At 40.1% G+C, this 142,092-nt stretch overlaps 8 protein-coding genes across 16 annotated transcripts; 4 read left to right on the top strand and 4 right to left on the bottom strand.

The window, feature by feature from the left end:
• Positions 1–6,600: 6,600 nt before the first annotated feature.
• Positions 6,601–10,504, bottom strand: LOC113024676 (rho-related GTP-binding protein RhoU-like). Of its 3 annotated transcripts, XM_026171936.1 has the most exons (5): positions 10,237–10,504; positions 9,450–9,728; positions 9,134–9,192; positions 8,959–8,988; positions 6,601–8,026 (listed from the first exon to the last, which is right to left on the bottom strand). In XM_026171936.1, the coding sequence occupies exons 2-5, from the start codon at positions 9,718–9,720 to the stop codon at positions 7,535–7,537; spliced, it is 852 nt and encodes a 283-aa protein (XP_026027721.1). In that variant the 5' UTR covers positions 9,721–9,728; positions 10,237–10,504; the 3' UTR covers positions 6,601–7,534. The 3 variants fall into 3 exon arrangements, with proteins under 3 accessions (XP_026027721.1, XP_026027720.1, XP_026027722.1); XM_026171935.1 differs by lacking the exon at positions 10,237–10,504 and having other exon boundaries at positions 9,450–10,226; XM_026171937.1 differs by lacking the exons at positions 8,959–8,988; positions 10,237–10,504 and having other exon boundaries at positions 9,450–10,226.
• Positions 10,505–23,967: 13,463 nt separating this feature from the next.
• On the top strand, positions 23,968–29,999 carry dla (deltaA). The gene is made up of 11 exons (XM_026171934.1): positions 23,968–24,595; positions 24,741–25,043; positions 25,318–25,378; positions 25,472–25,729; positions 26,651–26,711; positions 26,816–26,946; positions 27,532–27,701; positions 27,956–28,172; positions 28,266–29,034; positions 29,124–29,232; positions 29,341–29,999. Exons 1-11 carry the CDS (start codon positions 24,527–24,529, stop codon positions 29,344–29,346), a joined length of 2,154 nt encoding a protein of 717 aa, XP_026027719.1. The 5' UTR covers positions 23,968–24,526; the 3' UTR covers positions 29,347–29,999.
• Positions 30,000–38,424: 8,425 nt separating this feature from the next.
• zbtb45 (zinc finger and BTB domain containing 45) lies at positions 38,425–46,862 on the bottom strand. 2 transcript variants are annotated; one of them, XM_026171932.1, is made up of 6 exons: positions 46,799–46,862; positions 44,314–45,663; positions 43,807–43,941; positions 41,343–41,483; positions 39,388–39,661; positions 38,425–39,047 (listed from the first exon to the last, which is right to left on the bottom strand). In XM_026171932.1, the coding sequence occupies exons 2-6, from the start codon at positions 45,370–45,372 to the stop codon at positions 38,629–38,631; spliced, it is 2,028 nt and encodes a 675-aa protein (XP_026027717.1). In that variant the 5' UTR covers positions 45,373–45,663; positions 46,799–46,862; the 3' UTR covers positions 38,425–38,628. The 2 variants fall into 2 exon arrangements, with proteins under 2 accessions (XP_026027717.1, XP_026027718.1); XM_026171933.1 differs by having other exon boundaries at positions 44,314–45,660; positions 46,799–46,855.
• A 3,125-nt stretch (positions 46,863–49,987) lies between these two features.
• LOC113024672 (hexokinase-1-like) lies at positions 49,988–67,404 on the bottom strand. Of its 2 annotated transcripts, XM_026171930.1 has the most exons (19): positions 66,957–67,404; positions 64,877–65,039; positions 61,902–62,050; positions 60,845–60,964; positions 60,421–60,516; positions 60,215–60,314; positions 59,586–59,769; positions 59,052–59,207; positions 58,727–58,960; positions 58,070–58,374; positions 56,897–57,045; positions 56,473–56,592; positions 56,147–56,242; positions 55,023–55,034; positions 54,301–54,400; positions 53,887–54,070; positions 53,505–53,660; positions 52,012–52,245; positions 49,988–51,220 (listed from the first exon to the last, which is right to left on the bottom strand). In XM_026171930.1, exons 1-19 carry the CDS (start codon positions 67,017–67,019, stop codon positions 51,070–51,072), a joined length of 2,772 nt encoding a protein of 923 aa, XP_026027715.1. In that variant the 5' UTR covers positions 67,020–67,404; the 3' UTR covers positions 49,988–51,069. The 2 variants fall into 2 exon arrangements, with proteins under 2 accessions (XP_026027715.1, XP_026027716.1); XM_026171931.1 differs by lacking the exon at positions 55,023–55,034 and having other exon boundaries at positions 66,957–67,400.
• A 6,800-nt stretch (positions 67,405–74,204) lies between these two features.
• Positions 74,205–102,264, top strand: myom2a (myomesin 2a). Of its 3 annotated transcripts, XM_026171926.1 has the most exons (38): positions 74,317–74,379; positions 75,251–75,379; positions 76,588–76,680; positions 77,059–77,194; positions 77,740–77,894; positions 78,051–78,143; positions 80,585–80,673; positions 80,752–80,790; positions 81,639–81,803; positions 81,908–82,069; positions 83,374–83,515; positions 84,275–84,474; positions 84,557–84,610; positions 86,299–86,426; positions 87,438–87,621; positions 87,907–87,924; positions 90,349–90,523; positions 91,256–91,377; positions 91,991–92,178; positions 92,329–92,455; positions 92,772–92,950; positions 93,053–93,167; positions 93,784–93,943; positions 94,554–94,660; positions 94,801–94,845; positions 94,932–95,068; positions 96,736–96,880; positions 97,033–97,092; positions 97,216–97,283; positions 97,431–97,544; positions 97,610–97,697; positions 97,802–97,840; positions 98,688–98,793; positions 99,310–99,473; positions 99,630–99,666; positions 99,755–99,777; positions 100,175–100,230; positions 100,925–102,264. In XM_026171926.1, exons 2-38 carry the CDS (start codon positions 75,273–75,275, stop codon positions 101,429–101,431), a joined length of 4,527 nt encoding a protein of 1,508 aa, XP_026027711.1. In that variant the 5' UTR covers positions 74,317–74,379; positions 75,251–75,272; the 3' UTR covers positions 101,432–102,264. The 3 variants fall into 3 exon arrangements, with proteins under 3 accessions (XP_026027709.1, XP_026027711.1, XP_026027710.1); XM_026171925.1 differs by lacking the exons at positions 84,557–84,610; positions 86,299–86,426; positions 87,438–87,621; positions 87,907–87,924 and having other exon boundaries at positions 84,275–84,486; XM_026171924.1 differs by lacking the exons at positions 75,251–75,379; positions 84,557–84,610; positions 86,299–86,426; positions 87,438–87,621; positions 87,907–87,924 and having other exon boundaries at positions 74,205–74,379; positions 84,275–84,486.
• A 68-nt stretch (positions 102,265–102,332) lies between these two features.
• On the top strand, positions 102,333–114,282 carry LOC113024671 (protein FAM83B-like). 2 transcript variants are annotated; one of them, XM_026171927.1, is made up of 5 exons: positions 102,333–102,670; positions 103,151–103,635; positions 106,563–106,727; positions 110,364–110,488; positions 111,282–114,282. In XM_026171927.1, the coding sequence occupies exons 2-5, from the start codon at positions 103,201–103,203 to the stop codon at positions 113,341–113,343; spliced, it is 2,787 nt and encodes a 928-aa protein (XP_026027712.1). In that variant the 5' UTR covers positions 102,333–102,670; positions 103,151–103,200; the 3' UTR covers positions 113,344–114,282. The 2 variants fall into 2 exon arrangements, with proteins under 2 accessions (XP_026027712.1, XP_026027713.1); XM_026171928.1 differs by lacking the exon at positions 102,333–102,670 and having other exon boundaries at positions 103,072–103,635.
• A 3,574-nt stretch (positions 114,283–117,856) lies between these two features.
• lgsn (lengsin, lens protein with glutamine synthetase domain) lies at positions 117,857–124,236 on the bottom strand. 2 transcript variants are annotated; one of them, XM_026171923.1, is made up of 4 exons: positions 124,046–124,236; positions 123,125–123,829; positions 122,312–122,478; positions 117,857–119,232 (listed from the first exon to the last, which is right to left on the bottom strand). In XM_026171923.1, the coding sequence occupies exons 2-4, from the start codon at positions 123,765–123,767 to the stop codon at positions 118,039–118,041; spliced, it is 2,004 nt and encodes a 667-aa protein (XP_026027708.1). In that variant the 5' UTR covers positions 123,768–123,829; positions 124,046–124,236; the 3' UTR covers positions 117,857–118,038. The 2 variants fall into 2 exon arrangements, with proteins under 2 accessions (XP_026027708.1, XP_026027707.1); XM_026171922.1 differs by having other exon boundaries at positions 123,125–123,809; positions 124,046–124,235.
• A 5,329-nt stretch (positions 124,237–129,565) lies between these two features.
• Positions 129,566–136,417, top strand: ptp4a1 (protein tyrosine phosphatase 4A1). The gene is made up of 6 exons (XM_026171921.1): positions 129,566–129,732; positions 131,518–132,216; positions 132,882–132,974; positions 133,330–133,460; positions 134,082–134,156; positions 135,213–136,417. Exons 2-6 carry the CDS (start codon positions 132,112–132,114, stop codon positions 135,328–135,330), a joined length of 522 nt encoding a protein of 173 aa, XP_026027706.1. The 5' UTR covers positions 129,566–129,732; positions 131,518–132,111; the 3' UTR covers positions 135,331–136,417.
• Positions 136,418–142,092: the final 5,675 nt, after the last annotated feature.

Genomic DNA, 142,092 nt, shown 5'->3' with positions numbered 1-142,092 from the left:
AAATGTTTTAACACACTATGAGTCGGTTTTCTCTGTTCTATCACGGGGACAAAAGAATCAGGGTTAATACTGCTGAGGCTGCAGCTGATGATGAAGCAGACAGCTCTAGTAAAATTGAGCTCAGTGGCAGCAATTTAGAGCACCAGCAGACATCTGAATATGTTCTGAAGCTCTGAAGATATTCAGGGGAAATTTCAGTCAAAGTTGATCCACTTAGTTTCCACAAGAGAGCACGTAAGCACTGTGACAGGACGATGAATGCAGGAGTGGTTCCTGGTAAAGGCAAAGCTGGAATTAAAAAAAGAAAAAGATGAATTCATAGATAAAACAAATGCCACCAGATTACCTCAGCCACAATTTTATCCCTAAAGAGAGCTGTCATCCCAAAGTCAAGGTGTCCAAAACATCACAAAATATATTTTGCAGAAGAACATTTTAATGTAGTTACTTTGCAATTTGTTGACAGTCCAGAGAATTATTATTCATGGATTTTCAAAATGCAACAAATGCTTATACTTTCAGATCAAGAAGGAGAGATGGATTTGACGATAAAGTGATTCGGAGTGGAGTTTGCAGAGCATGCAGGGCAGATTTGTACTGCAACTCTGTTCAGCATTACAGCTGCAGTCAAGGTCGTCTGGCAAGAACTAAGAATGTTATGGCTCACCAGAAAAATTCATAGTATAAGCTATCTGTCTAGCTTTGAAGATGGAAACTCATTTTTTAACACACACATTTTAGTTCCACATCCCTGCTGCAGAGGGCGACAGCGTCCAACACGTTTTTAATTTTCAGCTTGAAATAAACTGTTGGAATTAATAAACCTATCATATGTCCTTCATTAGTTAAAGGACTATACTTAACAATGTAATACTTCATTACACTAACTCTGCCAAGCTTCAGCAGCTGAATAGATCTCCAAACACAAGACCTGACATGGCAAGCTGCCTGTGAGCTGCACTACAGCTGGACATGCAGAAGTAAAATGATAAAACAAATCATTAGCTTGATCTTATAATGGTATTTACCAGCATTAAACAGTATAAACTTGATTATAGTGTTCCCTTACGTAGCACACATTTGCAGCATTTTCAGCTGTCCTGGAATGAAACTGTTAAAATGCCAACAGTGAGTTGAAAATGAAGAAATACCTTAAGATCACTTCCTCTTTACAACATTTATTACAGTTATAGTCTCACTTTCAAAACTAAGTAGCTATCTGAGTTGAGGATCATGTTTTGTATATTGTACAGTTTCACCCATCCAAACTTTGAAATCACAACATTTAGGAGGTTAGACGAGTGTATTTATTAAGTCCAGCTATCAGCTAAGTTCTAAAAAAAATGCAGTTTACCAAAATTTTACATATGATGACTTTAAGATAACATGAACTCTTGCTTTTTATTCTGTGAACATCCATAAGTTCATCATTCATCACATATGAAACTCTTAAGAATGTGTGTCAGTGATCAAGCTGTGAAATGTTAGCTGATTATACAAAAGTTTGAATTTTGCCTTCCCATCACTTTGAATAACTTAGGTGTAGATTTAAAATGTAACTTTGGTTCTATGTGTTTTGTATGACTCATGTTGTGTTAATGGTCCAGGTTCAAACTGAATACAGACAAGTAACAATTTGAAAAAATTAAAATCATAGACACACGTTTTTAAAATATACTTATAAGATAAGCTATACTATGGGCAAATGGTTATGCATGAAAATATAGATTTTATTTTATTTTATTTTATTTTATTTTTAATGTACATAAAGTGCAGTGAGAGTGATAATGTATACACATGTATATTTTCAAATGTATATTTTAATCGGAAACTTCCCCATCACTCTCTCAGTCGCTGCTACTGCTCTGGTCGTCACACTACTCTTTCTCTTGCTCTGAAGTAGGTGGGATGTTTCTTATTTGATTTCTCATCCAGAGAAATTTAAAGTCCACTGACGCTTAGTTGGCAGTATCATTCACAAGTTTAAAAATCCTAGTACATATCGTGAAACTGATAAATTAGGACAGATTATGAGAACATGATCAGTGTACTTGCTACAAAAACATATTAGCCAAAAGTTTGTTAAAGACTCTAGCCTAAAAGATATGAGTGACCATATCAGTGCATTGATTTAACTCCTTTTGAAAATCTTTAGCACAATGTAAGAAAAACACCATCAGCAAGGAAACTACAGAATATTTGTGAGCAAAAAGCTTTTACGTGAGAAGCTGGCTAGAATTTTAAGATTCTGCGAGAGCTGCATACAGATGAAACATGGCCTCATATCTAATGTTGACTTCTTTTGAATGTTTATCCTGACCTTATCTGGTATATTTACGTTACAGTTTATCCTCACAACTTCACTTTTTTGTACATAAGGTAGGTTTAATAATTTAAACTGCAACAATAATGTTGTATAAAGTTTCTGTTAGCTTTAATCATTCCTCTTCTTCGTACTGTCCAGTCTTATGTCATTGGACATTCGCATGCTTAAAACATGAATCTATCCTGTTTTTTGTTTAACATGTATTTTATTATCTACTCAGAAGGTCACTGAAACAACAATCAGAGGCTGCAGAGAGGCAAGACAACAGAGCACAGGTGAGTCATGCTGTGTCACCCATCGGCTCAAACTCATCACACAGGCTGATTACAACAACTGTATCTATGGACACTTTGTTCACCCATATTATTCACCTCCACTTAATTAACAATGCTACTCACTGGAGCTTTCAAGTGTCAACAAGACCCATGTGTCCATCAGATGGATGAGATTCATTACGCTGCTGTACAATTCGCTTCAACCCAGCCAGACTCTACTAACTCCAACTTTAACCGAAGTCAGCGTGAGAGATACCAGGATGAAAGTGTTGTATTTTCCACCACTAATGTCAGCAGTACTAGAAGGTGAGCAGCTCTTTACACAGGAGAACTGTTCTTAAACTCTATACTGTACCTCAAGTTTAACCTTTTAATATTTGTTCTGCAGTAGTTGTGTCGCTTTATTACTTCACAGATCAAAACATCAAGCCTCTGTGGAGGAGGCCTCTGCACTGCACAGTAAACAAACATCTCAGAGTGTGAACACAGCCTGGATCTGCTGTGTGTTTCTTTGGGAGTTCCCGACCTGCGATGAATGTAACTCATCACCATGACCATAAAGCTCATTTTAGAAAATTTTCAGTAGGATTCTATTTTATTTCCCAGAAACATATGGCAGTTTAGTGTTAACTGTCATGGAAGTATCTTCTTTAAAGTTGTGTTTTTATTGCTGTGATACAGAATTCAAAGAACGAACAAATTGTAGAGTGGCCAGTTGAAAGAGGAGATTCAGGTTAGTGAGCTCTGGTGCCATCTTCAGCCCAAAACGCGTTGTCTCAGTGTAATGAAGGTCTTCTCCATTAGTTTATTAGTTTACAAGCTTACAACTCAGACCGTTACAGGAAGTGATGAACACACACTGACAGTATTTTCAGAAACATGTTAGGAATTTTATGACGCAGGTGGATCTAGAGTTCAAACTTCTACTTATACAGACTGCTTTTATCCTGGAGACATCATCTCCTTTGCTTTCACAGGATATGAGGATTACCGCTCTCCATCTGTGTGTGAGTTCACTTCACTGTGTCTCCAGCAACACGTCAACAATGTGTGTTTGCAATGTGAGAGGTTCATGCTTTAAAGGCAGCCATTAATGCAGCAGCTAATTACACTTTGTACAAATGAAAGAGGAATCTTAACCTGCAGAGACACTACTTCTCTGTGTCTGTGTTCATAGAAGTTCGGTGTAAGTAAACAGTACATCAGTAAACAGCAGATCAGTTACCAGTTGGTTTTAAAAGTATATCGTGAATTTTTACACTATTGATGGAGTTTAAACTGGAAGACAAAATATGAAGTTGTTAAAGTTGAGCCAAATTATTATTAGAGCACATTTAAAATGATCAGACTAGAGGCTACAATATAACTGATCGTGCTTCAATTATATCATCAATCTAAACATGTTTGCTCTAAATTCTCTGAAACCTCCTTTTTTGCTGGTGAGTCCCTGCGAGGAGGCAGCAGAAGTAGCAGTGATGCAAACCCAGCTCTAAGCAGTGTAACTAAGAGAGAATTCAGGGTCACCTGATCGAGCCCTAACTGGCTGCAGGAGAACGGTCTGTCTCCTGAATCCAAACTGGGAGCTGGTTCCACAGAAGAGGGGCCTGAACTGAAGGCTCTGCAGTTTGTTGCTTCATTCTCTGGTCAGTGTGTAACTCTTGGCCTTTGGCACAAGATGTCGTCCCCCTTTTACTCACTCAACTAAACTTTAGTGAAGAACATCCAATTACTCTGACACCTGTTCAGTAGAGTCTCTTCATCTGCTGGCCTCCAACCATCCTGACATCCTCTATAATCTATAGATGACGTCAGAATAACGTCTAATCAAAATAAAAGGATTTTGAAATGCATTTTCATAATTTTTATAAGTATTTGCAACAACAATCTTCTGTTTTACAGGTAAAGGAAGACAAAACAGAGATTATTTCAGCAAATTCCAAGGTTTCAAAGCACCAGATTCACTTCTTGTTAATGCTACTGACACTAAAACTGCTTGAGCACCTGAAACTTGGGTGTGATTTTAGATACTGGGCTTGACTTCGAAAAGCATATCTTCTTCAGGGCTGCCTTTTATCATTATTTCTAAAGTGTGCTGGTTCCAGTCTCAGACTTTTCAAACAAAACGCATTCATTGTCAATGTCCAGGGTCATTTGACCCAGTGCTTTGAGTTCTTGTGTTTTGATGTTGTTTTGTATTATAGTTTACGTTCATTTTGTTAGTCACGAGTTTATTCAATATTTTTAATTGTCTCCCCATTTAGTTCTTGTCTATTAGGTTCCCCTTGTGTCTTTGTCCTCTGTGTCCCTCTCGGTGTGTTCAGTGTTTATGGGTCTGTCCTTGTGTCTTCTTCCCTGCTCTGCTGCCATGTTCCTCTCTTTGCGTTTCATTCCCTGTTTGCCTCTTCTATCACGTTTTTCCATGTTTCCCCAGCACCTTATGTGTGTCTCGTTCCGTCTCTGTCTGCCTGCTTGCTCATTTAGTTTGTGTGTATTCCCAGTTTAGTTAGTTTGTATTTTTGGTGTTCAGCAATAAAGGTGTTTTTTGAGTTCAGTCTGTCTCCGTGAGTCTGCGTTTGGGGTCCAGTTCATGACATGCGTACATATTTTAGCATCTTGTTATTAACATGTTTGCTCTGGTGCCAAACATTGTCCAACGTTGTGTTTCCCCTAATAAATATCACAGCCTGAAAAAGTTAGCAAAGTTTTCAATCAGGATTATTTTTTAAACCTAAACTTGATATTTCTGAAAGGCTTCTTCTTCTTCTTCTTCTTCTTCTAACTGAAACAGGAAGTTGTTTAAATTTTCAAATAGATTATGGGTAGGTCTCATACAGTCTGCTGAATCAGGACAATATGTTCTTCAGAGAAATCCTGAGGGGATGAGCATTAGCACCCAGATTTCCAGAGAGCGAATCACAACACCTGCCTGTAAAATCTCCCAAGCTGTTTGTGCCTCTGTGCTGTGGAATTTAGGCCAGGTCAGGTCAGGCTACCTGTTAAACTTCTGGTCAGCATGCTGCCGAGTGGTGTAAATGAAATAAAAAGAAGGCAATAAACTAGTCGAATAAACATCTAGGTAGCATATGCTAAAAATTTACTTTTATTTTATCTAATGATTAAAAACATTGACAATAAACTTTTAATAGAATTGTATTAATTTGAGCTTTTTAGTCTTCTGGTTACATGCTACAATTTTCTAATAAAGTATATTTTTTCTTTCATTTTCTTTCCCGTAGTTCCAACATTTCTGATCACTGGATTAATTATTTTTATGAACTATAGCTGTATATTTACACATATGTGTGCACGCATATATTTAACATTTACAATAGTAAACTTTGACTGACCGTCAGTTTTAGAGTTTTGTTAAAAGTGGGTTAAAACTCCTGAAAATGAAAGTACAAAATGCATATTGTGTGTGTGCTGAGCAGTCTGTGTGTGTAAAGTGCTGTAAATGTTTTTCTTACTTACAGTTTGCACATGAGATTTTGCTAAACCAATGAAAGTGTACCAATCTGCTTTTTCTGCTTCTTGAGGTGTGAGAGAGGCGCGCCTTCATGTGAAGAGACACAGGCTAAATAAACTGGTCTAATCCAGTCCAGGTGGTCCTGTCTGCTTCTATTAGAGGAGGCTGCCAGTGGGGGAGACTCCACCAGGTTCACAATGAATCCACAGGCTGGCTTACCAGCTTACTAGGAGTTGCTCCCTGACTGCCTGCTTTCAAAACCAACTTCTAAAGATAGAGATACTTTTTATCCATGTAGGTTCACCTTGTCAAGTCGGGTTTTGTAGAGTTTGTAGAGTTGCTTAGGTGGACCAAAGTGCTAAGTACGCAATCAGCAACACTTAATTCAATCAACAATTAATGCTCTAATTTGATATTGAGCTTTCTGTTGAAAGATAAAAGTGCACAAACAAATCATTCAAGTTTTGTCCTACGATTTCTAGTCCTTTATAAGTGACCTTTCTTTTGTTCTGTTGTTAAAAGAAACGATCTTGCACAGGTGTAATAAACTTTTATTCAAGGCTTCTGAGCATATTTCATGATCAGGAATGGCATTCAAATCAATAAATATAAACACACAATAAATAATCTACAACTAACAAAGAGTATATAATGTTTGGGTGTAAAAGTGACAAACAAACCAAATACTTCTTTTTTTTTACCCTTTAGATGAGTGAGGCTAACGAAATCAGGGCTAAAATATGAACCCACAATCACAAATCTACATGTAGCCTCAGATTCTGCTCATTTCTCAGTTCACAAGTCAGGAAAAATGATTTAGAGTACAAATGATTCTTACATGCATCATTTGTTCATTGTTTACAAAGTGCATTTCATATTAACATTACTTTCATTATTTTATTAAATATCTTCGAGTCCTAGTTGTGTTTTAGGAACTTTTTGCACACTGAATGATCTGCTGAATATTTCTCCTTGCAACCACCTTCTTTTGTTGATGGCAATTATGTAGTTGATGGTTTAGTAACAGGATTCCAGTGCAGTGCTCCTGCAATGCAGTGCTGCACTTCAATAAATTGTCAAAAATCAACGCAGCACAAAAACATCTTTCCGTAGCTGGATGATTGAACATGCATCAAGACTACAGGTACTACATTTCTACTACATAATGCAGTTTACTAAAATCTGTCTTTATACTCTAGATACCTCATAAATGACAAAGACTCTTTACACTGGCTGTGCAGCTCATTTTCTATGTACTCTAACATGCACTTATTCAATTGTTGGGGATCTATTAACATTTTTCTAGCAGAATTTTCCTGTCAGTTTGAGAGTTTTTAACTGCTATTTGAATTATTTCAGGAACTTGTGTTGCTCTTTGTGTTGATAATGCCTCCTCTACTGGCATTATCTGTCACCTGGTCAGCTCTGTAAAAGACAACATCACTCAGGTTTGTAATCAAACTGTGTTCATTTGAATTCACAGCTCTGCTCTCCCATCAGGCAGTTGATTTTCCTCCACCAGGTCTCTGAAAGGCTCTTGATCTTATCAGGGGTCTTCTTCCTGAGCGTTAGCCTCTTCTGCTGCTGGACGTTGTTGCTCTCTGTGTACTGGATGCTAGCTAAGATAGCTGAATCAAAAGTGTCCTTCAGGTTTTTCTGAGTCAGTGCTGAGCACTCTGCAAAACTCACTGCCCCAAGCTCCTGGGCAAGCCGCTGGCCCTCCTCTGTGGACACTGGCTGCTGCTGGTTCTGTGCCAGGTGGATCAGTACTTGAACATCTTCTCTCAGGTCCAGCTGGGTGCCTACCAGGACCACGGGCATGCTGGGACAGTGCTGACGGATTTCAGGAAGCCATTTGGTAGTGAGGTTACGGAAAGAGCAGGGACGGACGACGCTGTAGCAGAGGAGGAAGACATCAGCATTTTTGTAGCACAAGGGCCGGAGGCTCTCCAACTTCCCCTGCGTGAATATGAAGACAAACCAGATTATAATCAAGCGGATTTGTTTTACAGACAGACAGGTGGCTTCATTCAGCGTTTGTGTCAGTTATTCCCACAAAAATCAACATCAGCGGCGTATCTGTCTCGCCTCATTTGTGGCTCTCAGATCCAAGCCTGCTGACTCCACTGAGGAGATATTCCTTATGGAATAATTATTCTTTTATAATATTGTAAGTGCCCTAACCCTGTTACAGAAATATTGTGATTGCTGGTTTTCACTCATAAAAGAAACACAGATAAAGTATAATATATAGAAATAAATAATATAGTTTATTTACTTACACTGATCAGAACTGAGCACAAGTACTGCTGCGAGCATGGCTAATTCCCAATTTGATTCTTTAATGAGTGTTTTCAGCAGCTTTTGTTATGGTGATGTTACTGCTATTGGTCTTCCTCATACAAGATTACATTCATGGGGCCATTCATCTGTAGATCATTTACGGTGATAAGGCGGGGAAAAGGGTTTTGTTATAAGTTGGATAGCCCAACCCTATTATTTATTTTATAAAGAACAAAACAACCTGGGTGTAAATCTTTGTCCAATCTATCACTGATTAGTCTATTAGAGAAAGGGTGAAGATAAGAGAATCCTCAAAAAGTCGATAGAGCACAAGGAGCACAAAAAAACAAAAAAAACAAACAAAAACTACTGAAATACAAACTCACTTATTCCTGCAGGGGGCGACATAAACTGGGGGCTTACAGGGACATACTTGGGATTGGTGGGCAACTCAAACTGAAGGGGTGATAAAGGATTTAAGTCCAGGACTTGCTTTTACCTCTGGACTTAAATCCTTGTGTACTCTGCAGGGGGCAGCCAGCACAAACAATCACTGCTAATTTTGGATCCAATGACTGACAACTACTCATCGATCACTGATGACTTACATTAATCGATCCATCAACCAGCCCCCATTTCTATCATGGCAACGCATTATAAGGAAGAGAGGAGTAAACTTAATTTACACTGCATACATCAATATTTTAACTCCAGCTCTCCAATTCATCATATCAATTGCTAGCTTTTTAAAATAAGAAACTAAAAAGAAAAGCTGATGCTCACCTGTCCAGCCATGTCACAGAGCTGCAGCCTCACCGGCTTTCCGTCAACCACAACCATCGCTAAGAAGATCAAAAGACAGCTTACAGTATGTTTTGAGCTATGATCCTTTACAGCTTCAGTAAGCTTTGCAGCAATAAACGCTTCTTGTGACCGAAAATGTGGATAAACGACTAACTGAGGCATGTAAGAAGTGTGTGTGTGTGTGTGTGTGTGTGTGTGTGTGTGTGTGTGTGTGTGTGTGTGTGTGTGTGTGTGTGTGTGTGTGTGTGTGTGTGTGTGTCTCGCTGGATCAGCTACACTAACGATCAAGATTTACCGGTAAAGTTGTCAAACGCTGTGGGGACATATTCTGTTGGGTATCCATTGGTGGTGTAGCTCACGATGAGGCTGGTTTTGCCCACCCCTCCGTCTCCAACCAGGACGCAGTGCACCTTGCGCTCGGGCGCGGAGCCGGAACGAAGGCGCTTCATGCTCAGCGGAAAGTCCCGGTTCTTCAGGTGCAGAGGCGGGACCGGGGGACAGTCCCCTGCGCACACCGGGTCCGACACAAGGCGAGGCTTCTGCTTCCCAATATCCTGAGGGAGCATGGCTCTGCCTTTGCACAGAAGAAGATCCGAAGTTTTATGGCGGTTCAGATTTGTTGGAGGCTTCCCGTTTGCTCCATTTTCCTGAACACTGTTTCTTCTGACTGGGCTTCTCTACTGCAAATCTAAAACGCTAAATGGTACTTCGGAGATTTGTGTTAACCATGTCAGATATTTGGAGCAGGCAGTGGCACAGCCGTCGGGTTTCTCTGCTCAGCAGGAGCTCCTGATTGGCATTCTCCCTGCATCTGCTGTGGTCGTGTCTCCTATAAGAGGCTTACAGAGCTGAGCGCCATCTGAAGCTGCAGAGCTCTCCAAGTGAAATCAGCTAAGCTTACCAGAAACGTTTACCGTTAAATACGGATTTGATTTCATTCCTATATACAAAAAGAAAAAAAGAAATCATCTTCGCAGATGGAGCACCATGAAACTCCTCTGCTGAATAAATGTTAATGTTGACGAAATAGCCGACATAATAACATACATAGCAACAAAAGATCAATACAAATGCTGACTCACTGTTACTGTGACATCAGTTCATTTCTGCCAACCTGCTGCTTAGTGAAAATGAGAAAGAAGCGTTGCTATGCCCTCTGGTGGTTAAATCATTTCAGCTGTGGAGACTGAAGGAGCAGTAGCAAATCATTACTCAGACAAGCTGTAGACTGCAGGTCTAATGCTTCAGCAGAGAAAGAGAGGGAAGGCTGAAAACATCAGAAGTGGCGAGAGGCGGCTGCATATCGTGACGGGGGAAAGCTGTTATAACACCCTCAGTAAAAATCACAGTGACCATAAATATCATAAATAGTTCATAGTTATCTAATTCAGCATTTATTTAAAAAGGGAAATTGTCTCTGATGTGTGTGATCAAAGTAACATGAAAGTTTTGTGTTTTAAGGTCAAACCCTTGAGATTAGTTTCCAAATTAATTTGGATAAAAGTATGAAGCACTGGACCAGTAATAATAATCTAAAAACAAATACTTTTTTCTCCTTTATGGAGTCAAACAGGGAACTTTAATTCTTGCAGATTGTGATTGATCTTAAATATTAGGATTACAGCTACCCAATGAAATAAACTAACCTTAATTTATTCTGTCATCACAGACGAGGTGAGAAACTGCTTCACTAAGCCCAGCCGGCACCTTTGTGTGAAGTGTGTGATTTCTGCACAGCAGTCTCCTGGAGAAATGTGTGGGAGGCAGAATGTGGGAGGCAGAATGTGTTGCCATGCATTTAACAGCAACAGCACCCCACAGAGTGAGAACAAGAATATATTTCTTAGGGACACATTGCATGAAGTGTTCCCGTTTCTTTAATGGCAATTGGCATTGTTGAAGTATTTGTCCAGAGGACGTCTTTTTACAATCTCTCTCCCAGCACAGAAATATCAGGTGTTTCTGTCTTTCTCTATATGCAAAGAAAACCCTTTGTTTCCTATTTGTTTCTCAAAGAAGCTGTGTTTTTATCTACAAATACAAAAAGAAGAGCAAACTCCAAGAACTTAATACCTCAGGATAAGAAGAGATTTCCAACCACTCTGTGCATGAGCTGAGGAAGTGGAACCAGAAGGATGGTATTTATTAGAGACTATCAAGATGACGTCCTCCAGTTGTTCTTATTTCTGTTTGATATAAAGTTGTGAAGTTGTGACACAAAATGTAAAATGCTTCAGAGCCGTATTGACAGACGGACTCCAAAAGGTAAACACTCATAAAAACAATCAAGCCACATGTTTATTTACAATTCAATCCAAAAAGGCCCATTTTCATCAATTTACTTTTATTTAATCTATTTTTTTTAACTTATTTTAATTTGTGTGTTTGTTTGATAATCTGCATAAAAATATGAATAATTGTAGGCAACAAAAGTGTGGAAGCAAAAGTTTTCATTTTCTACCCTTACAGAGGATTTCTGAACATAATGCAGCCTATAAACTGTGATCAAGTCATTACACCAAACCGTTTTTTTTTTAATTGTCATCTGCAAATGATATTAATGCTTTTAAAAACGTTTGTCTTCAAAGTCAGACAATTCGTCGTCCTGAAGGCAGACGAAACATTGCTAAGAAATCATCTTAAACCAGCGAAGGACACTGTTGCCTAAAAGGATTAACAAAGAGGAACGCACCAGAGATCTACCAGCTCAGTGAATGGAGACATGGGGCAGCGTCTGAAGCTGGCAACGCACACACAAACACATAAATCTCATCAACACAGAGACACAATCACACACACACCTAACATACAAAGCTGCTATTCTACTCATGTACAAACAGTCTCCCCTAAACCCTCCCCACCCTCCAACATCTGATAAACTAGACACCTAATCAGAATCTTTGGGGACCCCAGGCCTCCTTTTGGAGTATGCAGACCAAGCAAATACATTAACTCAATTTAGAGTTTGGGATTAAGGGCCCACCCCTCCCCCTTTATGAACACACACACACACACACACATGCAACATCCCTCCTCTTTCCCCTTACTCTGCCTTTCCTCGATCCCTTGTCTCTCTTTTTGATGGGATCAGCTGAGCGCTACATTCTCTTCTTCTTCTTCTTCTTCTTCTCTAGCAACCTCTCTCTCTCTCGCTCTCTCTTTCTATCTCTATCTGTCACACTCTCTCGCTCTCTCCCTCAGGGGACCGGGGTGCATGGACTCTATAGTTATGGGCCGGGGCCATCTGTCAGCGTGCACATTCACGCAGCCACCAGAAGGCCACAACATGTGCAGATTTAAATGGAGAACCCAACTTTCCCAGGACACACAGTCCTGACCCCGGCAGCCGCTGCAGCTCCCCCTCCTCTTCATCCTCCCTCCCATCACCCCGTGCCTCCCTCCTCCTGTTCTTTCCTCCATCCCACGTCCGTGACCACTATCCAGCATCCCTAAAATACAGACCCCACCCACCTGCCACACCCTCCTCCACCAACACCACCAAGAAATACTGTCTGCATTTGAATCAGTGAATTAAAGTCCCCCACCCAAAACCTCCTGGACCAATCAGGCCCCAACCCAACACACCCCAAATAAGTGTTTGCATGCATGTGTGTTTGTGTGTATGCATTGTAATGGCTGAGCAGCATGCACAAGCACCTTCTTTACACATAATGATGGATTTCCACCTTACATAGCAGCTGATGGAGAAAGAGGGGAGGTTAAGGAGGAGGTGGGCGGAGGGTGGGGAGGGGAGGGGAGAGAAGGGAAGGAAGGCAACACTGGTGGGTGTGTGAGAAAGGGAGCGATCAGCTGATTGGTAAAACTGATCATGAAGGAGAGGGAGAAAGGATGGAGGGGAGTGTTAGGCAGCAGTGTGTGTTGTTGGATGTGGGCGTGGGGGCATGGGGTGGGAGGGTAACAGGATTGGTCTTGTCTGTGGGACCCATGGGGAGGACAATAGGAGCGGCGGGGGTAGGGCGAGTGTCACACGCTTTTGCTTTGTGGCACGGTCAACAGGCGTGTGCCACGGGTGTCGTCTCGCCTCCCCTTCGCCTGCTGTCCAACTCCTGGGGAAGCACCGGCAGCCATGAGAACCAGGGCCCCAGGGCCTTTAATGAGGGGCGTGCTGTTTCTTATCAAAGATGGACAAGCCATCATTACAATCATCATTAGAAGCTGCACAATGGAGCATACCTCCCTTAGCTATGGATGGGAAAATCCTCCAGCAGAGCAGAGGAACTGATGGCAGCAGTGGGGGGGATGACATTTCTTTCTTTTAAGGGTACAAAAAGTGAGTGCGAATGTGTCATTTTAATGAATTTTCAACAGTTTCTCCTGGTGAGGCAGCGCAGCTCATTTTGCGCATCTCCATCATTTTTTTTCCAAGATAAATTGTTTCAAATAGATCATACATGAGCGAGAAAGCCATCATCTGATAACATTTTAGAAAGTTTCTGCCTTGTGCATAAAAATAATTTTGACTGAGAAACCCCTTAATGTATTCATTTTTCAAAATGTTTGCTAATCATAAAACTAACTAATAAAATTAAGCAGAGTAAGAAGAAAGAATACATTGAACAATATCTCTGCTGGGGCTCTTATGATGTCGAATTTACATTTCACATTTACGATGATCAAAAAAAATCCAATGACCATGTTTATATTTAACTCAAAATGCAAGTGCATGCAGATGTTGAGACACTCTTTTATACTCTTTTTCATAGCAGTAAAAAAAAGAAACTTACAAAAAGAACAATTACACAGTTGCTTGCAATGATATTATATGTGCATTACTGAAAATTACAGAAATCTCTCTGTTGATCCAACATTTTGTGGAAGCTGCAGCAGTTATTGTGTCAGGGTTTTTTTGGATACATCTTTACCACAGGTCAGTCAAACAAGGCCAATAGGGTGAAATTGCTAAAAAATTCAGTTATATACATGAATTTCAGCCATTTAGACAACTCTTCCTGTTTTTCAAGCTTTATCTCACTGGGTATGAAAAATCTGTCAATGACCATCTTCAGCTGTGTCCTGGGCATTGGCTGGGCCACTCAAAAACAGTTAGGTACTCACTGTGATTGGAAAATCTGTGGCATTTCCTGTGCTGCATGCTTTAGCTGATGGACAGGTGAAGTGTTGACATGGTCAACTTCCATTCAAGAGCTCATGTTACTCAAGGTTGGACTTAACAGGTTGGGAAGATGTCTTGCTGACCATCTGCTATCAATCAGCACAGTTGCAGCATGAAAACCAAGAGGGTAGTACAAAGGTAATGCTCTGAGTTTTCAAGCAACATGTTGATATTTATGTCAAGGTTGGCTGTGTAACAGGCAGTATGACACAAACCCAACTGGTAAACAACCTCTTGTTAGCTACATACACAGATAACCTGAAAGTAACCATAGCACCATAACAGAAAGCCCAAATGTCAACAATAATGTTGACACTGGAACCAAGAATAATCAAAAATATAAAACCAGAGAAACCTGGACCAACGACCTGGGGACAACGACATCAACAATTTGTTTCAGGTATATAATATCTGTTGTTGCATTGTTATCTGAAATATTACTAATAAATATGTTTTCTAATTTTTGTAGTTCATTTTCTTTTCTGGCCAAAAAGGTTTTGCAACGTTGAGGGTTTTACAGAAAAGCAGGTTATTGTCTAGTGTTTGCCAGACACTATGCTTAAAGCCAAAATAGTTCTATTTTTGACTTTCTTTTCATACTTGTGACAGCATTGGATATCTGTGTTCTTGCGCGTCAAGATTAGTTTACAGCTGCAGTGCAAGTATAAAAAAACAACTTTGAATTGAACATTTGGGCTCTCATCACATCCCTGATTAAGGACCTGCTTAATAATTAATTGGCTGTGATAACCAACTCTCTGAAGAATTATAATATTTTTAAATTTCCCTCATTTTCCATATTTTAAAACTTCTGCACAACTTACCACATTTTTATCATGGGTGCATAGAGTTCATCAGAATTATGCCCTGACACAGAGTGTGTATTGTGGAATCTTCAAATCATTTCAGTTCAATTCAATTTAATCAATATAGTGCTAAATCATAGCAACAGTTCCCTTAAACTGCTTTATATTATAAGGTAAAAACCCTACAATAATGCAGAGAAAGCCTCACCAATCAGATAAACCCCTATGAATAAGCACTTTGTGACAGTGGAAAGGAAAAACTCCCTTTTGACAGGAAGAAACCGCCAGCAGAACCAGGCTCAGGGAGGGACAGGCAGCTGTCACAGGGAGACACCAATCCCCGTGCTACAGATGAATCCTAGTCACAGATTACTGAAGTAACCTGTGAGCAAAAGCAAAATAAGAAATTCCAGTTTACCCTATAAAATGACACTTACATTTGGGTCATGTGATTACATATATGGTCACAGGATTCTTGGAGTTTGTGTTTTGATACTTTAAAGACTGTGAATGGTCAATAACCAAATACCCACTCAATTCTGGTTTACTTTGCATTTTCAAGTGCTAAGGTGCACCTGCCTGAGCTTTCAGACAAACTGAAAGTGAAAATTGTAATAACAACTAGATTACATAACACTAAGATACAAGGTGCAGTTCGTTATTTTGATAATACCGTATCATACAGTTAACTAGCAGCCATATAGCTGAACTTCATCTAAATGGTAGTTTAACCCTTTAAAGCCTCAATCATGAGAGGATTTTTTAAAATAAAGTGTTTATTGATAATTTGATCTGATAATTATTAAAACATTTTAAAAAATAGATATTAATTTGCATACATGAGCTTTAATTTGTACCATATTTGATATATCTATCATTGTTTAGTTTTTTGTATTATGTATTGTGCAAGTTATTTAAGTTTTTTTTTTTCAATGGAAAAAAATCACACTGATGATGTAGAAGTCTCAAAAACCATATCTATCCAATATGATAAACACTAGGTGTTAAGGGGTTAACAGCGTAATCGCGGTGTAGTCTAGAGACTGTAGCTCTGAACTGACGGGGGTGGGCGTCAAATACGTAAAGAGACTAAGTCTTAGTTGATAAGATAAGTGTAATTACCTGACGAATGACTGATAAACTGTGCTGATTTTATGATTCCCGTCCAAAGGTTTAAATAAGGATCTGATTTTATACAACATGATACTCAAAGTGTCTCTTTCAGAGAGAAAAAAGTCCAGGCTGGGACTGTACCTTTAAAGTAAACAAAAAAGGAGCATGCTGAAGACTCAGAAGGAGCTTCGATCCCTGCATCATCTGCAGTAAGTTAAAAACGATCACACTAAATCTTTCGGTGTTTCTTTTCTTGGTTTCAGTCTCTCTGGGCGGCTGGCAGTCAGATTTGTCCAGGTTACCGTGTCATGCACTGTAGCCCACTTTTGAATTTGTCATCATTAATGTTTGTCCAAAAAATGTGTCGCTCCACTGTGGCCTTTCTCAAGTGTCTCCTTCAAATTCTTTTTAATGCTCTTCACTGGCCTCTGGCCACGACTGCAGGGAGCATTGTCATTTTGCTAAAGGTGGAGGCGATATAGGGAGGCGGTGTGTGTGTGTGTGTGTGTGTGTGTGTGTGTGTGTGTGTGTGTGTGTGTGTGTGTGTGTGTGTGTGTGTGTGTGCGCGCGCGGAGGGTGAGGGGGGCATGACGCTGCAGCAGTGGCAGCTGGCGGCCCAGCTTGCAGGGGCCATCTCTTCACAATGGAGAGCCTTCCCTCGGGGGCCAGTGATTTAGGACAGGGCTCTCTGGACAGGCCCCTGAAGAGGGGAAGAGAGGACACTGGCTTTGGAGAAACACACTCGCCCTCTCTCTCTTTCTTTCCACCTCTACCTCCCCTCCTTTTTTGTGCCTTGTCCTCTAAAGCTTCCCTGCTGGTTCCTGTACAACCCCCCCCCCCCCCCCCCCCCCCCCACACACACACACACACATACACTCTTGACACAATCCCATCATCCCACCATGGCTAAGCTCTCTCCTGGGACGAACAGGCAGGCCTCTGGACAGGGAGCATTCCTGAGGTGTAGCACACTAATGTTCACTGGACACAATAGGGGACGACAACAGGTGCGTGTGGATCCTCTGTCATCCAGCGGCAGCTGAGAGATAGGAACACGGGGCTATTATGGCACCATTATCCACTGCTGCTCTACCGGTGGGCTGTCGGAGCTCTTTTCTCCAACAAAAACAAGGCTTTTTATGTGTAACCTGGTCTTGTACCCACCCAGCTCCAACAAGCCTCTCTTTCATCCTACTACCCCAGCTAGCACCTGCCACCCTGACACTCTCCAAAAAAGCCTAACAGCCACTTAACCATATTCAGTTCACTCGAACCCCAGCTGCAAAAAAACCTAAGCTCACTTGTTTAAAACATCTACCACTTCACTCTGGAGCTGCAAAAATTGTCCAGACAGCCATCTCTGTACACCACCCAACTCCCCCTCTCTCTGCTCCCTCCCTCCTACATCCCTCTGAATTATGTTATGTCTCAAATGAGCAGTCATATAGCAGATTGTTTGGTGCACCCACTTGATATAACTGGTGACAATGCCTCTAACAAAACGAGTGTCCTGAGGGGATAGGCAGTATTTGGTTACTGCATCCCTGATCTCTGCCCCATTGTGGTGGGCTCTGGGTCCCATAGAAGGTTGAAAGGGGGTTTGAGGAGGGGGACATGTGCACATATGTGAGCCCACAATGCAGGTGCCTACATCTGTTCATTTCTGGGCAGATGCTCGTGGTTGTAGAGATAGAGAGGGAGAGAGTGAGAGAGGGAGGGGAGATGGACTTCCTCCATTTACTCTCTCATCATTCACACTGGTGATTAAGCTTAAATGGAACAAAATAAGAGTAGACCTAAGAATGAAAAATGATGTGTTGCACCCCTTCTTGGGGAAAAAGAGAACTTTCAATGTTTGAATTTCATATACAATGCTGCTCAGATTGTTCTGGGTCTGTCTTTATGTTTTGACCCAGGCACCAGTTCAGGGAATACTCAATGCTGTAGCATAAAACAGTATTTGATCATGCTTTGAGCTTTCTGGCAGCCATTTTTTGCTTTAAAATAGCAATTCCACCAGCAACAGTTGCCTCCTAATCCCATCAGAAAGGTGAAAAATGAAAGGAAGACAAGACCACGGCCATGCAATAAATTCTGTGAGGCTGGTCTTTCTTAGTATAAAATGCTACCAACAAAGCTAGCATGTATTTGAACAGGTAATATATACAAAGTTCACAAATAGCATGATGTGATTGCTAACTAGCACTGAACACCAAGTGCAGCTCTTGATTGATTTTGCAGATATTTGGTAAAAAAAAAAAAAAAAAAAAAGAATTCTGACAAATGAAACTGATCATGTGATCTTAAATCTAGGTGAAATTTAAGGGCATGTAGTATTTTACACTTTAATATTAATAACCATTGTTAATAAAGGGAAAAATAATTAGTTACTGTCAGCAAAGAATACATGTGTTCATCTTTACTAATATGTTAATAATTGGCTTGTAAACTTTCTAAACCCTTCACTTGGCATCACTGTAAAGCGGCAACTGATGTAAAAAAATAATAATAATTTAAATGGTCTATAAGTGTCATTTGATTTGATATTATAAAGTTGCAAATGATGTTTGCAATAGCAGATTATCAGTCATTTCAAATGATAGGTTCACCCCTGCTGTTAAGTGTTTAATGACTCTATCAAACAGTAAATAGTTCTCTTTCCAAACATGAACAAAACAGTCCATGTCGACTTGTTCCACTGCATCACAAATAAAAGCGGGTGGAATGAGGCAAAGGTTCAATTCAGGGCAACACAACAGGTCAAAAGCCAAAAATGGCATTAACATTTGGCAATCATTAACAAACACGTGATGTAGTATATAAAATGCTAGGCGTGCAACAATAGTTGTAGGACAACAGACGACTGGAGAAATCTTTCCTGGTCTAATGAGACTTGACTTCTGCTGTGACATTCAAATGGTACGGTCAGAATTTGGCATAAACAACATGAAAGCATAGCTCCATCCTGCGTTGTATCAATGATTCAGGCTGCTGGGAGCAGTGGTGTCTATCATGTGGTGGATATTTTCTTACCAAACTGCCAGACCATGTCCATCCCTTTATGACTACAGTGTACATGTCTTCTGACGGCTGCAAACGTTGCCAGTTAACCATGTCACCATGTCACAAAGCTCAAATCATCTTAAAGTGGTTTCTTGAACGTGAAAATGAGTTGACAGTATTCAAACAGGCTCTGCAGTCACCAGGTCTCAATCCAACAGATCAACACTGGGATTTGGGTGGAACGGGAGATTTACATGACAGATGTGCAGCTGACGAATCTGCAGCAACTGTGTGATGTTATCATGTCAGCATGGACCAAATTCTCTGAGGAATATTTCAAGCAGCTTGTTGACTTTAGGCCTCAAAGAGTTTAGGCAGTTGTGGAGGCCAAAGGGGTGCAGCCCAGCAGCAACAGGGTCTAGCTGATGAAGTGGCCACTAAGTACACTGTCTATCTCCCTTCTTTTATGATACTCTGAAAGTGCGTATTGTTTCATAACACTTAGAGTATAATTTGCATTTTCCAGTTGTTACTCACTCTAAATTCAGAAGAATTGGGTGGGAAATTGCACTATATAAGTCACAAAGTCACATGAAGCCACTTAAATATAATTCACCCTATTTTCTTATTCACTACACTCCCATGTCAAACCACATTAAACCAAAAGCAGAGTTATAATCTATTTAAAAAGGTCTTACTTGCTTTTACCCATTAAGTGCCTTTAATTTTATTTTTTAACCCTACATCCATGTATGTATCCTCTTGACTGTGTATGTTTTGTCTGTTTGTTATTTATTCCTGCTGTCCAGGTGGTATTTATATTTTATTCCTGCACGGTTGGTGTGGAGCACCCATAATTTTGTTGTACATGTACAATAACAACAAAGCCCAATTTTACTCTATTCTACTATTCTGGTTGCTGTTGCACAGAAAATATTATAAAAACAGGCTAAACTTTAATTGACTTTTCTATGTAAATTTTATCATTTTATCAATAACCTTTGACAACTATAAGTTTATATTTATTAAAGGTTTGTGATTGTTCAATCCTTCCCCTACTCGTCATTACGGTAGGACCGTGGGTGTGGGCATTAACATGAGTATATGTTTTGGGTAAACGTGTGGCGCACGGCATCAGTTGTGGATTTATCGATTTTATTCTGTGTTGTTGTGCGTCACCCCAGGGTGCGCAGCAGATGTGTTTTTATAAACACTGGCACGCGACTGGCCACGTACAGCTCGCTCTTTACCTCCCCCTTAGGTCCCCTATGCCTACACAAACACACTTGCAGGCGCGTCTCCGGGCCTCCCACGTAATTACTGCCGCACTCTTCCCATAAACGTAAACTCAGCACGTCTCCACCAACAGCAAAGTATGCAAATGAGACAGCAGGCCGGACAGGGAGCCTCGAAGCGCCGTGGGAAGCCGTGAGGAGCCTCGCGGAACCCCGACAGGCCCTGGGGAAACGCGGGTCTGGCCTGTGGCCCCCTTTTCGAGCAGCTGGCCACAGTAATCTGATCTGGACACAAAGGAGCCTGTTGATCTCTGCGTCTGAGCAGGTAGAACAAGCGGACCTGAGAGAAGGCAGTCCAAGTCTCCTCTGAAATCCCAAGTCTCCAAAGAGCCTTAAAATGGTCCGAACTGTTTAGCAAAACTAAATTCTGATGGGATGGTCTTCCAAATAGAATATAAAACACTGGTAAAGTCACACAAAGGAATTGTATTTCTCCATATTGTTGCTAAGGTGTTTTTTCCCCGTAAGCTATTACGCCTGGAGGAGGAATGCGTAATAGCATCTCTCACGAACGTGCCCATTCAAAACCTGCCATTTCCTTTAGGCTTTCAGCGCTTACACGGGTGGCCTCTATCCCCTCATCCTCCTCCTTCTCCTCCTTAGCGCCCCCCTCCCCTCTCCTCTCAGCTGCCTCCAGCAAGAGAACATTGATTCTGCACCTTTTCCTTTTCATTCGGGGGATTGAACCACCAACCATAGCAGCATCATGTGTGCATCTTTGACTCCAGGTGAAGTCTGCAGTCATATTTTCTGCACTGATGAGATATTACTGTAAATAATCAGTTGATCATCACACAGCATTACCCTCCCTTCTCCCCTTCCCCGATCACCGCCTCTTATGATCGATATCGTGTGATGCTCGCTGTGTTTACGTTCCCACGAGTGACCATGTGGTGTCTCCTCTTCTGGGACCAAGAAAGGGAAAAAAATCTCCTGCTTCCCCCTCGCCATATGGCCCCGGAGGGCCCATACCGTTACAGGTCCTTATACATGCTTCCAGTTGAGTGTAGATGGAGCCCAGTGGACAGAGGCACATAGAGATGTGCGCTTCAGGCCGGAGAAGGGAGGGAGGGAAGCAGGGAAATAAACGTCGTTTTCTGGATATGCAGGGGAGGGGGAAGTTAGTGGCAGATGGCTTGTAAGGGTCTGTCCGCGTCTGAAGGCGTGTCGTGGTCCTTCACTGAAGACCCCCTTCCTCCTTCCCCCCTGCATTCACAATCAATGGAAATTAAAGCGCAGAGAATGGATGAATAGTCAGACCCCGAGTCACCCTTTTTTGTTTGACGCAGCTACTGGTGGGCAGGAGTTAAACTACAGCAGCCCCCTACAGTAGCACTTTGGTTAAACAGCCAGCACCATCTTTTCGATGGACAGTGTCCTAATTGTGTTCTCTGTTTTTTCTGTTTTATTTTTGGTTGTTGGGGCGGGGGGGGGGGGGGCTACTTTTCTGGTTTTGAGTGTAGAGTGTAGAAACTCAACACTTCACTCCAGGTGAAGTGCAGCACAGCGGCCAAGGTATTAACAGTAAATAGCCCTTCAGTTAAAGTTTCTGATAACGGACATTATGGGGGTTCAATATAGCCTGAAAACGTGTCTGTGTAATTTTACCATGTCGGTACCAAAAGTTAAAGGTATTGCACCCAGATGCACCCTCCAATCCCCTCCCCCAAGGACGGATGAAGTCTCCCCTATCCCTGAGTGTAATTGATTTTCTTGTCTCAACCGGCTTAATTGTGATGGTCATGGTTCAGCCGGAGTTTACTTTGAGAAAGAGTCGAGAGTTGAGGTTTATCAATAGAGGAGGACTTTTTGTTTGATTGTTGCCCATGAAATAATACGTAACACTGTTATGTGACGTATGAAGTGAAGGTAATTGTGGGGGAACGTAACACTTTTTCATGGGGGAGGGCTCCTCTGACAGCCGGTGTGTAGGACGGACCGTGGCAGCAGGTAACGAAGTCGGAGAGAGGCGCCAGAAAACAATAGTCGTGACGTACATATCTCAACACAGTGACGCAATGTACGTGCGCTAGCCCGCGCGTGCAGTTCCAGTAGACCCCATTATACAGCAGAAAAATCACACATCTAATGAACAACCTAATTAAGCAACACCCCTCACCACACCCCCCGTCCTCCCACTCCTTATTCATATGCGCACCACATAAGATTTTGGACGAAGCACAGTTTTCCCTTTTCATACTAGGAGATATATATATATATATATATATATATATATATATATATATATATATATATATATATATATATATATATATATATATATATATATATATATATATATATATACTTAATGACAAATGAAGTCTGTGTGTGAGCGTGTGTACGCGCCCAGGGAGAGTATTGTGTGTTAGATGTGTGCGCGCACGCTCAGCCAAGTGAGGCGTACACGCGCTGTTATTGAGGAGAAGAGAGCAGGTGCTGGTCGAATTACCATACAGCTGAGGGGGGAGAGAGAGAGAGCAAACTTATTCCTCCACCACACACAACAACAAAAGTTCCCCCTTATGTTGGCCACGCGAGCGACTACGGTGCGCGCGCGCCTCTGTGCACGCACACACACTGCCACCTATAAGCACCCAAACACGGTCTCTTTTTTTCATCCTAGTGTGAAGAAAGAGAAGAAGGCGAGAGCAAAGTAGAAAAGCAGGAGTCCAGCCCCTCATGTCGTTTACCTCATTGCGCAGCTCTGCCAAGGAATGTTTTCTTCAGTCTTTTCAGTCAATTCAAAGCATCAAATTCTTCCCACAGATACAAATACCAAAATTTAGAGCGTGTGTGTATGCTGAGAAAGAAGGGGAGAAGGAAGAGAAAAGGGGGGAGGTGGGCTGAAAAACAATTAACTGAGTCAGAGTTTGACCAGGAAACGCTTTTTCTTTCTTTTTGGGGGAGATTTTTGAATCAGCTTCACACTGTTAATTGGCACTGCATCCAAAACATCTTAGGACGCCCACAACAAAGGAGCTGGTGCAGTGATGCAACAGCTGGATGGATCAATTCAGCCGCATGTCGTCCACAGCGCAGGGGGAAATCTGGCAGCTGTACGATGCTGAAAACTTTTAAAAGGTGTATAGAACATATCCATATTACCGCTTTAACACCTTTAGTTTGTTTTTCATATATAGGAGAGGGTCTGTGATGTCAAAAGACCAACAACCAAAAGTCAGCCCAATTCTTTTTCTTCTTCTTATGTCTTCTTAACCGCTTGAATGTTAAGTTTTCCTGTTTAGTGTTAGCAGAAAACATGTATTAATTAATCTTGTCTCCTGTCTTGTCCTGTGTAGGAGTCTTACAGAAGTTTTCACTTCTTAAATACTTCCACACAACCTTATTTGAGCTCGGGTATTAACACTGTATGAGAGGTTACAGGAGGAATAAGGAGGATGGTGGTGGGGTACTTGTATGGGATCCCATTGTAGAGAGCCAAGCCAGATTGGGAGGTGTAGTCGGGCAGCAGGAGGAGGGGGTCCATTTGCATGCTATTACCATAGCATGTGTCAGGCCGTATATAACAGGCTGCAGGCGGCCTTGGCTGTAGACAGACGCACAGTTCACAGTGAGGAAAGACATCAGGCAGTAGAAAGAAGCATGTTGGACCAGTGACAAATCTGTCCTTGCGTTAGACCAAGACCTTCACACACAAAACAAAAAAAGCTTCGCCCTAACATTCTTGCTGTAACAAACAAGGAACACTTCGCTTTTTCCTCTTTACGCACTGGATTATAACTGAACTTCGAGGACTGCTTTTCTTTTTCAACACAGCGCAGAAGTTTACTCCATTTGTTTTGTGATTTTATTTTTTAAGGTTTGGGATTTATCCTTTGTCTTTTTGTGCCTCGGGACATGAGTGAAAACGGCGTGGCTGATATCCACAGCAGTTGATGAGAAAACCCTGTGAGGCGACAGAAACGTGCTCAATGTATCTTCCTCAGACGGACTGAACAGGAGGAGGCACCCTGACGACAAGCCCAAGACTTTTTACTCTATTTATTTACTATTTATTATGTATTTATTTAATATGGGGCGCGTCATCCTGCTGACTCTTGCCGTCATGTCCATGTTGCTGTGCCAGGTAAGCTTCTAAATCAAACATTTTCCCTCCAAACAATGAACCATCACCCTCCCCCTGCCTCCCCTGCCCTCCCATCACAACACGCACTCTCACACAAGCGGTACTGTGTGTGCACTTGATGATAATAAGCCGCTTTCCTCCGCAGGGGTTTTGCTCGGGAGTTTTTGAGCTGAAGTTGCAGGAGTTTCTGAACAAGAAGGGAGTACAAGGCAACAAAAACTGCTGTAAAGGAGGTCTGGCTTCGTCTTTCCAGCAGCAGTGCGAGTGTAAGACCTTCTTCAGGATCTGTCTCAAGCACTATCAACCCAACGCTTCCCCAGAGCCCCCGTGCACCTACGGCGGCGCTGTGACACCCGTCCTCGGCTCCAATTCATTCCAGGTCCCAGATGCCATCCCGGAGAGTTCGTTCACCAACCCCATCAGGATTAACTTCGGCTTCACGTGGCCGGTAAATACAACCATTCATGTAGAGTAGGAGTTAAGGCTGAGAAATCGCGCCAATTCTTGTAAATGCGTGCGTGAAAAGAGCACCTTTTCCCCTGCGCACAACTTGAAGGCTCAGAGAGCACACAAAGTTTACAGGTATTTAGTTTCATCGGATCAGGTTAGGCAGTTTGCATTCAGCACATTGAGTGTATGGCACAATCGCCTCGGGCCTTTACTTGATGTTATCGCCACATCTCCGCTGGCCACCTGTCTCATGAAGCCATTTGTGTTCCCAGGGGACCTTCTCGCTGATCATTGAAGCATTACACGCCGATTCCAAAGACGACCTCTCCACGGGTAGGAACTAAATCTCACATTTCAGTGTTGTTGTTGTTTTCACATTTACACACTTTCTCCTCCTCATCTTGTACTTCTACATGCACATTTCAGAGAACCCAGACCGGGTTATCAGCACCATGACCACCCAGAGGCATCTGACTGTGGGAGAGGAATGGTCCCAGGACCTGCACACCGGGGGAAGGACCGAACTCAAGTACTCCTATCGATTCGTGTGCGATGAGCACTACTACGGGGACGGCTGTTCAGTGTTCTGCCGGCCGAGAGATGACGCCTTCGGCCACTTCACCTGTGGAGAGCGCGGGGAGATTGTGTGCGACGCCGGGTGGAAGGGGCAGTACTGCACTGAACGTGAGCTGCAGAGATTTTTCCCGTTATAGAATAAAATATTTAGATTAGACGAGAGACAAAAAAACACAGAAAGGAAAAGAAGTTAGAGGTAAAGAAATCCGTTTAAAAGGAAATCGTTTAAAAAGGATAGATTTAAAACCAATTTGAATGTTTTTTTAGTGAAGGTAAAGTTCAAAAAGTTTTTATTTCCATGTATCTATAGTCAAGTTCTCTGAGTGCCGTTAGAAGGCAATTTAGGGCGTAAACACCACGCGCACCCCCTCCTCTCTCCTACCCCCCCCCCCCCCACCCCACTCCACCCCACACACACACACACATACATACACATACACACACACACGACCACTTGATTTATTCTAAGGAAAGTTTTTGAGAATAATCTCACGCGTGCCATAAATTTACATGCTACCTTCCGATTCGTTACTCTCGAAGTGGGCCGGTCGGTGATTGGCTGAGTTGGGGGAGGTATTGTTTGAAGTGGGCAGCTGCCGGCAGAGAGGAGACAATGGAGCAGCTGTCGCGCACTGGCAACACACTCGCCAGCTGTCCACTCTTATCTACCCCAATCCGAGACATTAAGGGGAGTATGTGTGTGTATGTGTGTGTGTACACACACAGAATGAATAAAAGAGTTCTGACCCGCAGTGAAGAAGAAAAAAAAGAGGGTGGTGGGCTGAGGGCCTCTGTGTGTGTGAGTGCGTGTGTGCACTCTGGGGCACACACGCATGCACACACTCCCTCCTTTGTCTCTGCACTATGTTAAGCAGAAAAATCTTCCATGATGACAAGCTAATGGGTTCAGAATCCACTGCTTTACTTCATTTTAATTACTTTCTTTGGATTTTTTAATCTTTAAAAGCAAATCTTAAAAACAAGTTGCCTCAATGTTTCTAAAAAGCATACTCTTGTTTTCCTGTACAGCGATTTGTCTGCCAGGATGTGATGAAGAGCATGGGTTCTGCGAGAAACCCGGGGAGTGCAAGTAAGTTTTCTCCACAAGTTCACTGGGGCATTAATTAATTAGTGGATTGCGTGAAGTAATGTGAGTGGAGTGACCGGTGTTCCCTCCTAATTGGACAACAACAGGTGCAGAGTGGGATTCAAAGGGCGCTACTGCGATGAGTGCATTCGTTATCCGGGCTGCCTCCATGGGACCTGCCAGCAGCCCTGGCAGTGCAACTGCCAGGAGGGCTGGGGTGGACTCTTCTGCAACCAAGGTAAGGAAAGAGTCTGGGAAGTAGGGACAGAGAGAGAAGTGGTTTTGTTGGATGAAGGAAGCCACAACACGTAGGGTACAGCAACGATTGCTTAGACGTTTTCCAGATATCTAGGCTGCATCACAATTTTAAAAAACAAACAAATAAAAAAAACTATTTGAAATGTATTTGAAACAAAAATCTGGTTATGTGCAGCTTAGACTTAGATTTCATGAACAGGAAGATAACAAATTAATGCTTAAACAACTTACAAATGCCCTGCTTATTTGGTGGAAAGGTGACAAAATGTGGACAACTTGTTCTTGAAGGCAAGTTTTCCATCACTGGTTTGTCATTTATTCAAACCACAAACTTGGTTTCAAACAAGCCAGTAAAAAGGTAGACTGAAGCGAAAGAGCATCAACACTCCAGTAACAGAGCAGCAGTTGTTTCAGCAAAGACAGGAGGCAAGGAAACAAAAAACCACTGGCAGAAGAGAAACAGTCAAGTGTGCCTGAGGACAAAAGCGCATACTGTCGCCGCTGCTGCTGTCCCGCCATGTGTTATGCTCTGGCTAATCCACATGTGCTGCTGTGTTTTTTCCAGATCTCAACTACTGCACTCACCACAAGCCCTGCATGAATGGAGCCACTTGTAGCAACACTGGCCAGGGCAGCTACACCTGTTCCTGCAGGCCTGGCTTCACTGGGGCCAGCTGTGAGATTCGGGTCAACGAATGTGCTGGAAACCCCTGCCGCAATGGAGGAAGTTGCACTGTGAGTGCTCGTGGGTCTTCTTAAATGAACTTGGAATAAGAATAGAGACATCTTGTTAACTGCGGCTCAGCACCAGTGATGCCTGAATGCATCAGCCTTCATTCCTTCTCATCTATCTTTTCTGTTTTCGATCATTCTTCAATTATATTAAACCTAAAAAAAATCAAGACATACAGCATGCAGCAAGCTGGAAATGCTGCAGATGCAGCACCACACAGATCTTGATGTCAAGTCTGTTCTATTTTTTCCCACAGGATTTGGAAAACACATATACCTGCACTTGCCCTCACGGTTTCTATGGCAACAACTGCGAGCTAAGCGCCATGACGTGTGCTGATGGGCCTTGCTCCAATGGAGGCCGCTGTACTGACAACCCTGACGGAGGCTACTTCTGCCAGTGCCCCACGGGGTATGCAGGGTTCAACTGTGAGAAGAAGATTGACCACTGCACCTCCAGCCCCTGCTCCAATGGTAAGTACAAACAGAATAAGGGTTTGGTCTTTGAGATGCTCAGTCTGCACGAACTGAACACTCATTCATTCATGACTTCATCTCTATTCTCAGGTGCACGCTGTGTGGATCTCGTGAACTCCTACTTGTGTCAGTGTCCAGACGGCTTCACCGGCCAGAACTGTGACCACACTGGTGATGAGTGTTCTTCGTATCCTTGCCAGAATGGTGGCACGTGCCAGGAAGGTCCTGATGGCTACACCTGCACTTGTCCCCCGGGATACACGGGTCGCAACTGCAGCTCCCCGATCAGCCGCTGCGAGCACAACCCCTGCCACAACGGTGCCACCTGCCACGAGAGAAACAACCGTTATGTCTGTGCCTGTGCTCATGGATACGGTGGCAGAAACTGTCAGTTCTTGCTTCCAGAGCACGCTGCCATCCGGGGGTCAGAAGTTCCCTGGATGGCCATTGGTTCCGGGGTGGTGCTGGTGCTGCTGCTGTTGGCAGGCTCTGCTGTTCTGGTTGGCTTTTTGCAATCAAAAGTCCAGCATGTCGGCCAAGTAGAAACTGTAGGCGAAGCAGAGACAATAAATAACCTTACTAACAACTGTCACCGTAGTGACAGGGACCTGGCCATCAGTGTGATGCCGATGCCAGGTGTCAAAAACATCAACAAGAAGATGGACTTCTGCAGCGGGGACCCTGATGAAGGATCTCCACCAGGGAGGAGCAGCTACAAGAGCCGCCATCTGCCTGCAGATTACAAGCTCGTACACGAGGTCAACTACGAGCAGGCGGCCAAGGAGGCCATGCTGGAGGCGGCCTGCGAGGACAAGGACTCATTTGAGTTTGAGGAGAAGCGCAGCAAACGTTTAAAAAGGTAAATAACTGACGCTATAAACGTCTGTCAAACACAAAATCAGACTGTGGATGTCCACAAATCTAACGTGTTTTCTCACCTTCCTACAGCGATGCATCAGAAAAGAAAGCCCCAGAAATGTCTGCATGTGCGGACACCAAGTACAAATCTGTGTTTGTGATGTCAGAGGAGAAGGACGAATGTATAATTGCAACTGAGGTGAGTTCTACTTTGTTGACCCTTAGCCAGAGATACGATTTCTGCGGTCATTTGGAATTTAAAAGAACAAAAACTAAAATTTTCTGTCTTTTTGGTGTGTTTCCCCAGGTGTAAGAAGCCACCAATGGGCTGCCCGTTGTTCATTTACTCTATAGGAGAGTTTTTATGCTCCTTCAGATGCTGCTCTAAACCTAGGGGGAGGTGTCCCGCCTTGAGACTGCTGCTGATACGTTTAACTGATATTCAGAGTGAGCTGGTTCTCTACTGGAAACTAAGCGCAGGCAGTGGCGGCCTGTGGGATTAGAACTGGCAGGGTAAAAAAAAAAGTTTACAGTTCAAAGTAAACTGCTTCTTAGCTTTCTGTTCTGCCTGTTAACAGGGAGTGGGGTTTTTGTAAAAAATAAGAAAAAAAGAAGAAGAAAAAAAAGAAAATATAAATGAACGCTGTCCCGTAGCGATGATATACGAGTTTTGTTTTGCAACATTTGCACCCAGGCCTTTTCTCTAACCCACACGCCGTTGCTGAGCGCAGGAACTGCATCAAACGGTGGATGTTTGGCCATACTGGCCTGTTCTTCACAAGGCTGTTCTCGTGGGCTGTGCGCCCATCACTGCACCTGTGAAGACTGTATGTATACTTGATCACTGTGTTAACTGAAGTGCATTTTCTTCCCTAAGCCCTCCAAACCATTTTATGACATAGTATTGTTCAGTTCTTTTCTTCTTTGGGATATGAAAACTTTGTGTCGATTAAAAGAAAAAGAAAGTTGCTTTTTGATACTGATTTTGTAAAATAAATAAAGAAAAAAAACAAGTTATGATTTAAAATTATGATTTAATTTAAGTTAATTTAATGATTTTGTGTTATTTTTATTTTGTATTATATACTTGTGATGTTTGTTATGATTATTTAAGTTGCTTTTTTTAATGATATTTGCAAAGGCACTTCAGGTCAATGGGATGGTTTTTCTTTGTTTTGTTTTTTTAAGAAAATGTTATTTAAGAGGGATTGTACTGTACAAATTGTTATGTTACCCTTTCCTTTACCGTATTTGAATGAAGGAATTAGCCAAGACTATTTTTCCAAATAAATATTGCTAAATGTGAACATTTGATTGCGTCCAACTTTTGTTTTGTCCATCTGCAAGCACTCTGAAAAACACTTCTTTAGGGGTCTGTGAGCAAAGTTAATCAGTAACATCTGTTGTCTTCCCCTTGCGACCCCATAGTGGGCTTTTCTATGCCGACACTGTTGGCTACTGCCAGAAGTTGAAAGTGTCTCCCTGGAGATGAGAGAGGGGGCCCTATTCATAAAAAACAATACCCCTACGCTAGATTTACCACTCCTGTTTCTCCTCCTAAAGACCAAGTCAGGTAATTCACGGCTCTGAAATTCACCTACTGGACCACTTTAGGTTTGGTTTTCAAACCTTGACTTCCTGTTGCCAGAGAAAAAGCTATTAAAAAACAAACAAACAGCAAAGTTCGGTCACATCTGAACATAAAAGTCATACAGTATAAAATCAGTTCCTCGGAGTTCTCTTTCTTAATTGCCCCACAAAGATACAGATTGTGTTTGGACACAAATAACTGTAAATCATCAGGGCGGTAGAGTTTGTCCTTTGGAGGGGTTTATAAACCCACGGCCTTATGGGAACAGACTTCAGCAGACAATGATGGAATTGACAATGGGGCACACAAAAGGCCACCCTTGGGAGAACCTGCGTGTCCCTCGGCATGCTGGGAGAAAGAGAGTAACAGGAACAGATGTTGTTGAGTAACAGATGCCTTCTGGCCAGAGTTCAGCCACAACCAGCCAGACCTTCAAAGGAGCAGCAGTAAAAGGAAAAAAAAAAACGATTATCTATGGGCCTTCAAGAAACAACAGCTTTTGCATTGTCTTCCTTTCTGATAAATTTGTTGGGATTTTTGAGAAATGGGCAACACAAGAGAGAACCTAAGAGGACTTTTGTGCACAGTGAGGAATACAAAGACACTACAGCACTCAATCAGCAGCCTGAGAAATTCAATGTTTTCATATTTAGCTTCAGCTATGTAAAACTCACAGAGCAAGAGTGATAAAGCCTTATAAAAAAGAAACAATTTAAACTAAAAACACGTTTTTAAACTGAGCAACCACAGTGATACACCAGTGTCTTTCTGAAGACATACTTATTATTATTTTATCCCCTGCTGAATATGTAAATTTGCCCACTTCCAAAGACATGAAAAGTCTCTAACTTTTATGACAGTTTCATTTTAATGGAGAGAGACAGAATATCGACCACAACCCCCCAAAACGCATTACATAAAAGCTTTAAATTGATTTTCTATAAACTGACGTCTTGAGATTGGCAGCTCCATAGTCTTAATGTGATTCTTCTTTAGCCACTCCTTTGTTGCTTTGGGTCATTGTTATGGTTGAAGACTCATCCACAACCCACCTTCAGTGTTCTGACTGAGAGAAGGAGCTTCTCATCCAAGACCTTATGGCACATGGCCCCATCCATTGGCTCTTTGATACTGTGAAGTCATCCTGTGTCCTTAGCAGAAAAATAGCCCCACTTCTTCCAGTTTCATGCTTAATGGTGGGGATGGTGTTTTTTTGGATCATACTCAGCATTCCTCTCCACCACAAACACAGCTGGTCCAGTTAACACTAAAGAGCATGATCTTGGTTTTAGTGGACCAGAACACTTTCTCCCAAGTCTTCTCTGAATCATTTACGTTTTCACAGTCTTAAGACAGCCATGGTCACTTCTTGAGCAGCAGACCTTGTGAGTGCTGCAAGATTTAAATCTTTTATGGTGCAGTGTGTTACCAGTGGTGTTGTTAGACTGTGGTCCTGTTGTCAGATCACTAACAAGCCAAACCACGCCATGTGGTTTTGGGCTGATCCACCACCTTTGCCATGATCATTCTCACGTAGCATGGAACTGAAAGCAACTAACAGTCATTTTTTTCCTTCCCAAATCATTGCTTCAACAATTTTCACCTTCGCACAAAGCATGCTGACGCTCATTTAGCCCTGTACAGGTCTACAGTCTTGTCCCTGACATCATCTGACAGCTTTTTGGTCTTGCCCATGGTGGTGGACTGGAAGAAACTGACTCTGTAGACAGGTGTGTTTTATACACATAAAGAGCTGAAAACAGGGGTGCCTATAATTAATGGTTTAATTGCAATCCCTGCACACAGGCAATCTGTGGGACCCATTATTCCGGCTTGGTTGTAAGGAATCAAATACTTTTTTCACTCGATAACATGCAAATCAGTGAATATCTTTTCTGTAATGTGTTTTCTCCCCTAAATTTTTGGTTGATATTCAGTCTCTCTCCATTAAAATAAAATGACCTTAAGAATTAAAGACTTACAAAATTACAAACTCTGAAAACGAATCTCAGATTTGAGGACAAAAACCGATATGGCCATCAGTGAATGCACTGTTATTAGCTGATATACTTACATTTGATAAAAGGTTCACGGTTGCTTTATTTATACGCAAAGGTAAATTTGCTTTACAGAAAAATTATAGCAATTTGGCATCCCTTCACAACCTTTTTGTATCCCTAAAAACAGGCTTTTCACCTCATTTCCAGCGCTTCTGGAGTTGAGCTGTGCGACATAATGACAATAAATATATAGTTGTGATCAGAGGTTTATATACACACACCATGGGAATGAAAGTCATGGTAGTTTAAGATTTTTAATGATTTCTTAGAACTGTTGTTTTTCCTGAAATTACTGTACAGCACACATCTTTAATGACTTTAATAAAGAATAATTCAGTGCAGAAGTTTGAATTTATTTGGGATTTTCTCTAAAGGTAGGGTCAAAAGTATCCATACAAGCTCAAATATGTACAGACACCCCAACTAATATTTAGTAAAATGTCATTTCACTGAAAAGGATTCAACTGTATGAAGTTCTTTGAGTGCTCAGATAGAATAGAAAAGCACTAATAGAACAAGACCAGTTACCATTTGCCTGCTTCATTCATGTGTTTTTGTTCCTGTTGGAACACTCGGCTGTGGTGTTTCAAAGTTCATAAACACCAAATAAATACCAACTGATAAAACATAATCTGTCAAGTGTAACAGTTGTAGGATTTTTTTCATGCTATGAGGGTGGGTTTATTTAAGCAAAATTCTATATTTTGCTTCCAACGAGTCAGACTTTCTTGCAGTTTTAAATTTGCGTTGAGCAGAAGTTCACTAGACCTTGTGGAGATCTTTCAAAATGTTCTTCTTTGGACATTGGCTGATTATGCACCTGATCATTTTTAGAGAACTTTGCGTTATCTTATGGAACAAATTTGAAATATATTTATATTGAAATATATATGAAGGATGTCCCGACAGGGAAAATTGACTCTTCAGCCACTTCTGTTCAGCTCCGATAAAATCCATGCAGGGAGGGGTGGGACGTTGTTTTTTGATGGGTACACCATGTGGCCAATCACGAATCAAAGAAAGCAAGCGGTACAGGCCAAGTACACCGAGCGATAGAGAAACAAGGAGCCGGATTTAAGTCCAAGCATGTCGGGTGAAAGGGAAGAAATGAACGAAAACAGAAAAGGAGCACCAACTGGCTCCATTTTAGTGATATTAGAAACTAAAGATGAGTGTAAATTTGTAAAATGAAAATATGCTTCAGAGCGGGGTCAACAAGAAGAAACTTGCACAGATGTTTAAGAACCATTCACCAGTCTGTGCAGCCTGAGGAGAGTTTACCCTCTCTCCTCCAGCTGCCATCCACTGGCCCTGGAAAAGTGTCCTGTTCAACTCTGCAGCATCCACCTTCTTTCAAAAAACTTCTGAAAAATCAAACCAAGACATGTACATTTATTCCAAAACAAATGACCCCAGACAAACGTGTTGACGAGGAGCTGGCTGACATGACGTTTAGTTATTTACTTGTTAAGGACAAAAGATTTCAAAGTTTTGTCCAGGGCTTAAGCTCCATGTATTCTTCGAAGCAGCAGTAAGTGCATAAAAATACATCACAATGAATAAAGCAAGCAAGCAATTCACAGTTGCTAAATTAGGCTAAAACTGAAGATACAGAGTGATACTCAATGAAGAGCCAGGACACCATCGTCCCATTCCACCATCGAGGGGGGTCACACAAAATACCAAGAGATAACTGCTTTCACAATAATGGCCTCTAATGATCTCAGCACCTGAATGTACAATGTCTGATCAGGGACAGTTTATAAATATATTAAATATATGTCTTTATATATTCTTTAACGTTAATAGTTTATCACAAACTGATTTTTAATTTCACATGATTGTTGGGTTTTTCTCTGTATCTATGAAGCGCCTTGAGGTGACTTTTGTTGTGATTTGGCGCTATATAAATAAAATTGAATTGAATTAATTGGAGATTTGAATGGAAGAAGAGTTTTGCATCTACGGGTTGTATGATTTACACTGTGTGATGAGCAGTGCTGGATGGGTAAAAATACCAACATCAAACGGCAGCTTTGATGCCTAGTGTTTAAAAGAGAACTGAGGGCGTGTGCAAAATAAGAATTGTATATCTATATTTGCCCACAAGACATGCGCAGATACAAACACGCATTTAGGGTTAAAAAAAAGAAGGAGTTAAAAAAAAGTTATTTTTAAGAAATTGAGATCCACAAAGAGCAGCTGGCCCAGAGCCATAGAAGACTTTATTTGGAGAAAGAAATCTTTGAAATCACTCATTTTTAAAATTCAATTAATTCATCGAGTACGACATCTAAGTTCTCAGAAAAAGTTAAAATCATGCCTTTAGTCTTTTTATACATAAAAGTTGTAGTTTTACAATGACAAGTAACTTTTTTTTTTATAAAATGACTTTTTCTTCTTCTGACATATTTAGCTTCTGTTAAAGAAATAATGTAGAAAAAACAATTATCATCCCTCTCAATAAAACGAAAGTACAGAAAACAAAAAAGGCATAACACAGTACGATACAATGCGCTGACATGGCTTCAAAGCACACATAATACAGTACTGTACAAGGGTCCGCCTCAGACAAAATGCACCAAAACCACTTTCACTGCTGAGGATTGATCAAACCTCAGAAACAGCTCAATACTGAATACTGCTTATTTACCAAACCCAGACCACAGCGTGGTGTTGGCATCTATCAAATGAGGTAAAGATTTCCAAAAAAGCACCAATGTTTTGGCGTTAACATTTATACACACTAATTAATATATATATATATATATATATATATATATATATATATATATATATATATATATATATATATATATATATAAATAAATGTATATAGCTTATAACCAACAGGCAGTTGGAGGAGTTTCAGTCCAGCATCTCTTCTTCTATCCACAACACTGGAGAAACTATGTACTGAGTCTGCAAATTCACTTGCAATGTTCAGAAGCCAATGAACACATGCTGCCAGGACTGTTCTGTGTAAATAAGCAGTCGTTTTACACATTTATGTGGGACATTTCATGTCAATATTTATAGTGAAGCCTAGGCAGAAAGGATCCAAATCTGTATCTTTCCTGGATTCACTTTTTTAAAAGACGTCTACATTAAAGAGATTTTTTTAAATGTCAAATTATCTAATCACTTGCAAAGTTCTCAAGCTCAAAATGTCTCACTTTTGAGAGGTTCACTTATAAAATCATGTCAATTAGAAGGCTCTTACAAAGCTTAAGTAAACTACTGAATATCATATAATGCTTCAGCTAACAAACATTGAGGAAAATGAGCAAAAAGCAGGAACACATAAGGTCTTTTTATGTACCTTTAAGGTACTGAAAAAGAAAACAAAAACAATCTCGGGCCAAATATTTTAGGGGACAGCAACATTAGGTCTAAGTAACATGATGTGCAAACTTAACTGTGCATAGAGATCAAATCCTAATAAATATTAATGTGATAATTAATATTATCACTAGTTCGACTTGGTCAAAACTTGAAGGGGTGATTGTACAGTTTTATGATTAATTTAGTCTTACTAAAACATCAAAAGTTGTTTGTTTTTTTTTGTTTTTTTTATAGTGCTGTAAGAAAAGCTTTTATTTTTTTAAGCAACAAACACTTCCCATTTATTATCAACCAGAGCCCCAAAAGACAAACAAAACCAAACACTTAATAAAAATCCTGATAATGGTCACTGATTTGTCATTGATATTCATCCAAGTTTAACTTCCTCTGAATGGCTCTTTCGCTTTTAGGTTGTTTTTTTTCTGCCTTATTTTTGCATCAAAGAATCACATGAGCGACAAATAACAAACTGAGCGTTATAGTGATGTACAGGAATTTTACACATAAGTACTTTAGCAAGCTTTTAAAAAGTATATGGATCTATCTTAGCTTTAGTTTTCACTGTTTCTTCGTTTGATGTAGCTTAAAAGATGTGAAGCATAATGCCTGTCTTTGGACCACCGAGGTAATTGTAGGTGTGTGTGTGTGTGTGCGTGTCTGTGTGTAAAACATGCTGAAATGTTTAGCAAACATTTCAAATGAGTAACTAGTGTCCCTCTGAGCCATCGGGGGCTCGTTCTGGTTCGAGGTATATGATCCTGGTGCCGACCGGTGGCGCCTGTGGAAAATGTTACAAAGCGGTCTGATGGATGATGGTGAATTTCATTCACACTGCTGTGCATCATACAACCCGCCTCTTCCTCCCTCCCCCATTCCCTGCTGTATTCTCACTCTTCTCGGACTATTTTCCTTCTTCCTCGATTCATTCATCAGCACGCTTCTTTGTCATCAAAGGTTGCTCCTGAATAGTGCCGGGCTCCATTCACATTCAATTCAATTAACTCAGTAAGTGTATTCTTTTTTTTCAAGTTTAAATACGCAAAACTCAAAACCGGGTGAAAAAAAGAGGCGCTGAGGGTGTTTTGAAAGTAAAAGGCAAGCAAAATGTTTTGCTAAAGAGAATGCGCCCATGTGTTACTCCTGAGAACTGATGTGAGAACCATAAACTTCAGCTGCTGAACAACACGTAATCAACACTTAATTCTTTATATTTAAATCAACATCAGTGCTCTTAAATTGTTTAAATTATTATTTTTTCTATTATTGTCCAACTTGATCTAAAGTAATGCACTAAACCAAACCATAAATGTAGAAGTTACAGGTAAAAAATTATTCTATATAAAACTATATAGAAAGTCAGTGTTGGCTTTGATGAAAAAAAACAAAACAAAAACTTTACCACCACAAAAGGTAGTTAAACAGTAGAGAAAGAAGTGATAATTCTCTGAATATTGCTTGCAAATAACTTTAACTGTTCCTTGCAAGAACTGTTATACATGCTAGCATAGCTAAATGTGGCTAATGCTATCATTAGCTTTTAATATTAAACAATAGCTAATAGCTAAAAATAGCTAATGGAATTGTGAAAACTTTTAAATGATCATTTAAAACAAATAAGAAAAAAAGACGAAACTGAGACTGTATTTATCTGTTAGCTTCTATGCTAAAGTGCTAGCTAAACCTCTACTAGCCGTCTGCATTGGGTTAGCTTCTCCTACTCTGTGCTCACATGTAGCACATTCACTGTTTTCTAACAATTTACTACTCAAATTTTCCCTTTTCTGTAATATTGACTTTATAGTGACACATTTAAATACTAAATTAAAAAAAAACCCTCAAGCACTTTTCCAATCTGCTGCTTCAAAGATTCTACGTATAGAATCATCCTCATTGGACAACCACATTGGGTTATGGTTACATGCTTATGTTTTGGTAATTTGCATGAACTGACACAAACTTCATTTAAATGAATTGAAAGTGAATGAAACCTGGTAAACTCACCGACCGACCTATCCTTCCCTGTTTCCCTAACTTGCATCTCCTTAAAACTCCAAATGTTAGTCCACTCCCACCCTCACCTCCACTTAGAAAAAAAAAAAGAAACGCTACAACTTTCCTTAGCCTCACCCACTCCCAAACCCTGTTCAGTTTTCCTAACCTCTTTGGTGACTCTCTGGTCTTTTCAAAACAGGGCTCCTACACAAGTCTCAGTTATTACACAAAAGAAGAAACATGGCTATTCAACAAGGCATGATTATCGTGACATTGCTCTATAAGCTTATGGTTAGTCCTCACAGGAACTGATGTGACAACACGAATTACAGCTACGACTAGGTCAAACAGGTTTCTAGAAAATGACTTTTTTTCCAGCCAGATTTTCCCATAATATCTGTGCTATTCAAAAATACCCGTAAGAGTACTTTTTTTTTTTTTTTTCTTAAAAGGCGTTCCAGTCCTGTGTAGGAGCCCTGACTGAAAATGGTATTAAGCTAAAATGGCGCTCTTTCCATCAGAACAAAAGATCAACAAGGCTGTTAGGAGCAAATTGTTGATTCAAGGAATGGGATCATAACCCCCCCCCCTTCCTTCCCCCCTCTCTCTAGGTGGAGGAAGCTCCGTGGCTCTGCATGTTGGCCATACTGCCAACCATGCCAGCCGCGCCAGCCATACCTGAGTGCCCTCCCATAGCTGGAGGGCTGTGCTTGGTAGGTGAGGTCATGTCGGCTCCACGCCCCTGGCCTTGACCTGGGGTCTGCGGGGCGTGGTGGGCGTGCTGCAGGGCATGGCGCTCCAGCAAGGTACGGTGAGTAAAGGCCCGGTGGCACACGTTGCACTGGAAGGTGCGCTCGGCACGGTGGGTGCGCATGTGCACATTTAGCGAGCTTTTCTGGGTGAAACGCTTGCCGCACATGGTGCACTGGAAGGCCCTGACACCAGTGTGCACCACCATGTGTTTGAGGAGGTAGTCCCGCAGGGAGAAGGAGCGCCAGCAGATGGAGCACTGATGAGGTTTCTGACCTGTGGAGCCAGGCATGTGCAGAAGCACGCTTATAAAACCATCCCCAAGAACAGTCTTGCCAATACAAGTGAATCATTTTCTGTTTGCCTTTTGTTCATATAAAAATACTTATTTTACAGTTCTTTTAATACGATACAAAGAATTCTGGGATAGAAACATGTCTATTCATTCGAGAGATTATCCTGAAATACAAGTCTCTACCTTTATGCTGACCTCAATGGCAGGTGATAATGAGGTGAATGCTGGAATACTGCATACGTAACTATGCAATTAATCTTTGTCCTCTTCACACTTGTGTAACATACATGCAGCTGATCAATTACTGTGACATGAACGTACCGGAGTGGATGAACATGTGCTTGCTGTAGTTCTTCCTGGAACGTAAAGATTTGCCACAGTGCGTGCAGTCGAACGAGGTCTCAGATCCCTGGGAGGAAGGTGAGGGCCCTGCGGAGCAGGAAGAGGTGGAGGGTGGCGGAGCTGGGGTCATCGGTGCTGGGGGTGGAGCCTGCTGACTGGGCTCTGTCCCCGCCATGGTGTCAATCCCACCCATGGGCCCGCCCACATAGAACGGAGCTGGCTGCGACTGGCTCACTGGGTACTGGAACAGAAGCTGTGAAGGAACATGATACAGACAATTTGCTCTGGATGAACATTTCCGAACACAATCGATAATATTTAGAACTAATTAACTACATATACCCCTAATAAAAACAATAGCTGGTGCATTTCAGTAATGACCACCATCCTACCAAGTGTGGCAGGACAAAAGCAGATCTAAACAAAATAACAGCAGGTTTTACACACGTGCTTCTCTCTGGACACCGTGCACGAGAGAGGAATAGTCAGCTGAAACAGAATCAGTGTTGATTTGCCCAGCAGAACTCAGGTAAAGCACAGGATCTGACTACTATCTAACCCACAAAAAGGTTAGATAGTGTGAATGCGCATTTTTTTCTTATTTGTTTATTTCTCCTTTTTAAAACCTCTGTAAGTCACGTTTGCACGACTCATTTGAAACTACTCCTCCCCAGATATTGCACCTTGGAAGCTCCACTCCTATACACATATGCAATAAATCCATCTTCAAAAATATCCGTGTCCACGCCTTCCAGCCACAAAACACACCATGCCTCTTTGGAAAACACACAGTCATTTTTTAAATGCCTAAAGAGAGCGTTGTGCTAACACAGACCATCAGTAAATATGGTACAAATCGTTTGACAGGTGTGCGTTTCCATTTGCCAATTTAAGGAGCTGACATGTGACTGAACCCATCATCATCAGAATTTTGAGAAGGCCTGATTTGAGCATATATATGTAGAAATGGTATGTTACAGTCTGGTATGTTATGCTGTTTCATTTTCTTTTTTACTTTTTTTGTTGCATTCTTGAAAAAAAATAATAAAAAAATCATTGTCTATGCAGGCCATTTCTGCATTTTCATTTTCAAAGTCAGCACACCCGTCAATCAAAGTGTGTAGGCTGAAGCTTGAAAAAGATATACAGCCCATCACACTAAATTGAAGCTTTTATTTGTGTTTCTGTTGTTCTGTGTTGGTTGAGTATGTGTGTGTGTTTTTTCTTAGTGCTGCATTGCGTTAAAATGTACTCTCCGTCAATCATCTCACTTCCTGCCTCAATGCAAACATCATTTAATAAGATTAGTGCTTCACATTTAAGGCGCTTCAATTTTCACAATTCAATTATTTTGTAACTTTTGCAATTGCAATCATGTATTTATATACGAAATGTGGAGGAGCAATTATTATTTTCATTAACAATTAAGTTGCTCATTATTTCCTCATTTAACTGCATAATTGTTTACTCAGAAAACGGTGAACAGATTCATTCTAGGTTTGCATTCATTTTGTTTTTAGTTCTAACATACATACAAAAGGTGTTTCATTAGAATCAAGAATAAAAACATTTATACATTTTTTCTGAATACATGCACATTCCAGTGAAAATGAAAGGTGCACTCAGGGCTTAATTCGTGATGTTAGTAAGGTAAGGCTTAACAACTTGCACATATAAAACATGTTCCCCACTAGAGAGTATAACACAGTTTTTAAAAATGCTGTAAATAAAACAATTAGTGCATGTCCAGCCAATTTTAAGCTGAAACTCTGACCACAACCTGCTCTTGACCAGGTTATGAGTTCAGCATAAGTTGCCATAAAAAAAGCCACTTTGGTGATACAGAAAGCTCTGACTTTGAGCTCGACAGAGCTCACTAATCCATTAATCTTACTTCCCAGTACACCCCTCGTGAATTTGACTGAAGCACTGACCTGGTTGTTGATGGCCTGGGTGGTTGGAGGTGGAGTCAGTGGTTTATTGACCCTTCCTCTGGGGTTAAAAGCCATGGCTTGAGGGGGCTCACTCTGGGGCCAAAAACTCTCTGAAAACACGCCCTGCTCATCATAGAAATCCTGAAACACAAAAACAAACATAGATTTAAAAAAACAAAACAAAACTAAAACAAACAAAAGAACAAGCTAAAAAAAAGACTATTTAACATGAGAAATTTTGCTTGTTTTGCCATCAGTTCAAGGGTCGGATGGTTCACATCTCTGCAGCTCTGCAGACAGCACATATCATCAAAGGAATGTAAAAGCAAACCTAAAATTAGACTTTTGGTCATCTATACGGGCATATAGCTCAACTAAAAGACATTCCTTTATGCCATTGGTTTGAAGGAAACAAGATTATCTTTTTCATGTAACACACATTATGCAACTAAAAAAGACTTTCTGTGTAGGCAAACTACATCCCTCATTACCTAAATATACAGCCAGTTTTCTTTATATTGTTTATAAGTCTACCATGTTACAGCTGCAGGCGAGCAGATGCTGACACGATATCGTACATTACAGTCCAACCAGTCATAGAATGACTGTCAGCAGCAGTTTCACTGAAAGTAGTTAGACCTGGCTGGGAAGATGATCCACCTCAATGTAAAGAAGCACGAAATGCCAACATGAGTCATACCAGTAGTAACTTTCTGTTTGTCTGAGAGGCTGATCGAGGTTCACATGCTACTTAGGTGGTCTGGTATCTTCTTATCTGTGTTGATACATGTTGTGTGATGATGCAATAGTGTCATGCATTACAGTTTCCAGTAACTAGTGCCAAATGTTTAAACCAGTAATGTCAATGCTGGGATTTCAATAATTTGCACTTGCAGCCCATAATTTCATTGTACATGTGAGTACTATTCTAGTCTGTTTGTCCCGGCCATGATTTTCTTAAAGTGGAAAATACCCAAACTGTTGTTACTAAATCTGAGTAATAATAATAGAAATAACATAGTGGAATATATGTTTTGATTTTACGAGAGTCAGACATGTGTATGGATTTGGGGTAGACTGAACAGAAGAGCATCCAGAGCTGTTAACAACCTGGGTGCATCCTGTAACGGTACCATAGCACACACAGTGAGGGTAACACGGTAGACAGAGAAGTCAAACATTAACACTACTTCTAGTAAAAGGAAGTGAAGAACTGCACTAGCACTAGTACTGCTAACCTACTTAAAACAGACAGTCTTACACATACTGGAAGTTCTTCAAGAAACTCCACTGCACAGGCTTTATTTACGTCCTTGCAGAGAACAGGCCCATCTGCAGATTTTTATCACTGAATTTGAGATATCGGACCAAGATGACCTTTGAATATATTGGATATATAGTTGATTTTTCTTAAAAATGTGGGATCAGACATCATTTACAACTGATGACTAGCAATAACACCTCCAGGTGGCGTGTGGCCGACTGAAGCATTTTTGCACGCATTCTAGGGCTGTGGCCAAATATTCTACTATTCAGATATTTGTTCATTGGGTATGCATGTATATCTCAGCTTGCTAACCACATCTATCACACTCACTGCAGTTATCGTCATGCTTTGGTTCCCGCTATTGTTGCAGAAATTTAAGCACTTTCCATACTCATATTTTTATCCTCCTGCTTTGCAACAACATCTTGCTCGAATGGAACAGGAACAGCTCTCTCGCTCTGCTCTGTTCACTGGGTGAGCAAGCAGGGAGCGTTCAGAGTGGCAGGGAGCAGCGGTGCACTGTGCAAGAGGAAAAAAGTAGGAGAGCTTCTCCAGATTCAAACTTTCTCTCTGAACGCTCATCTTACATGTAAACATGGCTACAATCACAGCAGAGCAATTGCCTTTTAACAGTCATAGACATGAGGAGGACAAATAAGAAAAATAATGTCTGCAGGGATGAAAGCAAGAGCCCGTTTCACACATTGCTCAAAGACAAGATTATATTATTCAAGCAATGTTGGGTTAAGTGACGATCACATGCTGTGACTTTGACTAAACTGAGTAGATGATTTTATCTCCAAACGTGACAATCTGCAGCAAAACTGACAAGCAGGGCTGAATCTTTCTGACTGTGTGGCAGATGTTCCTTGTGTAGACTGCAGGGTACAGCAGGCTGCGGCATAAATCTGCTCCACCACGTTTTCCCGTCTACTTATTTCAGGACTTCTGGCACAAATGCTGAGTTTGAATGTACTACAATAAGGCCTTTCTAAGCCAAAACGGAAGATAATGTACCTAAATATTTCTCTAAAAAAATCAAAGACCATCACTTCACAACTGCAATATGTGTAATACTCTGAATGCCATGCTTCTCCTTGCATAGTAGATAAATTATTGAAACATTCAGCGCAGGTGAGCTGGGTTGTTTTTTTTTCTTCATTTTAGTTTTTTTTATTCACTTCTGAGTTAACATACCTGTCCAAAGCTTGCCATGGATTCCTGGGAGCCCTCCTGCTCTTGATCTCGTCTCCCATCCTCCAAGGCATAGACAGTCCCATCTGCATCCTGTACACTTTCATCCTTCACCACTACTCCCTCTCCTCCCAGCACCTAGGGAGAAAAAAAGACAGGTCCATTTCAATTTCAAGTAGTAAAGAAATACCTTTAGATCAGTATTGGAGCTAAAAAGCAACAAAAAGTCTATAAGAGCAACCAATGCCCCAGCTACAGCCCCTTCAAGCAGGTTCTGATAAGTTGAATAACCTACAGTCAATATGCAGAAGTCCATAGATTATCAACAAGGCAATTACTGCTGAAGTTTAGGCGAGAGATCCAACTGTGAAAAGTGCAGAAACATCTCAGCGATATACGCCAATGCAGTGTGAGAAGAGGGAAAAGCATAAAAAGAAAGAAAACGAAAACGTTGCAGCTCTGCATGCCTGAAAACTGTAACCATAGCAACCATTCCCCTTATCCCCCTACCTGGAGTCTTAGCGGCTGCCTCTGCTTGCGGCTGTGGCTCGCCCCCCTGTCTCTATCTCCATCTCTTCCCCTGTCTCTCCCATCCAAGTCCTCCTCTTCGCTGTATCGGTCTATCCCCACAAGGTCATCAGAGAGGTCAGTTGTGTTGCCGCGGAGGCTGTCCCTGCCAATGCTGTCCACACTGGCCACACCGGAGCTGCAGCCCGCTGAGAGGTTCCCTGTGCTACTTGTGCTGGCTCCATTGGCTGTCTGTGCCAACAGGTCTCGGAGCTTGTACCTTACGTCCTGAGTACAGCTTGAGCTCTGCTTCATGAGGACTGCACCTCCCCCGGTGCCCATCGCGTCACCACCACACATGGCACCGGGGCCCATGTCTCCAAGTGCCATCAGGCTTACAGTGTTAGCTTGATCCATTGGGCCTGGGCCGCTATCACTGACGCTAACGTTGGCACCCCCTAACCCACCGGCCATGTTACCACCTCCACATTCAGCCATGAAATTAGAGAAGTTGGCGTAACCCCCACCCCCACTAACAGAACAGCTTCCACTGCTGCCACTCTCTCTCCCTTTCCCCCCGCCACGCTCCTCTTGTTTAGGGAGGACCCCTCCAAGCATTCCTCCTCCAGCAGCAGCAGCTGCGGCGGCCGCTGCTGCTGCACTTGCTGCCCCTGCCGCTGCCTTCCTCTGAGAGATGATCTGAGTGCACTCATCAATGACCGTCTTAATTTGCAGGATGCTGGCAGCAGTGAGGATGCACAGGGCCTGTGACTGCAGCACTACCAGCGAGCCACTGTACATGAAGTCTACAAGCTGCTTCACGGTTTCAGCGGGCACCAGCGGCGGAACAGAGATTTCAGAATGACCGAGCAGCAACTTGTCCTGGAAGAAGGGGCTACCGGCTGCCAGAACGCAGGCGTGAGCACGCAGGGAGGCATCATGTATTCGCACGGTCACATCGCAGAAGAGGCCCTCACGCCGTTGTGTGCGAAGGGCTTCCAGCACTGATTGGCTGGAGTTGTGGAGGTGGATGTAGTGCACGGTCTCTGTGCCGGACACCATGGCAGGAGGAGGCGAGTCACTGGGAACCGGATGGGAGTGGGGGGGGGGGGGGGGGGGTAGGTGTCTGGGGTTTTGCGTCAGCTTGAGGGATAAGGAGGACAGGGAGGGAAATGGATACAGTGCATGGGCCACGGTGGGGCCGTGTCCTCTCAAACAGTCATGAGTCTGATGAATGTTTACAAACTGCTTCTCTGATATGCCTAAAGGTATGAGGAGCTGCCTTCGATGTCCTGAGTGTGGGCAATGTCAAGTGGCTGTTTCCACCAGAACGTTAACCTCTGTTAAAACCTGCTGAAATAAACCATAACAAAAACAATTATACACTAAGCACTTATAAAGTTTTCAGTAGTGCAAAAACACTACTGTGTTTATATATACATATATACATAATATATGTATGTCAAAAATGTTAATTTATTCAATTGCAACTCAAATATAAAAAATACAGAACTTGTCTTTACATTAGATTAATCAAAATTAACATTCTTTGTTTGGGGGTTGAACAAAGAGGAACCTGAATTGTTTTCCTAAAAGTCGTTGAATGGAATGCCCCTTTTTCTTATTTTCTAAAACCTTTGCAGATAGTAATAAGAATTTCATGATTTAAAATAAATCATTCACAAATTATACTATTAATCCTCAACTCTACCCCTTAATTATATTGTTCTCAGTGACTCGTTTCGTGTTGGAACTAGTTAATCCAGCCGTAACGAAAGGTGGCTGAGTAACAATTGAGCAGCTAATAATCCATCATCAAATTAGTCGCGTGCATCATCTGGCACACCTGTTTTGGTCAACCGACAGCACGTGCCGTGCGCGAGTCCAATGGTTCCCCGGGTCAGTATATGTGGTTATCTTGCACAGTAGGTGGCCGGTAATGCAACATCAGAGTTAATTACACCGTTGATTGAGCTAAACAGGCGCAGGAATAGCGAGGCAAAATGGGTGGATAATTAATAGCACTTGTTACCTAAATGTGTAACTAATAGCTCGATTAAATTGATGACTGACCAGCTAACGTTCCCTCCAGCTACAAGCGAGCAGGTTAAGAGCGGCGAGCTAACGTTAACTACCGTTAGCTGTTGATATTAGCCGCTCGAGTCTCACACGGAAATCTGCACTATTTTATACATGCAAAAAAAGCTTCGACGCCCAATAAAACACAAAAGTGGAGCACTGAATATAACAGCAACTGGCAACGTTTCTAGCATAACATATAAGCAGCAATCAAATCTCGCCCCCACGCGCAAATAGAATGCTAACCTGGCTAGTTTACTAGCTTGCGTTAGCTAGCGAAAAATTAGTAAAGTTAGCATGTCAGCAGCTAACGGGCTACCACCCTTTTCTGCACAAAGCTTCTTAAGGCTATACCTACGTGTTTTACTGTGACACTGTCATTGCATGCTATTTAATCACGACTACTTACAATGAAAAATACAGTGACAGTTCGGTTCTTGGTAGTTTCAGGCAGATGGATGCAGCAGGAAGCCCTCAAATAACGTACCCAACCTGATGAGAGCTGGTAACAAACACACATGCACGCAGTTGCACACACACGCATATACACACATACAGAAAGGGATATGGAGTTTCTCTTGTATAACGCAAGCTACACGAGCGGCAACTGCTAATGTACATGCACCACTTCTATGGTATTAATTATAGGCTTGTGCATCTAAAAACGTAGGACAAATACCTGCAGACAAAGTCTAGATACAAGAGGATCTTCAACATACCTGTACACGCCTAAATAGCTTCGAGGAAATGCAAACACTCAATTGTTTAAACTCTTTAATTCTTCCCAAGCTTGTCATATGGCAAAAGAGGAAACTAATGCAAAATTTTAAATGAATTATATTCGGCAAGCACAACAATAGCAACAATATAATACAGACAAATATACAAATCACAGGAGCATAGATTTTCAAGTTAACTTTTATAGTAAGTTGTTTAAATATTGCGATTTCTTACGGTTTCTATGAGCATGTATCTGAGGGCATTTGTACAACAAGAATTCCACTTACCTGACTTAATCCCAGTAAGAAAGGCAACATGCTTGTTGAAGTTGGTGGGGCAAGATTCTTAGATCAGCCTTAATGCAGTGCTGCATGCTCAAGAATGTTCGTCATGCAGTAAATGCTTGCATGAAATGGGAGAAAAAAAGGTCAGTATCTGAACTTTTCTCTGGGTTTAAAAGCCATGTGGGTACCAGGTTCCAGTTGAAAAGTCCTAACCCTTCCCAATCACATTACATTGGCCTTGATGACAATGAGGTCAAGGAAAGGTGTAAAGGAGAGTTTATATAAAACAGAACAGCCAGTGGGACAATAGTTCAGCCCCCACCACCACCTAATCATGAGTGGCAAACTTGAATACAAAATGATGATATAATGTAATAAATATGTGCTATATATTAGACATATAATCCAAAAATTGTGGTGTGAAAAAAAACCATTCACAAATACTCATAGGTTGTGAGACACCTTAAAAATGCTATAGATGACAGATAAAAGGTCAGCGATAGATTGTCTCCATGTAGCGCATTGTTTTGAACTTGTCTGTACCCTTCCTGATTTTTGCCCATGATATCTATAAACCATCACAAGTTATCTGATGTAAAGGAACTCTTTGTGCCTTTTTAAAATAAACAAACCATGATTCTGAAAAGCAAACTATAGAATTTCATGAGAAAGTGGTGGTATTATTAAATATCTAGAATAGAATAGAATAGAATTCAACTTCATTGTCATTGCACATGTCACAGGTACAAGGCAACGAAATGCAGTTTGCATCCATCCAGAAGTGCTTTAGCCATGATATAGATATATTACAAATATATATTAGCAATAATATAGATATGTGAGTATATTACAGAAATGGGTCTATTATGGTATGTTATAATGTACACGGTATGAAGTATGTTATAAATATGCTATTACTATAAGTATGTACAGGCTGTAGTGAGTACAAGCTATGTACAGGCTATGAACAGGATATAAATATGAAAAACTATACAGAATATGAAATAAATAACTTTACAGAAATCTGAGATATACAGTTATACAGAAATGTGAACTATGCAGATAATAAACAGTTGTAGTTTTAAAATTTATCGTATTGTACAGAATGATTATTTACACAGAATTATACAGTAGTGCAGTTAAGATGTGGATAATTTCTACAGAGGCTATATAAAGTGCTAGTGGTTTTGAGTGGTGGTTCAGTCCATGTTATTATTGTGTGTTTGAGGGTACAGTTGTCCATTGTGTGTGTAGGTGGTTGTGGGTGTGTGTATGTCCAGTCCATGTGTTAACGTGGGTCAGATGTCAGGAGGCAGAGTTCAGGAGTCTGACAGCTGTGGGGAAGAAGCTGTTCCGGTACCTGGTGGTCTTAGTCCGGAGGCTCCTGTAGCGCCTCCCAGAGGGCATGAGGGTGAAGAGTCCATGTGATGGGTGACTGGGGTCTTTGATGATTTTCCCAGCCCTTTTCAGACACCGCTTCCTGTAGATGTCCTTTATGGCAGGAAGTGGTGCTCCGGCGATGCGCTGGGCAGTTTTCACAACCCTCTGCAACGCCTTCCGGTCCGAGGCAGAGCAGTTCCTGTACCAGACTGTTATACAGTTGGTCAGGATGCTCTCGATGGTGCAACAATAGAAGTTCACCAGGATGTCTGAGGACAGGTGGTTCTTCCTCAGAGTCCTCAAGAAGAAGAGGCGCTGGTGAGCCTTCTTGACCAGCTTGGAGCAGTTGGTTGTCCAGGTGAGATCCTCGGAGATGTGGACTCCCAGGAACTTGAAGCTGCTCACACGCTCCACAGCCGTCCCGTTAATGTAGATGGGTGGATGTGGGTCAGCATTTCTCCTGTAGTCCACGATGAGCTCCTTGGTCTTCTCGGTGTTAAGCAGCAGGTTGTTTGTGTCGCACCACTCAGCCAGACGATCCACCTACTCCCCGTAGGCGGCCTCATCGTTGTCACTGATGAGGCCAATCACCGTGGTGTCATCTGCAAACTTAATGATGGTGTTAGAACCACCGGCAGGTCTGCAGGCATGGGTGAAGAGGGAGTAGAGGAAAGGGCTCATCACACAGCCTTGTGGTACACCAGTGTTCATTGTGATTGTACATGAGCAGTGGTTATCCAGCCGGACATGTTGGGGGCGGTTGGTCAGGAAGTCCAATAACCATTTGCACATGAGGGAACTGATGCCCAGGTCTGTCAGTTTCCTGATGAGTTGTGAGGGGTGGATTGTATTGAATGCTGAACTGAAGTCTATAAACAGCATTCTGGCGTAGGTGTTGTTGTTGTCCAATTGTGAGAGGACAGAGTGCAGTGCGATGGAGACTGCATCCTCTGTGCTCCTGTTCTGGCGGTATGCGAATTGGTGGGGGTCCAGGGTGGGGGGGGGGGGGGGGGGGGGAGACAGGATTTGAAGTGTCTAGTCAACTATCTAGTCAAGATAGTTGATAATTACCAAGCTATGGCACAGGCACAGCCCTTCCTTTGTATCAGATGAATGGTGAACTTAATGCACTTTTTATGTGTCAGCTTGTTACCAACTTCACCATCTGCATTTCCAGTTCTGCCCCGCTTGACAGCTAAAGAATGAGACACAGGTTTTACTCCACAACAAAATATAATTTAATGAATTAGCTTTTTACTGTGTCAATCACAAATCTATAATGATGTTAAAAAAAAATAGAGCAAAAGAAAGAAAATGATCCGGTACCCTCCTTTGTGTTGATGTAAGGCATGCAGTCTCCATAGAGCTTTGGACATTGAAGCTACAGGTCATACAGTGAGACACACTGACACTCAGCTACAAATACACACAAAAGCGCTCATTATGTCCACTCTTCTTGGGGCCCAATAAACATTTATTGTTTGCACATACAATGAGTAGAAGTGGTATAAATCACAACACCAAAAGTTTAATAGTTTACGAATAGCAATAGGATGGGCTAATACTTCTCTGGGGATTTTTCTACCTTGTCCACTCTTGAGGAATAATGGTATGGTGATGCAGGAATATTTGAATATGTGAATTACACTGACAGTTACACAGAAAGGGGTTAGTAGACAAACACGTTGTGTGAGCATGTAGCACACAAAATGAGGGAGATTTTAACAGCCGTGACTCTTGCATTCAAACCTTTGCAACGAGCCCTTTTGGAACTGGTTTTTCTCAACCAAAGGAGCCTGTAAAAACAATCGGCTTCATTCAGCTTCAAGAAGGTCCTTCATATGGGAAGTTACATTGACGTGTTGCTGCTGTAACTTTCATATAAAAAGTGCAGACATTTACTTGTGTCTATGGTGCAAAAATCTTGATGACCTCTGGGATTCAAATTGGCCCGAGCTATATAAATACAATTATATATCTGGCTTCATATAAAAATAAAACTAGTAGTACACAAATATTGCACACCTAAGGGAGTTTAGATTTGTCAGGTTATTGACAAGCTATTGAGGAAAATGTACAAACACGGAAATAATAAACCATCTGGTGCAGTATAAATAAATATTTAGATACTGAGTTTTAATTCTCTGCATGCAGTATATCTCTCTGGCTGTAGGTGGACCAAGTTGGGCACAGGTGGAGTCACGGCTGCCAAGGGGAAATGGATGTAGGCTGTGCGGTGCGTGAAGGTCATGGTGGAGCAGCAGGTAGTTCTTGTGGACAATTGGGACAGAGCTGCTCAGTGTTGCTGGGCATCCAGCTCCCTCTGGCGGCAGCCCACAGCAGTGATGAGGGCAGCTCCCTTACCGCTGCCGTCCTCAGACAGCAGGAAGTTGACATCACATTTGGGGGCGAGTTCCTTCACAGTTTGTTGGAAGATCCGAGAAAAACTGAAGAAAAGAGAGCAAGAGGAAACTGTGGTTATGAGGCAGCTTGCTACTGAACTTGAAATGACAGTTGCTTTCCAGCATAGGTGACAGACATACATATTATTCAAACTTTACAACTAGAAGCAGCACAGAGTTGTGTGAGGAGGTTCATTCGGGCCTATCGAGAGGGTGTGGACTTGGAGGTAAAAGAGGTCCTCTGGATTTTTATTGGTGCAGTTATCTCCTAATTTGTAACCCCAGTTACAAGAGTCCATCAGTAGTCCCCTCGACAAACAACCAAATGAAGATGTTAGCCTTGAGGTACTTTTTCAGAAAATTATCTTTTATATAAAAAACTGGTATAGTTGTAATTTGTCCTCACAAAGGATCACAAGTGGTAGCAGATCAAAGTGTTTTAAGGCTAAGAGATGTAGACAGATTGTACATTTAGTTGATTTATAACATACTAATACTTGGCTATTTATGGGTTGTAATATGTTTATTACAGTTTCTGCTGTTTTTATTCTGGACATCTGCAAACGTACAATTTGCTTTATCTTTTCAATGTCTAACATGCATTATTTAATGTCAAAAAAGACCAGTATATTTGTTGACTATAGGTCCTTCAGCACTTTTTGAATGTTTTTCCATCCTAGTGACTGAATAAATAATTCAGTGCTACTGTAAGGCCAGTGAGTTTGGTAATCTTGGGTAATTCTTTGCAGACTGATGAAATACAGTAACATTTTAAAATGAACGGGTCTCCTTTCACACAAACATGCCCTCTATTGTGTTCCTATCCCAGCTCTTACTGTGGGTGCAGCTTGTAGAGTGTGCCATCCACACCCACTGTAACATCCAGGTGGTCCAGTCTTCTGTTCTCACGGATCTTGTCCACCACTGCAGCCATTCCAGCTCCGCACAGTTGAGCTGCTCGGCGGGACACTGTGCCGCACACCTCCTTGACGATAATACTGTCATCACAGGTGCTGTCGAGCCCCAGCTGCTGCAGGATCGCTCTGACCTGCAGCAAGGCCAGACGATCGCTGTGGAGAGAGGTGGGAGGGGGGAGAGTCAGAGGTCAGCCAACAGCAGGAGAGTCATTGGATACCTCACAGCTGTTCCCAGAGACTAAGGTAGGCTTAAACAGCACATAAGCTCAAGTGCTCACATCCCCCTTCCTTCATCATTCCTAGGTGTGGTGACTCATTAAAAACTGCTTTTTGCTGAATACTTCAGCTTAATCCCATGTTTTCATGCTGGTATACTATTAATTTCCCAGCATTTTGCATGTTTAAGCCGCAGGCTTTATATAAACACAGATACTTCACAGTACTATTAACTCTTTCTAGCTTTCTGGTATTCACCATTTTCTTCTTAACTTCCGTTTTCATTTATTTCGCTACAGTATGAAAATTAGTCTGCATCAGACAAATTACTTTTTTAACCTCTGTATGGTTATGCAGGTATTCTGTAGGGGCAGAACATTAAAAACTGTCCCACACAATAATATTGTAGCTAAAAAACTAAGTACAAACTAAGTGCATTTTTTGTCTGAGGTGTATTATAGACTACTTCTTATGTGCTATTAGCTTTATCTGATATTCTGATCTTCTAAATTCACAAGATAGATAATATATAATATTCTGTAAAAGTCAGTGGAGCCTATGCCTGCTAGGAGGTGTATAAAGCAAACAGTGTTCTGTGTAAAGTTATATAAGTTATATAATTACATTTTATACTTTTGTAGTTATTAAATGCAAAATACTTCTGGTGCTAAACTTTTATTTGAATTAACTTGTGATGTTTGATAAGAGTGGTAAATGTAAATGTACCGAACTCACTTTTCTGTCTCCTGGCTTGACATCTGTGCGCAACTTTGTAAACTTTACACATTTGTCAGAATATCCATGTCATAGCATAGATCACCTAGAGCATAACAGGTGGCTGCATTCAGTAACAGTTCTATGAGAGAAGAAACTGATCTTTTTTTATTTAAGCAACTGATCCCTCTAATGTTGAAAATCAGTCCAAACCGGCAGTGGTTGAAGACTGTAACCACAACTTATGTGCTCTTTATCTTCTAATTGAAGAAATTGAATGTTGTGTTTGAATTGAATGCTCAAAAACATAGTTGGGGTGAATTTTACCTTTAAATAGGACAGACTATTTTTTAGACACCACAATTCTGTAATGTCTGCTCCTGGATAAACAGTTTGTATATAATGATTGTTTGATAGCATTAAAACAGCCCTAACCAATAATTGCAAAAAAAAATAATGTTAGTGTGAAATGATTCACCCACCTTTCTATCTGTGACAGAAACTTTGTCTCAAAGATGCCCCTGGTCTTAAGTGTCTCTGAGATTTGTCCCCGGAACAGGAAGCCACGCTTGGTCAGATCAATCAAAATCTGCCGTACAATCTCACCAAGATACATTCCACTGCACATCTTCTCATATCTGTGATGCAAAAGAATTAACACAGCTGTGTCAGTAAGCTGTAAAGATGCTCTCTTAACTAGAGATACCATTTGTTTTCTTTTTTTCCCTTTAAATATATTTTTCTGTTTGCTCTTTGATCCAGTATTGCTGAACAGGCCAAGATGTTGAGGGGAGAGTATAGCACTGTGGCAGGTGTTGCTATTTTGTTATTTGTGAAATAGTTGGGTACTAGCTGCATCCTAACCTTTGTTTGCCTTCGTTGAGTGAGTTCTCATCCACTGCCTGGTCGTATGTTGTCCTGATGTCATCCAGACAGCCATTGTCTCCAAATGCCCCCCACTCCATATTGACACACATCCGACCCTCGGTACCCGGCACTATCTCAATGTTCTTCATTTCTTCCATATAACAAGCATTGCTGCCCGTTCCTGAGTGTATACACAGCCAGGGCTGTTACATCTAAAAAGAACTACCAAATTTCTTTTCTAACTGTAGATTAGTATTGGGCTAAGGTGCAAAATAACACAAAAGTAGTTTTGCTTAATAAAATAAATACATAAACATATCATTTTGTTGTATGAATATTTACTTACATCTTTCATACCTTGCAAGATAATTGTAGAAAAAATATTTTTGTTATAGGTTGTGTGTCACTCACCTGCGATCAGTCCCACCTCACATGTGGGCTCCTCATATGCACAGGTCATCATCGTCCCCACTGTGTCATTCACTATGGCTACCACATCCAGCTCAAACTCCTACAAACATCACAAGAATTATTGTTTACACATCAAAGTACAACAATATTACATGCACGCATAATGCAGTAAGAACTTGTGTATGCTTTCCATGTTATAGACAAATTTCAATTAAAAAAATCTGTCGTGCAAAAAATCAGTTGTGTCCAGAATGCCCAGAATATATTCATTACATTTTTAATTCACATACTCATGATACTGAAGTGTTTACATCCGGTTACTTATATTAATAGCCATATAGATTTTTTTCCCTGCAGTCTAAAGAAAAGCAGGTAGCTGCTGTTGCTTAAGACTTTTCCAAGATGATGTTAAAGCAGCGTTAAGTCCATGTTTTTCACTAAACATTGCTGGATGGTTGTTTTGACAGATGAATCAATATCACACCTGGCAACATCTTAAATGCCACACTGAGCACAATGCGGTTAACCCACACTCCTAGACAGGCGAAACAACAAACTACACAAGCAGTTTCAAAGAGCTGTAAGGTTCAGGAGCTCTGCCAGACCTCTGCTCTTAGCTGCATGTCTTCTGGGTGTTATTGCATGCTATAAGGACAGTAAACAGGTCCAGGCTCGTACCGCTTTACCTGTTAGTTAATGATTTACCTTTGGTTAATACTTACTGGATTCTCCATCTAAAAAAATAAAATTAATATGTGAAACCGAAAAGTGGCAACATGTGGATATTAGGAATTTTCTAGATATAACAGTGACACTCAACTGTATTCATAAAAATGTAATTTATTAGAGAGAGTAATTAGTCATATTTGTTGTTCTGTTGTAGGTTTATACAGTACGAGGTGGGGTTAAGTGCGTTTATGCTGAAACTGCAAAATTGCAGTTCACAGCAAAGATGCCTGTATGCTGGGATTAGCAGCTATGTGGTCATGTGACGTGGATGGTGAGTGAATATATGATGTGCAATCTTCTTTACTACTAAGGATTTACTATAAGGTTTTTAATGAGGTGGTCTGTTAGGTTACATATCCAGATTCTTTCCCTTCCTTATTCTGTAATGTTTTTATGAAACAAAGTTTAAATTATGAGATTTTAAACGACCAAAATAACAAAAGTTCTCTAAATAGTGGGTAGATAAGTGAATATAAAAAAAAAACAGTTAAGCTCTAAAATAGCTGAATTTCATTATTTAAAAGACACTGCTTTGAGGGGCTCATTGAAGGCAAGCATTTATTTGCTCAGAGTGCTGTCAGTCAGAACCTGGACAGCACTTTTAACCCTCGGATGGTCATAGTCAAAAAAGGGTCCCTTTTTTGACTATGACCATCCGAGGGTTAAAGAAGCAACAATATGAGGGACAAACTGTGCCTACATTATACAGGATGCAAAGGTGCAGCTTACACAAAGCCTTTTTTATCTCACCAAATATCCCATGCAAAGACTGCTGTGACAAAACAAATTTCCCACGTGTGGGACTAATAAAGGTTATCTTATCTTATCTTATCTTATTGTTTTGCTGTTCTTTGTAACAATAACCAAGCAGCAGTCAGAGGTATAAAATATACACTTATGTCTATTAAATTTGGGATCATTTTAACAATACTGAATGAAACCATTTTACTGGTTTTAGGGTATTTTAGGTTTTATGTCTTTTAGGGTATATTTTGACTAAATGATGCATATTTTTTAGTAGCAAACTTTTCACAATAATGGCATCTTTGGGCTTTCTGTCAAATCCAGTGGATTAACTAGTGTTCGTGTTGTTGTGACCAAACTGGTCTGTGATTACCTCTTTCCTTTTGATTGCTTCCCGAAGAAGCTCCACTACATCTTCACCCTCACAGTCTGTGGCCTTGAAGCCTTTGGTCCATGTTACAAGGATGCCCTGAAGATAACAAAACAATAAGTAATGATTTAAATTATAATAATGTTTAATTTGACTGAATAACATTTCACAATTCTCTAAACATGACAGAAAAACGACTTATTAACCAAGTATGTGTCCATTACATGTGTACGTTACATTGTACATTATGCTTTGCCTTCTTGGTAATTTGGTTGTAGCTGGATTGAAAGCAACGTAAAGTTTTTGCTTTGAGGAAAAAGGGAACATACTGCATCCAGGCTGGTCTGATGGCAGGGGAACGAAAAAGTGAAACCCAGTGGGAGTCGAGCACTTTTCATTCCCATGTAGTCCAGGAAATCAGAGATGCAGTGCACAATGTGATCAAAAAGCTGGAAAGAGACATCATATAGAAAGAAAAGGTCAGGACTGCTAATGGCTTTTGGTGTTTTTTTTTTCATGTGAGTTACAAAGATTCTTTATGGCACCAATGCAGGTTTGGATTTGGATAGTTGCATGTTTCAAATGGATTTTGTTGTAGCTAGAAATTAAGATGGAAAAGAGAAGAAATTGCTATAAATGTCTATAAATGTTTAATCTGTTTTCATGGAATAAGCAGTTTTTAAAGACTGAGAATTATTTAAACATGATTATTGTTCCTGTTTCCTGCAACAAATACGCAAAACTGATCGGTACCTCTTCCCCTGTGCCCTGCATGACTTCTATGGGAATGGCATAGATTTTGTTATGCATCTCCACTGATCGTCTTTTCCCACTGCGAATCTTGACCAGAAGCACGCGGAAGTTCGTTCCGCCAAGGTCCAGAGCAAGGAAATCACCATTTTCTGTTAAAAAAAGCCAAAGAAATGAGCATGAGAAGGCACAAAACATATTTCTACAACCACTGAATAAGTTTTATCTGTTGTACTGGTTATAATTTAGAATAAATATTGTTCTCTCTATGGTTAAAAAACTTGAAAATAGCAATTATATTTGACTGCCAGGTACAGAGAATTAGGGACAAAATATAAGGCACAGAATTATTGGCTTTTAAATCTTAAAGTATTTGTCTAAATGTTAACCTTCATGTATTAATTGCCATTAGGCATCACAGATAAGTAGTGCTAGTTTATCAAGGTGAGGCCAACGTTTACTCGTGTGTGCTTCTGTGTCTGGTAATTCACCTATTTTCAGAAAACCTTTTGAAAGAAACACATAGATCTAGGAAACGTCAGCTGTGTCTTCAGTCAGCATAAACTGACCATTTGTACTGTTACTGGTTATTGGATTGTGAAAATCCTTTCATGCAGATCCATAAAGTCCACCTCATACACTAAAAGCAGTGCTTGTGCTGGGTAAACATGTCCAGCTGTTGGGTTTTTAAATATCTGAAGCCTGTTGTTTGACTCCTTGTGCCATGAACTTTACTCAAGCTTTTTGTGTTAGCACAAGCGCTGCTTTCATTATTACCAAAAACCAAACATATAGTGACTGATTGTTTCATGATACATTATGTAGTTTAGTAGTTACTTTGAGATGACATAAAGACTCGCTTTAATTATTGATAATGCTGTTTTTATTGTGGTAAATAATGCAACTGTTTGTTTCACCAAACACTGATATTGTATTTTATAAGCACGTAATAATTTTACCTGATGCAATGGTGGCCTTATTACAGGTAATACACTCCTGAGTATAACACATGGTTTCACTATAGACCACACGAAACACTTTAGTATCAAAGGATATTGATATTTCCATCTGCATTACTTTCCTTTGGCCTTCATATATGACATAGACAGGCGTGAATGATTGACTTGGACCTGAGCTAACAAAAAAACGAATCTATGTATGTCTCATTTTAATTACCTGTTCCGTCCGGTGTGCTTCGAACAAAGGTGGGCAACATTTTGACTGTAGCGTCCTTGTGGCTGTCCTTCTTCAGGCCTCTTTCAATCTCCACCTTCATCCTTTTCTTTACCTCTAACAACTGATTTTTGCTCAACCGGAATTCTGCCAAAGTCTGCTGAATGTGGCGCGCCTGCTCAGTTAAACGGTATGCCACTGCTGTCACCATGGCCGCTCCTTTCCCACTCCCGCTTTCGGACAGCAGGAAACGGACATCTGAGTCTGGGACTAAGCGACGCACAGTTTTGTGCAGACGACGGGCATATCTGTTCAGAGAGCAAAAGAATTCCTCGTGAGTCTTCAAGTGAGTATTAGAATGTGTCAAAATCTATTTTTCATCAGAATTATGTATTCAGGCTGCAGAAATATATAAAACACTACACAATTACAGGATAACTGTGACTTAGGATTTTAGGAATTCACAATGCAGCAGATCTGAACTTCCACACAGACCAAAACCTGGAGTTTTTCATTTAGGACTGAATCTGAAGCCACTCAAAGAATTATCTGGCGTACATCCTTTCTATGCTGCATAGGTCTTTTTGGAGTGCATAATATCCAAACTAAATGTGCGTCTCTGGAAAGCGCCCTTTAGTCCCCATTTTATGGCCTACTCACTGAGGGTGCATCTTGTACAGGGATCCATCAATGCCGACAGTGGTACGAAGCCGCACAACTCCTTTATTCTCTTTTAGGCGACAAAGAATGGCTCCCAGAGTTGCAGATATTAGATTAGCTGAGCGGAAGGATACGATGGTGCACACGTGCTGCACAGCCAGACAGTCTTCATCTGAGGGCTCCACTCCAAGCCTTGTCAGGATTTCCATGCACTTCTTCAGTCCTTCCTTAGTCCTAAAATTACAAGTATTGTACATTAAAAAGGTCTTAACTCTTCTGTTGAAAAATGGAAGTGGAAAAACTATTTTATTCCTTCATGTCTCACTTTTCAATTGCAGATACATGTTTCGTCTCAATCTTTCCTCTCGTCAGGAGCTCGGGGGTTATTCGTCCCTCAAACAGCAGCCCCTCTTTGGCCATCTTGACCAGGATGAGACGTACCAGTTCTCCCATGTACATGCCACTGGCCATCTTTTCAAACCTAATCAGAAAGAAACACAACAGTGTTTTCATATAAGGTATCACAGCTACAATTTCTATTCATCTAAATTACAGTCCACTGCAGACTAGAATGCTTTTTTTCAACTGTAATCTTAAGGGACAAAGCTATATTTTATCTATAGTGGTGTGTGTACAGTAACTTCACAATGTGTAACAACAAAGAGAACTAGTCCCAAAGAAGTTAAGCATACTGGTATACTTTTGTGTATTATATGCAGTTCGTTTACTGTTTGGCTGCACAACTTAAAAAACTAACTTGCATTGTACTTATCGTAGTCTACAGTAAGTAAACTTACTGAAAGATATTTAAACTTTCAAAACCTTCTTTAGTTTAAAAAAAAGAAGAAAGGAATCTTACAATTGTTTTCCTGGGTTGATCGATCCTCTGTCAATCTCACGGTCAAACTCTGTGCGGATGTCCTCTAGGGACCCATTATCCCCAAAAGCACCCCATTCAGTGTTGATGCACATCCGGCCTTCATCTCCTTCCACCAGGTCAATGTGACGCAGTTCCTCCATGTAGCAGGCATTTGTTCCCGTTCCTGAAAGGATGCACAACTGACATAACTCTTATTTCACTTCAAAGCAGAATGCAGTGTGCTATTTAGCTTATTTGGCGCCCCCACATGTAGAACTGTGTACACGCTTCTGTACAGTGCTCAGGACCTCGTGTGATTTTTGCCCAAGCTTGGACGAGAGACATTATTTTTGCTTGATTTTTGCCCTTCTGGGTTAGAACTTTAATATAAAAATGTATTCTCAACATCCTGGGATGGTTTGAAGTACTGATAAAGTACACTTGGTTACTAAAACCTGTTGGCTTTAAGGTGCTAAATACCTTTTCCAAAGCCTGGGGAAAGGATCTATTTGTTTAAAAGGGGCATATCAAATCATGTGAAATGCAAGATATTTTTCCCCCTACTTTAAAAGTGTCATTGGCTCAGGCATTTGTATTTGCCTAATGCAGTGGTAAAAATCCGTTTTTACCTATAATGATTCCCACTTCACAGCGCTGATCGTCAAATCCACAAGTCATCATAGTGCCAGTGGTGTCATTCACCACTGCCATGATGTCTGCTTGGTAGTCCTGGGAAAACAAGGTTATGTTTAACTCAAAACAAAATGGAAAAAAAGAGCCACCTGGCAGATGTCTTATCCATGTTTGCAAATGAAATCCACAGACAAAAACCTACCCCTCGTTTCTTGATAGCTTTGTTTAGAAGCTTCACAACGTCCATGCCTTCTACACCACTGGCTTTAAACTTCTTTGTCCATGTTAGTAAGACAGCCTGAAAAACAAGACTAACTTTAATTTACTATAAGACGGGCAAAGACAATCTCAAATATATGTCCATCGCTATTTCAGTCACGGTATCGCCAAACACATTATCTATAATATATTAACACAATAATATGATACTTTAATATAAATACAATACATACAATAAAATATAATGCATTGCTGAATTTACACTGTTACATTCTATGGGCTTTATTGAGCTATTGATCTAAAACTATTAACAAAAGAAACAAGCCACACATGTTGAGATTGTAGTGATGACGTGTTTAATGAGCACAGTGAGTGGTACAGTTATCCTTTAAACTGGAAGTGTTTACCTCATCTAGTTTGGTTTGGGCACATGGGAAAGAGAACGTGAATCCCACAGGAAGTTTTTTATCCTTGATTTTTTGTTTCTCCATGAAGTCACCGAGGCAATCTGCAACATGGTCAAAGAGCTGCAGACACACAAAAAAGACATTTTTAAGAATTTCAAGGTGATGTAACTACATTTTGGCGCAAATGTAACATTTTCTTTATCATTTTAAGTTAATGCATCCTTAAAGTACAATTTCCAGTTTACATAAATATCCCTGAAACTTTACTTAGAAAATGCTTCAACAAATATGTAAAGAACATAAAGGATTCTGCAGACAGTTAAAAGCCTTTCTGTAAACCATGCATATTTTAGAAATCATCATGAGATCCTGGAAAGATAGCTGATATCTACCCATATTGACATGACTTGTGACTTAGCATGTTTTTAAACTATTTTTTTTTCTTTTTTCTTTTTAGTCATTGGATTAATTGTATACTTGCATGAAATTGTTTTTAAAAAAAATCACACCAATGAAGACTGTTTACAGAGTTGTATATTATACAATAAGTCACAATCTAAATGTACGTCTTTGTTAACAAACCTGTGATATATCACATTACATTTCTTCTGACCAGCTGTCCGTTCAGCATTTCACTAAACAGCATCTGTCTTGTTCTGTCTGTGTAAGTCATGGCCTAAACCAATCACACCGCCGCAGACAGTCATTCATGTTTTGGTTATCATGTTACAACACGGCCGCCAGCTGTCTGTCCTGTGTAGGCCAGTGTAGGTTCTGACGTTGCTCTTATTATTCCCAAGTGTCACAAAGATCATTTTACACAAACTGAATGTTGAGTCGGCCTTCCTATAACTGCTTTGTGTGGTGTGTAGACAGTAATGTTGAATATTCTTAATTAAGTGTGATTACGATACATCGGTGTGACAAGGATTACAGCATGAGAACAACATGTCTGATTGCTTCTTAGCTATGTTTTCACAGAGGAATGGCTCAATAAGAAGAATACAACAAGAATGTTTAGTACATTTAAAAATGGTAGAAATATATTTTTGGTTACCTGTGCCCCACTCCCATGGGTAATGTCATCAGGGGTCTCATAGATCTGGCTCTCCATCTGAACTGGTTGCTTCTTGTCTTGTGTCACTTTGACACGCAGGATCCGAAAGTTCGACCCTCCAAGGTCCAGAGCTATGAAGTCCCCCTTTTCTGTCAGGTTGAGAGTGTGGTCACACATTAATCTTTTTGAGTTTTGTGATTTTTTTTCAATTGCAATTCATGACAGACAGTTGCAACTAGTCCTCCCCCTGGTGTATTCCAACCCCACACACACACACACACACACACACACACACACACACACACACACACACACACACACACACACACACACAACAAAAAACAGAAGATTTTCCCCATATTATGTATATTTTGGATCATACCTGAATACCAGAAGTCAACTCATAGGTGGCCCAAAGACTGCACTTAGGGCTACCAGGGTCAAATGTGCGTTTTGGGTAGATTTATGTTTTGCATTTTGTTTTTTGACAGTTTTTACAAGCAAAGGGAGTGAAAATGTGTTTCTTTTTTAAGAAATGTAATATAATATCCTAATTTTAATTTAGGGCAGATTAGAAATTAATGAATGTTTGATACTTTATTAAAGCTGTCACTGCTAATTCTCTCTAAGGCCATCAGTATTCCCAAGCTTGGCATGTCACTAAAAGAGAAAAGGAGCTTTACAGGCATCCACCACAAAGCACATGCTGTTAGTAGTAGCATCAACAAAAGACAATGTTTGGAATAATACTCCCCTCTTGGCCAAAAGTACAAAGATCTATATCAACATTTCTCAACAAAGACACGAGGAACATATCCTCAGGTTTATTTTCCTTACTCCCTACTTATGGTTGGAATGCTGCCTGTCCTTAGAATCAAATATATAAAGAAACCCACCGAATAAAATAAAAAAAAGAAAGGAAAGAAAAGAAAAGAAAAGAAAAGAAAAGAAAAGCATAATGTCAACAAATAGCCCCTCTGATTAAAAAATGTGAAGTTTGTTCTGAAATGAATACACAGACCTATATGTGCAATATTACAGGTAATTACATAAATTTATTCTTCTTGAAATCTGACACTGGATAAGAACAGAACATGTGGATGTAAATTTACTATTGCTGGAATCAGAGTTGTAACCTTTAAGTAAAGAAGTTCAGCTGCCCTCCAACAAAACACTGTTCAGTCGTGCCATGACTGTAATGTTTGCTGCCTTGAGCTATTAATCCTCTTGACCTGACTGGAATGAGATGTGTGTCTGGGCTGGACATACAAGTGTTAGTGATTTGCCGCAGAGCATTTGCTGTTTTATAACCCATGTCGTTGTATATTCTCAGTGCTAGCATGCAAATGTCCTGATGCTGTTTCGTTTAATTAATGCAAAAATTCTTAACTAAGCTCGTCAAAACTAGTGTTGTAATCTAATCACTGATAAAAGAAGGCTTTATCTGTGGCATGGCTGGTGTCTGTAGTACTGGCAAAAAAAAAGAAACATAATATGGTTTACAGTTTTTAAATTATTATTATTTTCGAGAGATTTGATTCTATTTGATTCTATCTGCCATTTGATTCTAAAATACCTTTTAATTATTCCATTTCCATAAATGTGTTTTAGTAATAAAAGATAGTGAAAACAGAATCCGTGAGATTTAGGATGAAGACCCTAAGCTGGTCTGTCTACATTTGTATCTCTCATTAGCTTTTACACCAAGTATAATCTTATTACACAGTAAAACTTACAGTCTGAGCTGTTCATTTGTGAATTTTCTTTCCAGAGAAAAAAGTCAAGACAGAGGAATGGGATTAATTTTCACTTATCCCTCTTATCATGACAACCAACCTTGCCAACATGTTTGTCACTACTGTCATTATATGGATTTAAAATGTTTATTTATTTTTTTTTTTTGCCATCACCATAGCTTCAACTTCGCACTTTGCTTCATCCCTGTCACCTCATGTTGAAACCCTAGGCTATATATAGTGCGAGAAGGCAGGAATGTCCGGCTGCCTTGTTCGGACATCAGTCTGCAGGAAAACTAAGATATACTTGAAGTATATTTCTGCATTTTTGTTTCTCATTTTTCGACTTGAATACAAGAATAAAACCAAAAACAGCAGAAAGACATTCAAATATTTAGTCATCAATTCTACTTTTTGAGGTTTGTTTCCCAGTAAATGATCTTTTATCATCTGTAATAATCTGACTGTCAAAGTATCCTGAATATACATTCTGTTCCTCTATTATTTTATCAGTATAGCCCCAAAATATAAGAAAAGTAACATCTTAAACTAGTTGCATGGTCTTACTAAAGGCCTTTTGCTGGTTACAGGCCAGTCCTCAGACTAGTAAAGAAAAATATTTGACACAAAGATATGATTGGATTAGACGAGCCTATGAGGATTCTGTTTCAGGTAAGTTAAATGTAACATTATGAGGTTTTCTTCTGCTTGTACGTTACACTGAGTGATGAGGCTGTGTGGACTGTTTGGCCTCAGGCCTAAAACAATAGTAATCTATTTAGCTTGAACCCAGAGCACAAACACAAAGAGGCTTATGTGACAATTTTAACATCAGCACATTCTTTACAGTCAGACAGAAACAAATACATCCTTCAACGAGTATGGATGAAATTTTGTCATCAGTGTGTGAATAGGAGGTATTAATGATGCTGCTTCTTCTGCATAATAGTGGAAATGCTCCTTTATATTTGAACCATTTTGACTTCTAAAATGCAGAATTATTTTTGAGCTTTGTGATATTTTTTATATTGTTAAAATATTTTTACAAATTTTTAAGCATTTTTAAGCTTTAAAGGCTTAAACCCATGTGTTTGACCTCATTAAGTGAACTGCCAATGACTTTGGGCATTTGGGGGCACTGTTGGGCACTTACACAATTAAGGAGAATATTTTTGAGCTGATCAGAGCACTTTTCTCAATAATCTGTGATTTCTGTGAGACTCTTAATACACACTCTACCTGATCCATCAGGAATGGACCTGACGAACGTGGGCAGCATCTTCACGGTGGCAGTGGGGTTGGTGTCACGTTCAAGCCCATTCTCCATTTCCCTGCGGAACCTGTTCATGATGTCCTTAAGCGTCTCATCGGAGAACCGCATGGAGTACAGGTACTTATCGATCTGAAGAATAGGTGCACAGAGAAGTTGTTAGGGACGTTTTATGCTTGCTAAACATCTGTGAGACACTAATATTTTGCAACCTGAGCACATATCAATTAACATGAATTAAACACATGTAAACACTGCCTACTAGTATTGTCGTGGTTTAAACACAACAATGGGGGTTTCCTGGGATGGATTTTATAATGGGTTTGTGTCATTTGAATTAGTTAACGGCATGGCAGGAGTTCTAGGACATGGGCAAAAATCAATAAACAGGGAGTACCTCTAATTGTGGCAAAGAGCCTGAAGTTGGACACTTGAATCCATGTACTAGTCAGCATAACATTTTGATACAATTAAATTATCAACAAAACATTTTTTAATAATAGCTACATTATATGGTTACATCACAGTTAACACATCTAATGAATGAAATGTTTGTTGGGAGGATTTACAGAGGACAGTTTTTGTTATTGTTATATAATCACAGTGCATGCCATGGGGCACCCCACACGCCTGAAACCTGCTCTGTGCCACGAGACAGTCCACACATTTGTTACCCATCAAGCTACTCTGTCACATTATTAATATTAGCCTCTCCAAAATGTCACCTGATTTGTAGAGTTTGTCTACAAGAGTAATGAAACATGTCTGTAACTTTTTTTAAAATACAGTAACTTTAATGTTTGTCTATATATACTTTATAAAATAACATATTGATTTTTTTCATGGCCAATCTTCTTAATGTTGTATGTAAATGCAGTTAATTCGTATAGTTATTCACTCTTAGTTTTCCTGACACTTATAATATGGCATCTATTATCAGTCTCTTTCTTATGTTATTTAACTGCATCTGTGTGATGCCTTCTTTTGTCATGTTTTTGTATCAAACTTTTTCAGAATTCTTACGGATTTAAATTAAATTTTGTTTGTTTGCCTGATCCTTTGATGCTTAATCAAAGAATACTAGTAAGACCAAAGGTCTACACACTAAGGCTACCCCGCTACTACAACACTTGGATAACAGATAGTAAATCTAGCTGCCACTAAATTTGACTCCTTATCTTGATATGGTTACAGTGTCGGTGTCCCCTGCAGGATGTGCATGGTTTAAGAGCTTTCATCCTTTCAAGGATTGTTTTTACCCCAGTAGTTCCAGTAACCTACTTCAGCAGTGGCACGTGTTGCTACTGCACTGTGATATCACACATGACGTCATGAGTATTTGACCCCACCCCCACTTACACTGACTGCCCTCACCCGTATCCCCTATTCCCTGGGGATATCTTACCAGTTTGTTCAGTCACGAATTCGCTGTGAACACAGAGTCCGTTTATATGGGCAGCTAGAAGCTGTAATCAGGCTCAGATTTCACTGATGGCAACGTCTATGAGCTGCTAAAAAATTGAAATGTGTTTTCACGATGGACTAAAAGAGGAATGAAATTAAGAAGGCAACAGTGCAATGGGATAGAACATCTGTGAAACAGTAAAAATGAATGACTGGGAAAAGAAAGACACTGACAGTCGGGGACAAAATCGTGGATCTTGGAGATCTTGACTTTTGCCAACAACCCCTCATAGACACCTGTCTGCTTCAGATGCCATAGCAACCAGTGCTCCGTAAAAGCTCAGTGATGGAGCTTTCACCACGATCAATGACCACAGCCCTGCTCAAGGACATCTGTGTCAAATACTGCTAACAAACTGAAAATGCACCATATCAATATTAAACACCATGCTGGCTTTCTCCTCCCGTAACTCCCAAATGGTGCATCCTCTTCTCCCAACACGATAAACCCCAAAGATTCGATCCCAGCATGCAGCCACTGTTCGCCGGTGTCTGTGGGTACACGCTAGGCTGCTGTGATATAACAAAGCTCTGAAGTCTAATATAAAAGGACCACCATAACAGTTTAAAGCTGCTGTCGCTCACCTTTTTGAGTTGATCATCCTTCAACTCGGTGAAGTAGTAGGCCAGAAGCTGAGCCGCTATCATCCTGTCTGCGTGTCCTTCGGGAGCTGTCACTTACTACGAGGTGGTTTGACAGTGAAGAAGAAGGGAAAAGAAGATTGTTCAGTTTCCCCTCACGCTGATCCCGCTTTATCCTGAAGTAGAAGCAAAAGCAGGCCTTGCCTGAGCACTGTGTCAAGGCAAGGTTAAAAGGAAAAAGTCTGGTGAAACAAATGTGCAGCAGCGGCCCTGCCTGCTAGTCTGCGACAGGCACACACACATACACACACAAACACACACACAGGCTGGGTTTGGCCGTGCCTCCTCCCTCTGAGCTGCTAGCTCCCTGTTAGCTCTGAGGAGATGTAACAGCTCGGCACAGGAATGGTGGTTCTGTTTTGCCCTGCCCCCACTGAGCACTCCCATTGGCTGAACCCAGGACATGGAAGCAAAGGAAAGAGTGGGGAGCAAATTGGAGGAGGGGGCAACAGGGGAGTGCAAATGGGAGTGGGGGCACGGGAGTTGTGAGCTGAATGAGGAAGCGGCTTACGCACGATAACTGGCCACTCTCCTCCATAGACTTCCCCGAGTTTGCACGTCTCCATGTTTCCACGGCTACAGGAGGTGGACGTGCAGAGAGGCAGGGCAGCCACATGATGATGTCACTACTGCAATACACTGAGCACCAACTGCAGCCTGAAGCACATCACATTCATGCTGCAACATCCAAGCATCTTCTCATAGCTCCACACATGCAGCAGCACCATTGGAGAGTCAGACTTGTGACTGATGGCTTCTTATCTCTGCAGCACACACCCCACCCACTGCAACACAGAAGCTAGAGATATAGCTTTAAAGCTAAGTGTCATTCCTGACCTTGAGAGGACATTTCTTAATGGAAGGCAACCTGCACACATTATGTACCTATAAATCCACGAATCAGCGTTTTTAATTAAAAAACAACAACTAAAAACAAAAAGTAACAAAGAATATAAAAAGTCAGGACGACTCATCCAAAGACAAGAAGTAAAAACATTTGTTTCCAGGTTGCAGTCACATTAATTGATATTTTTAAAATGTGTTTTATATATTTTTTTTAAATCTATTCTTACATGGGCTTAAAATGTGTCTTTAGCTATAGCCAGCACATGTTTCGAGCCCCCACCCCTCTTTGACTGCTGATGAGGCTTCAGCATTGCTATACATAGTCAGGGACAGCTCCTCTGCCCCCTGTGGCTCTATTACGTCACCACGCTCTGCGTAAAATGAACCATGTCTCCTGACTCAGTGACGCCTAAAGCTTGTGACGTCTTTATTATATCCCCCCCCCCCCCCCCCCCCCCTTAACCATTGTGATTTAGGACTTCCCTCTTTGATTTTCCTCTAGTCTACACACAGTCCCCCTCCTCTTGTGTTCCATCTTTAGCAGCCTGCAACCTAAAGAATGGTTTCCCGGTGCCGCCTTTCCCCACTGTGAAACAGAAGCTCAGAAAGGAGAGAGGAAAAAGGGGGAGGGCTTAATATTCATTCACTCCCCTCTGAGGAAGACTATCCGGCTGGTGTCATGGCTGCTTCAGGGTGACCTTTCCTGGTGACCTAAATGTTGTGCTCTTTATAATGAAGTAACGCATGCTTAAGCAGGACTTCTTTTTTTTAAATTGTTTACAGTTTCTTTATGTAACCACATGTTTATTTGAATATTAAGGACTCATTTTTTCTCATTTAAGTATTTTCCTCAACACGCGACCCTTTTAATATGTTATGCTTGATATGTTTATCGGTATACTTAAACTTTGCTGTTACTGAAGTTGAGAGTTCATCATTCATCCACGAATCCATTTTCAATCTGCTGCAGTATATATGTGCTTGTTGTTTGTAAAGGCACACAAGATTCCTGTCTGTCAGAGGAATATCCTTTGGGAAGCTTAAATGTCCTCAGTAAATCTGTTATAGAAATAGATTTGACTATTCCCTGCATATCAAGGAGCAAACTGGCCAGATTGTGGTGTTACAGTGAAGGTTAGCATGTTTTTCACGTTGGCATGTTTAAAAAGAGATATAAATAGAAGAGACTTGATGTAATCCAAGGTATTTGCAATTGTCCTCTTTTTTTCTTGGTAAGATGTCCTGCTTGGAACCAAGTTCGAACATCTACTGGGACCAAGACCACATATACTGAAATTTCTAGAGGTGTTTAGTTTATTATAAATTCTCATCAAATAAAAGCAAAATAAATAAATAAAATCTCTGCAGCCTTCATGCATCATAAAGTCATTGAATCTATTGGCACTTATGTAGTCTAAATATTCTGCAGACATGAGGCATCTCAAATGTCTGAACTTCATGCTTGTCACATTATCATGCTCCAATAATCTCTTTTACTCCCAGTACAAACATGCTATGTAGTGGGGCCAGAGAGGGGAACGAGACTGGAATCCAACAGGAGACCTAAAGTCAAAGACAATGAAACAGATAAAGAGAACTGTTACTGCAATTGTGCAAAAGAAAACAAACACACAAAAATGTCTCTCACATTTAGTGCATATAGTCAGTGTTAGTTAGGTTTTACTTGATGATGATGATCTTTGTAGCCTTAATCTTTATTACAAAAGGTTAAACTTGAACTAAACTACACTTTGGTTGAAAGCACACTATCATTCTGCATGTAACTTTCACTAGTTCAGATGGAGATCCATCCATCTATCCATTTTCTTCTGCTTCTCCTTCCAGGTCACAGGGATAATAAGTTAGGGCATTACTTATACTAAGTCATACTGTACAGGCTGGCGGTTATACTGGGCAGGAGGGTAAGTGGCCTCTGAAAATGAGTTTTGCTCTGGTGAGACATGAAGTACTTTCAATCTCATCCAGAGAGGGTAAAGAACATCCTGTGGTCTTTTCAGCTGACCTTATCACCCTCTGCAGTCTTTCTTTGTCAGCCACTGTAAAGCCGGCGGGCCACACACTATCACACACTAATGGTGCATGACAGTCCAGACTCGAGTGTAGAGCAGTAGAAGGTCACCAGCAGCTTGTCCTCCAGTTTATTAGTGTGAATGCTTGAAAAGCATTCACAGTATTGTTCTTCTAATCTTTATTCTTATATTTTATTATCTATTCCGTACGTTTTTTGAAAGCCTACTCCTTCAAAACCGTTCAACTTAGAAAAACCATTCAAACACCATTAGATTCCTATTCTTTTGGACATGATTGCTTGTATTTTTCTCATTTTTAACATTTATATTTTTAATTTTATTCAACTTTATTCAACAAAAATTTCCCATGTATTTCAATGGGGAGACCCTTCAAATTCTCATTCAACTTACTCATTTTTAAACTCTTACTACTTCAACATACGTTCACATAGAGCCACCATTCAAACTTTAAAACGAAGACAAGACATTCAACTATTCAACTTGTATTTATCTTTTCAATATCTATTATACTTTTTCTTCAGTTCCAGTTTAAGTTTCATGATGTTTTTTCACCCGTTTCAGAGTTTATAATGGGTGTGTATGGGACGGAATGTTGGGGCTAGAGTGAGGCAGCTCAACTGCTAGAGTGAGAGGAGCAAAAAAAATAATCTTAAAATCTTTTTTAAAACTGCTGCTGTGTCCGCAGCGTTTGCTCTACAGGTATGATTTTACCCTCAAAACGTAGCCATGGCTGTCCTCTTTCATCCAATGTGTTTACTATTGTACTAGGTGTTATGGTTCTTTCATAAATGTCACCAATGCACAGCCTCCTCCCTCCAACTCTTCCATAGACTCCAATGTTAAAATGTCTCAGAAGGTTCGTTTGAAAATCAGAAGAGCATGGTGTCTTTCCACTGTCACCACGTCCATATAATAAACTCCACAGACATGAAAACTGAGAATTTGGTAGACTAGACATTGCTGTCGCTCACAGTGAAAGAATTTTGTCAATACGACTTTTACTTTTCATTTGGGAACGATTTGTTTCGGCCTGACTTTTCTGTTCATTTTAAGCAGCAAAAGTGAGGTGCATGTCTGTGTGCGTGTGTATGGAGCCATTGGGTGCGGTCACTATAGCAACCAGGCTCACACCTGCCTGCTTAACGAGCTCTGCCTGCCACTGTACCAAGATTCATCTGAAACACTTCTCTTTCAACTGCTGCTGTGTCCACAGTGTTACAGCCATCATTTTACCCTCAAATTGTCGCCATTATTGTTCTCTTTCCAACACCGTATCTTTCAAAGCTCAGGCATTTAAACTTTTTAAACTGTGTGGATCAAAGTGGAGGGATCACATTTGAGTCATTCAGTGATTCAAAGAATATGACCTTTTAATATTCATTCAGATGTTTTCTGACTCTAAATGTTCTTTTCTCATTTCTTAGGGTTTTCTAATTTACATTTAAAACATTTTCAGTTTTTTTCCAACTCCTTCTTCTGTGTAACTTTCAGCTTTTAGCAGTTCAGCACCTTTGTTTTCAGGTTAAATTCGTTTTTTTTTTGTTTTTTTTTAATCTCATTCAAGATTTTTAACTCAAAATTCAGCAATTAATTCATTTCAGTGCATACATTCAGATTCAAGCATTCACACTGCAGTTTCTTCAGAAAATGCACTTTCTAGTTCATCTTTAAAACCCTCCAAAAGTAGAGGCACTGCCGAGCCTTTTTCACCACAGATGTTGTTAACTGACCACTAAAGATCTTCAGAGATGTGTTCCTAGGAATTTAAAGGTGGCAAAAAAGAGCTGAGGAGAAGTACCTGCAAAAAATATATAATATATAAAAATATAGTCTATATACATTACAGTATATAGTAAAGAAAACCCTGAAAACTGTAATTCCTGAACTCATCATATTTTCATCAGCTTTATCTTTAGTCTTTTGCACTTTATTCAGTTCTTAAGGCTGAAAGTTTTGGTGTGCTGCCTCAAATCACATTGTAATACTGTTTTGAAGGCTGAAAGTATGAGTGTGAAAAGATATTGTTGCAGATGGACATCAGGTGGCAGCATTGAACAGAGAGTCACACCAAACTGAGCCCATGTCTTCACCGTTGTGGATTTCTGGCTCCATCTCACTAGATCCCAGCATCCTCCTTGGTCACATCAACAAAGTAGGACAAGCATGCCCTCCTTCACTAAATCCATGAACTTCCCCTGTGCTCTATGTTCAACATCCTTTGTCCAGTAATTTTACTGTCCTTCTTCTGCACAATTCAATTCAGTTTTATTTATACAGCGCCAAAACACAACAACAGTTGCCTCAAGGTGCTTTATATTGTAAAGGTGGACCCTACAATAATACATACAAGGAAAAACCCAGCAATGACCCCCTATGAGCAAGGTCTTTGGTGACAGTGGGAAGGAAAAACTCCCTTTTAACAGGAAGAAACCTCAGGCAGAACCAGGCTCAGGGAGGGGCGGGGCCATCTGCCATGACCGGTTTGGGAAAGATGTACTCTATCTAATTCTGTCCCTCCTGGTCACACCCAATGAAAATCATAGCATCTGAAAGCCAATTTAGATGTATGGATTGTTTTGTAAATTATGGATCACTCACCTCTCTTAACATGACTGGTACTTGTTAAGAGAGGTACAGTCTAATGATTTGATCGCACTCTGTTCTGTGGAGGGTCTCAGTCATCCAGATAATGGTAGTCTTAAGAAAAAGAAAGGCAACGGGACTTGTGGAGAGACGCAGGCATAGGAGGTGGTCCTGAGAGTCACTGACCTACTATTGATCATATGAGTCATTGCATGAGCTAAAGTGTGGACATGATTATTGAGGTCTTTATTGTAACCGGGGGGTTAAGGGTGAAACCTCTGTGAAACCTTTTCCCAACCCATCATGTGACCTATTGAGGTACTGGGAAGGGATCTCAAGACTACATTGTAGGCAGTTGATAGCTGGTGTTGTAAGCCATCACCTCTGTCCAAAGATGGTTGTTCACAGCGGACAGAGATGGTCTCCTTTACTTTTCTTTCAAACCATCCGTCTTCTCAGTCCAAAATGTGAACATCCTCAAAAGAGTGTCCTTTAGGAGCAGTTGTACAGCATCTGTATGAGCCGTTTTTTGTCTAAGGGTGTAGTGCGCTCAGATGTCATGCTTGGAGAAAGTTCTGAATGAGTTTCTCTGAGGAACCTTATGCAAACCTTCTCCTTTGTTGGTGTTTGACCTTTTTTCCCGTGTAACATCAAGAATGATCAATCACACAGCCTTTGTTTCGGTTTGCATGTATGAATTGATCGTAGCGTAACTGTTGTCTTTGAGTAAAGGTGGGAGATGGGTGACTTTTTTGAGTCAGTTCTTCAGGACAATTGCTAAGCTCAGTATTTCCTATATAGTCATTGTTTCTAGAAGTTACATCTTTTTTCTCTGCATTGTTCTGATTTCTTATCTGCGGGTTTTAATTAAATGAGATGATGTCTGTTACAATGTCTTTTTTTAAAGAATATACTGCTATATACTGTATTGTAAAAGTGAGCAAAGATGTCAGTGAAAATATTTTAAACATAAAATCAGTAACATTTTAACAACTACAGGTCAAAGGGGAAAAATTAAAGACTTTATATCTCTTTTTAGTTCACTGTGATCTCGACTGCCATTAAGTCTGTTTTATAAGATATTTCCATGTATATTCTGTTATTTATAATAGACTTGTTTGAATAAAAATAGCTGCAGTGGCTCGTGTACAGTAAGAAGTAGAGGTATCACTGTAACCGAGGACTTGCTGTTAAAAATAGCTTGACTGTTGCCTGCAAGTGTTGAGCCAAGGAGGACAAGCTGTCTCGAGAAACCTAAAAAGGTCTCATAATGCTTTGAGTGTCAGGATCTGCCAGAAATGACTGAAAACTTCTTCCTGACTCTTGCACAGATCAATATTTTTGATGGTTAAAGGGGAGATCCTTCATACCTCATACTTTTAGAAAAAATGTTAGACTTACCGACAATAATAAGAAGAGAGGCACTCTGGTATTTCAGATTTATTTTTCTGATTTTCAAAAATGAAACTTTGTGTGGAACAATTTCTAAACTCTGTCACCATTTACTGTTTCACTGTTCCAACTCTTTCTCATCTTTAATATTCCATTAAAAAAAAAAAAAAAAAAAATATATATATATATATATATATATATATATAAATATAAAAAACGTTTCCCATATTATAAAGAAAGGGGATAAAACTTGCCTCCAGAATAATTCATTAAACCTTGTGGTACAGGTGCACACTCTTCATCTACAAAGTGCAGAATGAGAAGGAAATTTGGGGGTAAATGCTATATATAGTTTTAAGTGCATCCATACATGGGGTGGAAGGGGAACAGCATTCCTCCAGTGAGAGGGTAATATTTTTGTTGCCATCAGCGAGTGCTTCCCAAGCGGCATCAGGCTGGTCTGCCACCTCTTTGCGCTGTTTAAATTTCTTGGGGTAAGTCTCTTTTGTTAATATTCGCTAGCTGGTGTGCTAATTTTATTTTAGAAATAACTTTTTTCAAAATGAGCTTCACATTAGGAAGAGGACTTATCTGCTGCCAATCCTGGGGCAGGTGAAATGTGTTGCATAAATAAATGGCAGCAGATAATCTGTCTCCTGTGTGGGGGAAAATGAAGCAGCAGTCTGTAATCTCCCTGAGCTGTACTTCCTTTCATATCAGGGTATTAAGAGGTTGCTGACCCTCTTTTCTTAATTTGCGTCAGCCAAAAAAGGACGATATTGTGCTGAAATAATTATTTATACAGAACGGAAGCACAATTAGCCTGCAGCAGAGTGTGGATATGACAGCTGGCTTAGATCTAAGTCTTGTTCCTGTACAGTCTGATCACTCTGATTTCCTGCGCAATCGTTTTAATTAAATAGTGTGAGGACTGTGCTCTTCTGGTAATGACACTGTTTCCTTCATTTCTCCGTTAATGGAATAGGCAGACTGGTGAAAGCTATTCATAGCTGAGCTGTGTGAGGCTGTTAGAGGAAGCAGTTGAAGTGCTGAGCTCGAGTAAAAAGTTGGAACTGCCATGCTGTCTCATAAATGTTTGCCTTTAAACATTGTTTAGGTCTATTAGAGATTCGGGTGTGGGTATTTTTCTCATGTGTTGTATAAATTCTACAACAGAACAGCAGAAACTGCACCTGTTAACCTTTGCACACGGTTGATTTCAGAGATGACAGCGCATCTAATACTTTAAACTTACATCACAGAATGATTGCAGTAACAGTGGTGGTAAAGTAAATACTTGTATTGACATTTCTAACATGGCTAACACATGTTTGGTCTCCCCCTCCCACTGGTACTCTTGGCCAGGACTCCTTGAAGTGTTCCAGTCATGGCTTCCAAAGTCATACCTTGGTATAAGAAGAAGCATGTGAGCCAAGTCAAAACTGATTATGCTTATCATCACACTAAACATGTTTCCAAGCAGCACACAGAAAGGTATGACAGTGACATTTACCTGCTGCTTTGAGTAGCACAGCTCTTGCTGCTTTGCGACGTAGAACAAAAAACACACACAGGGGTGTTGCTGAGGAGCAGCTGCGGTAGTGGGTGTGTCTGCTTCCTAGCTGGCAGTTTAATTGTCAATTCAAATTCAAAGTTCTGCAAATTCTGATTTTCATGAACAAATCAGTCAGTCACAGAGTGGTACATGCTAACTGACTGAATACCCAGATGTTAGTTCTGTTTATCGTTTTCCACAGGAATATATTTTCATGCCTCTTTATTATAGCTTCAGTTCGTTTCTTTGTAAAACCTCAATGTATCACCAGTGATTCTAAAGCTCTTTGTCTATGTGAGCTCCAGAATCTCTGAGAGCAGAACCCAAGTCGGTATTTCAGGAAGTGCTATTGCTTCTGTTGCTCTGCAGCTTCTGCCAACAGATCTTATAGTTCAGGCCAATGAAAGACATGTATGCATTTGTCTTTGTTGCTATAGCATGCTTTTTAAAAAGGTTTTCTGGCCCTTACAGCTGTGCTGTGCAGTATAGTCATACTTAACATGATATTATACATGCTGAAGATTGGCTTTTTCGTCACTAGTGGTGAGGTAATAAACTGAGCCCCTACGAGCCAAGTTCTGATCTCCCAGGGATCTGGAAACTGCAGCTGTCTAATGGCAGATGACTAATGTCACCACTTGAACCTGACCTACATCTGAGGCTACTAACTATACACAGTTGTGTTAGTACTGAAGAAGTTTCTCTCAAAGTGGTGGTTAGTCTTTATACACAGAATGTCAATTTTCTGGTTATTTTGTAAAAATAATTTTCTGGATAAAATCATAGTTTGTTGTGCAAATGACACTAGCCACTGTCAGATTTTTCACAATAGTGGTTGTGGTATGCATGTAGAGAATAATATCCATCAATCAATTTTCTTAACCCCAGCTAATTTTGAGAAAAAGACAAAGTACATAAACAGATTTAATCCCTCTGTGGCGTATACAATACATCAGGCAGATATGCTGGGAAATCTTGTAACCGCATGTTTGTAACTGTTAGTTATTTTTTACTGCGAGTGTTTGTGTTTTTATGTATGTATATGTTCAGAAGACAAACTCAGCTTAGCTGCTAAATTAAAACCTGAGAATTTTTTTTATGCAGAGAACTTGCTTTCTGATTTTTAATGATGTGTTTTCCTCAACAGCAAATCAAGCTCTAAATCGGTGAGCCAGGCACAGGCCCAGGCCACGGAGGCTATGGCAGAACAAGCCTATACCGTGCCGGTGTTCCGGCAGAGGTGAGTCTGCTCTGGCTCACAGCTATTTCAGTCGCAAGGTAACATGCAACTACATTTTCTACTGGCTGACCCCTGTAACCACAGCACATTTCTTTAGTATAACTTGTTAATTATTCAATGATTACCGTTTAAATTATGAAACAATTGCACAGTCTTACTGCTACAATCCTATAGACTCATAACACTGACTCCCTGCCCTCAAGGTTAGTTTTATCCTGTGTTATGCTTGATATGCTCAATGCAACGGTTTCAGGTTGTATCATACAATTATTTTAGGGTAACAGTTCAGCTTGTAGGTAAATATGTAACAAGCGTATAGCTAACAATGATGCTAAAGTCAATCTTAGTCAAAGATTAATCTGATGTATGCATTGTTAGGACTGCTGAGGAGACTGAGGAGTACCAGAGAGTAAGCAAAAATGTTGGGAAAGGACTGGCTGTTATTCAGGAGGAGCTTCATAGGATGAGGATCGCTACTAAGGCCCAAGTGGAAAGTCTTGAAATTCAGAAAGAGGTTAGTAACCATCCGCTAAACAAATCAAGGTGACACTATAGTTCCTTTGTTTTTCTGGTGTTTTATCGCATATATGTGGACCAAGTTTAAAAGTCTGTGGAAATGTTGTGTGTACGCTTTAATGTATCTGTCTCTGTTACAATCACTATTAAAATTATATCAATTTGTAATCATGAGTACAGCAAAACAGCAGATCTAGAGTCTCTAAATGTAATCTAAATCATTCACTGTAGATACTCAGCTGTACATTTCTATGAAATCTGAGCCCAATGGTCTTATTGACATTGCATCAGTGAACTGTTGGTCAAATCAGTCTCAGGAATAAACCAACTTTTTAGGAGTTTTAACAATATGATCACTAACATCTGCTGGCCTCATGTTCCTTCATTGGTTTTGTCAGGTTTCAGATTTGCTGTTAGCTAAGAATTGTTGACAAAGATAACATGTTGCACTAAAGTGCTTATGTAATCTCTGCCCTATAGAGATAATGCATAAAAATGTCATTTTCATAAATAGATTAACTTGATGCAGTTGACTCTCTCCAGGTTAAGGGGATGATGAGAAAGAGAGTGGATCTGTTGGAGGAAATCCCCAAATTGCCAGACTTCTTGGTGGCCTTACGGCCGCATACTGTGTGGGAGAAGACTCCTGTCAAGCTGTTCTGCACCGTCGAAGGAAATCCGAGGCCCATCGTCAAATGGTCAGTATACTGCCATCACACACAAGCGGGTTTTTAAATTTGACTCAAGCTTTATGGTAATACCATTATAAGCTTTTCTGATTTATTACACTATTGAAATATTTTAGGACTGTAGAATATCACTGTAGTGTGAAACTGATTCAGATTCATTGGCAGGTATAAAGATGGAGTGCCAGTAGATCCACTGAGTACCCCAGGAAAGTACAAGATTGAGAATAAATATGGAGTCCATAGTTTGATTGTTAGCAGGTATGTATTATCTACAACTCTCAGCAGTTAGACATAAATGATTTCATTAAACTGAGTTTTATAACATGGATGCTGCAGCCTTTGATTTTCTTTTTACCTGAAATGAGGTAAAAAGAAAAAAGTCATGTTGTTCAGTAAATTAGAGAAGTAAAATGTTTTAGTAAAATTAAGTTATGAATTAAAATGAAGTTATTAATTACTGATATGTGTTGGTAATGCATTAGCATCTCTGAAATATTCATACAAATTTAGTAAAGACTTCCAGTATCAGTGAGCTAACTTTTTCCAGGTGGAGGTCGATTGTCCGTTTTATATCTCAGAATCCTCCGACACTGTTTTGAGCCACAGTGTGGTAGTAACCAAGCGTGCTAGTTACTAGTTACTGTCGTCATTGTCATCTTTTTGTGCATGTGGCGGTCAGCATTAAACTGTAACAGTGAAGTGTATCATCAATAACATATAAAAATGATTTAAATAAAAAATGTAAAATTGTTAAAATGTAGTTATTCTGTAGACTATAGAATAAGACTGTAAATGTACAGTAATAAGGTAAAAGCCAATATATTGTTTCCTCAGACTAAGATGCCTAAACTAATGTTAGGGCAACAGGAAGTGATATAATACAGTCTTGAATATATTATACAGTACTGTGCAAATGTCTTCAGCCACTTTATATTCTTTATAGTTTACAGAGTCAGACTTTCTTTCTTCTCCAAGCTCTCACTCATTTTCAGTCATACGTGACTTTAAGCTCACAATTTTTTGTTTGTTTGTTGTTCTGCTTAACACTGACCTACAAATCATTCAAGCACAAAAAAGCATCACCTAACACCTAACACTATGTGTCTACACATAACAGATAAATTGCACCAACAAGATGCCCAAAGAGCTATTAACTGTTGTCATATTGCTGCATGGTTGGCAATATGTCCTTAAAAAATCTGGGAAAAGTAGACAAGTGGAGGACAAAAGAAATGGCTGACATTACAAAACATCTACAGCAGTTGAAGATTATCTGAAAGTGACGCTCAGTAAAAATCAATTAAAAATGTGACACAGGACCTGAGAGATCTGGCTCTACTATTCAACAAAGCCTCAGCCTAAATGGTCTAAGATGAATGGTGGCTGCCAAGAAGCCATTCGAAAGGAAGTGAAATAGGGAGAAAAGGCTGAGGTGGTGTACTAAACTGCACAAGAACTGGAACGAAAATCAGTATAACCTGCTCTGATTGGCCAATGAATCCGAATAGGACATTTTTGGTTCAAATGATCATCAGTGAGAGTCTATAGCTGTCTATAAAGCATGATGGAGGCTCTGTTATCGTTTGAGGCTGCAGTTCAACCATTTTGCCTCGTGTGCGGTATTTCCCTGTATGTTTACATGTTTCTATAAATCTCTGCATCTGCTTCCGATTCTCCCACCAAAATATAAAGAAGTGAGGGTTGTTTAAGACTTTAATGAATTTATCAGCTGAGTGAAAATTTCTAGCATTTAAGCAACAAAAAGGCTTCCAGCTCCAGCTTTCAGGATTTCTTCTGGATTGTGTATTAGTTTTTCTTCCAACAGCGCAAACTGAAATTGCTCCCTGCATGGACTATATATGTTTTGGGGGTTTTGTAAACTTTTTTTCATTTTAAATTAAAAAAATGTCCCATTAAAGGTTTAGTGTAAATATGTTTTATGAGGTTTGTTGAAAAGACAATATTTTTATATAGTCAAGCAATTTTTCTAGTTGTTGTATTATAACCAGCCTTCAAACTGAAAGGAAAGCAGCATAGAAACAAACTTGGAAAGACTGAACGTCTGTCACTCATGCTCAGCGTAGATGTTTACACTTACAGGACTTTTATTTTGTTAGCACATTATATCGATATCTTGACATTATCTGACAGTCAGCTGGAGAGTTAGAGGGGAGATTGCTAAATTGAGGGTGAGGCTGCAGCCTGCTTCTTTTCGTCATCTTCAAGACCCCTCAGCTGTTCATGTTGGAGTGCTGACCTTTGCGTCATTCGAGCCATGAATTCCTCTGACTGCGCTCCGCTTCTCTCTGTCCCTCCCTCTCTCTGAGAATTGGAATATCTCTGGACCGTCGTAGCATTGAAGGTCACTGAGAACATCGTAGTTTATTTGCCAAACTTCTTCAGAATCAGTCATTTTCACATTCTTTATGCAAAAAGCACCAAGTGACAAGAAGGATGCATCTATGTCCAACACAGCTGGGAAAATGGATCTTTTAAAATAGTTCAGCTCAGGCTGAAGGTCAAATTTCTTCCTTCTATTCTAAACCTCAGACTCTTCTTGAGTCTCAACACAATTGCTTGCATTTTACCTTCTATTAACCTAAATAATACATGTTCTTCAAACCAAATGGCATCAAATCAAATATAAATGTTGATATACTGCAATCAGTGACTTCTTCCTACTCTGGCTGACCTTGTAGGTGTGTTGTGAGTGATACTGCTGAGTACAGTGCTGTGGCAACCAACCAGCATGGCACAGCTACCAGCAAAGCTAAAATTATTGTGAAGAGTAAGTCTCCCTCTTTCTTAAAGACATTGCTCACCTCCCATGTCTTTCTCTGTAAACATAAACGTCTTTTCTTCACAGGACCAGCTGGAGCCGGAGAGTCCTGCCATCTTGGTTTAGGTGAGAGCATAAAGGGAGTTAGTAAGACTGGGGAGTGTGGGGATTGAGGTGTCACGCCCAGACACAAGCTCATGGAATCATGACACTTCAAATAGCAGCAAGCAATGAGAGGCCTGATAAGAAGTGGAAACTGATAGCAAGCTGTTCCTGTCCCGTGACTCCCTCTGAAGAAAAACAAAACACAGATCTGTCTTTAGATGAGCAGCAAGCGATCGAAACATTTATGTACATGTTGGGATTTAAATAATGAGCAGTCCAGAAAATACTAACCTCCACAAGATTTCATTTAGACTAAAAACACCAGACATCTCCTTTGTCAAAACTAATTAAGCTGGATTACCTTATTTAAGATTTATTGTATACATTGTTGAAATGAAAAAACTCATGCTGTTCACTCCTTATGGACACATTTTTTAAAAGTTCCAGAGAAATAACTGTGACTACAAATTGTTTCTACTTTCTTAATGTTACTGGATGTGCTGATTGTACTTGAAAGCTCTTAAACCAAGTCCACGTTTAAAGTGAAACACTCATCACACATCACTTTGTGGAAATCACAGCCTGTGGTTGCCAAAGCAAGGGACAGTGTCACAAAATTTCCTTAAAATCATTGACGTCTAAGATAGCAAATCTCAGACCTCATTTTGGCTCCTGGACACGTATACTGAATTTTGATGCTTTTGAATGACAAGACCATATAGTTATATTGAAAAAATGTCAGATTTATGTTCATAAATCCATTGTGGTTCTACATTATCATTCTGATATTGCAAACATGTTCTCTCCACATATCCACAAAATACGATTATTATCTGATTGCTAATAATGTTGCAAATCTTGTCCTCCAGTGCCTCATCTGACTGAGATCCATGCCAGTAAGCTGGATGTCAGCCTGCTTGACCGGTTCCCAGTGTCTTTTGGTGTGGAGGGCAACTCCATCAGACTGGTGTGTACAATGGTGGTGGTCCCCGATCTCCCCAACATACCACCCATTGCCCAGTGGTACAGAGATGGTCAGACCTTCTTTCATTCTTTCATTATGTTTGTGTGTGGCACTGTCGGTTGACTGTGGAGTTTGGTCACTTCTCATTATGTCCTCTATCTTGTATTCTAAAAGATAAACTGCTGAAACCAAGTAAACTGGTGGAGATGTCAGTGGGTGGAGGTGCTGCCTCTCTCACGCTGCCTCACCTGGCCAAGGATGATGAGGGCCTCTACACGCTTCGGATCTTCACAAAGGACGGCACTGCTGAGCATAGCGCCTACCTGTTTGTCTCAGGTAGGACACAGTCCTAACACCACGTGATCGACTTTGAAAGAACAAATCAGAAATCGCTGTTTAGAATAAATAGAGCAATGGAAAAAATTTTAAAAAGCCATGAATGAGCAAAAGAGATAGAATAGCACAAACCTTAGAAACTTTAAACTTACCACTTATAACTTACCTTACTTAAAATACCCAACTATAATCTGGTTAATATATATGATAGTCTGATTATGTGTAGTGTAATAATAGATAAAAGAAAAAAATGAAGATAAGTTGGTTAAAAATGAAAATACGTAACACTGTTGAACCTTCCTCTGAGGTGAGAATTTCTTTGTGGAACAGGTGAATAATGCCAGGGCTCAGATATCACCACGTCTGCTCTTGACACCTCAGTCACTGTTCCTTGCTCTGCTGCTTTTGGCCAGTTTGAGCCTGTAACTTTCTTTTTATTGTATGAGGTTGTTGGTCATCTGAAGCCCACAGGTTTCCCTGCTGATGTTGTTCCACCTTGATTATTTAAAGAGGTCATTTCTACTCTTCCATCTCTCCATCTGTCCTCGATACCAGTTTCTCATCTGGTATTTTTCCCAAACCTTTTAAGCATGCTACAGTATTTTATCAAATTTTAGGGCTATTTACAAGCTTTTCTTTTTCTCTGAAGTTCTGGAGAAAATTGCTTATAGTCAGCTAAAAAACCTTTTTAGATGAAAATAGTGACCTTGAGACTTTTCAGTCTGGTTTTAAATCTCTGCTTGGCACAGAATCTGTTTTGCCTAGGGTTGTTAATGCCATCCTCCTGGCTAAAGATTTTTAGGGGAATGCTCTGCATGGTTTAGGTCTTACCTGGCTGAGAGAACATTTTGTGTAAGTCCTCAGCTCTGGTCTCATGTGGGGTACCACAGAGATCAATACTTGGACCTCTGCTTTTATCTTCTGCCCCTTGGCTGTACTTTTAGAAGCCTCTCCGTTGCTATGCAGATGAGACGCAGGTTTATATGCCCCTAACAAAGAAAAATAACTACACTATGCAAATGGTGGTAAATGTGGTAAATGATGTGTCTTGTATCTTGAGCAAGTGAAAGCTTGGTTGGCAAAATGAAATGTTTTATTAGTTAGCAATTAAATTAAGAGTTCCTAATCTTTTCTATACTCACAGCAGTACATAGATTTAAAACAGGTGTTATTGACTCCTTATTTCCTGTTACCACACATTAGGCATAGTATGCAAATAAGCGGTGGAGCCATAATAGTTGTGTCTATCACCATTCGTCTTCCATTCTTCCTCCCCAACATACCCGTGTTTCTTTATTCCCTAGATGCTGCTCCCTCTGCACCCGGAGCCCCCGGCGCACCAATGAGCGTAAAGGCCTATGACATCAATTCGGACTATGTCCTAGTTGCCTGGAAACCCCCAAACACTGTCAACGAGGCACCCATCACTGGATACTTTGTGGATCGGTCAGTTTTAATCTTGAGAAGGCTTCCAGCTCTCTTTAAATAGACCACAGTTGGCACACTGACATGAATACAGTGGAATTATACTGCACTTAATGCCAAGGAAGTGAGTCATAGTTATTAGAGCTGCACTCCTTAGAAGATTTTCTAAATTAAATGTATCTTTTCACACCAAATGCCAGATATGATTTGCTTATTTTCATGGTTACATAAAGTGCATATAAGACTTGTGGGATTTGCAAATCTCATGAACGCGTATTTTATTAACAGTGGAACATTGAAAATGTATTTAATAACATATGTTTATATTTTAAACAGATGTTTAAAGTGGGAAAATGAACCATTTTAAGAAAAACAATATACCTTATTTTCGATTTGATGGCAGCAACACATCTTTGAAAAAAACGTTGGTGCAGAGCCATGTTTACAGCTGACTACATCCCCTCTTCTTTTAACAACCAGATGGTTACAGCGGAGGGTTGGGAGATCAGTTTTGCCCTATTTTTGCCTGCTGTATGATCTTCTATGTCATCTTTTTCATTTCATGATGCACCAAATGTTTTCAACTGGTGAAAGGTCTGGACTGCAGTTTTCTTTAAACAAAAATACTTGCAAGTGCAGCCCTTCTCACCAGTTTATTAGGATACTTTAACTTCTCAGCTTGTCAAAATTGCCTCATAACAAATATAAAATGTCATGTGAAGTACTTTCTTATAAAAAGATATTAATTTCATGATAATGGAGAGTTTATTTGCTGTAAAGGTGTGAAGCTGGCACTGACACTTGGGTGCAGTGCAACGACGCCCCAGTGAAGATCTGCAAATACCCAGTACATGGCTTAAGGGTTGGCCACTCCTACTACTTCCGGGTCAGAGCCGTGAACAGCAGTGGCATCAGCAGGCCCTCACGCAAGTCAGACAAAGTGACGGCCCTGGACGCTGCAGAGAGTGAGAGACTGCAAGGTACAGATGAAGGTAAATACAAAATACAGGACAGCAGGATGCCAGCGTTTTCTGACCGATCTGTTGTCATTTCCTGCAACAGTGATTAAAATTGAAGGAAAATACGACATAGTGATAAAGGATGATGACCTGGAAGGTATAGTGGTTACACACTCGTCTGGTTTCACAGTTTTTGTTTCCCCTATCTTTAAGCCACCACCTCACAATCTCACTAAATACTAACATCTGTCACTCAACCCCAGCAGCACCATCATGAGAACATTTTACATTTTATGGGGATGTTTGCTTAAAAAGGCATCTTCCCTGATCAAACTCTCACTGATGTTTGTTTGCTGTTCTGTTCTGTTTTCTGTTCCACTATCAGTGAATTTTCTTTCCATTTATACCTGTTTATTGGACATGATCATTATTCCAGTAACAAATGAGTGCTGCATGATTAAATTAGTCACTATTACAGGAATATGTTTTCATCTTAAGGTGTGGCGTTTGAATTCTGACCTTTACATTCGTATCTTTTTCAACGAAGGAAACATGAGAAGGAAAAACATTTTAATGCGGATCTTAGAACTAATCTGTCATTTTCTCATAAGGTTTTTTTTAAACAACACAGGGAAAACTGTTTTCCAGAGCCTTCCCAGCTTAACTTTTGTGGTGCTGTCTTTGATCTAATCGAACTTTTTCCATTCACACTTTAACTGAAACAGTTTTCTCTTTAAATTGTGTCCACTTAATATAATATACTACTTTAACAAAAACTTATAACAGATGAAAACTAATTTTAGAAACTAATAGAAAATATCAAAAATATTACATATTTGTATAATATCACAATCAAGGCTATTGTAGAAGTCCCACATTTCACTGTTAACTTTAACTTTGATACGTCCTTTTAGTTCATATTTCTATTTTTTTAAAATCTGAAATATGATATCAGGGGTTTTTATCCATGTTCTGGTTTATCTAATGGCTAACTGCTGTATATGAAACTTGTAGTTAAACAAAACTAAAATATTGTGTGTTTTGTGAGCATTGAGCCACCAAACCACATACGAGGCTGTGGCAGCTCTAGTGTAGCATTTGGATATGTAATTATTGTTGAATGCTACCAAAAATAATTATTTAATCTTTAATAAAATTCCACCAATGTTATTGTCCTGCTGATCAGCACTTTTAGAATTTAACAAGCGAGAAAAAGGCAGGACTTAGTTGTGTTTGTTTTCATCACTTATAAGTACAATTCTATGAAAATGCGTTATTGAAGTCCATATAGTGGTGAATATTTAATCTCCTCTCTGCCTTTGAAAGCAAGCTCAACAGTAACATTAGAAGCATTGTAAAAGTCACTTTAAATGGTAAATGGCCTGTATTTATATAGCGCTTTACTAGTCCCTAAGGACCCCAAAGCACTTTACACATCCAGTCATCCACACACACTGGTGATTTCAAGCTACATTATAGCCACAACCACCCTGTAGCGCACTGACAGAGGCGAGGCTGCCAGACACTGGCGCCACCACCTCTGACCACCACCAGTAGGCAACGGGTGAAGTGTCTTGCCCAAGGACACAACGACCAAGACTGTCCAAGCCGGGGCTCGAACTAGCAACCTTCCGATTACAAGGCGAACTCCCAACTCTTGAGCCACGATCGCCCAGCTTTACACTACATTCAGTCATCCACCCATGTGTGTACATTCACACACATGGCAAGCTACATTGTAGCCATAGATAAAAACCTGAGTACAAAAAGTGAATAATGTGGGACTTCTGCAGTGGCTGCTGTTCTGTGTATGTTATGCCTCAACACTGTTCACTCCCAATCTAGGCTACGTAACTATTCCAGGTGAACCCACAGATGTGCATGCATCCGAAATTTTCAAATCATATGTTGTGCTGAGCTGGAAGCCTCCTAGCCCCCGTGGACGAGCTCCACTGTGGTACGTCATCGAGAAGGTGTGTGCTGCTTCACTTTTGCCCATCAGTTGCTCTCAGTTTAGCCGATTTAACCTTGGTACTGTAGCTGAGGGATAAACAAGACAGTCACATTTAAATGTCCTCTCAAGTTTTACTTAAATGGCAGCACTACACACAAACGAAGCTGTATTACGTTTGGGTTGCGTGAAACTTCAATACCCCAAACTACATGTTTTTTTTCTTTTCTTTGTTTTTTTTTTATTTCACACAGAGAACTCTACACTAGCATATCTCCAGATTTCAGTTTGATACATTTTTGAACTTTTGATCTCATCTTTAGAGAAGCTTCCGTGGGTTTAAACAGGGTTTTGCTACCCAGTGTAAATATGGAACAATGGATTTACTGCAACCAGTGTAGAGTCACATGACATGTTTTAATGCATATAATCGCAAGGATGTAAACATAGCTGTGAGCTTATAATATATTGCAAACAAATTCATATAGTAGCCATAGTGAATGCTTATACAAGAAGTTCAAATGTAATATAAATTTGTGTGATAGTAGCTATATATTGAGATGCTAGATTTCAAGTTGATGATAGTCTGAAATCTTGTTTATTACATATTGTATCTGATGTATTGTGCTTTTTATAGTATTTTTAATGCCACACATTAAGCAAGCCAGTCAAGTTGTAAACAGTCTTGCTAAAAATGTTGACATTTACACAATATGTTTATTATATTTCCCGAAAAAGTGAGAGAATGTTTTCATCAGGTTTAGCTTGAATAACAGTGTTAGCATTGCCCCCGGTTCAGTTACATGTCAATAGCAGAATTCACACAAAGATTGATTTTATTTTTAACCCTTTTGGCACACACAAACATACACTTTGTTATTTATGATTCTTATATCTTAAATTATTTAATTAATTTAACAAAAGTGAGATTTAACTTTGTAAAACACAGTATAAAAGCTGCTCTTTTTGTCTGTGCCACAACACATATGGCTATACCTTCTCATTTGCCCCCCTCCCTGACTTTCCCACACAGTGCTTAGCAGGCACTGGAGACTGGCAGCGGATCAACACAACAGTCAAACTGCACTCCCCTCGTTACCCAGTTTTTGATTTGCAAGACGGGCAAAAGTACCAGTTCCGAGTGTATTCGGTCAACATGTATGGCTCCAGCGAGGCCTCTGCGCCCTCTGAGCCCATCCAAAAGGTTGATGAAGATGGTAAGAGCCAGGATCAGTGCAGACTTAAAGACACATGATTATATATCCAGCAAAGCACAATGCACACAAAAACCTGTGAAGAAATGCTGAATCGTCAAATTTTGTAATTTATTAGAATTATAGATATTAAAGGTCCAGATGGGAAGGTCACTAAAACAACTTTTTTTGTGTTTGTCTACCTTAAGCAAAGTGTTTTAGTGCATACATGTAAATGTGTCCACAAAAACAAATGCATGAAAAGCCCAAATACAGTTTATTTCAAAAGTGATTGACTGTGTTTTGCAGGTACTGAACTTCCAATTGGTATGTACAGAAAAATATCAAACACACTTTAAAAGCACTTTTTTCACACTGCTGTAAGTTCACTCTTTCACTCTCTGCTCTGTGTGTGTTTGTTCTCACTATAAGTGATGAACTGGAGCACTTGGGGATGGCTTAGTAAGCTGTTATATTACAGGGTAACGAGAAGTTGATAAAGCAAAATGGGATTATTCTGGGCTCTCGTGCCTAAATTCAAATTAAATCCCAGAAACGCTCCTCTGTCACAGTGTTCTGCTTAAACATCCTGTTCTGCAAAAAGGCATGGCAAAGCCATTCCATGGGAACTGAAAAACAAGTCCTCTGTGCTGTGTTTAATCACTGTGTTTGTGCACACAATATACAGGAACACAGAACACAGCACAAATATCGAATGCATGCATGTTTTTTGAGTAGCAGTAACGTGCTGTAGCTGTAACCTGCAGACAAGTAGGTGGAAGTCAAAGCTTCAGTGAGTATTATTTACAGCTAATTGTCATGATTTCTGTTCTGTAAGAAAGTAAATTGTTAGTAACTGATACATTAATTAGTCATTTGAATAAAATGTTCTTTAATACAGAAAAAAATATTTACAACTGGTTTGATGTCTGAGGTCATCAGTTGTGGAATCATTCTGTCCTTGTCCTTTTTTCCACTTTAACACTTTCAGCTTTGTATACTTTTGGTAATTAATTAATATTACATGTATATAGCCTGGAATCTAGAGCCACACCACTGTGCCAGCCTCTCTCTTCACATGGCGCTGTTGCCTCCTGTGAGATTCCTGACACCCCTCCCCCACCCATCACCTTCACTCAATACCAGGTTGAGATGCAAATGAGGAGACTTCACTCAGGCAAGTCTGCTGGACCAGACGGAGTGAGTCCCCTCGTCCTCAAGACCTGTGCCCCCCAGCTGTGTGGAGTCTTTCATAAACTGTTTATGCTGAGTCTGAGTCTGCAGAGGGTCCCAGTGATGTGGAAGACATCATGCCTCGTCCCTGTACCAAAGACGCCACGTCCCAGTGGCCCCCAGGATTATAGGCCCGTGGCATTGACCTCCCACATCATGAAGACCCTGGAAAGGCTCATCCTGGACCAGCTGCGACCCATAGTAAGACCACATCTGGATCCCCTTCAGTTCGCTTATCAGCCTCGTCTCGGAACTGAGGACGCCATCATCTACCTGCTCAATCGTGTCTACACCCATCTGGACCAGCCGGCGAGCACTGTGAGGGTCATGTTTTTTGACTTTTCCAGTGCTTTCAACACCATCAGGCCGACCCTCCTGGGTGATAAGTTAGCAGTGATGCAGGTGGATGCTTCTCTGGTGTCCTGGATTGTTGATTACCTGACAGGAAGACCACAATATGTACGTCTCCCACAGTGTGTGTCTGACAAGGTGATCAGCAACACAGGGGCACCACAGGGGACTGTCCTCTCCCCCTTCCTCTTCACCCTCTACACCACAGACTTCAGCCACTGCACAGAGACCTGCCATCTTCAGAAGTTTTCTGATGACTCTGCGGTGGTTGGATGCATCAGCAGGGATGATGAGACAGAGTACCGGGCTGTGGTCGACTCCTTTGTCACATGGTGTGAGCAGAATCATCTGCAGCTCAATGTGGCAAAGACCAAGGAACTGATCGTGGACTTCAGGAAGACCAGGAAACACTTGACCCCTGTTTCAATCCAGGGGGTCAGTGTTGACATTGTGGAGGACTATAAATACCTTGGAGTACACATTGACAATAAACTGGACTGGGCTAAAAACACCACAGCACTTTGCAGGAAGGGCCAGAGTCGTCTCTATTTTTTGAGGCGACTGAGGTCCTTCAACATCTGCCAGAAAATGCTGAGGATTTTCTACGAGTCTGTTGTGGCCAGTGCGATCCTCTATGCTGTTGCATGCTGGGGGAGCAGGCTGAGGGTCGCAGATGCCAACAGACTCTATAAACTAATCCGTAAGGCCAGCAATCTTGTGGGGATGGAGCTGGACTCCCTCAAGGTGGTGTCGGAGAGGCGAATGCTGTCCAAGATAAAGACAATGTTGGATAACACCTCCCACCCACTCCATGACATGCTGGTCAGTCACAGGAGCACGTTCAGTGAGAGACTGAGATTACCGAAAAGCACCACTGAACGACACAGGAAATCTTTCCTGCCTGTGGCCATCTCCCTGTACAACGCATCCACTTAACACAGTTTGCTGCTACAACTACACATGTTTCTTTTCCAGCTATTTATTTATGAGTGACTTATGTATGTATGTATATATATGTATATATTGTACTATTCTTAGTTAGCGTATTGTCTGTCTTGTCTTAATGTTGGTTTATAATGGAGCACTGTAACAAAAAATAATTTCCCCCAGGGATCAATAAAGTATTCTGATTCTGATTCTGATATATGTTTTTTCTTTGCCGCACAGGCGTCCCCTCTGCTCCTGGCCATGTTGTTGCTACTAGGAACACCAAGTCATCTGTGTTTGTGCAGTGGGAGGCCCCCAAACACCTGAAACACCTCATGGGATATTACATCGACGGCCGTGTCGTTGGAGCCAAGGAGTGGTTTGCATGCAACCATAAACCCTTCAAACATACCAGGTAAGAGGGACAAAAATGTTACACGATGGTCTTACTGTGATTCAGATGTTTCAAATGACACCAGTTTGGCAAAACACGAGTTTTTGCTTCTCAGCCTTTTGAACAAGAAGGAAAAAAAGAATTTAATGAATATAAATAAAGTGTCTCCTCTAGAGGAGTGTTACACAGGAGTGCAGTAACTCCACAGCACACAGAGAGCTCAGTCTGAGAGTCCCTGAGCAATGTGTCAGGTTTAATATAAGGCAAAGGCAGGTTGTGGAGTCATGGATAAATGATGATGATTTCAACAATTTTCTAGCTTGTTTTATACTTTATTCTGCAGTATTCCCAATATCAGCTGACTTTCTCAAATCTGAAGATAAACTCACGATGGCTTTTGTGAGTGGAGCTCACAAAAAATAGTTTAGCCAGAATAACAATATGTACATAGAAATATCCGATGTGGGCACTGGTTTAGCTCAATAGGTGAGCAGGTGACCACACGCCCTGTGACCAGAAGAAGCGAGCGAGCTTTGAGTCCGAGCTGTGGCCCTTTGCCGTGTGTCTTCCCCTCTCTCACTCTCTCCCCACTTTCCTGTCCATCTTTCACTGTCACTGTTCAATAAAGACAAATGCCCCCCCCCCCCCCCCCCAAAATAATATTTAAAAAAAGAAATATATAGAAACAAGAGGAAAGACTTCAAGAGGTTTTATATGTATTTGATTTAAAAAATGAGTGTGTGCGTGCCTCAGGTTTGTGGTGCACGGCCTGATCCCAGGGGAGACCTATGTGTTCCGTGTCCAAGCTGTCAACCTCTTTGGCCTCAGTGAGGAGTCACAGGAGTCCTCTCCCATTGCTGTGGAGCCTGCACTCGGTAAGAGTATTATCAAGTTCATGATTGCGATTTATATGCTGCCTCTGAAAAGTTAAAACGCTCTTTGAAACTGTCATTTTTTTCAAAGAAATGTACATTTCTTTGAAAAAATAGAGGAATACATTGGAGAATGTATAATTTAAGAGAAATGGTGTTTCTTAAGATTACCAGAGTCCTTGAACCAACGTGATGCTCAGTGTGATTCATTTCATTATTCTGTGCAGGCAAGGGGGCTGAGTATGGTATGTATTCAATAGCTGTGTTTACTTTTGTCCCCCCCTTACTTACCCACAGCTTTCTCTTTATCCACCTTTCACTTTACATTATTGTGTTTTGATCACACAGAGACGTATTTTTAACAGGACTCTACAAAACACTTCACACTTCAAAGTCTGACAGTTACTCAGCACAAGAGTTGAAAACTTTACGATAAAACTTTGCAGGCTGCTCAGTGAAGTGTGAGAAAGTGCATGACAGGCTCACATGCAGCCGATCACAGTCATCGTTTCCTAGATTGATTAAAAAATGTTGAACTTTGAAAGACGTTATGTAAGATGATGTCATACAAAGTTTAAATATGAAGCTTCATTAAATGTGAAACTTTGTAATTCAGCAACTCCCAGCTCTCCCTTTGGGATCACCATGCTGAGTTCTGATGGTTCCTCCATAACTGTGGCCTGGAAGAGTCCCAAACACTGTGGTGGCTCCAAGGTTAACGCTTACTACATTGATAAGCGGGACGCTGACACTTTAGTCTGGAAGGAGGTCAACCTAAACGCTGTCACAGAAAGAATGTGCACTGTGAGTAATCAGACACAAGATTAAGATTTTCTTTCTTAAAGTTTTCTTTTCTTGTACTTGATAAAGCTAAATTTGATTAATTTACATTTACTCACTTTATTATTACTACTTTATTCATTCATTTGATGATTGTGCCACACGTTATTTTAGGTGGAAAATCTGAAGGAGGGAACTTTTTACGAGTTCAGGGTCACTGCTGGTAACATGGCTGGTGTTGGTCTACCATCTGCTGCCAGCGTTCCAATGAAATGTGAAGCTTGGACCATGGAAGAGCCAGGTACAGGATTGTCCATGTGACTTTATTCTGTAGAGTTATCTCTGCATCTCACAGTGAGTATGGCAGCTGTTGTTTTGACAGAGGCAAATTCACCAAAATGCCTGTTGAACTCCTGCAAATGTATCAATAAAATGAGCATCCAAGGCTTTTAAAATGTATTAAAGGTTAAAAAAAAACATTTGAATTCCAGCCCAAAAAATAAAAATAAAAAACTTAACTGATAAAAATGTCAGTTAAGTTGCGTTGACTCCAGTTCAACTACAGCTCGTGCGTCGTGTGTTCTTTCTGGAACTGATGATGTTTCTGTAAATTCAAGGCCCAGCCTATGACTTGAGCTTCAGTGAGGTCAGAAGCCACTCTCTGGTCATCCTGTGGAGGGCTCCCATTTATACTGGAGCAAGTGCTGTCACTGGATACTTTGTGGACATGGCTAAGAAGGGCTCATCAGAGTTCGTCACTGTGAATCAGGAAGCTGTGAGCCACCGTTACCTGCAGGTAGCAAATCTGGTGCATCATGCATATTCCAACAAATGGCCAACCCTCTTTCCACACCCAAGTCACACTCTCCATGTGATGATATTTCCCTGGTTTTCGTAGGTGACTGGACTGGAGGAAGGTGAAAGCTATGTGTTCAGAGTCCGTGCTGTCAATGCACACGGTGTTGGAAAACCTTCCCAGTTGTCAGAGCCGGTCTGTGCTAAAGCTATTCCAGGTGATGAAAACAAACTGAACGTGTGCAGCCAGCTCTGCACTTTATCCTTTATATTGGCAAAACATTCAGAGACATGTGAGACGACAGCATGATAATTGTCTTTTATTAAAATACTTAGACATCGTATGAGCAGACATAAAACACAAAATCACTGATAATTACAGTTAAGCATTTTTAAGTAGAGAACTTTAGCATTCACTAGAGATATCAAATTTCATATACAAATGAAAACTTATGTGTGGTATCACAGTATTTTGGGAATTTCTCTCACACAGTCTAAACATAGAGGCTGTAGTGCTTTCATGTAGTTTACTTTTTTCATTTCTACAGACACATAGTAATGCTTTCTTCCTTACTTTGTAATATTTTTCATATCATTGAAAAGATGTGTACACACTTTGGAAGGTGAATATCTTTGATCACTTCTCCCTGCAAACACATGCAAATTACTGCAATGCAAATTGAATTTGTTCATATCATGATTATCAGTTTAATTTATGACACTAAGTTTAGAATTAAAACCACACAGATTATCTGACTATTATCTGATTATTTATGACAGCGAGTATTTTATTTTTGTTATTACTCACTGGAGAGTTTCACGTGTAATTTGCAGGCACAAAGGAGATTGTGGCTGGTGTGGATGAGGAGACTGGAGATGTCTTCCTGTCTCTTGAGGCCTGTGAAATCTGCGAGACGTCCAAGTTTGTGTGGTCGAAGAACTACAAACTCATCAGTGACTGTCCCAGAGTGGCTGTCACAACTAAAGGCAGAACGTAAGCTTGATCTTTGAGCTTTGACTTTGTTCTGTGTCCTTCGTTTGTGACAGCGGGACGAATCTAATGAATCATTCAGTAAATACACCAGCGCAAACAATGAGCTTCTCCCTCGGGGCCTGAACTAGTTTGCTTTGTCATCTTGCTTCGGTGAACTCAAAATGAAAACATGAAACACAGCCGGATCAAGTTTTTATGTTTCCATTCAAAAAGCTAATAGTTCATTCAAGTGTTTTCTAAAAAAGCTCATTATTGGCCACTTTTTTGCATTTTTTTCTGGCCAAAAAGTCACAGGTGATTGTATTGCCTTAGCATTTAATGGGAATTTACTGATTTAAGTTTAAAGTAAAAAAAAGTTTGACTGACCAAAATGTACCAGAATATTTTTAATAAGAGTATGAGGAAATAGTGAGGACTATACCATTAGGATATGTAACATGACACTGTAACAAACCCACTGTTTTAAATAACAGCAAATTTGAATGGAAATTAAATTTATAGTAAGAATTAAGTGACTTGTGAAAGAATTTTTGTTTGACACCCTGTTGAATCCCAGTTGAAAACTGCTTTAAATGTCCTGACTGTAATGGATCTTACCTTTATTTCACAGGTCCAGACTTACTTTCACTAACCCTGATAAAGATGATTTGGGCAAATACTCTGTCATCGTCACTGACACAGATGGAGTCTCTGCCAGCCATACTCTCACTGAGGATGGTCAGTCATGTCTACAAGTTGCTCTATATGTCAAAAGCAGTCATAAAAACATCAGATTTCATAATTCAGAGCCCCTTAGTTCTTCTCGCTCCGAATTGTTTCTTTATGAGTATATTTGTTTTCTTGAATCTTTCCCGCAGCCCTGAACACTATGTTGGAGCTCAGCTATGCCATCAGACATCCGAGTGAGTGTTGTGCCTCCCCATCAAACCCATTTACATCCAGTTTGTTTCTTACTAATTTAATTTTTAAATGTCTTTTTCTTTTTCAGTTGTTCCTCTGAAACATGGTCTGAACTATGAGGTTCTGGAGAAAGGACACGTGCGATTCTGGTTGCAGGCAGTCAAACTTTCACCATCTGTGTCCTATAGATTCATTGTCAATGACAAAGAAGTCACGAGTGGGGAGGTAAGGTGTCGACCTTTCAGAAATGAGTGAGTGTGAAATCTAATTATGAGTGAGTTGTATGTCTTCTCTTCTGTGTCTCTTCAGTCCTAATAGAAAAATACAATCACACATTTTGAATTCTTGATTCTGTTCATCTGGACGTAGCGTTCTCAGTGGGAGAAGCGTTTCGTCAGTCATCCCACTGTCCTTTCTCCCATCAAAAATGCTACATGCAGATGAACAGAATCAACTTTTGGGGATTTTCTTACCTGAATGATTGAACATTCCCACGCATCGAGATATTTTGAACTCTTGCTTTTAGGACATTGAATTCTTATTAGTCATTAAGCATCCTCTATTTTGATTTTAGTTGTTTGAGTTTGATTATTTAGAGTTTAGTTTATCACTTTCATGATTTTATTCTTTTAGTAATGTCTCCATGTTTAGTCTTAAGTTCTTACTATCTTTGTAATATGGTTTCTGTTAATCTTTAATATTTTTTATGTTTCTGACACTTTGTGTAGCCTTTAGCCTTCCCAGTGTCTGTGTGTATCTGGTCAAGTTGTCTCCTCTGTTAGGTGTTCTCTGTTTGGGTGTTTTATTTTGTTTTATTTTGATAGTCATTTATGTCTCGTGTTGTATTTTGTTTCACTTCCCCTGTATTATTGTCTTTGATTGGTTTCAGCTGTTTTCTGTTACCCAGGTGTTTTCACTCATCCCTGATTGCCCTCTGTGTCTGCATGTAACTGGTAAATGGTTCTTATATAGGGCATTTCTATTGTACCCGAGGACTCGAAACGCTTTCTACAGCATGTCTAATTCACCTATTCACACACACACATTTAAACACGCACTACATCTAAGTGCTTTTTCTCTGACATTCACAATTCACGCATCGAGAGCAGCTCAAGGTTCCACATCTTTGGCATGAAGACTAGAACGGCCACGGATCGATTAGTGGATGACCTGTTCATGAGCTACAGCCGCCCTGTGTGTATTTAAAGCCTTAGTTTGGGTGTGTTTACTTGTCATGTCATATTTCCCTTTCTGTTTCCTGGAATGTTTCTTCTGGTTTCCTGGATTTAGTTACTTTGCATCTTGTATTATTTAACTTCAGTTTGCATCTAAGTTGGATTTCATCAGCTAAATCAGCAGCTGGCCTTTTGTTTCATCGAGTCTACATCTGAAGTTTGCCTTTTGGACTTTCATTCTACACATTCCATTACATGACATAAATATGAAGTTGAGGACTTAAGAGTAAAACTTCCTGCATTTCTTGTTCTCCTTTTTCCCAGCTTTGGTTCACATCATTCTTGAACTGATATGATCTCAAACAGCATTCAGTCAGAAAAACCCAACCAGACAAACACACAAACATCATTCTTGCCAAGCAGTCAGCTCAGGCTCACTTCATTTTTATTCTTTAGTTTCATTCAAAATAAAATGTTTCCACATGATAATATGACTACTAAGAAAAGTAAAGTTTAGCTAAATATGTAAAGGAACCCATATGTAACTTGAACAAAGACAAGGAAACTTTACAAATCTTTTATTATATTATTCTAGTTTCTTAAAAGCAGAACAGATACTGTAAAGTAGTCTTTTCTTTTTTACAAATGAGTGGCAAAAGTATTTAAACACATTGAAATTCTCATAGTTTAATATTTTCATCATTTTATTCCTCTTAGGGACAGAAGATCAGTCACGATGTGGCCACTGGAATCATCCAGATGACAGTGGATCATTTCACCAGAGCCAATGAGGGCACATATACTGTTCAGATCCATGATGGCAAGGCCAAAACCCAGAGCTCCCTGGTCCTGGTCGGAGATGGTGAGAGTTTTCCATCTCTCACATAGAAGTCCATATAACTCGTGTTGGAATACTACTTTGGAAACTTATAAAAACCTCTGTTTCTCTGATTGCACCAACCAAAAGGGCAGCACAGCGAGCATTTCATCTGTGTCTGTTTTTTACTCATTCAGTGTTCAAGGCTGCTCTGAAGGAGGCTGAGTTTCAGAGGAAAGAGCACATTAGGAAGCAAGGTATGAATATTTTTGATGACTTTGGCACAAGTAGTAAGCAAGTTTGAGTAAAATAATGGATTTAGAGATGTGTGCGGCCTTAATTTATGTCATTCATGTGGTTCTTTGTTCTTGTCCTTGTAGGCCCACATTTCTCTGAGTATCTATATTTTACTGTCACCGAGGATTGTACTGTTATGCTCGTCTGCAAGGTAACAAAACCACGTAATTATGTAGGATTTCCTGTAACTCTGAACCACATGTCAGATGTGCTTTCCACATGTTCATTGATTCTGTTTCACTTCTTATTGCTTTGCTTTCTTGTAAAAACAAAATCCTTTAATCTTTGTACTTGTCAGGTGGCTAATGTGAAGAAGGAGTCAACTTTACACTGGTACAAAGACGATGAGGAGATTGTTCCAGATACTCCCCCCAATGTCATGTCTGGATCCTGTGCTCTTCCCCTCCCACTGGTAACATCTGCACAATCCACACTGAAAAATATAATGTAATATAAAATAACCTTGTTTTTATTCAGTTCTCCAGAAAAGATCATGGTGTTTACAAGGCAGTACTCAGTGACGACAGAGGAAAGGACACATCTGTGTTTGACATTTCAGGCAAAGGTAAATTTTTAGTGTTGTGATGGGTCAGCTATTAGCTCTTGGTATTGTCATATTAGGTTTCTGTACCGTATTCATTGTGTCGTTTTTCCCACTTTGATTTCCAGTGTTTGATGACATCATCAATGCCATCGCCCAGATCGCTGGTAGGTTGGATCAGCTAACTTACACAGCATCTCAAACTGTTAAAATATCTTTGCTGCATAGGCCAGTGTATGTATGTATATGTGTATATATATATATATATATATATATATATATATATATATATATATATATATATGTGTATATATATATATATATATATATACATATACATACATATATATATATGTATATATATATGTATGTATATGTGTATATATATGTATGTATATGTGTATATATATGTATGTATATATGTATGTATGTATATATATATATATATATATATATATATATATATATATATATATATATATATATATATATATACATATACATACATATATATATATATATATATATATATATGTATGTATATGTGTATATATATGTATGTATATATGTATGTATATATGTATGTATATATATATATATATATATATGTATGTATATGTGTATATATATGTATGTATATGTGTATATATATGTATGTATATATGTATGTATATATGTATATATATATATATATATATATATATATATATATATATATATATATATATACATATACTAGAAGTGCCTTTCTTAAGAAAAGTCCAGTGGAAAAGCTGCACCAAAGTCAGCTGCAACAGTACTGCTGCAGTTTGATGCTGACAGAGCTGGAAACTGGTTCAGAAGGATAAAGTACGTGTACATGTTAACCTGGAAACAATTCTGAGAACCCCAGCTTTTCTCTAAATACACAAATTTACATTAAGTCTGCTTTGGCTAAGAGACGAGGCTGTGATGACATTCTGAAGTCATTTCCCTATTGTTGGTGCCTGTGCGTTTCATGGTGGTTGTCTTTAGGTGCATCTGCTTCTGAGCTGGTGTTGCAGTGTACTCCAGAGGGCATCAGACTGCAGTGCTACATGAACTACTATACAGAGGAGATGAAAACCATCTGGAAGCACAAGTACAGTCGTGAATTTAAATATTTTAGATTATTCAAATATCTCTTTTTAGTTTATCATTTTAAGGTTTAGCTATTTTACTTTTTGAGATATTTTGTTTTACTGTTTATATGGAACAAAAGTTCATTATTCACAGACACTTATAGGCAGTCTGTGAGCTTACCCAGGCTGCTGCATGTGAGACAGCATTGAATCATAACATCTTTTGAAACAAATTTTCTATGAAACACTTCAAACACAGATGTTTTGAGTAGTTCTGTGGGTGGCTCAGTTAGCAAAAGGAGATGTCATGCAAATGTGTCACTTGTGGGGTTTGTTTGTGTCCAACTTTGATCAGGAGTGTTTAATATTGTAGAGAAGCACTGCTAGTTTTTAAAGGGGTGTAAAAGCACACAGACATTATGCCTTAGAGTCACTATATCTCACATTTGAAAGCAGCCTACGAAATGTCTGTGTTTGTTTTTTCACTCTGTATGAATTAATAACGAAGTTTTGAGATCCATGATGTAAACCCGCAGGGAGAATAAGATTGCCTCCTCTGAGAAGATGAGGATTGGCGGTACAGCTGAGATGGCCTGGATGCAGATCTGCGATCCGTCCGATAAGGAGAAGGGTCATTACTCCATGGAGATCTCAGATGGCGTCAAGACCCACACCCGGACTTTTGACCTCTCTGGACAAGGTAAAAACCTCCATCTGTGCCACCATTTGTTTTCATTACAGTTTTTCTCTTTTGCTGTGATTGTCTTATTTATTTGTCTATTTATTTTGGAGTTTCTAAGATGTGAAACCTTTTGTCTTTGAAAAATTGACTCCATTGTAATCATTTGTTTTGTAGCATATACAGATGCCTATGAGGAGTACCTAAGACTTAAGTAAGTGTTTTGATGTTACAAGTTTGTAGACATGCGGTTTTAATCATGTCAAATTTTAATCAAATCGAATTTCCTCTTCGTCTTTTAGGGCGGCTGCCTTCGCTGAGAAGAGTGAGTATTTCACAACTTGTATTGAGACAGTTTGAGAGAGATTCCTCATGTATCTTTCAATAAAGGTACATTGGTTAATTATTTTTTAAGCTGTTTATACTATGCGCACATCTTACAAGGACAAAAAATTGATAATCACAAGTGCCCTCGACAGCTCTTTAAGCATTCTGAAAATTTTCACAGGAATTTGTGGGCAAGGTATTTTATTTTAAAGGCAAAGTAGAAATGAATGTCTTACTCATTCTTCCTCTTCCTCCCCCTGAACATCTCAGACTTGATCTACTAGTGCACAATAACAACACTACACAATAAATGTAAAAAGACAGATTGCTGTAGTTTTAAGATCTTTGATTTCTAAGTCTGGGAGTGAAAAGTGACTTTTTCTTTTTCTGTTCAGACCGTGGTAGAGTGGTTGGTGGTCTACCTGATGTGGTCACCATTATGGAGGAGAAGGTAAACATTTTCCAAACTCGGCAATCAACGTCTCTTTTCACAGAGGGAGAAAAGACACGTTGTGGAAGATGATGCTTGAGTAATGATTAAATGCAGAGTGGTGGATAAACACAGAGAGTGAAAAGAGGGGTGGGCAAGTTCAGGCCTCGAGGGCCGGTGTCCTGCAGGTTTTAGATCTCACACCTGAATCACATGATTAGTTCTTTACCTGGAGAACTTCAGGACATGTTGAGGAGCTAATTTAGCCATTTGAATCAGCTGTGTTGGTTCAATGACACATCTAAAACCTGCAGGGACACCAGCCCAGGAAGCCTGGAGTTGCCCACCCCTGTGTTACACCATAGTCTGAGATGTACTGCTGCGTACAGTATTGATAACAGTATTGACAAAACACTTCTTTGGATGGCTTTTGTTCAGATGTCATGCCTCAATTCATATTTAGTCTGCAGTTTAAGGTTCATTCTAAAAATGTTTAAAAAGAAATGCCAACTTCAACTTCAAATTGTGGGTCAGAGTTAATAATAAATAAATACTATAATGTCTGACCTCATTATGTCAAGTGATTACAACAATTTTCATTAGTTTAATAAACACATGAATAAATAAATCTTTGTGTAAGAATGTAACAAACCTAAAATATGAATCGTATTCTGTGAATATATTTTGATTTGAGTTGACTGTTGGTCCTTTCTAGTCCCTGAGCCTCACCTGCACCGTGTGGGGCGAGCCTACTCCTGAGGTCACCTGGTTCAAGAACGAGCAGGAAGTCGCTTCCACTGAGCACACCAGGGTCATGTTTGACGGTGGCAAGTTTGCCAGCCTCGTCATTAACAAAGTCACCCCCGAAGACTCCGGAAAGTACAGCATCAATGTACGGAACAAGTATGGTGGTGAGTTTGTGGAAATCACTGTCAGCGTCTACAGGCACGGAGAGAAGATCCCTGAGCCCAAACTGGGGCAGGCCAAAGCAGCCGCCACCACGCCTGTGCTGCCAAAGTCCCCAGCTCCCCCTTCCAAGACCCCAACCCCCACCCCTTCTAAAACCCAGACCCCAGCGCCATCCATGAAGAGCCCAACTCCAGCCTCCACCCCAATCTCCAAGTCTCCAACCCCTACCCCGAAGTCTCCTACTCCACCACGCAGTGTTAAGTCTCCAACCCCACCCAGATTCATGAAGTCTCCAACTCCACCCAGGAAGTAGAATGTGGGGGTTAATGTTCGCTGTTAGCAACACTGATTTATAAGCATTAGTGTGAAACAATGAGCTCTTACTTTAAAGTTTATTTAGATTTAGATAACGTCAAAGTCCCACTTCAAAAACTGCTGCTTACTCTGGACTACACCTCACAGTCATGTATGGGCCATCATATGTCTTTAAAGTGGTTCCTTTTAACACAAGAAAAACACTGAGAAACATAAAATGTCCGTGTATATTCATTACAAAGTTTTAAAGGCTGCACCTTCCACTATGCAATGTCAGTGAAATGCCTGCAACAAATTGTGGATGTCAAAGGATATTTATGCTCTATTACAACTTGGGTATTAGTGACACAAAAAAGTAAGTCAGTGAACTGTCTTACAAAGAGATAAGCAGAGTTTTAGAGGACAAAATTAAAGAAATTAGTAAATATTTTAGGTTTAAGCTCCAGTTTCAGTGCTTTAATCTTAATCTTCTCTGTTACTGTGTTTCCCTACATTTAGCACTTATGTCAAAGAGTGTGATATTATACAAAACAAAGCAAATAATATCAAAACCTACAAAAATAAGATCCAAGTTGTAATACACCAGTATCAAAGTGGATGAGCTGGGAGTCAGCAGGTACAGATGTGGGGTAATGTTAGTACCTGGGTGAAAATGCAAATACCAGGTTACTGTGTTTGTGCTCCAGCCATTCTTCTCCCAGGGTTAGTTTGTCTGTGAACAAAAACATTCACAGCCCTTGTCTCTGTACCTGAGAGGCTCTTCTGTCTGTGACACATTATGTCTTCCTCCCCAGTGCTTTGTGATGGCAATAAACTTTACTTCTCAACCTACTTTTGTTGTCTTTGTCAGTAGTCACTGCTACACCTCACCCTAGAAGACGTAACTCAAATCCTTCGGCTACAGTTAATGAAGCCAAAAGTAAAAATGTGCACTTGCAGCCAGACTCCAAGGGACTGCATGACAACTTGGGAGACAAGCCAACCTGCCTCTGAAAGCCAGGTGAGCTGAGGTGGGTGGGGTTTGTTACTGTAGCTGTCAGCCGAGCAAACAGAGCAGGTACAACAGGCTATTCGTTTGTACAGAGTTCGCGAATCCACACCTTTAGCACTTACCGGCTTATGCTGGAGAGAGTACCGACACCAGGACCGACAGAAGGTTTTAACTTTTTAAGCTGGTTTAAAGTTTCTCGCCTCTGATTAATCAGGAAGACCAGGATTCTTTTTGGCCAGTTATGAAGTAAGTCTCTTTGTATATGTTGCTGAAAGTGTGTTGAATTCCTGACAATTTACAGTAGTTACTGAAGAAGTAAGCACATGCCTCATATTGTTTATGTGTTTGTGCTGAACCACATGTACCTTTTTGGTTTCCTAAGAGCTTAGAGGAGAAACATTTCTCGTATGACACCATGGTAATAAAATTATCTGCATGTCTAAGTTTCTTTAAGACAACAACTAAATGCACTGAAAATAAAATGTTTGTTCCAAAGCTCTGTAGTGTTATGTAAAAATTGTATGTTGACAGTTGTCTCATGTTTGTCCTGTTCATGTTTAATGATTAGTTAAAGATTACATATTACAACTCAGCAATGCAGATAAAAATGTTAAAGTCATACACATAATATTTTTTTTCCTAATTATCTCTTTTTTGACATTCAGCTCCAAAATGCAAGTTTAACTCAGTGAACCCTGTAACAGCATAGTGTGTGTCACATTTAAGGTAAAGAAGAAGTCTGCTGCACACAGAGACTCAGAGGGGTTCTCGCATCCATGGAGTCCAATCTGTCATGCCTGTCTTCACTTGAAGAGGACTGTTCAGATTACATTCAGCCGCACTATAAAGAATCCTATCGTCTAGCCATTTATGCCCTACTATGTGGCGGCAAAGAAGCCTATGAAGAGTTCCTTCGAGCTGAGCAGATCAACCACTTCCTTTCAGAGGAAGAGACTGTGTTCATTTTGGAAAATGCAGAGTTACCGGTTGTGGAAGATGATTCAGAGGGAAGACGCAGCACAGACGAGGTCAGACCCTCCACCTATTTCCCAATTGAGTCGGAAGAGGAGGTGCCAGACTTGGATTTGGGCTGGCCAGGGGTTGCGCTGGAGGGTGTAGAGACCAGCATTAGCCTGCTGTTTCACCCACCCAGACAGAACACACCAACAATTAAAGAGGTGGTTCGGAAGCAGATTCAGGCTGCGCAGAAGGTGAGGCCTCAGCACTGCGATATAAACAAAAGAAATGCTCCTGGGCCAGTGCCAGAAAATAACGCCTCATCTATCAGGTGGAGGAATCAACAAGGACAATAGTTTATCAATAGTACAAATTCCTAGTGAAAGGTGTAGTTTTGCGTAGGCATATAAACACCTCTGCATAGTTCTCTGCATACACAGGAGACTGCAGGGAAGGGCTAAACATACATTAACCCACACAATCAGCTGACTACACCAGTTCAAATGTTTGAAGCAGTTAACTACTATGGCAACTGAACTTTTGTTATCATGAAAATGTACACGATGGAAGTCACTCATTACTGTGCAGCTTTTTGCTTTGTGACGTGTGAGGCAGGCGAGTGGCCAGTCTGAATTCATGTAGGCTGCACTAACTTTGGCAGGTTTCAGAGAAAAAGTATTTAGCAATTCAACATTCACAGAAACATTGTTGCAGCAATGTTCTTTAAAGCTGTAGCTATCATGAAGCGGTAACAGTGATGTCAACCTGGTAGAAATTTGTATTTATGCTTAAAATGCATTTCATGACTAGAAATATTAGTAATATTATATTAGAGCAGCAAGTCACTGCAGTTTTCCATTTCCTATTTTTTCCCCAGGAACCTGCTTCATGAAGCAAATTCATCTTGTACTTCCTGTGCAGTTATCTCCTGTAGAAAGAGTAGAAAATGAGTGCTGTTGCACTGCTTTCGCAATTTGTTGCTGTATGTTTAATCTAGTCTTCACATCGCTGTCTTTTAATGAGATGATCTTGTAGGATCCCGTGGAGGTCACAAACAGACACGCTGTTTTTTGCTTTTTTACCTCACACTTCCTGGAATTTTCCTTTTTATTTAAACCTATAATATTAAACTTAAGGATTACCTTTAAGTCATTTAAAAAGTGCTTATTATAATTTAGAAATAAGTAAATATAGTAATGAGTAAAGAGAAGAGCTTTTTTCTGTGCACATGTATGCAGTGTAGGAAAAACTGCTCCAATAAAGACTGCAAACATCTGAAGATTTTACTGAATCACAGGATCTACAAAAAAAAATGATGAGATACAACAGTAAGGATACTGTTGCTTTCAAATTAGTTAAAAGATCAGTCAAATGAGATGGAAAAAGTATCACTGTGAAACATTAACATTAATTCTTGTAGTCAACATTGTAGCAAAATACCACAGTAGGATCAGATAGCTATGGCTGGATTGGTTGGCCTTAAACTGATTACAGAAAAACTAATTAAACCAACTGCAAACCAACAATTGAACAGACCACTCTTTAAAAAATAGTTTTCCTGTGATCAAGTACATGTTTAAATACTTGTTTAAATTCATATGAAAGCACTGATATATAAAATGCTGACACAAAAAATAAATCATTCTACTTGCCGTAACTGTGAAAGTGACCTTTTTTGTTCTACCACATAATAACTGGCAGAACAAATTTAGATGCTACACATTAAAGGTGAAATCTAACTAATTTCAAAATAAAAGTACCTATACATAAATATATATCATGAAATGACGTAGGCAACAGTTATGTTGAAACAGGTAAAACTTTGTCTGATATTTGATTAAAAAAAAATCTGTCTTTCCTCTTTAGCAAACCACTTGTCTAATTTACAGAATTCATAACAACAAAAAATATCACAAGCAAAGGTGCTCAGTAAATCACAATCTAAAAAGTGAGTCTGCTCACGAAGCTTTACTCATTCACGGTCACCTGACAAAGAAAGTACACTTGCTTTTAATTCTAATTCTTTGGGCTTGTTGTCTTCTTACTGTTAAACATTTGGTCATGTCAGTGAGATACAAACTATGTAGTTTCCCCTTTTGCCACAAAATCATCACCTTTCCTGCTTGACAGCTGGTATGAGGTGTCTGGTTTTCACCAAATGTGTGGTCCTGTGTATTATGTCCAAACATCTTCACTTTGGTCTTGTCTGTCCAGCGGACATTGTTCCCGAAGTCTTTTGGTTTGTTCAGATGCAACCTTGCAAACTTAAACTATGCTGCCATGTGCTTATTGGAGAGAAGAGGTTTCCTCCTGGATCCTCTCAAACATTTTGTGTTTATTTAGTCTTTTTCTAACTGTACTATTATGAAGTTTGAAGTTTCTCTGAGCATTAAACAGTCTTACTTAAATTAAATTTGCTAGGATGTGCACTACAACACTGGCGACTTTTTTCCACTTGAATACTGTTTCTGACTGTATAGTGATGAAATTCCAGTTGTTTAGAAATGCTTCATAACCCACCCAGATTGATGGGGAGCAACAGTTGTTTTTGTAAGATCATTGCTGATGTCTTTCCTCCCCGGGATTGTGTTCTCACCCCCTCAATGCGCCAAAACAGCAAACTGTTAAAACATCTGCTGTTATAGAGGTACTCACATTTGCTGATGACCTTATAGTAACAAAACCTGTTAATTATCCTCCACATTTCTATGGAAGCAAAAAGGATGTAAAACAAATTAGTCCGCATTCTTATACTTTAGATACTGCTTCTGCATTGTAGCTTAATTTTTGTTAAATAAATAATGAAACTGTGCAAAATGTCACAGATTAACCAACACGAGGTTGCATTTGCCTAATTCTAAGACCTGCTAAGGACCAGATGATTTTTTTTTATTATGGCCCAGTACATAAACTCTAAAAATAAAAGATTTTTTTTTTCACATAACTGCATATATACAGTTGGCAGTTACTTCTCTTTGCATGCATCAGAAGTAATGACATTATTTGTGTTGCATAAAAGATTATTTCAAGTTAAGAAGGTGTTTTGCACAATGATACAGTTAATTTTGTGTGGAAAGTCATCTCTACTATACAAGTCCTGATGTTGACTACTCATACATTTTTTGACTTAATTTGTATTTTCTCAAAATTGAAAACATTTCCACGTCTAATGTGCTTCCAGCTTATTGCCATTGTAATGGATGTCTTCACTGATGGCGACATTTTCAAAGAACTCATCAATGCGACACAGAGGGGAGTGGTGGTCTACATCCTTCTGGATGATTCCCATGTCAAGAGCTTCCTCAAAATGGCACACGACATGGAGATTAATATTCAAGAGCTCAAGGTGAGAAACACGGCACCTTGAAATACAAGGTTTAAAGGGCGACAGTATCAGATGAGTATGTTTTATCACCATTATTGTACTTGTTGAGGCCATGAACTGCAAAAAATAAAAATCATCAGGAAAAAAAAATGTATTATCTTCCACTAGACCTATGTGATTATCTGGATTTCACAGTGGAGACACAACAGGCCTATTCTTATGTTTTCCACTTTTCCTGATATAAAAAGGGGCTTCTGGTAAACATGCTCTTCTGCACTTCTTGCCAAATGTAATTTTCCTGTTCCCGTGCATAGTATACACGTTAGCATTTTAAACAATGTTTATCTTGCAAAATATTTGAAAACTGTCAACTCCATTGTGTGGTGGCTTTAGTAGCACAGTGGCTGATAGTGAACAACAGCCACATACCAAACTAAGACAGGTAGAGTCATCTTAGAGCTGGGCATTTATTTAACCCTTGGCGCTCTAAGTCATAGTCAGTTCGGCAGTGAGTGTGTGTATGTGTGTGTGTGGGGGGGGATGGGTGTGTGTGTGTGTGTGAGGGGTGGGGGGTACACAGATATGTAGACATGTATGGAGACATTTGCTACTCAAAGCCATAATTGGGCCCACACATGCCTGTTGACCTGTTAAACATCATCTGACATAGTCTAACATTTGCATTCCCCCAGAGCTTCCCATGAGGCTTCACAACCTTTCTTCTGTTGGCAAAAGAGCATTTAAAATATTACGTTTGACATTTTCTCCGCACCCTGATGGAAATACAGTCATTTACCAACATTTCCCTGCTGTGTCTCTACCTGCCATTTTCACACAACTGCAGCAACCGCAGGACAGATCTGTCAGTGTGGCTGGATTTTCCTGTTAAACAGCATTAGATGATGTTTCCACAGTCTAAACAAAGAGTCATCAGCTCTGAACGCAGTGATGGCTTCACGACCTCTTTGCAGCGTGCCTAGCCATTAGCAACATCAAAAAAACAGCCTGAGGAAAACTCACACAGGTTTGATCATGTAGAGTTTGACAAAGGGTGTGCGTGCTTTCATGTGTTTGTGTAAAGGTAGTAGTAATGGAAACTGGGGGGGGGGGGAGTGTTTCAATTAAGTTAAGATTTAGGCTGTTTGCACCTGATGACTGAAACAACCCTGAACTCATGTTTCATGCTCTCGGTTTGAGTTTTTGAGTTTCATTTTTGAGTGTTGAAGGCCCTGATGTGTTGAGCAGTGAGACCTGGGAATCATTTAGTTTTTAAAAGATGTGGCACATAGTTCTTTCACACGGTAAAGAAGTTACATTCAGATAAATCAAAATGAACGAATATTAGATTTACTTGCAACATTTAATGTGGTGCCTTTGTGCACTTTTCATTTAAGTAAAGAGTTCAAATTATGTACTTCTTACTGAAATGATAATCAAAGCACTCCTTTTTTGGAAACAGGCTTGCATCATATTCCTGTTAACAAACTAGCTAATGTAAGTTGCCAAACTTGTTAGCCCAAAACAAAACTAACACAATCAATAACACAAAAGCTGAATTACTTCTATGTAATTCTTTTAGAAGGAAGTATGTCCAGCACATGCATGAATTATTTTTAAACTGGCAAAATCACATTCCTGTTTCTTGTGTAATGTCTTTGAAAAACAATGCATGTTCAAAGATTGTACTATCAACTATAAAACAGTGTTAACCTGAAAATCTCCTTGCAGTTAAGCTCGTAAGACTTGATGTTAGAATCCCTGATAATCAGCACTGGTGTCCTGTGGTCAGGAGGGAGGGGTACAACCTTTATCTGCTTTGAATGCACAGATTTGAATGTTCTGCTGGAAGCAGATGAGAACAGTTGAAGAAATATTGACAGACATCAGTCGTGACTTACAGAGACTGTGCCCCGTTAACAAACCCTGGATTACAAATGACATAAAAGCAATCATCAACCAGAAAAAGGTAGCTTTTAGAGGTGGTGACAAAGAATGGCTCAAACAGATGCAACATGAGCTGAAGAAGTGACTGAACACAGCAGAAATGTAGTAGATAAAGAAGATAGAAAGGAAGCTAGAATACAGCAACATCTGTGAGGTGTGAAAAGGAATGAATACTAAAAAGAAACAAAAACAAAAAGAAAAGACAGCCACTTATGGGTGATGTGGAAAGAGCTGATGCACTCAAGCAGTTCTTTAGTCCTTCAACTTTATGGTCACACTCACTCCCACTGCTTCTCCTTCACTGTAACTCCGTCTGCTCCTGCACAAGCTCCCCCTTCTCCTTTCATTTCTAATACAGCAGCTACTTCCCCTCTCACACCTGTGCCTTCATGCTCGTCTGTCACAGACAGGGGTGAGATTGGAGTTAGGAAGACTATGATAGCCCAGATGGTGTGTGTCCAAGGCTGCTCAAGAATTGTGTTGCCCAACTGTGTCAACCTCTCCACAGGATTTTTAATCTGAGTCTACTGCCAGGACTGTGGAAAACATCCTTTATTTTTCCGGTACCAAAAATAAAACGTCTTGCTGAACTAAATGACTTTAGACCAGTGGCCCTTATAATGCACATCATGAAAACCTTGGAACAGCTGATTCTACACCAAGACAAACTTGCTTAAAACTGCAGACAGGAATCCGAACACAGGGATCTCGTAAAAACCTTCAGCCACTGGTGTCACAAAACCTACCTCATGCTGAACATCTCTGAACACTGGGGAGGCAGCAACAGAAGGATCAGTAAATTTATTCTTATTCTTATTGTTGTCAGGGTCATCAGGTAGCCACCCTTGTTCACTGGTCACTGATAGACCCACGCATGTACTTGGATGCTCATGCTTTTGAGAAACCTGGTTGCATCAGCTACATCATTTTGTTTTGGCAACTATGTCTGCATAATTGAGCCTTTTGAATTGTATATGCTGCCTCCCATAGTACCATTATCTCCACAGTGTACAGGCACTTCTGCACGGTGGACCACCAGATGATGTCTGGCCTGAGAATACTTGGAGTAATCTTTGGTGGGAAAGTGACTTTCTGCAACTTGTAGCCACAGGCAGTATCCACAGTAGCTTTCATTCTTGCAGATAAGATTTAGGGGGGAATTACTTTTCCAGATTTGGGTAGCCTTTTGTGCACTAATAAGTGAAATCATGATTTAAAAGCTGTGTTTTGTATTTCCTTTTGTCTTTGCAAAACTAAATAAATAAATAAGAAATCAGGAACAAGGAAATGTTTTGTCACTGTATCGTTTGACCTGATTAAGCCTCCTTGGCTAGTTTTGCAGCCAGTGAGGATGTCACTGGAGGTCAGCAGAGTTCCATTTGTTCTTCTTTTTACTGTATCATGATGTTTACACATTCACCAAAAAAGGAAAAGATCACTGGTTTTATCAAAGATGAAGACATAAATCCCTTTGGTATTGCATTACGATGAGCATCTGGTATAAAAACTCTGAAATTAAACACATGGAGCTTCCCACTGTTTTGATCTGTTGTGAATAAGCCAGAAGTAGGTTCTTCTATCATTGCATGATAATGCATTTTACAAATAGAGATTGCTTAATGCATTCTCAAATAAGCATTACATATATTACTTGTAGGTGAAATGAAATTGATTTATTTTTGGCCTTAATTCTCATTTTTATTTTTCCATCAGAATCTTTGTGTTCGGACGGTTCAGGGGCCAGAGTATCAGTGTCGCTCGGGGTTTAAGTTACATGGAGGTTTGGAACAGAAGTTTATACTTGTGGACTGCAGGACAGTTATGTATGGAACATACAGGTGAGTCAGTGCTGTTCAAAAGTATTCTGTGATTAAATTGAAATAGAGGCCTGGCCTAGCTCTACTTGGCAGCTTTGCTAACTTTAAGTAAACCTTAAAGCAATTTCATGTAAACTCACTGTGCTACTCTGGTATTTTTAAAAATAAAAATTGGTGAATTAGGAAGAAAAAAATATGATTAGCTGCCTTCCTTCACCACTTAGACCGGCTTTCTTCTGGCGGGTCAAATAGCCATATTAGGAAGATTCTGTCTCACTTTTATCATATCGAGCAAGTATGTGTTTAGAGCAGTCTGCAGCCTGAGCTCGTGGCTCACGGAGATTAGTTACATTATTTGAAACTTTCACTACTGAAACAGTAAAAATAAGAGAGAAAAAAAAGTTTTAAAAAAAGACAAACCCCAGAGCAAGTTCTAAGACAAACTTAACAAATCTTCCAAGTCAGCAAAACTAGTTTATCTGTTTGAGAACACACAGAGCTGAGGTAAGAAGAACACTTAATAAATGCAGTGGCCTGTGGGCAGTTGCAGGCACCAGAAACACATAAACTTTCTGCTGAATTTGCCAAGTTCAAACATCATATGATTTAAACTTTAGTCCTATGCTCTGCTACTATAGCTTTTGTTGTGTTGGATGTGTTTCCTGGTTGGCCCTTATTTCCACTGTTATGTTTCAGTTGTGGATTAAGCACATTAAAATTTAGATAATGAAGATATGCATGACTTTATTATTAATACTGTTTAAAAATTTGTGCATCATTATGATTTGTACTGGTTCTTCAATTTCTTTTTCAGCTACACATGGACTTTTGAGAAAATCAACCTCAGTATGGTCCTGGTTGTCACAGGCCAACTGGTTTCCACTTATGATGAAGAGTTCAGAAGACTCTATGCTTGCTCCACAACTTCTTCAGTCTTGCTTAACGGGAGGCCACCTGTTCTGTACCTTAAAGATACTTTGGCTCTGGAGAGCCCAAACTCCAGCCAGCTTTCTCTTAATATGATTCACAGGAGATCCAGGGTGATGCACGTGGTGAGAAGTGTTCAGGACAACAGGTTCAACAATTCTGGCACAATGACCAGAGGCTTGAGTGTCCAGGATAGGCTCCATCAGTATGACTATACTAAAATGGGGAACCTAGTGAAAGGACACAGTTATGGAGGCGAGCTGCAAAAGGTAAACTCCATGACTCGGCTAAGGATGGGAACTAAAGACATTGGAGTCCCTGGGAGAAGTGGATCTAAACCGAGGGGAGGTGGGGAGGTGCTTCTACCAAACCGGATGTCGCACCATCACCTCCGGCACCAGACACGTTACGGTGCGGACCAGTACCTAATACCATTCAACTCAGAAACATCACTCCACCGCTGGAAGATTGATTCTTATCTTAATGAGAATGAGATGCATCCAGGTGCGTCATGTGATGCGATCTCACCTGTGACATCTCCATATAGCAGTCACACAGGCTTAAATGATTATCAGTCACAGCTCATTCACAGCAGGTCGAGAGATATTAAGTCCAGAATGGAAGAAACACGGCAAAAAAGGTTCAGTTTGCAGGACTATAACAATTTCAGGCAAAGCCACGAGTCTTTGAGGTCCATGTATCTGAATGCAGAAACATCCAAACTGATGTCTTCATTAAGAGGCCTGGATGTAAGGCAGAGTATCACAGAATCGGAGCTAGCAGCACAAGAAAGCTGCAGCCAGGAAAACAGGGAGCTCAAGAAGCGAGGTAACAAAAGAGAGCCAGTGCTCACTGATGGACATCGTTCTGCCTCTCACCATGATGTGGTTTCAGATGGAAAAACAATGCAGACATATGATTGGCGTGAGCCTCTATCCAAGACAAGATCAGCTGCTGATTTAGACCAGAAAATGAGTGATGCACCACTCAAGCCTTCTCATTTACAGTCCAGCAGTGTTAGCATTCAGCATCCGAGAGCAATGGAATCTTTGACCGAGGTCCCTGAAGAAAAAGACAGTTCCCACACTCACTTAGACCCAGCACTTAAAGTCAGACGTGAGATTTGCAAAGATGAGGAGGTTGTTCCTAAGAACTCTGTAAAATCTCCAGAAAAAGAAATTCAGGATCAAGCCACAGGAAAGCATTATAGGGTGGCCAAAAGCACAGGCTCAGGTGATTCAAGGCAAGGAAAGAAATCCATTTCTAATGAAGTTGAAACTTCTCTGGAAGTCTTCAATCCATCTACAGGACCTCAGCGGGGAGTGGAAGATAAGGGCAGTCACACAGAAAAAGGGGAAGCACAGCCAGAAGATGCAGCGCTACAGAGAAAACATTCTATGAAAATGAAAGTGCCTACATCAGATGAAAAGAAAACTTCCAAAAATGAAAATAAGTCTCTCCAAAGAAGGACCTCAGGAGTAAGCCAGCCACTGAAGGCTGCCCATTCCCTGGCACCTGATGCAGTGCACACAACAAAAAGCCAGTCACTGAGCATGCCCAGTTTGCAGAGCTCCCTTACTAGTCCATCAGAGATAGAAAAGACTAAATCTCCACTGTCAAGATTTTCTCCTCAGCGTTTGAGCAAAAAGAAGATGGCCCTTGCAGCAGAGCAAGACTCAAAGGGCACTGTGGGTGACGAAAGAGAGACTTTATATCAGAGACCAAAAGACAAAGCCTACAGTCGGTATGAGTTTTTGCTTAGCAACGAAAATCTACGTCTGGATAAGTCAAAGAAGAAGGCAAATTCATATTCGTCAGACAAAGAGAGAATCTCTTCTTTGCAAAGGCGCGAGTCTGCCCGTTCAGTGAATCAGACACAGAGCAGCACTGATAACAAACTGGAGCGATTCATGCAGCGAGTTGGAAATCTAATAAACAAGAACAAGTAGCGAAGGCACAGAAGAAGGCCAACATGGTCAGAAATGAAGGCAAAGTTTAAGCATATTACATGTTTTGTTTATGCAGCTGTTTTCCATGCCTAGACAAACGGTTTCTTTACACCGCAGCAGTATGCTCCACATTTTTTTTTTAAATCGCCACTGATGCCAGTAACAAGGCTTGATAAATCGGTATTTGCAGTTAAAGTCTGAGATGGATCTTACTGGGGAGGAGGAGTTAAGGCAACCAGGGAGAATCTGACAGTAGCACTTCAGGACATTCAGCAATGTTTGATTCAGTAAGCTAAATTATAATGATACGGTATGTCTTATGCAAAATATGTTTATTCTTTTAGTTTACCTAAAGGATCAGACTGATGAGAGCATCTTTTATGCTATGACAACACCAACACCTCTGTTGTTGTTCAGTATTGTTGTGAAATATCTACGTTTAAAAAAACCCACACCAGTAAGGCCCACTGTTATAACCTGTACCTGAGGTTTTCTAAACAAACATACACTGGTTTACTCTAATACAGTAATGCATACATTCATCTGCCACTGAATATATTTCTTCTTGTTTCAGAAACAGTACTGAAACAAAGGGTGGATGTAGCTCAGGAGGCAGAGCAGGTCATCCACTAGCTGAAAGGGTGGTGGTTTGAGCCGTGTGTCAAAGTATCCTTAGGCAAAATACTCACCCCTAAGTTGCTCTACGATGGATTCACGGGAGGATGAATGTGTGTGAATTACAGTAGAAAAAAGTGCTTGTGTGAATGAGACGTGTTGTATAAAAGCACTTTGAGATCTTCAGTAGTGTAAAAAAGTGCTATATAAGAACCAGTTCATTCTCTGAAAATGTTCAGAGCTGCTGGAAATTACTGAAAAGTGTTCAATTAATAAACATATTTGGTTTTTTTGCTTCTTATATAGGCAGCACGGTGGTTAGCACTGTTGCAGCACAGCAAGAAGGTCCTGAGTTCAATTCCAACATCAGACCGGGGTCTTTCCGTGTGGAGTTTGCATGTTCTCCCCGTGTTTGCGTGGGTTCCCTCCGGGTACTCTAGTTTCCTCCCACCGTCTAAAGACATGCAACTTGTGGGGATAGGTTAACTGGATAATCCAAATTGCCACTAGGTGTGACTGTGAGTGCGAATGGTTGTCTGTCTCTGTGTGTTGGCCCTGCGACAGACTGGCGACCTGTCCAGGATGTACCCCGCCTCTCGCCCTATGACAGCTGGGATAGGCTCCAGCGCCCCCCGCGACCCTGAAAAAGGATAAGCGGAAGTGAATGGATGGATACTTCTTATATAGACAAAAGTCTTGAATCTATGTGTTTTCAGTCCCATTGTTACAGGTGTATAAAATCAAACACACTGTCATACAGTCTGCCTTCACAAACAACATGTCTGTGAACTGTATCCCCTCCTAGATATTCTGCGATGAACTGTAAGTGTTATTATGGCAAAGTGGAAGTCATTGTCAGCCATACCCACAGCGCTAATGTTCTGCTGACTCTCTACTCTACAGTTGATTAACATCAGTACTAAAACTGCATGCCAGGAGCTCTATGGTGTGGGTTTCTATTGATAACCAGCTCCTGTAGGTGTAATGTGTAGATAGCTCACTAGCTACTTTTGTCCATATGGTGTATGAAGACTGAAATTGTGGAGCAAAGCGTTGGTGGATTTGGTGGTTTTTTTGTGCAATGTGTCACAAAAAAACACCAAAAATATGTCATATGCCTTATCATTTAATGTATCATATAATGTATCATTCATGAAGCATATTGATATATAATTTTTTTTTAAATATGGACGATGCTGTACATTTTCTCAGTGTATTTTGATGAATTTAGCAACTATGTTCCAAATATGAAAGCATTCACACTGGACTTCTATCAGATATTTTATCATAAAGTGTCTGTGAACACTAAACTGCTTTCTAAGTCTCTGTGGAAGATATCTGCTGCATAGTCATCAGTGTTACTCTTCTTCACATCAGTTCTACAAAGCTTTTTAGGTTAAGCAGAGACACAGTTACATGCCTACTTTATAAGCTCCCTCTACAGATCACCATCTTGGTGTTGTTCTTTATAACGTGTTAGGTTTTTGCTTCCTGCTTTATTTTGTGAGCTGCTTGTTCCTTATGCTTTGCTTTTACTTTTGCTTCCTTGCCTCATCTTCTGCTGTCTCTGTGCGTCCTTTGTCAGTGTGCCTATTCGCTTCAACCCCAGTGATAGTAGCTCTAGTGTATTTGTTTAGGTTTCAGCAGTTTATAGTTTTCAGTGTTTCCCTTCTGGATTTATGATTTACCTTTTGTATTATTGCAAAAAACAATAAACAGTTCACTTCAAATTCACCGCTGTCTACCTGAGAGTCTACATTTTGGTCCTGTGCACAACATTCAGCCTGCATATCTTACATGCCATGAAATAAGACCATAACTGTAGCTATGGGTAGCTATGTTTGATGATAATGATGATGTCATAACTTTGCAAGACAATAATGAGTGGTGGCTTTTATTAAGTCAAAGATTTAGCTGAGCAGCTGATTCACACTGAGGCCACAGAAAAAATAAGAATATCAAATTGCAGCCAAGCTAGGGACCCCAAGACGGTAACATGCTTATTACACACCAGAAAACTAAATTGTTGCAATTTTCTCAACTGCTTGGGCTGCACTCCTAAATAATAGCTGAATTTGTCAAAATAATCTGAAATTCTTCATTACTTTTTGGTTCTTCTGCACAAAATAAAGCATTTCTAATTCTTGTTTTGCAAATGTTTTAGCACAGATGGGCAAAGGACTCTGCTTGCTGCACATGTCTTTGTCATTAAAACACATTATCAGTTAAATAGTTTAATTCTCTAAAATATACTTTAATTTCATGTGTAATATTTGTCACATGTCAAAGAAAATCTTTAGAAATTCAAAATCTCTCTAATCTTTCTATGCACAATAAACTTTGAATATGTATGTTGTAAAGCATATTTTTAAAGCCTGAGCACTGGTGGATCAAAAATAAATCTATAACACAACATTAACACGGAGGAACTGCTCATACAAACATTTTGTAGCCTGTGAAATATGCAGGGCAGAGAGGATGTGTGGCAGTAAATAAAGGGAAGACAACAGAATGCATGAAGGTGCATAAAAGTGCAAAGGATGGATGTAGCATGCACGGTAGCTTTTCTTATGTTACCTTGTAAGAGGACATCAGGTGGGAGGTCAGAGAAAATCTGTGACCAAATAGACAATGACTCAGCCCTTCTGTGCTATTGCTAGCACTGTAGCATTATATTGCAGATAATAGGACTGTTTTGGTTTGATACTTCGGGTATGGATAATGTGCATGCACATTGAAGTAATTTGTTAGTTTTCTGGTTACTGTGCTTGACTGTGTGACCACTGAAGGAAACGTGCATTTTTCCTTTCAATTCATGTAAATTAAATCCCACTTTTGCTTTACAGATTAGAATGTAAAACTTTCTGCCCTTGAAATCAGCATTTGATAATTAGTTACTTTCAGCAAAAATGTCTGACACAACTTCACCTACTTCCAAGGTGCATGGAGAGGATGATAGAATTCACAATGCAGGAACTCCAGCAACACTTAAGGGAAGATGAACAACTTTAATAATTGACCAACGCGCTTCGGCTTGTGGCCTTCATCAGGGTCATAGTAAAACATTGTAGAAAATTGCATAAATACAAGACAGGAAACAGAAAAAAAATTCAAATTAACCAATCACGCATGTGTTATTTTGAGACAGGTGGGGATTATGTCTCCTCCCCCCCATCCTCATCATTAATGATCTAGTCCAGTATTTACTTGGGCGTGACTTAACCAATTAACCAATACCTACCTGTTATATGTCAGATGATCTATAATTAGTTACTTTGACAGACAGTAGTAGTCAGTTGTCTTCACCACCACTTCGCTGTCATTAAAGCATTTCTACACCTACTGTCAGCCAGACAAAATAGTTTGGTTTTACACAATGTTAAGACAACTTTTGACTTTGTTGACTTTCATTTACACAATGTTTCTGACACACACACTGGGGTGAGCAACCTTTGCATTTAACCGATGGTCTACTGCTACATGTATGAGCAGTTTAAAGAACTGCAACTTCAGTGCTAAGAGCTTCAAAAATAATGTGCCAAAGTAAGTGAGGCATAAATATAAATGGATGCACAATGGAGAGAACTTTAGCTTTCTACAGTGAACATGGCAATGTTTTGGCAATGACCCTATACTTGACCCTGTGTTCAAGATCAAATCCTTCTAACTAATATGCACTAAAAACAATTGACATTATTACTAAACCCTAAACCTATCCCTAGGTCTGGAGTTTAGGTTTGGAATGATTACCAAGGTTTAGTGCTACTATGCCATTATATTCACACCATTCAGAGTAAGAGCAGACTGCATTGTTCTTGGCATTAACAACCAGAACAGTGTTTTGCTGTGTGCATACAACAACAAAATAACTCAACAAAAAAATAGCACAATACTGCTGTTTATTTGGGGGGTTTAATGCCTTTATTTTGAAGTAATATCTTCTAAAATATCTAGAGTGTGTCTAATAATAATGTATAACATTGTATAAAATAAAATCGTGTATATTCAAGCAGCTGATTCACATGCTTTTAGTTGTTTGGCAGGAGGAGGTGTGTTTTGTATAAAGTAAATTCAGGGTTTCTATATGAAATACTCAAAGCACTTGTTCCTCTCATCATCCATTTCCTGGGTCTCAATCTCAAATTTCTTCATGGCAATGAAATACTGAATAAACGGCTCCCCAAGGGCACTGCGGATGACATGATCCTCCCCCAGCGCCTCCAGAGCTTCGTCAAGCTTTACTGGAATGGTGAACTCTTTCTGTTGGATAGGGGCTTTGTTAAGACTGCTTTCAACATTCAGGTTTCTTCTGATACCATCCAGTCCTGCAGCCACTGTAGCTGCAAGAACAATGTAAGGGTTGGCCATGGCTGAGCCCAGCTTGTTGTCAATGTGCGTCTCCCTCCCGCCGTGACACTTGATGTTGAAGGAGCTGCTGTTATCATTGCTGCCACAAGTGGCATACAGCAACCGCTTGGGGTCTTTGATGGTTTTGGCAATGTGACTTCTGCAACCCAGGCCAGGTGACATCAAACAGCTCAGGGCAGCAGAGTGGGTCAGGAGGCCTGCCAACCATTTTCTACCAATCTCAGACATCTCGCCTGCTTTCTCTCCACTGTGGAAAAGACTCCGTCGCCCATTAGCATCCCACAGGCTATGAGAGAGCACCCCAGCATTGTATAGACCATCGTCAGTAAAAAAGCTGGCAATGTAGCTGTGTTTGCGAGCCATTTCTTTGATGCCGGTGCGGAAGGTGAAGGCGCTATCAGCGGCAGCAATACCAAACTCTGGCCTCAGGTTGATCTCCATCTGCCCAGGGCCACTTGCAGAAGCAATGCTGTCTATGTCAGCCCCCATGCAGTACATGCTGTCCACTAGCTGCTGGAAGAAAGGCAGGTCATGGTTGCTGAGCAGGGTTGTGGCAGGAAACAGGAGTGTCTTTGGTCCAATCCGGTCCGGCGCTCCTAGTACACAACATTCATAGGTGAAGGATGAGTGCAGGGAGAAACCCAGGCTTTGGAGCTGACCGAGAAGCTGCTTGGCAATGAGGCGAGGCGAAGTGCGAAGGGGGCTTCCGGTCACGGTGCATGGGTCGCATATGACCCGTGCTGTTTGTTCAGCCCAGGGTAGGACCCTAAAAGTCGAAAGGTCAGGGATCAGAAGGACATCACTACTGAAATTGGCAGTGTTTGCATGGTCCACTTCATTGCTTTGTGGGCTCAGGGTTAGCTCCAAATAGCTTCTTGGCATTGGTACCCCATATACTGCTTTCTCCTGTGAGTGAAACATATGCATTAAAGCACTTCTCACCTTTCGTTAGAAGGGATAGATAGATAATAATAATAATAATAATGGATACTTTATTGATCCCCATGGGGAAATTACTTGTTTTTCTCTGCATTTGACCCATTCACTCAGTGAAGCAGTGGGCAGCCCACTAAGCAGGCGCCCGGGGAGCAGTGTGTAGGGACGGTACCTTGCTCAGGGGTACCTCAGGGTAGCTGTTAAGTGGATTCGAACCGCCGACCTTCCGATCATGGGGCGACCACTTTACCTACTGAGCTATCCCTGCCCTTATAGATAGATAGATAGATAGATAGATAGATAGTAGGGGTGCAACGATATTCGTATCGATATTGAACCTTTCGATACAGTGCTTTCGGTTCGGTACGCATATGTATCGAACAATACAACATTTGTAATTTATTTTATCAACTTTCCTTCTGACGATGCTGTCTGTGTTGAGCGCTCAGTGAATCTGCGTTCGACTACTCCGCCTAGGCTGCACTGTCGAGCGCAGATCCACTGAGCGCTCAACACAGACAGCATAGTCAGGAGCAGAGATGGGCAGTAACGCGTTACTTGTAACGCGTTACTTGTAACGCGTTACTGTAATCTGATTACTTTTTTCAAGTAACGAGTAAAGTAAGGGATTACTATTGCAAAATCAGTAATTAGATTACCGTTACTTTCCCGTAGGAACGCTGCGTTACTGCGTTACTAAAACCGTGATTTTTTTTGCGAGAATGTCTCATGACAGTGACGTAAGCAAGTGCGACGTTGGTGACAGCAGCTGTGTGCAGATCAACAATGGATAATATATCGAGTGCGGGAGAGAGTATGAGCGTGCAGCGTTTAAAGTGTGGAAGTACTGACCTTACTTTGAGTTTGATTCCATAAAAAGTGACAAAAACATTAGCGTTCATCGTGCGTGGGAAGAAAACTTCTTTTTACAGCGAAAAAAACCCCTAAACTTCCGAGCAAGCACCGAGTAGCTACGACGTGATGGGAAACTCACAGAGACACTCGCGCGGATTCTTCAACTGACCGCAGCACACCTGCACCAGGGTAACCCTCCGCCTACCCTGCTCCTGCTTTACAGGTGAAAATAGAGCAAAAGGACCGCTGAGTCTTTGACTGTATTTATTTTCTGCTGTGTTTTACTTGCATCTATTTGAAAGACTGAGTGTAAACACAAAAAATATTTTATTTTATGTGCTGGAATGTGTAGAAAATAGGTTTAAATGTTAAACTAATTTATTCAAGTCAGAGAATGTTGCATATAATTAAATGTTTTGCTTGATGCATAAAGTTAAAAGATTAAAACTGATAAAACAAGTTAAAAAAAGAGACTTTTCCATTTGATTACATTTTGTATGATGGATTATGTAGAAAAAGTAGAATTGGGCTGAAAGATCTATCACTTTATCACCTCTTCAGGTTGTAAATCGTGTTTTTAAAAAGTAACTAAGTAACTAAGTAATTAATTACTTTTGAAAATAAGTAATCAGTAAAGTAACGGGATTACTTTTTTGGGGGAGTAATCAGTAATTAGTTACCGATTACTTTTTTTAAGTAACTTGACCAACACTGGTCAGGAGGAAGAGCGCAGGGCAAGCTAGCGAGACAGAAGTTAAGCTCTCCTTGCAAGATGGACCTCCCCCACCCTCATTCAGATCTGGCGTTTGGAATTATTTTGGTTTTCATGTGACGTATGACCCTGAAGGTAAGCGAGTCATGGACTAAAGTAAAACAGTATGTTGGATGTGCCATGCAATGCTCAATTACATTGGTGTGAACTAGTGTGTTAGCGCAGTTAGCTCGTTAACGTGTTGGCTGTCTAGCCCCATGCACGGGGCGATCGGCGGTAGCTCGTTAACGGAGATTTGCCTGTTGTGGCGTTAAGGTCATTTCAACGAGATTAACCTGAAAGCACTAGTGGGAACACAACGAATATGACTGCACATTTACGCTGACATCATCCTAGTGCAAAGACAAAAACAACAAGCATGCTACTAACTTTAGCCGAGTCATTTAGACAGCTGTTAGCACATGATTCTCCTTATGCTGCTGAGAATATAGCCCAGAAGAAGCGGATAGTATAGCTTTTATTTTGGAAAGAGACATTTCTCTGTAATAAACTCTCTTTTCCAAGATGAGTGATTCCTCAATCAGATACAGGGCTTGCAAAATCGCTAGCCCGACGTCCCAGAGCTAGCGATCTTTCCAGTCGGGCTACAAAAATCTCTCTGCCCTGCCCGTCGGGCTATTGTAGGAAAAATATATGTCAATGCTTTTGCATTCTTTCAGAAATGTAGCTGGGTAATTATGTCATTGGCATCGGTGAGCCACTGTCAATATGTGACATATTGAAATCGCGTTTGAATTTGCGCTTGTTTTTTTGCTTTCACTTTGCAATGACAGCACTGATCTGTGAGTGATGATAATTTGTGCACCAATTCCTCTGACATCGTCTTATTAATCGTTAGCTTACTATGCAAACATGACAAGTGAAATCTCCCACAGCTTAAACATGTGAGAGGTTGATCGCACAGAGAATCGCTGAGCTTATGTGAGTCCGTGTGTAAAAGTAGCAGTATATATATATTTTAGTTCTGCTGAGCCAAATAAGACAGGTCGGGGTGAAGAAGTGACAGCCAAAGAAAAGCTTACCACAAAACGGAGAAGTTATGACAAATGAGACTATAAGGCAAAAAGAAAGTGCAGCTTTATGGTTTCATGGACAAAAGAATTTCTGTGGCTGCAATATGACGAGCTAAATAACCAGGGCTGCACATAAGTGGTCCGCAAGTGTGCATTCACTGTCAAAATAAAAAACGCGCACAAGGGTTAGGGTTAAATTTAAAAACTGTACTTTTGAGTTAAAATATATATTTATAATTTTAATAAATGACAAATTAAAAAGGCATGAACATTTTTTTGTATCGAAAAAATATCGAACCGTGACACCAAAGTATCGAACCAAACCGAACCGTGAATTTTGTGTATCGTTGCACCCCTAATAGATAGATAGATAGATAGATAGATAGATAGATAGATAGATGTGCATTACATGGAAGAAGCGGACAGGTACTGTCTTGGACCTTGACACCCCATGGAGGTCAGTGGCTTCAAAGCGGACGAAGTTGATATTGTCACGTGCTATTTGTTGTTTAATTTGCTCCATGGCTGCAATGAACCTCTGGTTCCCAGAGATCTCAATAGTGTCTTTTCCGTTATCTGTGGGAAACAGTTTGAAATATTTGCGAAAACATTTGAGAATCTTTCATTTTAAATATAAAGTGTCACACTTTTGAAAGAAAAAAAACATGTTGTTTTTTAAGTCAGAGATTTCATAATCAAGTTCAAGTAGCATCATCAGGACCACCCTAGACAAGAAACAATTATCTGGTTTAAGATAAGTTTCAAACAGTTTGTCCACAGGCAGCACAGTCAAGTGGATATTACAGCTTAAAACACCTCACTGTTAGTCACTGAATGTAATACTATGAGCAGAGAAAGCCAAATCCCACCAAAAAAATCCTTAAGCTAGACCTCATATATTGTTGTCCCAGATTCTTTTAAATGTAGAATAATGAGAGTTTATTACAACACTAATTTGTTTATTTTGATTAAATTACCTTTAAGAAGGTTTTAAATCATATGAATTTTCCAAAAACAAAAATGTGTCCATTTTTTATATTCAAGACAATGAGAAATATTCAGTATTCAGCTTTTATGAGCCAGTAATTTCTAATCGTTTTCCGTGAGCAGAAAGGTATCATTCCAAGTCTAATTATTTGCCAAATATATACTTTTTCAACATAAAATATTTCTTCCTTTCTATCATGAACAGTGTAACTAAATCTAATCAAACTTCACCAACCTGTATGAGAACCGCCAGTCTCTCCCCAGGAGCCACCACTCACATATGTGTGGGTCCTGACTTCAGGCTGCCTATTTGTGTTGGCACTGAACCTGAACGAGCTGGATGAATCCATGGTGGAAGGCAGCTGAATAGATGTGCTATCTCTGGATCTGGGCCCCCTTCTGGAAGCATCAGAGTGTGGTTTGAAGGTGCTGAACACCCTGTGAGAGTTTCCATCATCCTGCCGTCCATCCGTCCCTCCACCACTAGTGCTGCTTCCGTGGAGATACGTGTAGGGACTCCCTGGTTTCCCCTCATGTCTTTCCCGGATACTGAGCAGGGGACTGACCCTCAGGATGGTCTTCAGCTCTTCCATGGTCTGCCTTGGAACACCCATTTTATCATAGGACAACCTGGTTTGACATGATGCCTCTGTGGTCCAGTCGTCCCCAGCGTCAGCTTCATCCACAGAGGGATCATTAACTTGCTCTGGGGGCTGGTGAGGCAGAGGGCCAATGGAGATAACTGTGGGAGTGTTGGGAGTTACTGGTGTACCGACGGGACCATGGATGATGGATGGGCCACCTCCTCTGCTATTCCAATCCATCGGAGGCACATACTTCCCAGTCACCCTGACTCCTTTCTTGCTGCCTAGACTCATCCCGGTGCCATCTATTTGGTCGTTGCTTCTATTTTGGCCTTCCTGGAAAACAAACAATGGCTCTGTCAGAATAATGGTAAGAGAAGGTCAAGTTATGCATGAAAATGATTACCAAGAAGTGTAAGCAATCAAATCTGAAATCATATTGAAAGACTTCTAAATTAAAAATACAATCCTCCAGGTATTTTTAAAAAAAGTGAAGTAATACATATGAAAACCCTACCAATGGACATTGCTCAATTAAATTCAAATCCAAAATGTAAATGTCAAGTTGTTACCTTGAAATCTTCAGAGTCATTCATTTCGTTTTTTGTACTCATGTACTGGGATTTGGATATTGATAGCCCCCCCTGTGAAAGAGCTTCACTCGCACATTAATTTTTATAGACAATTGGTACAATGATGACGGATTAGAAAATTCTTTCTGCCCCACAAAACAGCCACGAGAATCCAGCTGGAAACTGACATCAGCCGGCCACTGGTGGACACTGAAGCACTGCTGCTTTGAGCTCATTGGTTGTTTCCGAGACCAATTCAGTGGCGCTTTTGTGTCACCGCACAGTAAAACTGCAGAGCTCAGCAGTTCTGTGTGTGTTTCCAGAAAGATATGGGAGCAAAAGTATTTATTCCACACAATTATAAAGAGCAGACAATAGCAGCTGATACTGACAGTCTAAGCATTTAAGAACTGCTACAGGGCAGCGTGACACCAGCAACATAATTTTCTTAATTACTCAATAATAAATGGTGCCACTTTCTAATGTGTTTTATATTTAAATGCGGTGCCACAATATCTAAGTGTACTATTAAAACAATTGTAAAAGTGGTACTAAATTATAATTTAAAAATAAACCATAAGCCTAAATCATTACAGCCATTAATTTCAGCTTACTAAAGCAGATAAAAACATGTGAATCAGTTGGCTACTATGCATTCTGGGGGTTTTCAGTGAATCACAAAACAATCCTTCTTATTTTCCATTCCACCTTTTATGACAAAAATCTTGTCTTTAAACAGCTGTTTTTTATCCTTTCAATATAAGTTAACCTATCATTCCAAACAGCGGGTAGTCAAAACTGCGCCTATATTAAGTATTTTTATTTTTTGTCATTTACATTTACATTATTATTATTTTTATAACAGTAAAAAGTTCATGTGGAGTCTGAAACAAAAAAATAGCAACATATTTTTTAGCTCTTTGGCAACAGCAGGAAGGAAAAACTCCCTTTTAACAGGAAGAAACCAGGCTCAGGAAGGGGCGGGGCCATCTGCTGTGACCGGTTGGGAGAGAGAAGGAAGACAGGACAAAAGACAGGCTGTGGAAGAGAGACAGAGATTAATAACAAGTATGATTCAATGTAGAGAGATCTATTAACACACAGTGAGTGAGAAAGGTGACTGGAAAGGAAAAACTCAATGCATCATGGGAATCCCCAGCAGCCTACGTCTATTGCAGCATAACTAAGGGAGGATTCAGGGTCACCTGGTCCTGCCCTAACTATATGCTTTAGCAAAAAGGAAAGTTTTAAGCCTAATCTTGAAAGTAGAGATAGTGTCTGTCTCCTGAATCCAAACTGGAAGCTGGTTCCACAGAAGAGGGGCCTGAAAACTGAAGGCTCTGCCTCCCATTCTACTTTTAAATACTCTAGCAACAACAAGTAGGCCCGCAGAGCGAGAGCGAAGTGCTCTAATAGGGTGATACGGTACTACAAGGACATTAAGATAAGATGGGATATAATTATTTAAGACCTTGTATGTGAGGAGCAGGATTATGAATTCAATTCTGGATTTAACAGGAAGCCAATGAAGGGAAGCCAAAACAGGAGAAATCTGCTCTCTCTTTCTAGTCCCTGTCTTTTCAGTGAGTTTTTTGGACATCCTGATAATAATGAATTACAGTCGTCCAGCCTGGAAGTAATAAATGCATGAACTAGTTTTTCAGCGTCACTAAGAGACAGGATATTTCTAACTTTAGAGATGTTGCGAAAATGGAAGAACGCAGTCTTACATATTTGTTTAATATGTGCATTGAAGGACATATCCTGGTCAAACATGACTCCAAGGTTCCTCACAGCATTACTGGAGGCCAAGGTAATGCCATCCAGAGTAAGAATCTGCTTAGATACGATATTTCTAAGATTTTCAGGGCCGAGTACAATAACCTCAGTTTTATCTGAATTAAGGAGCAGAAAGTTAGCGGTCATCCAGGTCTTTATGTCTTTAAGACATTCCTGCAGTTTAAGTAATTGGTGTGTATTGTCTAGCTTCATTGATAAATAAAGTTGGGTGTTATTTACATAGCAGTGAAAATGTATGCTATGTCTTCTGATGATACTGCCTAAGCTCAGAGTCGGGCAGCTCAGCGTTGCTGAAAAACTGTACTTCAGTGCGGTTATCTAAAAATGGGGTACATCACAGATCCGGTCCTGTCTAGACCCATGACATATTCATATATGTCATATATACCCTATTCTTTGTTTCTTCCTTTCTGGAACTCTTCCCACATATGTGGCTTTTTTTTTGGGGGGGGGGGGGGGGGGTGTTTTTTTGTTTTTGTTTTTTTTCTGTCTGTTTGTTTGTTTCTTTATGCTGCACAGAACCCTGTGGAACCCCATAATTAATCTTCTGTGTGAAGAGGACTCTCCATTTACATCAACAACTTAGATAGATATGATACAAACCACTGTAGAGCAGTACTTGTAATACCTACAGCATGCTCTGATCGCTGTAATAGGTTATTGTGCTCAACAGTATCGAACGCTGCACTGAGGTCTAGTGGTAGTACAAGCATAGACATGTGTTTACTGTCAGAGGCTATTGTTATCATTAATTATGCTAAAATTTGTTAATTGAAAATCACAAATTTGATTTAAAAAATCTACATTAATTTTGATAATTCATGTATGTTACTTTTTTCAATAATCTTTATAAGAATTCATTTTAAAACTTAAGGTATGTTTGAGTGCAGTATGTATTTTACCACAAAATATTGATGAACGAGTGACTCGATGATACCTTAATCAATGCTGGGCTACGATGAAGTCATCATGATCAGGATTTTTTCAACTGTTTTTCTATTTTTTGTTACCTGCACACTTCTGTTTAAAACAATGTTAGCCATGGTTCACTGTGACACATCACAATGTAGTATAATGATTAGAAGTGGAAATTTGCAATCAAAGCAAAGCTTATAATATTAAACACAAACAGACACACATATTTCCAGGGGTAGAACCTTCTATTATTCTTACTATACTAATAAGCCAATTTCTTTTTAAAGTCTGAAAGGTTGTATAAGTGGATTGAAAAATGTATGATGGAAAATATTTTTACAATTAAAATGACACAGCAGCACGTATACTGCTGGAGTCATGAATGACCCTATTCAATGGCTTAAAGGCTAGAAAGGTTCCATTTTTTACAAGGAACTTCTCGACAATTTCAAAGGACAAAAATATGTAATTTGGTACTAACTAAAGAGAAAATATGCATTTTCTTTCCCATTTAAATATTATTATTTGCTTATTACTAACAGTTTGATCCTTCATGTACATTATGTGTTTTGTTTTCAGAACATGCTAAATACTGACATATTGCTGGCAGCTTCCAGTTTATTCAAGTAATTAACGGGAATCCATATCATGTATAGTTAATCAGTCTTTTAATTTACTTGCTGAAAAATAAGTCAAAACTAAAGTTACCTAAAATAAGATATATACTATAACGGTAAATCAATAATAAATTACTTTTTAACCAATTTCATAAACCATCTTAAAAGAAGGTTTGTTCAGTATATGTTTAGTCGGGATTATTGTACCTGTTGTAGTTATTCAGTCATTCTGGTGCTCCTCTTACTCGATTCTGATGACTCAGAATTAGATCCTGATGACTTAAGAATTACTCATCAAATAGTATGACTCAGTGGCTCTAGAGATCAGCTTCACATCCTCTCAGCATTAAGTTTAATGCACATGTTAATGATCTGGCTTTTGTTCTTAAACAGGGAATTTATAAAAGATTAAGAAATAACTACTTTGATCAAAGCTTTTGTACAGATGCATGCAAATCAAGAGTAAAGAAAAAAGAGAAGAAAATCATGTGGTTTACATCTATGTAGACAGATCAAACTTTGCATGTGAATACAGGCATTTGAATTTTAATAGGCATGTGAAGACATGTGAATACAAAGCATATTTGATCAATATGACAAGGTTGGACGGTGGTGAATCTACAATACATTTAATTCTCAATTTATTTTTCCTTGATCATTTTATTAAAAAAATTTAAAAAAAAGTCCTTCATATTTTAAACCATTTTTAAAGCAATAATATAATTATATTGAATAAGTAGTATCCCATGCTCCAGAAGGACTTCCCACCAGGGCACTTTGAGGGATGTAGTCAAATACCTTCTCCGTGTAGGCCATTATAACGTATTGGTTATGTTGTTGTCAGCAGTGGCTGTTTCTTTGCACGTTGAACTCCCACAGGATCTGAGCTATTGTGTTTTGGGGTTTTTTTTGTGCATCCTTGCTGAGTGTTCCATTTGATTTTGGAACTTTTAACCCATGCTTGTAATAGATGTTCCTGTAGACTATCACATAGATTTAACTTAACAGAACATTTAATACAGCTGCCATAAGGCAAGAGGCAGGGTGCACCGATGCAGGGATAACACAGAGAGACAGACATCCATCAGCACTCATATTAATTTTTACGGACAATTTAGAATCCACAGTTAACCTAACCCCTCTGACTGCATGTCTCGAGATTGTGGGAGGAAGGCAGAGTACCCAATGAGAACCTACACGGACACGGGGAGAACATGCAAACTCCACAGAAAAAGGCCCTGGCCAGATGTTGGATTGAAAACCAAGAATTTCTTTGCTGTGAAGAAACTGTGCTATCCACGGTCCCACCTTGCTGCCCCTTTTCTATCTAAGATTTATACACAGTCACACATAGTGAGCTACTCAGGGTTCGATATCTTGCCTAGTATCTGGAATAGTAGCAGACTGGAGCAGCCAGAGATCAAACCAACAACCTTCCAATTAGTAGATGACCTGTTCTACCACCCTGTAAATATGATGGTTGATTTGAACCCAGGACCTTCTTATTGTGAGCCAGAAGAGCTAACCACTGCACCATGGTGTTATCCCATTTGTGATTCAAAGCACAGTAAAAAAGCTTTAAAACTCAGAAATTATTTGGGAATTTTCCTTTCCATTTCAAGTTATGAAATGTATCTACACAAAGGTCTGTTCACATGAAGTGAAAAGAACCACACATGTATAATTCTATGGTGTCGTGATTTCTGGCCTCCTCTGTCCTTGTGTATTTTCTGGAAGTGAAGGACGAATTAGGCCACAGTCACCAACTGACCTTTGCAGCCTGAAGACAGAGAGATGTCTGGACATAACACTACACATTTTCAGGGTGGGGTTTCACGAGACCAGTCAAGCTAAAGGCAAAAGGAAAGAAAGACAAAGGGTTAAGGAAGTTCGGTTTAGCTTCGAAATAAAGCTCTGTAAACAAGTGAATGGGACATGATGCGTGAGCATTCATCAAGACATTTACACATTGGGACGTTTTAAACATTTCATTATTTAAGATTTTGAATATTTTTGTTGTATGCTCACATAGTGTATAGTTCTACAAAATTATACATTTAATTCAGCTACCAGAAACCTTTAGTAAAAACTAAAGGTACATAACTTACAACTAAAGGTGTATATTTAATACTGAACAGTGTTTTATAGTGAAAGTCCTGACAGGAAATGACGTTAGTATCTCGGGCTCTCGCGCGCTCTCTCTCTCTAACTCTTTCCCGGCAGATCAGGAGACTTCGGCTCCGCTCGGAGAAACAGCACAGGACTTTATGGTGGAAAACCGTTTCATAGTTTTACCTTTTTCTAGGGACCGGCTGTATGATTAAGCTACAATCTTCAATGAGTAAGCATATCCCAGTAAGTAACCTGTTTTTCGTGGCTGCCATTTTGTTTCTCGGTTTCGTCTCCTAGGCTCCTCTGGTAAATCAGTACGTTACGGTGAACTGTTACCAGCTGGCCTTCACGTTGCTTCGATGAAATCACGGCCTGCTCGATAAAAACCCAGTTCAATATTTCCACAGTGCTATTGCCTAACGTTGCCTTTCTCATTTAACTGTAACGAAAATTCACAGAACATGGATTTGGCCATGTTATTTGAGTGCAATCTTAGAGCTGCATGATGATCGTCACGATTAGGAAGCGGCTGACGGATGCGCAGCTCGGGCTGGTCCCGGCTCTCGGAGTTTTTGCCGTCTAAAATCGACGCATATTTATTTGAAATAAACGAAACACGTAAATGACGTGTTGTTAGTGGTTTGCGAGACTGGCTACGTGCACGGTGTCTGGGTCGGGCGTCTTTTTGTCACCTCAGAGCACTGTGCAGTCTGTCACAGCTCCCGACGGCGCCTATAGGCCTCTAATGTTATATGATGGCGCCCGGTCTATCCTCACACAAAGGACACTTTACAGCCTTGTAATGCAATGCAGAGACATGTCTGCTATTTAAGCCACTTCTGCTTTGCTTCACGTCTCTCTTATATTTACAAATCACTGTCCTTTCAGTCAGGCAGTGGCTTTTAAGTGCTTGGTAATATTTCTAAGTAAATGCTGCTTTTCGGCCGGAAAATAGCAGATTAACAAAGCATGCTTGACCGGCTTAGATTTTACTATTTCGACAATAAGATGAAGAAAACCTTTCCAGTAAGCCAGCGCTCGGGTATCGAGCTTCTGTGAGGAGTAAAGGGCAGAAGCATTAGGGAGGAAATGGCAGAGAAAGCATTTGTGAGTCACATTTCTGACGATCATAACAGCGTGTATGTTAAAGCCCCGCTGAAGGCCCCACGGTGAGCTCAGCCTGCGCACACAGATACGACCTGGATGTCAGAAATGACACGTTATATATTTATTTCTGCTGTACAGCGGCAGCACTGCACTGTGATTTTATGTACTGGGAGGTACAGTCTGCTCTGCTGTGTTAATCATTGCGTTATCTGAAACACCACTTTCTCTGCATGGGAATCAAACCCCAGACACTCTAGTGTATTTAGTCTCCAAACAATGTTAATGTGGCTGTTGACATACTTGAGTGTGAAACTTGGCATAATTAAAAAAAAATAAAAAAGAGTAGCTCAGAAAGGCTGCGGTTTAACTGCCTGTTTCAGGGTAGCTAATATAAAGAAAATTATACTGTGGGATTCGATTACTGTCATTACACCCTAAATCTGTGTTTCTAGCCAGACTCTGTGCTGTTGTCTGAAGGTAATTCTAAAATTCAAATGAGGAAATTTGTTTTATTCTTTTAAAAATGAATGGCTCATGACTTTACTGAAAATCCCTCACTTGTTTCACGGCTGCTTTGTCTATACTTTGGCCCTGTGCTTCCTCTATGATCTAATCCCTTTGTCTTTTACTCTGATGGAGTGGTATGTTTGACTAGGGGCTTATGGATATGTGTTTGGGATTAGAGTTGTCACAATATCAGATTTTCCATTTCATGATTATTGTGCTTAGGAAAAAAGAAAAGAGGCACAGTTTCCATATAGAATGTGAATAAAAACAGTTTCTCAGTAAAAGTTTCTTTTTGGCAAATGAATTGAACTACACTGAGAACAGTTGCCTGTGCTTTTTGTGTTCTTTAAAGGTGTTTAAAAAAAATAAAAAATTAAGCTTTTCTTCCCTCCTGCCCCCCTCTGTGTCCTGCAGCAGTTCTGTGGTGTTCTGGGTCACACATTTATGGAGTTTCTGAAGGGCAGTGGGGACTACTGCCAGGCTCAGCACGCTGCCTATGCAGATGAGTGAACAGCCAAACTCGCCATCGATCCGACGCACTTGAGCCACAGGAGGGACCCCGGAAAGTTGGCAGGACCGGGACTCCTCCCAGAACCAGCGATAACTCGGCCTGGATGGGGTAACTCCACCTGCTGCACACTGCCCTCGTCGGCTTCCGCCTGGCCAGAATCAAGGTGGAACCAACCTTGGTTTTTTTTTTTCTTCCTTTTCTTTTGTTTTATTCCAAAGGAGAGGGTTTGAGTTACTTCTCCAATTGTCCGCCCTTCCCAGCTGCCAACTTCCCAAATTTGCCTGTTACTGTTCTTTTTGGCGGGATTATTTTTATTTTATTTTGACACTTAGCCTTGCCAACCTCGAAGAAGACTGGAGGATTTTTTTCTTTCGGAGTTCCTCAAAACTTGTTGGACATTTGTTTGACATTCCCTCCGAGTTTAACTGTTTACATTAGTGTTTACTCTGTGGAAGACATTTTAGTTTTGTTATACATTTTTTTCCCGCATTGTCACGATGGCTCGAATGAACAGACCAGCCCCTGTGGAGATTACCTACAAAAACATGCGGTTCCTCATTACCCACAATCCCACCAACGCCACCCTGAACAAGTTCATAGAGGTGAGCCAAATTGTGGTCAAGTGTTTACATATTACAGAGTGTATATTACTCTAAGCCCACATTGGAGAAGCATGTAACCGGTGATTACATGTTGAGAAATATTTTGGAAACGACCGCAGTTTAAAATCTTTCCTGGAAATGTTTCAGCCAATGAACGCAATGACTACAGAATCGTTTTAGATTACAGGAATTGACGTATGTAGGTGTATTACTGTCAGTGTGCTTTAGAGGGTTGGGCAATCGGACAAAATTGGTGACTAAAATCAATTGATTCCTTTAACAGTTGGCTTTTTTTCACAGACTTCAAGAAATTGCACATTACAAAAGAGCTACCAGACAGTACCTCTTTCCTTTAAAAGGGAAATACACACAAGAACAGATTAGCCGCTTATGTCAACCAAAGGCAGTGGGATGTCACTAAAATAGTCATGGGCGAAGCTATCTAGCTTAACTTATCAACTCTTTAGTCAAGCGAATGATCTAAAAACTGATGATATGAAGAATATCACTAACTGACATGAGCTAGTGTTTGCATACATCAGCAAATTCATTTTCACTTCTTTTTGTTGGAATTTTAACGTGTCGTCCAACCTTAGTATCCTGAGGTAGCTTTAACAGTCTTGTTTGCCTCTTTCGCTCATAAATCCTGTGACATGTGATTACAGGAGTTGAAAAAATATGGAGTCACCACGGTTGTGAGAGTCTGTGAGGCCACCTATGATGCCACCCTGGTGGTGAAAGAGGGAATCCAGGTTCTGGTGAGTTCACACTTCTGACTTCATCATGACTCCTAATGTTTCAAACCAAAACAAATGTAGTTTTTTTTTTTTTTTTTTACATTGCTCTGGGTTTTCCCCCCCAGTATACCAGGCTATTGTTTTGTTTTTTTTTTATTCTGGTTTTTATTGTGTAACAGATTTAGGTTTGGGGGGGGGGGTTCCCTCCAAGCGAAGGTTCAGATTGTGCAGGAAGACAAGCTCCACGGGTGTCCTTGCTGCTGCAACAACATTTTTCTTTCCCCGCAGCTCAGCCTTCTCGCTTCTTTTGTTTTGGTTTCCAAGGAACGGAGGCCACTGACATCATTTCCTTTTTTCTTCTCTCTTCTTTCTGCAGGATTGGCCATTCGACGATGGAGCTCCTCCCTCCAATCAGATCGTGGATGATTGGCTGAACCTGCTGAAGCTGAAGTTCAGGGAGGAGCCCGGCTGCTGCATTGCTGTGCACTGTGTAGCAGGGCTGGGGAGGTAAGCAGTCACTGACACAAAGATTCAAGTTGTTATATTTTACGTATGATAGTGAAATGTGGCTCTTGCTTCTGTTTGTATTCTGATACAGAAGCAGTCGGTGCTAAAACAGTTATTTGATGATCCCTGTTTTCATATTGTTTTTATATTGTACATAAGCTTTTATTTTAGGGGATTTTCTCTAACAAAACTGTTTGAATCCATTAAATAACGTTTCCCCCATTATCTGACTTTTAAATGATTAATCCACCAATCCAAAGGATAACTGCAGAACTACAACCTGAGCTATCATAGTGAAAACTATCATATAGGAATAACATCCTTGTTATCAGTTGTGGTTTGAAAAACAAACCAAGAAGATCTTAAGCAAAGACGCAGTCATTTGCATTTTCTTTGATCCTGCTGTACGTGACTCACAGTATCACCCACATTTTGTCCCAAGTGTGTGCTTCCTTAGTACAGACAACCTGCCAGGTCCTGTCTCTGTCCTGTTTGCTTTAATCTGATCTATGAGGAAGCAATGTTTGTTTGTTTTGTTTTTGTAATTGGAGCAAAACACTATTTTGCATGTTAGTTTTAACTAACATTCCTGGTACTGTCTGTTCCCTTTCTTTTTCACAGAGCTCCTGTTCTGGTGGCACTCGCTTTGATTGAATGTGGGATGAAGTATGAAGATGCTGTCCAGTTCATTCGACAGTAAGTAAAAATCATTTGGCAGGAAATGATTAAAGAAGCTACTTTTTTTTTTGGATGAGTTGAGGTTTTTTATTATAAAACCATTAAAATATCTGATAGTTAATTACATTTGTAAGGCTCTCTGGTGGACAGACTTTGGCATTAACTTTGAGAAAATCCTTGATTTTTGTCTTGCAGTAACCTGATACTTTGATACGTAAAGCAGGGAGGCCTGAGTCATATCTATAAATAGCAGAGATGTCAGAGAGTGAGATAAAGGATGATTCAGTAGGTGTGCTTTAAAGTATGTGTCATCCCTTGAAATATTTATAGAGCACTTGGCAGTCAGCTTTTTTTTCCAAAGACTAATCAATAAAATGAGGGCAAGCTCAGCAATTTGAGGCTGTCATAGAAAGTGGTGTTATATTATTGATTAAATATTATTAATACGGATAAAATCCATTTTTTTCTTTTTAAATTAACAGTTAATAATAGGACTTGAATTTTTTAAAGTTTCTTTTAAAATCCTCAACAAGCCAAAGAATCGTTATCATGCTGAATGTAAAAATCATACATATTGCCATGAATCTTCATATAGAACAGAGTTAGTTGACTATTTCTGTAAATGTAATAGTACAACCACTTTGCTCTTTTCCAACCCAGCATTTATATTCTTGCACTCTATCACAGTACCTTGTTATTCAGAGTACTGGTCCTTAATACAGCATTTTAATTCCTTTCCGTTTCCCTTTAACCAATCATCTGATTGGTTGCCCCTCACACCCAGAAGGTTAGAACAGTTAGTGGGTGGAGCTTCTTTTCTTACAGTCACAGATCTGTGGCTGAGCTTTCCTCTCTAACATCAGACAAAGCCATCATAGAAAAGCCTGTAAGTAGGGTTCACAAAAGCTGAGCGTTTGACTCACAGGGGTTAGACTGCTTATATGCACACTGACATGAATTATTTAAACTTTGGGCATGTTTAATATATTACAATATCCATGGTAGCAATATATATTATGGATTTACAAAAAAATCGGCAGTCATGAGCTAATTAATTTCTACACTTGCTTTCAGGAAGCGCAGAGGAGCATTCAACAGCAAGCAGCTGATCTACCTGGAGAAATATCGTCCAAAGATGCGCCTGCGTTTCAAAGATTCTAACGGCCATCGCAATAACTGCTGCATCCAATAGAGCCAAACATTGAGCCACACCAACCTCTCCCCAACCTACCCTCCAACACAGAGTTTCATTAAACCTTGCTAGCTTATAACCTGGCAGGCTTCCTTTTTTTTTTTTTTTCTTTTTCTTCATTGTGTTGTATTTTAATTTGGAAAACCATGCTTGGTAAATGAAATTCCCCCTCCCTTTCTAGTTTCAAAATTAAATGTAAAAAAAAAAGAAAAACAAGAGTTGTGTGAACAGAGTTTTTTCTTCATGTGCCCAGAAAAAAAAATAGGAAGAGTCGTGTATCATTGTAAGATGTTGGATTAACTGTTTTCTGAAAATGCATCCCAAAGATTTTGATTGGCCCGTGCATTCACATTGCCTGAAAATGTGTTAAAAAAAAAGAAAAGAAAAGAAAATAGGTTAAAGAAATGTTTTCTTGATGTGAACAATTATGTGTACCCTGTTCAATTTTAGGATTCAGTTTCAAGACTGACTAGAAAGAGGTATGCCTTTCTTCAAATCAGATGGATCATCCATAAATGCCTTACAATCGGAAGTGGAACAAAGGCAATCGAACAGGAGTCGGCTCCTGTTGGCATTTGGAAAAGGTGTTTCATTTTTCTACTTGGAACAAAAAAAACCCTAAACTGTTGCCTTTGTCTTGTGCAGGAAGTCTTACACACACTTATGCCCTTTCAGTAACTATTTTTTATTATAAATGCTTAACTGTTGCAATATTTGTCAATTGAAAGTCTAGGAACTTTTTAGTCTTTATCAGACCTTCTGTTTACTTATTAACTGCCATGTTAAAATAAAAATGTGATCTTTTTCATTTTTCCTTTTTTGGTTTATTTTTGTTTAGTTTTGTTTGTGTGTGTGTGTGCGCTTCAAACTGGACTTCCAACATCTGCAATATTTTGTATGCCTTTTTATTTGATGTCCATAACTTAAGACTTGGATACTTGATGATTTTATGTATTTGAAAATGTGTACTATTATTATTAGGTTGGCTATTTATACTATCAATGGATGTGTGATTTAGTACAGTGAGCAAAAAAGTTTTACCTGTTCACCAACTTGAGAGTACATTAAATGATACACTGAAAAAAGATGTTGGTCTTTTCTCCCCATTTTCTCAAGAGAAGAAAAATGCAGGAGGGGTTTGAGCAAAATAGGACTGATAAATACTTCTTAATAAAAAAAAATGTTGCAGATGTAGCGCTAAAAGACTTTCTTGAAAAATGATAATAATAATGGATTGGATTTATATAGCGCTTTTCAAGGCACCCAAAGCGCTTTACAATTCCACTATTCATTCACTCGCATTCACACACTGGTAGATTTAGCTGTTTGGTTGAATAGCGGCTTTTTCTCAAACCTTTCATCGTAAAATACCTGTATTTTTAGCATTTACATCACCAATAGTCCAGTAAACCAGTTTACATTTTAATCATTGCAAAGACTAAAATTGAGCTAATTTGTGGCCCAATATGAGTTGACAGTTACATTTGTTTCAGTTTCTATAGTCTTTGAAATAAAACATTCAGTCCCATGATTAATTCAACGCCCTGCTAGGGCCGTAACACTGGGTGACTGGCTCCAAGATGAGTCCTGTTGGTTCAAACTTCTTCCATTTACTGTCGATGGAGGCCATCGTGCTCATTTGGACCTTCAGTGCTTCAGGAATTTTTCGGTATCCTTCCCAATATCTGAACCACAATGCAATCCTGTCTCTCAGATTTACAGACAATGCTTTGGACTTTATGTCTTGGTTTAGGCTCTGACATGCACTGCCAACAATGGGACCGTATTTGTCAAATCAGACCTCATATCCAATCAACTGAATTTACCACAGGTGGATTCCAGTCAAGTTGTAGAAATATCTGCCAAAGATCCGTGGAAACTATTTACACTGGCCACTTTGTTAATTATACCTTACTATTACCAGGTTAGACCTTACCTGCCCTAATTCTGACACAGGTCAAACAAGATGCTAAAAACATTCAGTGGAAACTTTGATTCATATTGGTGTGATGAACATCTTTATATTATAGAGTCTTCAAAATAGCCACCTTTTGCTTTGATTACTGCTTTGCACACTCTTGGCATTCTCTCGATGAGCTTCATGAGGTCATCACCTGAAATGGTTTTCCAACAGTCTTGAAGGAGTTCCCAGAGATGCTGAGCATTTGTTGGCCCTTTTGCCTTCACTCTGCGTCCATTTCTTCCAAAATCATCTGGATTGGGTTTAGGTCAGGTGACTGTGGAGACCAGGCCATCTGACACAGCACACCATCACTCTCCTTCTCCCTCCCTTACACAGCCTGGCGGTGTGTTTGGGGTCATTGTCCTGATGAAAAATAAATGATGGTCAAACTAAACACAAACAGGATTGGATGGGATGTCGCTGCAGGATGTTGTGGTAGCCATGCTGGGCCCTGTGCTTCGTACGTCGCTTACTACATCCAAGATCAAATGAAACATCCAAGACCAAACCATCGCGCTAACCGTGAACGCGCTAATCCGGTTCCCCGAACACACCTGCTGTTGACGATTAGTACAGCTGGACGCAGTAATGTGACATCACTGGGTGTCGTAAAAGGGGCTACGCATCGATAGTAGAAACATTGATCGGCAACCCTCTGATTGGTCGGCGAAAATGTCGACGGAGCGCGCTCGGCTCGGTATTTTTCGGCAGCAGAGCAAGAACTCTTGAGTGAGGGATTTCAGGAGTTTCAGAGTTTAATCAGAACGCAAGGGAACACTGCAAAGGCTGCAAAAGCAAGGAGCGAGGGCTGGCAGGAAGTTGCTGACAAATTAAACTCGTAAGTAATTTAATAATAACAATAATAATGGAGTGGATTGATATAGCGCTTTTCAAGGCACCCAAAGCGCTGTACAATGCCACTATTCAGTCACTCTCACATTCACACACTGGTGGAGGCAGCTACAGTTGTAGCCACAGCTGCCCTGGGGCAGACTGACAGAAGCCAGGCTGCCATATCGCGCCATCGGCCCCTCTGGCCAACACCAGTAGGCGGTAGGGTAGATTTATTATATTACACTATATTATCCAATATTATATTACATTATATTATAATATGTTATATTTTATCCTCTGTCACATTAGAGCCACGACAGGACCCACTAGAACATGGGAACAGGTAAAAGTGAAATATAAGAATATTCTACAGAATGGTAATATTTATCACTTATATTGCTTTTAGTCTCTTGGAAAGAGACCCTGGAATAATCTGTTTGTTTATAACAGCAACCAAGAAAAGGGCAGAGCAACAAAAGACAGGTGGTGGTCCTGCACCCCCTCGTCAACAAGTTGGTTAAGTAAATAATACCCTCACGGGAAAATCGATATCTCTCTATGAGCACACTGTCGCGCTGAGCTAAAGGATCCTGTCTGTCCCGCAATATACGCTGAATTCTGAGGACTCTCCTTATCAATCTTGCACCTTCCGCAATGGGTGGCTCGCGTATACGGACAGGACATGGCTGCGACAGACTTCCCAAATCCACCTTCGCTTTTATAGCCGTGGTCTCTCATCTTGATTACACGAAGTAATTTACAATTACTACTCTGAAATATGAATTAAATCTGTAATAATCACATACATGTAATAGAATGTTAATAGTACATTTCCCTTTTTTAGGAAATGACCTGTGTGAAATCAATAAATGGATCAGGTGCTGCATTGTCTTTAGTTACATTGATGTTATTTATTTATGGTGAAACAGTGGTGGAATATCGCTGTTGCTTTCGTATGAATGACGCGGGCATACCTGCGTGGCCGCGATCTAATCCTGTTTACATAAAGTAAACCTGCTCCCCAGCAGGTTTACGCTTACGGCTCTGTTGCTATGACAGCAAGTCCCGGATGGGCTTCGGGGAACCGAACGATCCAGGATCACGCGAAATCGTCAACAATCTAATCCAGCTAACTTACTTAGCGAGGTACGAAGAACAGGCCCCTGGTTCATTGTGCCTTCAGTTTGAATAAATCCCCAACAGTGTCACCATCACACCTCCTCAGCCATGCTTCACAGTGAGAACCATGCATGTAGAGACCATCCATTCACCTTTTCTGCATCGCACAAAGACATGGCAGGTCGACCAAAGATCTCAAATTGGACTCATCAGACCAAAGCACAAATTTCCACTGGTCTAATGTCCACTCCTTGTGTTTTTCGTCCCAAACAAATCTCTTCTGCTTGTTGTTTTTCCTCCGTGGTGGTTTCTTAGCAGCTGTTTGACCATAAAGGCCTAATTCACACAGTCTGCTCTGTACAGTTGATGTAGAGATGTGTCTGCTACTGGAACTCTGTGTGGCATTTATCTGGGCTCTGATCTGAGGGGATGTTAACTTGCAATTTCTGAGGCTGGTGACTTGGATGAATTTATCCTCAGTAGCTTGTGAGCCAGCTTTGACAGAGCGCTTGATGGTTTTTGCAACTGCACATTCAAAGTTTTAGCAGTTTTACCTACTGACTAACATTCAGTTCTTATAGTAATGATGGACTGTTGTTTCTCTTTAATTAGCTGATTTGTTCTTGCCATAATATGAATTTTAAGAGTGGGGTCCCAACCCCACTAAGAAGGCAAGAAACTCAACAAATGAACCCTGACAAGGGTTTGCAGCGCTATCAACAAAGCGAAGGGTGGCTACTTTCAGGAATCTAAAATATAGGACATATTTAGAGTTATTTATCATTTTGCCTTTGCTACATAAATCCAGATATATATTACATTTATATCTGGATTTATGCGCCATATATTCAATGTCTTCAGTTTGTATCTACAGTGTAGAAAGTAGTAAAAATAAAGAAAAAACACAAAATGAGAAGGTGTGTCCAAACTTTTGACTGATAGTATAGATCATTACAGCCTGAAATATTAATGCATGGTTGGATGAATCCATGTCTTCATATTGTATATGTTAAATTCTGTGACCCATCTGAATGTCACAGTAAAATTCAGCACTCATCAGACCAGGCAACATGATTCTGATCTTTTATTATTCAGTTTGGGGGAGTCTACATGAATTTAAGCCTCAGTTTCCTGTTCTTGGCTGACAAGCGTGGCACTCAACGTGATCTTCTGTTGCTGGAGCCCATCTGCTTCAATATTTACAAAAACTTAGCTGTAACATTCGAGTTAGTTTCTTACTATTAGTTCAATGCTATCGGGCCCAATCTCCCCTGACCTCTGACACCAACAAGGCATTTCTATTCATGGAACTGCTGATTACTGGATATTTTCCTTTTTAGACAATTGTCTGAATGCTTGTGTGGGAAAATCCCAGTAGATCAGCAGTTTCTGAATTAATTAGGCCAGCCTGTCTGGCACCAACAACCATTACACATGAAAGTCACTCGAATCACCCGTTTTCTTCATGCGTCATTTGAACGTCAGCAGGTTGTCTACATTCCTAAATGCAATGAGCTGCTGCCATTTAAGTGGCTGATTAGATATTTTTGTCAAAGATTTGAAAATGAGCCTGTAACGGTCTGCTACAACCTCTGGTGTACGTTTTGGAATAACTTTGAGAAAGAGTATTCAAAAAGGGGGAGGACACAGTGAATTTCAAGTATACAGAGATGGGCAGTAACGTGTAATCTGATTACTTTTTTCAAGTAACGAGTAAAGTAGGGGATTACTATTGCAAAACAGTAATTAGATTGCAGTTGCTTTCCCATAAGCATGTTACTAAACCGTGATTTTGTTTGTGAGAGTGTCTCATGACAGTGCCGTACGAGTGTGTGACATCCGTGGCAACAGACGTGTGTAGATCAATGGATAATATGGAGTGCGGGAGAGAGTCCATCCATGCTGCATTTAAAGTTTGGAAGTACTGACATTACTTTGAGTTTGATTCCGTAAAAAGTGACACAAACATTAGCGTCCGCTGTTCACTCAGTGTGGGAAGAAAACTTCTTTCTACAGCAAAAAAATTAAACTTCAAATCTGAGCAAGCACCGAGCAAGCTGCCATGAGAATGTAAAATTCTAAAAGAAACCCCCAAATCCTCTCACTGACATGACCTCTGCAGCACCGGGCAAACCTCCACCTCCTGCCCCACCCCTGCTAAACAGGTGACAATAGCTTTAAGAGCGACAGGACTTAGTGCCACTGAGTCTTTGATTTAATTTATTTATTTTGCTCCGTTTTACTTGCATCTATTTGAAAGAGTGTAAACACAGAACATTATTTTATTCTGTATGCTGGAATATGCAGAAAATAGGTTTAAATGCTAAACAAATGTCTTCAAGTCAGAGAATATTACATATAATTTATTTTTTGCTTGATGCATAAAGTTAAAAGATTAAAACTAATCAAACAAGTTTTAAAAAGAGACTTTTTGAATTTTATATGCAAAAAAACAGAATTGGGTCTATTGCTTGATTACATATTCAGGTTGTGTATCATCTTTTTAATAAATAACTAAGTAATAAAGTAACTAATTACTTTTGGAAATAAGTAATCAGCAAAGTAACAGGATTACTTTTTGGAGAAGTAATCAGTAATTAGTAACTAATTACTTTTTTCAAGTAACTTGACCAACACTGGCAGTGTACACAACTGTTTATATTCGGGTTAAGTCAAAGGATTAAAGAAAATTAAAACCTACCAAAATAGTTTGGTTTGCCCTGGTTTCAGTAAATGAAGATAAAAGTAAAATAAAAAAATTAGGTGAAAGCTTGGCAGAGACCACCTAAAATTTTAATGAAATATTTGAAATATTTACAGTGAGGAAACAGGATGCAATATCAATG

Source organism: Astatotilapia calliptera, chromosome 6 (genome assembly GCF_900246225.1).
Source record: "Astatotilapia calliptera chromosome 6, fAstCal1.2, whole genome shotgun sequence".
NCBI lineage: Eukaryota > Metazoa > Chordata > Actinopteri > Cichliformes > Cichlidae > Astatotilapia > Astatotilapia calliptera.
This window is presented reverse-complemented; position numbering and strand designations above follow the sequence as displayed.

What these genes read in the sequence shown, in the direction of transcription:
- LOC113024672 (XM_026171930.1), bottom strand. Translation starts at nt 67,019, where the DNA reads ATGATAGCGGCTCAGCTTCTGGCCTACTACTTCACCGAGTTGAAGGAT. An exon ending in CCCAAACCAAACTAGATGAG is followed by an intron (nt 60,517 to 60,844) that starts GTAAACACTTCC and finishes CTTGTTTTTCAG; the next exon opens with GCTGTCTTACTAACATGGAC. An exon ending in TTTCTGTCACAGATAGAAAG is followed by an intron (nt 52,246 to 53,504) that starts GTGGGTGAATCA and finishes CTCTCTCCACAG; the next exon opens with CGATCGTCTGGCCTTGCTGC.
- dla (XM_026171934.1), top strand. Translation starts at nt 24,527, where the DNA reads ATGTATTTATTTAATATGGGGCGCGTCATCCTGCTGACTCTTGCCGTC. An exon ending in TGTCCATGTTGCTGTGCCAG is followed by an intron (nt 24,596 to 24,740) that starts GTAAGCTTCTAA and finishes TTTCCTCCGCAG; the next exon opens with GGGTTTTGCTCGGGAGTTTT. An exon ending in TGGACTCTTCTGCAACCAAG is followed by an intron (nt 26,947 to 27,531) that starts GTAAGGAAAGAG and finishes TGTTTTTTCCAG; the next exon opens with ATCTCAACTACTGCACTCAC.
- lgsn (XM_026171922.1), bottom strand. Translation starts at nt 124,087, where the DNA reads ATGAGTACAAAAAACGAAATGAATGACTCTGAAGATTTCAAG. An exon ending in ATGACTCTGAAGATTTCAAG is followed by an intron (nt 123,810 to 124,045) that starts GTAACAACTTGA and finishes TTTGTTTTCCAG; the next exon opens with GAAGGCCAAAATAGAAGCAA. An exon ending in GACTGGCGGTTCTCATACAG is followed by an intron (nt 122,479 to 123,124) that starts GTTGGTGAAGTT and finishes TGTTTCCCACAG; the next exon opens with ATAACGGAAAAGACACTATT.
- zbtb45 (XM_026171932.1), bottom strand. Translation starts at nt 45,372, where the DNA reads ATGGTGTCCGGCACAGAGACCGTGCACTACATCCACCTCCACAACTCC. An exon ending in CCATGGCAAGCTTTGGACAG is followed by an intron (nt 41,484 to 43,806) that starts GTATGTTAACTC and finishes TTTGTGTTTCAG; the next exon opens with GATTTCTATGATGAGCAGGG. An exon ending in CCCAGGCCATCAACAACCAG is followed by an intron (nt 39,662 to 41,342) that starts GTCAGTGCTTCA and finishes GTTCCTTCACAG; the next exon opens with CTTCTGTTCCAGTACCCAGT.
- LOC113024671 (XM_026171927.1), top strand. Translation starts at nt 103,201, where the DNA reads ATGGAGTCCAATCTGTCATGCCTGTCTTCACTTGAAGAGGACTGTTCA. An exon ending in AGATTCAGGCTGCGCAGAAG is followed by an intron (nt 103,636 to 106,562) that starts GTGAGGCCTCAG and finishes ATGTGCTTCCAG; the next exon opens with CTTATTGCCATTGTAATGGA. An exon ending in GTTATGTATGGAACATACAG is followed by an intron (nt 110,489 to 111,281) that starts GTGAGTCAGTGC and finishes TTTCTTTTTCAG; the next exon opens with CTACACATGGACTTTTGAGA.
- ptp4a1 (XM_026171921.1), top strand. Translation starts at nt 132,112, where the DNA reads ATGGCTCGAATGAACAGACCAGCCCCTGTGGAGATTACCTACAAAAAC. An exon ending in CCCTGAACAAGTTCATAGAG is followed by an intron (nt 132,217 to 132,881) that starts GTGAGCCAAATT and finishes ATGTGATTACAG; the next exon opens with GAGTTGAAAAAATATGGAGT. An exon ending in GCTGTCCAGTTCATTCGACA is followed by an intron (nt 134,157 to 135,212) that starts GTAAGTAAAAAT and finishes ACTTGCTTTCAG; the next exon opens with GAAGCGCAGAGGAGCATTCA.
- LOC113024676 (XM_026171936.1), bottom strand. Translation starts at nt 9,720, where the DNA reads ATGCTCCCTCAGGATATTGGGAAGCAGAAGCCTCGCCTTGTGTCGGAC. An exon ending in TCTGTGACATGGCTGGACAG is followed by an intron (nt 8,989 to 9,133) that starts GTGAGCATCAGC and finishes TTGCCATGATAG; the next exon opens with AAATGGGGGCTGGTTGATGG. An exon ending in TGGTTGATGGATCGATTAAT is followed by an intron (nt 8,027 to 8,958) that starts GTAAGTCATCAG and finishes ATATTCACGCAG; the next exon opens with GGGAAGTTGGAGAGCCTCCG.
- myom2a (XM_026171926.1), top strand. Translation starts at nt 75,273, where the DNA reads ATGGCTTCCAAAGTCATACCTTGGTATAAGAAGAAGCATGTGAGCCAA. An exon ending in CTATGCCATCAGACATCCGA is followed by an intron (nt 94,846 to 94,931) that starts GTGAGTGTTGTG and finishes TTTCTTTTTCAG; the next exon opens with TTGTTCCTCTGAAACATGGT. An exon ending in GTGCTCTTCCCCTCCCACTG is followed by an intron (nt 97,545 to 97,609) that starts GTAACATCTGCA and finishes GTTTTTATTCAG; the next exon opens with TTCTCCAGAAAAGATCATGG.